This window comes from Elgaria multicarinata, chromosome 23, assembly GCF_023053635.1.
Source record: "Elgaria multicarinata webbii isolate HBS135686 ecotype San Diego chromosome 23, rElgMul1.1.pri, whole genome shotgun sequence".
Taxonomy (NCBI): domain Eukaryota; kingdom Metazoa; phylum Chordata; class Lepidosauria; order Squamata; family Anguidae; genus Elgaria; species Elgaria multicarinata.
Window position 1 is genome coordinate 11,648,527 of NC_086193.1, and position 139,221 is coordinate 11,787,747.

The window sequence follows — 139,221 nt, forward strand, 5'->3', positions numbered from 1 at the left end:
TATCCTAAGTTTTGGGGACGTGCCCCAGGTCAAAACGAAGCCTCAGTTAACTTGGTCAACTCCCTCTTCCTATCATCTGGTATCCCCAAACAGGGCGGCCTTCCATCCGGATCCCTGACATCCGACTTCCGGACACTTCCGCCCCCTCCCCCAATCTGTATTGCCAAGGTTGGAAAGCATCTTTCAGGGTAGGGCCGAAAAGATCAAATCCAAGCCTTCCTGCTGTCTCTCCTGTTCCAGGTACCGGTGGCAGAGCGGGCGAGGAAGTAAAACAAAAATAAAATAGAATCATACCCACCTGTAAGCTCAAAACTCTGCCCAGGAGAGTATCCCGGCCTGGGGTGAGACCTTGCAAAGCTTCTCTTTGGCTGGAAATGGGTTGCCTGAGGAACCTGCGTCTGCTTTTTATACCAGCACACTTAGCACCGTTCATTCATCGCAAACGCCAAGCGAAACCTCCCAGTGAGAAGCCCTGTGCAATGATGCCGTATTCCTCCTAAGACAGGGACCCTTTGTCATTGACTCAACACACACACACAGACCGCCGTTCCAGCTCTACCGTGCTACGATGAGGAGAGAAAAGCCCTTGACCTACAATGGACCCTATTTCATCTCGGAAGGGCGCTTTCGTTCCGTATTAACCTTTCTCTAATCCTCTTCCCCTCCGCAATTAATTCTTATGGCGCGCTCTCTTTTCCGCATTCACCCTCCATGCAATAAACCTAGCAATTGACCAGAGAGAGGTTTGCTTAACAATCTTTGCTTCTGTGGATCGCCCTGTAGGATGGTCCCTTTTAAAAACTGGAACAAATTCTTTCTAGAGAGATCCTCAAATTCAAAGAGAGAGAGAGAGAGAGAGAGAGAGAGAGAGAGAGAGAGAGAGAGAGAGAAGAATGTGTTGGTATGTCTGGTGTCCTTGCACTGTTGGGTTTTACTTTGCTTTAAACCCTCCGGCCATTTTCATTCTTTTGAGGGCTTCACACCGCGTTTGAGCCTTTTCGTCTTTGCCACAATTTTCGTGAACCACCCAAAGAGCTCCGGCGACCGGAAATATAAAAACGCGGCCACTAGATAAATAAATAGGAGCAGGCTACGTCTCTTGGCCCCATATTGAAATGGTCTTCCGGGTTCCTTTAGCCACCTAATTTCGAAATTTGGGTCAAAATTTGTAGCAACCTGGGATCGCCTGTCATGCGGATTCATGACGAATTTCGGAATGGAGCACGCGCGGTCCGCCCTGAAATGACGGTGTTTCTGTGCATGTGCCGAGTGGGTTGGTTGAACGCTTTTGTTTCTGGAGGAAATGTGATAGCGTCATTTTAACCCTGTAGGGACCCAAGATGGATCTGTATCTCTCTCCTTTATATCACAATTGCTGACAGCGGGTAAACATTACCTAGAAAGGCCGCGCAGAAACAGCCAATCAGGAAGGGGCAGAGGGCGGGGTGGTGGCACGAGGCACAACGCCATGCTAAACTACAGCTCCCAAGATGCAGTTGGATAACGCACATGTGCCCAAATGCAGGTGCACAGAAGGTGACTTCACGTTGAAGGAGAACCTTCACCCACGATGACATGGCCGAAACTGGTTCCTTGACGAGGAAATGGCGGCTTCCCTTTGGGATACTTTCGCCTGCCACAACTGTATCCACACGCCTGCATCTGGCATCCGTCCAGCCCAGCCTTCTGGCATTTGGGGCTCAGGCCCAGATACCTGCTTTCGGATTTCAAGAGATGGGGTCTCAGTGAAGTCATCAAGTGGAGCAGAGGGCAACCTTTTCTCTCTCCATCTGTTGGGGGCTGCAGGCAGCAGGGGCAAAACAGGGCAACGCTGCTCTCTTTCTGCCACCCCTTTCCTCTCCCTCTCTCTCTCTCTCTTTCTGACACCCCTTCTTTCTCTTTCTCTCTTCCACCCCCCTCTCTTTGTCATTGCACTCTCTCTTTCTGTTTTCCCATCTCTATTTCTTTCTGTCACTCCCTTCTCTCTCTCTCTGCCACCCCCTTTCTCTCTCTCTTTCTGCCACCCCCTTTCTCTCTTTCTGCCACCCCCTTTCTCTCTCTCTCTCTGCCTTCCCTTTTCTCTCTCTCTGCCACTCCCTTTCTCTCTCTCTTTCTGCCACCCCCCTTTCTCTCTCTCAGCCACCCCTTTTCTCTCTCTCTGCCACTCCCTGTCTCTCTCTCTTTCTGCCACCCCCTTTCTCTCTCTCTGCCTTCCCTTTTCTCTCTCTCTGCTACTCCCTTTTTCTCTCTCTTTCTGCCACCCCCTTTCTCTCTTTCTGCCACCCCCTTTCTCTCTTTCTGCCACCCCTTCTCTCTTTCTGCCACCCCCTTTCTCTCTCTCTGCCTTCCCTTTTCTCTCTCTCTGCCACTCCCTTTCTCTCTCTCTTTCTGCCATCCCCTTTCTCTCTCTCTGCTATCCTCTCTCTCTCTGCCACTCTCTTTCTCTCTCTCTCTGCCACCCCCCTTTCTCTCTCTTTCTGCCACCCCTTCTCTCTTTCTGCCACCCCTTTCTCTCTCTCTCTCTCTCTGCCACCCCCTTTCTCTCTCTTTCTGCCACCCCTTCTCTCTTTCTGCCGCCCCCTTTCCCTCTGTCTTTCTCTGACCCCTTCTCCCCTCTCTCTCTGCCACCCCCTCTCTCTCTCTCCCTTTCTGCCACCCCCTTTCTCCCTGCCTTTCTCCTATCCCTTATCCCTCTCTCTTTCTTGCTGCCACCCTCTCCCACCCCTCCCTCTTCCTCCTCGTCCAGTGGGCTGCTGGGAAGGGAGGGGGCAGAGAAAGGTCATCCATCCTCGCCAATGTTCCATACTGACCACTTGGCTGAAGAGTTTCGGAATGAGCCTGAATGATGCCCGGTGCCCATCCCTGCTGTACGTCCCTGCAACACCGGCGGAACGTGTCGTTTATGGAGGCTATTTCTGGAGCAATACGACGCTCCTGTTCTCAGGGGAACGATAAATAAATAACTATTTTGCAGAACAGATGGCGTTGCAACCTCCCTGCCTACCTTCCTCCAAACTGTTTACTAAAGGTGCGATTACTGGAGCGGCGCTGGAATCGGCCATTTCTGCCCCCAGGGATGATGCCCGTCTCCATATGTCCCCCTGCCCACACTAGGAATCAGCCCGCAGGTGAGTTAAGAAAGCCGGGAAACTTCTACGGATTAAAACGCTGGAACGTTGCACCCATTTCCTCCCATTTCAATCTCTGCTCTGCTTTCAGAGCCGGGAACGACCGGTGTGTGTGTGTGTGTGTGCGTGTGTGTGTGTGAGTGTCATTTCCCAAAGGTGATCGACACAACAGAATTCTTCCATCGTCTGCTTTTTTCCTGTAAAAGCCAAATGCTGGAGTTTGGCTAGAGCACTGAGCACTTCCTTCTCATAGGTGTGCGCAGCTCATTTCATTAGAGTGCGCACCCAGGGGATTTTTTATTTTTTATTTTTTTATTTTTAAGGCCCCAATTGGAGCGGAGGAGGGGAAAGCGCGCTTTCCAGGGCTTCCGAGACATTCGGAGGTGCCCGGGCACACCCTGTACGCACGCCTATGTGCCTTCCGTTTGATTATATAAGGGGTGCAGGAACCCCAGCTAGTGAGACTGATCTGGCCCTCCAATCCTGACGTTCCCAGAGGAATCCCCGTTATCTCCAAACAGAGACCATCAATCTCCGCAGGGCTCCTTCTGCGTGCCGTTCTCTCTTCCACTGATGCCACCGCTGTTCTCTCCTGATTTATATCTTCCCATCCAAACCCAACTCACGAACGACCTGCAAGGCCGTATCAAGGAGTGGGCTACCCAGGCGGCAGCCCGGCTCCCAGGGGGGCCCTGCCGTTGGCTGAGACCCACCTCCCAAGGGCTGCACACTGAGGTTTTTCCCTCAGTTGCATCTTCTTTAATGCTGTATATTCCCCCCTCCCAAAAACCCCTTTCTCGTTACATTCGATAGAAAAGAAAACGGCTTGTAGAAAAGGAATTCAAAGGAGAAGAAAATATCAGAGAAATTCTTATGGGCTGGGTTTGGGGTTCTTGGGGTCTTACCTGACACACTCTTAAAACAGCCCCCCCAAAAAACCTTTGAGGTGCAATGACGCACCTGCTGGCACGAATATCCTTTCTCGTGCTGTGCTTCCCTAAATGCCCACGTGGGCTGCTGAACACTGGCAAAATATCACGCCAGGAAACGCTCTGGAGGCAAATGTGTGTGCCTGTGGGTTTCACATCACGTTTGAGGTTTTTTATTTTTGTGAGGGGGGAGGTCAGTTTTATCAGTGCATGTATTGGCACCACGGATGCAGTGGAGAGTAAACGAAACAGAGAGTCTCAAAACTCCGGGGAACAAGTTGCAGGGAGTCCCACAGGAAGGGGGCCACCACGCTAAAGGCTCTTCTCCGGGTGGATTCCAATCGGGTCTTTGTGTTCTTTTATAACCCTGACCCAGCCTGTCCCTGTCCCTGAAAGATGGCGGACACACCGATAAGGAAAGAATATGCTGATTCCTTGCGCTCCTTTCACATCTGCGTTTCACCTCCGTGTTTTCCGCTTCCTCTTGAAAGCAAAACAAGGCTGCAGACAACAAAAGCCATTGCTGTCTGGCTGGGGCAGCTAGGAGATGTAGTCCCAGACATCTAGAAAGCAGAAGTGTGGCCGCTCAAGCCGTGGTTAACAGATTTGGGATTTCCCATTGGTGTGGGTGGGTGTGGGTGTGAGTGGATGACCCCGAATCCAAAGCAGACACGAACTCGCAGCTTACCCGGGCCTCATGCCGAAGGGCTCTTGAGAGGAGGCCAGGGTTATGTATCCCGGATCTGAGCATCTCCGTCCGTCGATGCGGCTAACAAAGCCAAGAGCACTCCAAGGACAAGGCGGCAGCGCTGAAGGGCTTTGTCGAGTGTATTAAGTGCTTTAATATTGCAGAGGGGAAGCGAGCCAGAACGATCAAGAGGGAAGCGATGCTATGAGCATGTGTGCGTTTATGTGTGCGGGCGTGGAGAGACAGGATGGCTCGCCGGCTGCTGAAATCATAACGGCCGGAGGCAGCGAGGAATGAAGAGGGCGTGGGGGAGAAAGAAGCAGGCGTGGGGGACATCGAGGCCTGGTCTAGATCCCACCACACCCTGGGAGACGAGAGGCCATTCTACCAGCCCTGCTGACAAGCTGCTTGATTTTTCCTCTACCCTCCGCGTTCCTTTTTCCTTGTGTGCCGTTTCCTTTTCCTTTTCCTTTTTTATATCACACACTTGCAAGCAGGGAGCGTTTTATTTTACAGAGAGATTATAAGCTGTTCCACGTGATGTGGGGGTGGAATAAAAAGACATTCAATAAATAATAAATAAATAAACGGGAAAGGCCACGAGCAGCTGGCGCTAGTCAACAAAAGCGAAATAATAGGGCCCGAGTTTGGGTTTAGGGGTGCCACGCATAGTGTCAGCTTGCTGCTGAGATTATTATGGGATAGTACCCAGTATGAGCTAGCGTGGTGTAGTGGTTGGCCTGGGACAGCGGAGATCTGGGTTCAAGTCCCCACTCTTTGGTTGACTTTGGTTCAGTCAGCCTAACCTACCTCACAGGGTTGTTGTGAGGATAAAATACAGAGGAGGAAGATCATGTAAGCCAGCTTGGGAGTTTTGCAAGAGGAAAAAGACAGGAAACAAGAACAGCAATTCCCTTCCAGGACAGGCATTTTGGAGGCAAGCACACGATAAGCACTCACAGAACACCTCAGCCTGAGTGGCAGATCAATTAGCCAGTGGTGGCTTTATAGGCCCTTCTGGAGCTCCATTGGCTCTGAGTGTCACCTGACCCTTGCTGAGTTGTCAGCTGCAGCGTCACCTTCTGGCCAGCGGCAGTAGTGACACTGGACTGCCGCAGAGAACTCCTGCTTCCTGCTCCTGCAAGAATGGACGAAGCGGTTAAATTCGGTCCCTTTTCGTTTTTTCCAGTCTTAAATTCTGAACAGTGAGGATTTTTTTACCCCAATCTTAAATTTGATTCATCCCTAACAAGGAGATCCTGGCCCTCACACAGAGGAGGGCCAGGATCTCTTCTCGATCCTCCCAGAGTGCAGGACACGGAATAACGGGCTCAAGTTAAAGGAAGCCAGATTCCGGCTGGACATCAGGAAAAACTTCCTGACTGTTAGAGCAGTACGACAATGCAATCATTTACCTAGGGAGGTGGTGGGCTCTCCCACGCTAGAGGCCTTCAAGAGGCAGCTGGACAACCATCTGTCAGGGATGCTGTAGGGTGGATTCCTGCATTGAGCAGGGGGTTGAACTCAATGTCCTTGTAGGCCCCTTCCAACTCTGCTATTCTATGATTCTATGATTCTATGATTTTTTTAAAAAAAAAAGTTAGCATGAAAGTTTGTACACATTTTGGTGCACATCCGGATCTTTTTTGTGTGCGTGTTGCAAAATTCGCACGCAGGCGGTTTTCCGAAGTAAGCCGTTTCAGCAAGCGGTTTTCCTAAGACGCTGCCTTATTGGCGACTGCTTTGAGGAATGATTGCATTGTTTCTTGATTTTTGTCTGAGCAAAATTCACAGCCGTGCGAATTTCGGAAGCAAGCTGATTCTATTCAGGCGTCGGTTCAGAAATGCAAAACTGGGTAAGTTTGACTTAAATGGGCAACCCGACACACTTCTCCCCATCCTTAACTATGTACATATGTATTTATTAGTAATATTTATTGATTTATTAAAACATTTATATCTCGCCCTATATTTCAAGATATCGTGCAGATATCGTACATATAAAATAGAACAATAAATATATGATTCTAAAACAAATGAAACCACTAACATGTGAAAACCAATGTGAAATTTTAAAACAATAAAACAGTGGTACTAGTAATGGTTTGGAAAGTATGCTTGGACACATATCCCAAATCCCTCCTTGGCTCCGCCCCCAGGGTGGCTCCACCTCCTCCATGGCACCATCTTTGTTTGGGTTCCAAAGACCCCCGTCTTTGCCTCGTACTTCTATTCACGGCCCAGTTACGTTTCTTGGAGTCCTTCCCCATTTCCTCCTGGGGAAGGAGAGTTTTGTGCCGGCCGGTTCAAACGGGCGAGTCCCTTCGTGGGAGCCATTTTGTGACAGTGCCTGAGGCATGGCCTCAACATTCCAAAGGGGCTCACCCCCCAAAAAAATTGGAGACCACAACTGTGTCGTTGCCTGACAGTACACGTGTTTGGAACTGCTCGCGGGGTGTTTCCCTCTCGCTCGGGACTGTCAGGGGAACGAGCCAGACAGAGGCAGAGAGAGAAATGAGTGGGCTGCGAAAGGCTGCGTTCCACGTCACACGGGAGGAAATTAAGAAGATTCATGCCACCGGCGTTGGTCTCGTTAAAGGTCCGTCGCTCGTTAAAGTTGCTTTTCGCCGGCACAGCAGGCGAGAGCACCTCATAAATTACATGCCACGCTTCTAGAAGACGCCCCTCCGACAAGCTGGGGGAACCGGGGAGGCGCAGCAGCGGGGAGGGGGCAGAGGGGAGACATGATAGAGGTGGACAAAACGATGCCTGGTGTGGAGAAGGTGGATCTAGGGAGACCTTTTCCTCCCTCTCCCATAATGCTAGGACCCAACGGGGTGTCCCATGAAGCAGATGGGTGGGAGATTCGGGACAGATCGAAACTGTGGAACTCACTGCCACAAGACGTCGTAACGGCCACCAATTTGGATGCCTTTAAAAGGCGGTTGGATCAATTCCTGGAGGAGGAGGAGAAAGCTATCAAGGGCTACTCATCTGGTTGGCTAAGTGCAACCTCTAGTAGCAGAAGCAGTAAGCCTGTATATAAGAGTTGCTGGGGAACATGGGGGGGAGGGTGCTGTTGCACTCATGTCCTGCTTTGTGGGTCCCTGGTCCACAGCTGGTCAGCCCCTATGTGAACAGAGTACTGGACTAGACGCACCCTCGGTTTGATCCAGCCTCAGGGCTGTTCTGATGTTCTTACGTTATTTAGAGCGATAAAAATGCATTCTAGACGGTGCATCCTGCATTCGTTTCAGGTCCGAACCGGACCCAAGGGCCGCCCCACGCAGAGCACACGACAGTAGCCTAATCCCTGAGGTTACCAGTGCATGGATCCCGGTGCCCCCAAGAGGAGAAGCCCTCCGTCCCTTCGGTTCGATAACTGTTGCTTCATCTATTGCAGCCTGGGGTTGTTATTTTATTTTGCAGGGTTCCCGCAAGCCTTCTCTTGCAGGCAGTACGGTAAAGGGTTAGCCGGACGGCGCTGGAGGCCAGGGCAGAGAACAAAAGGCGTGTGTTTGCGCTCTCTCCGCAGGGAGGAGGAAAACACCTCGGAGGGCCGGACAGGTTCCCTTCGGATAAACATGTGCAGAACTGGAGACGCCCCAGCCCTGACGAGCTGAAACATTTGGCAAGCGGCTGGTACCACGAGGGACACGTCACAGATAAGACCAAAACATTGGTTTGCCAGCTCCTATGAGACACTCGGCAGGAGGTCTGTTTAAGCTCCTCCCCCTGGACGGAAAGATCCCGCCCCTTTGGCAAGCAGGGAGCTTTAAAAACCACCCGGATATGGGTGGGGCGGTTCACAGGACACCAATACGGCACCAGCTACACTTTCAAATGGTTGGTTTTATCCTTTAAAGACTTAAAGATGTTGTTCCTTCTCCTGGCCAGCTTGCCCCACACTCCAAGGTCATCACCTGCGGCCTTTCTCATCTGCTCGCCACCACGGTATTCAGGATGGCAAGTACAAGGTGAGAGACCTTTTTGGTGCTGGCCCCCTACTTACAGAATCAATTTCCACCAGGGCTGCATCAGTAGGGGATATACAGGTTCCTCCCATGGAACCTTTCCATTTTCAAGGGAGAATGTCCAAGCACCTCGCTGAGAAAGGGTACAGTTTCACCAGCCGGGCTGCCTCTCCTGGGTCTCTAACGGGGCGTGTAAAAAAGACACATCACACAAGGAAAAAGGGATGGGAGGCTGGAAAAAAAGCAAATGCTATTTTGGGAAGCATTAATAGAAGAATAGCTTCCAAATCGTGTAATGGCTCCCCCGTATTTGGCATCTTGAGGACTGCGTCTAGTTCTGGGCTCCACAATTCAAGAAGGATGCAGACAAGCTGGAGCATGTCCAGAGGAGGGCAACCAGGATGATCAAGGGTCTGGAAACAAAGCCATATGAGGAGAGACTGAAAGAACTGGGCAGGTTTAGCCTGGAGAAGAGAAGATTGAGGGGAGACATGAGAGCACTCTTCAAATATGTAAAAGGTCGTCACACAGAGGAGGGCCAGGATCTCTTCTCGATCCTCCCAGAGTGCAGGACACGGAATAACGGGCTCAAGTTACAGGAAGCCAAATTCCGGCTGGACATCAGGAAAAACTTCCTGACTGTTAGAGCAGTATGACAATGGAACCAGTTACCTAGGGAGGTTGTGGGCTCTCCCACACTAGAGGCCTTCAAGAGGCAGCTGGACAACCACCTGTCAGGGATGCTTTAGGGTGGATTCCTGCCTTATTTATTTATTTTATTATTTTATTTATCGCATTTTTATACTGCCCAATAGCCGAAGCTCCTTTATTTATTTATTTATTTATTTATTACATTTTTATACCGCCCAATAGCCGAAGCTCTCTGGGTGGTTCACAAAAATTAAAACCATAATAAAACGACCAACAGGTTAAAAGCACAAATACAAAATACAATATAAAAAGCACAACCAGGATAAAACCACGCAGCAAAATTGATATAAGATGAAAATACAGAGTTAAAACAGTAAGATTTAAATTTAAGTTAAAATTAACTCCTTGGGTGGTTCACAAAAACTAAAACTATTCAAAGTATAAAACAAACAGTGAAAAAACATGATATAAAATACACATTAAAAATGTACCATACATGATTAAAACATCCTTAAAATATCCTTATAGGCCCCTTCCAACTCTACTATCCTATGATTCTATTTTATGATTCTAGGGAAGAGGAAAATTAGTAAATGGTGTTTCGGTGTGGCTGGTGGAATCGCTTAGAGTGTAAAAAAAGAAGACATGTCACACAAGGAAAAAGGCGTGAGGTGGGTAGAGGAAAAATTAAGTATCCTCTCAGCAGCGCAGGTGCCAACGCTCGTCTCCCAGGCATGTGGGAAGTCCAACGGAAGCAGGTGATGATACTCTCGCTTCCCTCAGCCTCTACTTTTTCACAAAATGAATAGCAGCAATCTCTTTATACTGCCGGTGTGAAATAAGGTCGGTTTGTATCCAAGTGTAGACCAAATGGATTCCCTCCCACTGCACTGCCACACCAGGTGGGCCTTCCGGTCGGATGACCCTGTGCCCAACGGAGGCTCTGCAAAAGTGACGTTGTCCACCCCGGATAATTCCCCCCATGTTAATTAGCCGGAAAGAGCCGGTGGCATTTCGGGCATCCAAATCTGCGGACGACGGGGCTTTGAAGGGGATCGCTCCCCTCTGGATTGGAAAACGAACCCCACAGGTCTCAGTATCGCTGGGTCTTTTCTTCCCGTTGCCGTCACAACGCTGCCACTTTTATTCATTGCCAAGAAGCTATTTCCAGCCTGGCTTTGAGACGTCGGTGTCCTTTTTCATCTCGTCTTTGTTCCTTGCACAATGGGAAAGTGAAAAGTGCATGAGGAGGAGAGGGGGGAGGGGAGGAGAGGAGAGAAGTTGCCGGATAAATAGAAACAGGAACACACACAAGTCAAAGATGGGGCCCTTTGTTCACCTTTACCTGGGGTGGAGGGGAAAGAGTTGAAAATTTAAAACTGGAAATTAGGACTGGAAATTCAAAGTCAAGAACTCAGAGGGTTCCAGCACTATTGCTATAAATGGAGACTGCTTTGCAGTTCAGGGAAAAGCAAAACACAATGAAGTTGGGGTACACACACACGCACACACACAACTCAGCAATACTACAAACGAGAAGGATCTTGGAATTGTTGTAGATCACCAGCTGAATATGAGCCAACAGTGCGATACGGCTGCAAGAAAGGCCAATGCTATTTTGGGCTGCATTAATAGAAGGATAGCTTCCAAATCATGAGAGGTCCTGGTTCCTCTCTATTCAGCCCTGGTTAGGCCTCATCTAGAGTATTGCGTCCAGTTCTGGGCTCCATAATTCAAGAAGGACGCAGACAAGCTGGAGCGTGTTCAGAAGAGGGCAACCAGGAGGATCAGAGGTCTGGAAAGAAAGCCCTAGGAAGAGAGACTAAAAGAACTGGGCATGTTTAGCCTGGAGAAGAGGAGATTGAGTGGAGACATGAGAGCACTCTTCAAATATTTGAAAGGTTGTCACACAGAGGAGGACCAGGATCTCTTCTCCATCATCCCAGAGTGCAGGACACGGAATAACGGGCTGAAGTTACAGGAAGTCAGATTCCGGCTGGACATTGGGAAAAACTTCCTGACTGTTAGAGCAGTACGACAATGGAGCCTGTGACCTAGGGAGGTTGTGGGCTCTCCGACACTAGAGGCCTTCAAGAGGCAGCTGGACAACCACCTGTCAGGGATGCTTTAGGGTGGATTCCTGCATTGAGCAGGGGGTTGGACTCGATGGCCTTGTAGGCCCCTTCCAACTCTACTATTCTATGATTCTATGAACATCAGTGTTCAAAGTTCAAGCAATGCAGAAAGGGCAAGATTTTGCCCCCTCTGTCCTTATACAAGTAGGAAAGCTATGGAAATGTTGCCACGTCCCGATTTCACCCCAGATTTTAGAATCTGGCCAGCGCGATGTCACCCATGCTGACTCCATAGTAACCTCCCGTGAGTTCAAAGGGACTTGTTCCCGGGTGAAGTGTGGTGGATCATCGAGCATGGCTAGACGGCTCAGCTCCGACGTACAGGAATACTCTACCCTCAAATACCAGGTGGTGGAGAGAATCTGCAATAGGAGGACAGGCCCAGATAGTGGTGAGTTTCTTGGAAGCATCTGGCGACCGAAGGCAGAGATAGATCAAATTAAGAGCGCGGAGAAAAGCACTGTGAAGCCTAGTCACCAATAAGGCTCACAAGCCCAGAAGAGTCCTGGCAGCCTTCAGAACAAGGCTGCACCACACCGCCCCCTAGTGGCCCCTTTGCACACGCAGTGCCACTTAGGCTCACTGGAGGGCGCTGGAGGGAGAGCTAAAACGCTCACAGAGAACACAGAGCACTCTAGCCGGAGCACTTGGTGGCTTGGAGGTCCTCCTAGCCACGAAAAGGAAAGAGGATTAGCCGTTAGAGACATCAGTGGCCCCGATGTCAGTAGAGCGGCGAATCCACTCCAGGTTTCCGCCAGAACCAGTCAGAACTCTAAAGGAGCGATTGAAGGTGCGGAAGCTGCATCGCGGCCATAGAATCATAGAATAGTAGAGTTGGAAGGGGCCTCTAAGGCCATCGAGTCCAACCCCCTGCTCAATGCAGGAATCCATCCTAAAGCATCCCTGACCGATGGTTGTCCAGCTGCCTCTTGAAGGCCTCTAGTGTGGGAGAGCCCACCACCTCCCTAGGTCCCTGGTTCCATTGTCGTACTGCTCTAACGGTTAGGACGTTTTTCCTGACGTCCAGCCGGAATCTGATTTCCTGTAACTTGAGCCCGTTATTCCGTGTCCTGCACTCTGGGAGGATCGAGAAGAGATCCTGGCCCTCCTCTGCGTGACAACCTTCTAAGTATCAGAGCCACCGGTGGGATTAACTGCAGAGATGTAGAAGGGATCAAGCAGAGTGGAAGAGAGCAAAGCTGTAGCAAAACCATGTGTCTGCCAATGCCTTGGGGCAAGAGTTTATTTTATATTCGCCCCTGTTACACTGAGAGTGTAATAATAACAAGGAAATGATGGATATTGGGGGGAGAGAGAAAATTCCATCACTGCCTGGGAAAGGCCAGCAGGAGATGGTATAGGTATTACAGATAGAGATATATATTTTGAAGCAAGTCAGATCAAATGAAAGGACGACGGAGAAACTGCAATACGGAATTATTACCTCCAGCAAAGAAAAAAATAATAATCTCTCAATGGCTCTGAAGCTGATGTTGACACACATCTAAGTGAGATGCGGTGGAGGAAGGCGGGGGGGGACGCAATCTCACGAAAAACTCGCCCCCGGCCGCCTGTTCCTTTTATTCCCTCTCTCCCCAAATGACTCCTTCGCTTTGTTTTTATTTAAGCCGGGCGCCCCCTTCTCGAAGGCGCGCCAATATTCCGAGGCAACGGCGCCCCGCGAGGCACAGGGCGAAGGGCTGGCGGAGAGGGAGGGCTCCCCCCTCCAAGATCGGATCGGTTTGCAGCAATTCCAGCAGCCCCGGAGAGACCAGCGCTGCGAAGGCAGAGCGGTAATTGGCAGCGGTTTTTCCGAGGCTTCGGCAGAGGACAGCGATGGCGTTATGGGCCGTCTACAGAAGCCTCCACGCCGGAGGGCAATTATCTCGGTAGATGTGCTGCAGCACAGCAAAACATTATCTGTATGAGAAGAGCCCGTCAAATCTACCCATCCCTCCTTCGTAGCAATCCGCAGGAAATAGCCAGCACCGATGACTGATTAAAAGAGGAAACGAGTTAAGTAGGGAACACCAGATTGGAGGAACACGGGCCCCTGGGGGGGTAGCATCCCCCCCTTCACTTGCCCGAAAAACTATCACACCAAGGAGGAGACCAACCCGCCCCCGTGCATCAGCAAGGGAACTTGTTTTGCAATTCCCAACCAGAGAAAGAACACTGCTCATACAGTCAGGAGGTTTTTCCTGAGACCCAGCTGGAATCTTACAGGAAGCCAGATTCAAAGCCGGCGGGACCATCAGGAAAAATGTCCTGTTTAGAGCAGTGCGACAAAACATCAGGAAAAACATCCTGACTGTTAGAGCGGTATGACGAAACATCAGGAAAAATATCCTGATGGTTAGAGCAGTACGACAATGGAACCAATGAGCTAGGGCGGTTGTGGGTTCTTCCACCCTAGACGCCTTCAGGACAACCATCTGTCAGGGATGCTTTAAGGTGGATTCCTGCATTGAGCAGGGGGTTGGACTTGATGGCCTTAGAGGCCCCTTCCAGCTCTACTAATCTATGATTCTATGAACACCTAGAAGGACTTTGGGACTAAAAACTAGCGCCTGATTTTTTCTCCTTCTCCCTCTTAGTTCCTTTTCCTTTTATGCTGTGTCTTTTAAGTTATAAGGCTGAAGGCAGGCACTGCCTTGTTTTTAATATATGTAATGTGGGGCAAACATACTGTAAATTAATAAATATGTCTTAAACTCTGCGTCCATCTAGCTCAATAGCTCTGCAGCGTCTCCGAAAGAGAAATCTATCCATACCCTTTCCCAGGAAACTCCATTTCCTGCCCTGCACCCCTCACCCCCACAAAAAAAATTGGCCCATATTCTGTGACCTTTGAGTGGGCTCAGTTCTCTTTTGCGTTGTCGTCTCCCCCCCCCCCCCCGCCAGATCATTTTCTGCTGCTTTTAAAAGTTGGTCTCAACGGGGTTAACGTCTGAATAGATTGCATTCGTAATTTGGCACACACAATTCCAGACAGTCAGATTGGGGGAGCCCGGGCCGGAATTTCCACCTCCGTTTAAAACATTGAGTTTGCTTCCAAACCAAGCGCCTTCAGCTTCGTGCGAACCCTGCTTCGTGATTTCACCCCGAAACTGACCGGTTGAAATAACCCACTTTGCTTCGCTTCCAAACAGACACTGTCGCTTTGTGCCCGACACACAGCGGATTGAAAGGAAGCCCCCGTAAGTTTCACTCCATTTTGGCAATACCCCGTAATTGCCCCTTTTGGGGAGGAGGTTATTATAAGGATAAACTTTGTACTGAATCAATCCTTAATACAGAACGACGTGCATGTTCTCCTAAATTACTTACAGGCTTCTTGGAAGTTAACATATGGTAAGCGCAGATGGATCTCCAGAGCCTTTACAACAGCCAAAAGACTTAAACTATCACGCTGGAAGGACAACCCCTCACCTCCCATAATGCAATGGATCGAGAACTTAATAACACTATCAACTTTTGAACGGATAAATACACGGATATTGGATCTGCTTTTCTTGAAGCCTTTGTATAACTCTCCCTATATATATATATAAAATGAACGGTACACCTGATGGAAAATGACCATCTTCCTATATATGTAATGTGGGTTTTTGTGGTTTTTTCACCATGTATTTTCTGTTCTGCTTTGTTGATATTCACAAGAAAGGAAGGAGGGGAAAAAAGTTCACTCCGCCGGACGTGTTCCCCGTTAGGCCCGACTGCAGCCTTCGTGTTTGCATTCTTCGTGTTTGCATACAAAGCAATGGCGAGGAATGATAGGCTTTGTAGTCCAAAACATCTGGAAAGGTGCAATTGGCCCACCCCAGTTTTACGTCATTGTACATTTGTTTGTTTCCAAACTGCACCGTTTTGGTTGGATAAACATTTTTTTCACACACACACACACACATACAAAAGCGCTAAACGTTAAATAAACACGACTTTGGGCAACCTGAAACATGTCCACATTTAATTAGAAACATATCCAAATCAGCAATCCTGCCTGGCCGTCGAAAGCTCCCGTTAGATAATGCTGTTGTTATAGAACAGGTGATAGATACACGCCTGTTTAAAATTCTGCAGATAGTTACCTGGGTGGGGGGAGGAGAATGGCCGGGGAATCTGGGTGGGCGGGGCATCCTTTTGGGCAGCCACGGGATAGGTCAGAGAGAAGCAGAGAAGGTACCTGGATTGTGACGCTATAGAGGGGTCAAAGAAAAACGGCCTCGAAAGGTTGTCCTAGCACTACAGCACCCCCTGGTGGCACAGGCGGGAATTGCTCCTGGACACCCCCGTCGCCACCCCGCGTGAGTTTCCGAATATCTGTTTCTCATTTAGAGTCAAAGGATGGTGCTGGAGCTATTGAACGAACTCCAATGCCTTTCGTAAACCCAAACAGGTACGGTAACCGTTCCTGTCCTCCTCAACTTACATTCTAAACACAACAGATTTAGAGCTGGAAAGCCAGAAACCGTTTTTCCGCCGGCGTCGTGCTGCTGAGGCCTCTTTTGCATGCACCAAAAATAAATACATACATAAGGGGCTGATCTAATAAGCGTTGCAATCCGTTCCCGGGTGCCCAGGCTCGCTCGAGGGAAACTGAATTACCAAAGTGAGTCCTGTCAAGCTTCCAGCGTTGAATCGACGCCGCTTCCCGTAACGGCTCTTGGCTAGCTACCCTCTTGCTTCTCTTGCGGGAAACTCATCCGGCTAAAAGAGGAGAGCGGGGTTTTCTCTCCCGGTTCCCTCTCCTTCCCACCCACCCGCTTCTTCAGCGGCGTCCTCGTCTGTTCCGAAAGGAGGCCGCGTCACGCCAAACCCGTTTTCGAGGACGTCGGCCGCACACCTCCGCTAATTGTCCTGCGGGGACCCCCCTGCGATATAGGCCGTTGTAAGGCAACCCTCGCTTTTCCAGGGAGGAGACCGGCAGCATTGAGAAGAAGCTTTTGAACCACCTTTAAGGGGGGGCATATTAGGTGGGGTGAAACACAGGGGGAGCGCAGGAATTCTGACACAGTTTGATTTCCAAGAATGGACACGTCCCTCTGTTTGTCTGTCTCTCTCTCTCTCTCTCCTTTTGTCCACCAGTCAGCGGTCCTGCAAATATATTCACAGGGTTGCAACGTTTGTAATTCCATAGAAGTCCGTCGTACGTCTCTGCGCAGTCTTCTGGATTCCTAACAGAGGAGACATTGCAGCAGAGGTCAAAATAATCGCCGTATCGGGGGGTACAAAACCTCGGGGAGACTTGGGGTCCCGATATGACTTCCTGGGGTTCCCCCAGATGGCTTCACCTTGGTGCAACCCCCCTCCATTCTAAAAGGCTGAAATGGCAATAAAAGCAGGTAGCTAAAATTGGCTGGTGTTGTTGATATTTTGGTCCGGCCTCTTTTGCCTCAAGCCGTGCCCACCACTGGAACTCGGCCCCCGGGAGAGTCTCTCCGAAACAAAATACAGCCCTAAATCCAAAAGAGGTTCAAGATGACTGCACTATATTCTAAGAATATAAGGAACATAAGAAGAGCCCTAAGGCTGGATCAGACCGAGGGTCCGTCTAGTCCAGCACTCTGTTCACACAGGGGCCGACCAGGGACCCACAAGCAGGACACGGTGCAACAGCACCCTCCTGCCCATGTTCCCCAGCAACTGGTGTAAATAATCCTACTGATGCTGCAGGTAGCACACAACCATCAGGGCTAGTAGCCCTTGATCACCTTCTCCTCCTCCTCCAGGAATTAATCCAACCCCCTTTGAAAGCCATCCAAATGGATGGCCATCGCCACATCTTGTGGCAGTGAGTTCCATACTTTAACCGTGCGCTGGATCAGGGCGCTGCGCACTTCTAGGAAGGGGCGAGCTCACATCAGTTTTATGGGATCTATTTTGGTGTGTGTCTGTTTTAAGTAGAACTCCGAGGTCCCCTCCAACTGGAGTGAAACGGTCGCTCCTCTCCAGCTGCAAACTGGTGGCCATCTGGAGGAGAAGCTAGCCACAAGCCCTTAAAGATGGCTCAAAGGCTTCGATCAGAAACCTGCACAACATTTTGGGCTTCCCTCACAAGCACGTATTTTCACCCGTGGAGGCACTCCCTCCCCCCTCAAAAAATGTTCCAGATTTAGGGGGGGGGGACGGGCGAGGAAAGGACTTTTTTGCTTCTCTTTGCTGAAACTCGCTCAGGAATGAAGGGTAGCAGCAGAGAAGAGCAAAAGGCGCCAAAAAACTGGGGGTGTGGTGATGGTGAGGTGTGAAAAAAGGGAGAAATGAACAGGCAGCAGTCCAAAAAAATAGAGAGATATCACAAAGTGGGCGGAACTCTGAAGTGGCAGCTGGTCTCTCTTTACTCAGTTCTCCAAAGGGGGGGAGCGTGATAGATAATACACCCTGGCCTTTATTAGAGCAAGAGTCAACTACCATTTCAGGCTCACGATCCAGCCGTTCTAAAAACCGTCCATTTATTGGCAGAGTTATTTAGTATACGTACGTCACTGCCCCCTAACACAAGTTATCTGTGAAATGGAACAAAATGTGAAACGGAACAAAAATGCCATATAAATCAAGAAAAGAAGAGCGGGTTCTAAGGGTTAAACTGCACGCTATATTCAATGCGCAGAGTAACGTGCCGGTGAAGCACTGGGAGCAATTGAGCTTTTCTTTCTTTCTTTCGTCCCCCGCATGGGAAGGGGCTGGTTAGGGATATTTACCCCCAACCCGAATTGTGCATGGTGGTCCCAATCTGGATCAGGGCACTGTACACTATTTCTAAACATGGCCGGCCAGATACTTCTAGGATCCGGGCAGGGAGCCATTTTCTAGGCCAAACCGCAAAAGGGGAATGGTCTCAGAGGCCACAATCCTTCTGTGGTTGCGGCCAATTGTGATAATTACCATTTAAACTGCTCAGAAGTAAGCAGGGCCAGGTGTTGGCATGTCTACTCAGAAGTAAGCAGGACTGGATCAGGTAGCATCTCAAGCTTCTGCATGTCTCCTCAGAAGTAAGCTTGAGCAATATGCCTACGCACAAGTAAGCAGGCTACAATTTTGGATGTCGACTCACAAGTAAGCAGCACAAGCCTCAGAAGTAAGCAGGACTAAATCACTCAGCAGCATTTCCAAGTAACAGCCCAAACACAAAGCCTCTGCATGTCTACCCACAAGTAAACAGGATTAGGGGGGCACATTCCATCTGTGGGTAGAGCCAAAGGCAGAGCGGGCAGGAACACATGTGATTATTACCATTTCTAGCCTACTCAGAAGTAAGCAGGTCCAGTATCTACACAGCTACTCAGTTGACAAGGCTGAATCATTCAGCATCGCTTCCAAGTCACAGCCCAAATACCAAGCCTTTGCCTATCTACTCACAAGTAAGCAGGAAGGTCCCATCCCCCACCCCACCCCACACACACCTTGGCTTGGGGGCGAGAGCGGCCACCACACCCGTCCCGGGCCGTCACAGCTTCCATCTCACCACCTGGCGCAGGTGCAGCTCGCTCTCGGCTGCCACGATGGGCTGCCCGTTCTGCAGGTGGTAATTGATGAGGTGGCTGATGCTTTCGAACAAGGCGTCTTTTGTTCTCACCTGGAGCAAAGGCAGGGAAAAGGGAAAGCTGGTGAAGAGCTGCTGAGCCCGGCTACGAGGACGAGATCAGGGCCAGTAGGAGGAACAGAGCCAAGGAGCTAGATAGACCTTGCCGGCGTGGCAGAACTAGCCTTGTAGCTCCGCTTCCTCCTTCTCTAGCCACACTCATCCAGCACAGTCCCCTCCCACCTGAGGCTCCACCTCCTCCTTCTCTATCCACGCCCATCCAGCACAGTCCCCTTGACCTCTGGCTCCACCTCCTCCTTCCTTAGCCACTCCCATCCAGCACAGTCCCCTCCCACCAGAGGCTCCACCTCCTCCTTCACTAGCCACGCCCATCCAACACAGTCCCCTCCCACCTGAGACTCCACCTCCTCCTTCTCTAGCCACGTCCATCCAGCATAGTCCCCTCCCACCTAAGACTCCACCTCCTCCTTCTCTAGCCACGCCCATCCAGCACAGTCCCCTCCCACCTGAGACTCCACCTCCTCCTTCTTTAGCCACGCCCTTCCTACCTGTGGCTATACCCTTCCTTAAAGGAACAGATATGTCATATAAGAAACAGCATCTTGGAGCATGTATAAGTGCACTTCCCTCACTTGTGAGACATGGCAATCTATCCTCCTGGCCTTTAAATTAAACCCCAAAAAAACGAAAGAGGGAGAGAGGGAGGTGGGCAATTTGTGGGCCTCCAGAAATTTTGGCCTTCAATTCCCATGATCCTTCAACACTGGCTGTGCTGGCTAGGCCTGATGGCCAAAACCTCTGTCTGGAAGGCCCCAAGTAGGCTCCTCTCTGGTGTAGGATAAAGAATGGGTAAAGTGGGGTGAGGGTAAAGAATGGAAAACCGGAGTGGGGATGGACTGAACAAGAGCGCTCCACGCTGCAACGTTCTGTTGCAGACCTCGCTGGTTTCTTCTCTTTTTCTTTGCAAGCAGAAGCCTAGCTCCTTATCACCCCCCACAAAGCGGATCACAAGACGGACCCTTTGCATTCCACGCTTCCGGTTCCTGCTTATTTGAATATACCCGGCTTCGACGGCGCTTGGATGCTCACCACGCCTTCGGGATCCACCAGGAGCAAATGTTTCGGCTGCCCACTATGCATCCCGGTCAGGACGTACTGCCCAGGGTTGGTGATGCTGTCCCTCACCAAGAAGTCTCCGTCCATCTGTAGCAGCTTCTCAGCGTCCCTCCGGCTCATCTTGCCGTGGTACCACGGCTCTTGCTTCAGCTGCTCCTCCGTGGGGGCGATGGGAGCCTTCCGGGTGGGCGGGCTGGGCCACTGGTCTTCTATTTGTAAGCCGCTATCCACACCACAGGCTGACATCGATTCATGGAGCTTTAAAGCATCTTCAAAAGGCCCTAGGAGAAACTAAATTATTACTACTATCACTTTACTCTCATTTTACTAACACTTTACTAGCAAATTACTATTGCTTTACTATCAAATTACAACCAATTTACTATTGCTTTACTATCCCTTTATTAGCAAATTACTATTGCTTTACTATCACTTTACTAGCAAATGACGATTGCTTTACTCTCAAATTACAATCAATTTACTATTGCTTTACTATTACTTTACTAGCAAATTACTATTGCTTTACTATCAATTTATTTTAGCTTTACTATAGCTTTACTAGCACCATACTATCACTATATTATTTCCACACTATTATTATACCATTACTATTAATTTTAAATATTTTCACGGACCCTTGAGTAAATCTAGGATGGCTTCCAACATATTCTTAAAAACAGACACACAAGAACCACTGTCTTGATATGGCTAGCAGTTCTGCTGCAATGGCTTTTGTGCTGTAAACGGCTGCCGTTTTTAAAACGGTGGCTTTAAGGCATTTTAGCCTGCACGCCGCCAAAGAGGCGGTGGATAAAAGGCGTCAAGAAATTACATAAATATATAAACAAAAAGATACAAGTGCAATTTTGGGGGTGGGGGAAAGAGAAGAAATGAAAGCACACGCTGAGCAACGAACAGGAAGCTGCAACAAAAAATTAATATATTTTTTTGCCTCCATCGGGTTTGAATGCAAATTTTCCGCCAGAAACTTCCCTTGGCAAAATAAAGCGTTCTCCTTCACTCAGAATCTCCCCCGGCTCACCCCACCCCACCCCCTGCGTTGTGGATTCTCTGATATTTTATTTTCCTGGCTCATCATTCTTATGCAATGCCCCCTGAGCACCGTTTTGGAGTGGGAAGGCGATATTAATAAGAATATTATCCAACTTCGCAGGGTGGGAGTAACTGTCAGGTTGCGCGCTGGTGCCACTTGCAAAGGCAATGTAGAAATTAGAAATAGCTCCACGCAGAACTCTTAACCTCCGCTCCCGTTCCCCTGCCAATCAGCCCAATCTCTTACTCATATCAAAAAGATCCTTCGGGGGACTGTCTTCAGGCGCCCGGTAGGCCTCGGAGTCCACTTCCCAGTTCTCCAAATTCTGAGTATTCACATACATGTGCTCTTCATAGTCTTGGGACCCCAACGGTTTGCTGTCGGCCTGGACGTAGCCGTCGCAGCAGTGGCCTGGAAGACAGAACCATGCCATCTTTCCCTATAATTCAGGCCTTTGGGCGGTGAGTGCCATTCATTATCTCGCCAACCTGACACCACCCACGCCCAACAGGGAAGTGTCAGCAGATTTAACGATAAAGACCCTACCCAAATATATATATATATATATATATATATATATATATATATATTTCACAGGGTGGGGAACGAAATGGTGGGCAAAAATAGCCCCAGATAGGTCAGAATGCTGCCCAATTTATTGGCAGGGTTGGGAAACCAGGCGAGAGAGGAAACGTAATGGAGTCTCGTAAAGGAGGGCATGGCTGGCTGAAGGACGGGAATGGTGAACGGAAGCCCTCCACAATGCAAGGTTTTGTTGCCATCGCTCTGTTTCTGGCAAGCGACGTCAATTAGGGAACTGACTATTTATTCCAGGTATTGATAGCCCCATGGGTTAACGTTTTGTGCCTTGCCCATTGGGAAGTCCCTGTCCCCGCACCAGAAGAATACGCATGACAGTTACCACGAGCGTCGGCATCCCAATTCAAGTTGGAAGGGCAGCTGGGGTCTCTCCTGGCAGGAGATCCGACCTACAGGAGCAACAATTGGGAAATCACTGTTACATGTGAGGCCAACAGGATAGATGACCCAACTTGTGCCTTCCAGATGTGAAGGACTACAAAAACATCTGGAGGGCATTCTCAGCCAGCAATGCCCTCCAGATGTTTTGCAGTCCAAAACAAGGCACTGTCTTGAGGAAGGCTGACCGAGGTCATCAAGGCAGGTGGTCCATTTCAACTCCTCATCTTGAGTTCGGCACGATATGGGGTGTTTTGGGGAACCCCATTTTTGGAAGGAGGTCGCAGCAGTGATGAAAAATCTGCCTTCCCATTCAGCAGCATCACGCAATCACCATTTTGGGACGTTGAGATGCCTCCATGCCCAAAATTCTTTAGGAACCCTCAACAGGCAGTATTTATTTATTTATTTATTTATTATTTATTACATTTTTATACCGCCCAATAGCCGAAGCTCTCAGATATGAATTTACTACACCGTCCGAGAGACTGGAGAACGTTCAGCAAGCAGGAGAAAGAGAAAGACTACAAACAGAAGACCGTTTGGAAGACGGAGGTGGTCAACGACCAGGACAGCTTTAAAAAGAGGATTACGCAAATCGATGGAGGTTTAGCCGGCATGACGTGGAAAATGTTGACATCAAAACTGTCCCCATGGCCACGTCCGCAAGGAGAGTCCAAAAATGCAGGTACTTGTGTTGATCCGTATCTTATCTCTGCGTGTACATAGCATGTGTCTCTATCTACACAGCCCACACGCCACGTTTTCTCGAGAGTTTTATTTCCAAGCCACCAGGGAGAGACATTTGATGACCAAGTCACCTATCCTGTTCTCATACTTTTATCTCCATCGTGAGTCGATCTTTTCTTTAAAAAAAAGGAAATGGGTCTTAATTATCCATTCAAGACCAAGCTGCTGCAAAAGACTTGGCATTCTTACGGGGACGGTTTGTGGGAACCCCATTTTTGGAAGGAGGTCGCAGCAGTGATGAAAAATCTGCCACCCCAACACGGGTAGTTCACAACACAATATATTGTCGCTGGGGAAATCCATTTCCAGCCAGCTACTGTGAGGTTTGGAAGGAACAGGGAGATCTCAAAGGGGGAGGCAGAAGATACTGTCTCTGCTCATCAAAAGGGTCTGCTACTTTGACCCTGCAAACCATGATGCCACTACGCCACTATGGGTAAGGCTATCAACTAGGGCTGTGCACCATGTTGGCAGAACTTCTGAATCTGAAAAGAGGTGGGATGATACAGCCCGCCTCAGCCTGAATCCGAAGCGGCACCAGGTCACCCCCGAGGCACCCCGAAGCGAAGCAGATAGGCTCCGAAGCGTTTCGGGTACCTTGACCCAATCACACAGGGATGGCGAATCCTTCAACGGTTCAGTTTCTTTCAGTTTGTCACTTTTCCAATCATGACTTTTTTTTCTTTTTTCTTTTTTTTGAGTAAAAGTTTGCACAAAAACTCAGAAGCCTGTGTTGCTCCGAAGACGTGCATTTTTGCCAAGCGGACACATTCTTTTGCAAACGGGTTCCCGAATGGAATGCATTTTTCAAGGTTATTTCCCCTGTTGTAAACCGCCCGGAGAGCTTCGGCTATGGGGCGGTATATAAATGTAATAAATAAATAAATAAATAAAATATCATACGCCTCTTTTTTTCTTTTCTTTTTTGAATTTGGGAAACTGAATTTCGACAGATCGACAACACTTGCTCGGCACAGTGGTTCGAAAGTGTGAAATTGCATAAATTCGCATCAAATACGTGAGCTGAAAGAATTTCTCCCTCTTCCCTAACCTTGGATTACTAAATGCAATAGACTATGAATTTGGGGAGGCTGACGGCTCATGTTCTGCTTGTGGGCTTCCCAGATGGATCTGGGCTGGCCGCCGTAGAAACAGGATAATCTACTCCTACTTAATCTACTCCTGCAGGGCTCCTTTTACGTTTTTAAGATTGCTTGTTTAGGCTTAGGGAAGGTTCAGGAGGCAATTCAGAAAATTCAGCAATTTTCCTCCATAGTGTAAGCATGAGAATGGATGCTTGAATCGGAACGTATCTTTGGAACGATGGCTGTTTTGATGAAGAAAAGTGTTTGGGCAGCATGGCCGGGGCCGGCGCTGTTTGGGGGCTTTTCTTTTCCAGCTAAAGGATTTGATTTCATAAGGATTGTGTTCTGAGGACGGCCGTCAGATATGAATTAGAAACGGGACGAGTGAGCCGGAGAAATTCCTATTTCCTCTGAGCTGAGCTGCAATTATCGGAGTCGCTGGCGGGCTGGGGACGCATTTCCCCAGCAACGAGGCATTACTCCGCGTTGTAATACGAAGTCTTTTGGGACAAGCCTCGGTCCGGAGGGAGAAATTAAGGCTCATTCGCTTGATGAAAGTTCCGCTCCTCGTAGAGGCGGAAACAACGGATGTTTTTCATATGGATCCTCACAGCCGCTGGCATTTTTGGACTCTGCTCGGAGGCGTGGATGTGGGAGCGCCCGCACTCCAAGATTTAACGCTACACCACTGCGGCATCTCCAGACAGAGCTGAGGAAAACCGCCATCCGAAATCCTGGATTGGTGCTGCGAGTCAGTGCAGGCGACACAGGCCTTGACAGAACAAGGAAGCGCCCAACGTCCCTGTTCAAACCAGCCCTGTATTCAAAGCCATGAGGACTAGAATTTTACTGAACATTTAAGGAAAGGGCTGCGGCTCAGCAGTAGAACTTTTTGCATGCAGAAGGTACCAAGGCCGTGTCTGGACGACAGCGCCTTTGCTGCTCGTTCCCTCGAAATCCCGCAGCCTCGCAGCTGTGGGCTGAGAGCGTTAGTCCTCAGTGCAGGAGGGGGTGCAGGCTTTGCTGGCTGAAAAAGCCACAGCGCTGGCAGCCATTCAGCTTGTTGAACCCGCATCCCTGCCCTGCCTTCCCGCTTACCTCTACCTATCCTGGGCCTTGATCCACCCACCCACCCCCAGGAACGCCCCCAACGAGGTCACCACCAACAGACGGCAGACAGAAGGCGGTAACCTCAGAGGAAAATAAAAAGTCACGGTAAAGCAGAGACTTTTTAAAAGCGCGGTTTCGGGGGGGGGGAAGTGCCGTGGTGGCCGCGGGATGGCAGCTGCATCGTATAATCAGCACAGCAACTCTGCGCAGCCACCACGGAGTATGTGGGGTGCAAAGATAGCCCCCAGGGTTAATTTCTCACATCTCCAGTATGGCCAGGAAAGGGAGTCTACCCTGGCCATACTGGCTATGTGAGAAATTAACCCTGGGGGCTGTCTATACTAGGGCTGTGCACAGACACCCCGAACCGCTTCATGGCCCGATGCACTTCGGGTTGATCCGAGTCTCCCCCGCTCTGCTTCGGGGAGCGAGATCCAGAGGGATGGATCAAGATTTTGCCCCCCCCTTCCCTACTTACTTGCCTCTGCGGTGGAAAGCGGAGGCAGGTAAGTGGGGAAGGGGGGACAAAATGGGGGCCAAATAAGCCCCCCGCCCCCTTACCTAGCTCCGCTGCTGTCACTGCACAGACTGCGTCGGTGCCGGCGGTGCCAGGTGAGCCCCTCTCCCCCCCCCACTTACCTGCATTTGGATCTCCGGATGGAGGCGAACCGCTTCGCCTCGATCCGCAGCTCCCCCAACCCTATTCAGATCCGCCTTTGGCGGAGGCAGATCGGGTCGCTTCGCTCCAGATTCACGATCTGAATCAGCCCTCGTCTATATGCCCGACATACCGTTCAAACGATACTCACCTATGTGGCTGACGGAGCTTCCTAATTTCAATGTGCAAAGGCGACACCATTAGCTCTAGATTAGAAGCAGAACGAAGCGACGTTCCAAATTATATGGGTAAACTTGTTCTGCTGCGTTAAGAATTCTTTCCGCTCAATTACAATCATTCCTCCCAAAGAAAACAGACGCCCGCTTAATCAGAGGCTGGCCCCTTTTGATTACTCGTAAGAGGGCTGGAATCTCACCAATTTTCCCAATTAGAAAGGTAGTTCGTTCTACTCCATTATCAGATGGCCCCGTACACAATCGTTACGATTTCCTCCGCCTCCCCGCCCGCCCCCGAATCGAGGCCTGGCTCGTCGGAGGCCGGAGATTCAGACACAGCCCATGGAATCGAGAAAACCTCACCGCCCTGCGGGGCAAAATGGCCGTCACCTGGCTGAAGTGACCCGCGTAGGAAAACTGCGAGTGGTTCAAGGACGCGCTGTGCTGGAGGCGGGAATCGACCACCCCACCGAGGGGCGGCTCCTTTCCGGGAATGCTGTTGTAGTAGTCATGCTCAGCAGCTTCCTCGTCCTCGCCCCAGGCGGAATTCTCCATTCCCATTGCCCTGGCCAGAGAGACAAATAGGGAGAACACAGCTGAAAGTCCATTGGTTGGAAGGGGGAGTCGTCAGGTGACACAAACAACCAATGGGATTCTGCCTTGAACTATAAAATGGGCGTCTCTGGTTCGTCTTCTCCTCATTCAGTCATTGACTGAGCTCTCTCCACACCAGATACCCCCAAAAACACGCAGATTTTGTTCCTTAGGGCTAAACTGCACGGGACGGCCGGTCTTTATTTATTTATTTGTGATATTTCTATACCGCTTCATATATAATAAAATCCCTACGTGGTTCACATATAAATACATAGCGTGCAGCTGATGCCTTGTCTATCTTAGTGTAAGCACGCAGGCGTCCAATGTGGGTCAGGATTATCAGACAAGGGGGGAGGTTTAAACCTTCCCATGAAGCTCCCTCCACCGCCCCACCCCCCCCAAAATATGGTTATCTGGGCAACCCTAGCAGGCTGCATAATCAGCCAGCTTTGAACCCAGGACTTCTCGCCTGACTTTCCAAACTCTCTGGAAATCTAAAAGAGAAGAAAAATGCTTGGATTCTGAACAGAATTATACATAGGCTTGTCCAGTGCATCCTCGCTGTGGTATCTGGGGTTCCGACACAACAGAATTTTGAGGGTTTGGAGAGGCAGGAGACCAAGGGGGAAGCAGCCCTGAGGACGAGGGCTGTGCACCACTTCGGTTCCAGGTCCGAATTCCGAGCTCTGGATCCGAAGCGGGTCAAGTCCGAAGCAGCTCCATTGAAGCGGCTTAAATGGCTGCAGGAACTCACGGCATGTCCAGATAAGGAGCAGAAGGGATTTCTCAGGTGCCGTCCATCCGTCCAGCCTGTTGTATGTCCAAATAATTTGGACATCTAGATTCGGAGATGGTCAAATCCAGGCCAAGGCAGATGGGGGGCGATTTGAAAGCTCCGAATCAGCCTCCGAATCGGGTAGGTTGGATACATGCGCAGCCCTACTGAGAACCAAGGGACTTGTGCATGTCATGATTCACCCGGCTACTCACCTATCCTGCGGCACCATGGTTTTGGGCGGGCTGTGGAGGTACTGTTTGAAACGGAGCTCGAAGGCTTGGCCCACGGTGTTGATGACGCTCTGTGCCAGTCCGTCGCAACATTCCAAGATGTGGCATGCTGCAAAGCAAAGAGAGAGAGAGGCTGAAAGGAAGGCGTCGCCCGACACAAAAACACACACACCAAAAGTGGATCACAAACTGAATAGGAGCCAGCGGTGCAATGCAGCTGCGAAAAAAGGCAAATGCAATCCTTGACTGCATAAAGGCCATCAAGTCCAGCCCCCTGCTCAATGCAGGAATCCTCCCTAAAGCATCCCTGGCAGAGGGTTGTCCAGCTGCCTCTTGAAGGCCTCTAGGGTGGGAGAGCCCATCACCTCCCTAGATCACGGGTTCCATTGTCATACTGCTCTAACAGTCTGGATGTTTTTCCTGATATTTTGTCAGGCCACTCTAACAGCCAGGAAGTTTTTCCTGATGTGCAGCTGGAATCTGGCTTCCTGTAACTTGAGCCCCTGATTCCGTCTCCTGCACTCTGGGAGGATCGAGAAGAGATCCTGGCCCTCCTCTGTGTGACAACCTTTTAAGTATTTGAAGAGTGCTCTCATGTCTCCCCTCAATCTTCTCTTCTCCAGGCTAAACATGCCCAGTTCTTTCAGTCTCTCTTCATAGGGCTTTGTTTCCAGACCCCTGCTCATCCTGGTTGCCCTCCTCTGAACACGCTCCAGCTTGTCTGCATCCTTCTTGAATTATGGAGCCCAGAACTGGACACAATACTCAAGATGAGGCCTAACCAGGGCCGAATAGAGAGGAACCAGGACCTCTCACGATTTGGAAGCTCGACTTTATCTCCCGTATCACCGGGTCTCTCTACAAGAGGGCGGGGACAGACTCACCTCGCTGGTTGATGGGATCTTTTGCGACGTATGCCACATAGTCTGTCGTGTCCTGGGGGAAGGAGCAATCAAGAACGGAGAGGATTGGGGGTGAAAGATGCCAATTTTAGTTAACAGAGACCGCAGTCATTGATGGTGAGAATGGTGATGGTGATAGGGAGAAGGAGGAGCAGGGGATGAGAGCATCAGAAGAACCCTTCTGGATCAGACCAAGGGTCCATCCAGTCCAGGACCCCGTTCCCACAATGGCCAACCAGCTGTCGGCCAGGGACCCACAAAGCAGGACATGGTGCAACGGCACCCTCCCGTCCATGTTCCCCAGCAACTGGTGTATACACGCTCATTCTCTCTGATACAGGAGGTAGCACATAGCCATCAGGGCTAGTAGCCTCCTCCTCTTCCTCCTCCAGGAGTTTATCCAACTCCCTTTTAAAGCCATCCAAATGGGGGTCCATCGCTACATCTTGTGGTCGTGAATTCCATAATTTAACTCTGCCGCTGTGTGAAGAAGGACTTCCTTTGATCTGTGCTGGATCTCCCACCCATCAGCTTCATGGGACGACCCCAGTATTATGGACCCAAGGTCCATCCAGTCCAGCACTCTGTTGCCACAGTGGCCGACCAGCGGTTGGTCAGGGACCCACAAAGCAGGACATGGTGCAACAGCACCCTCCCACCCATGTTCCCCAGCAACTGGTGCACACAGGCTGACTGCCTCTGATACATCTGTGTACCTACATGCTATAATAATAATGGTCTGTTGTCTGCAAATAAAGAGTTATTGATCGATACTAGAGGTAACACAGGAAGTAGCCCTTGATGCCGCTGCCTGCTTGTAAGCATCGATACCCTTATAATCTACGAATATGTCTCCTCTCCTTTTAAAGCCATCCAAGATGGCCACCATCACTGTACCAACCACAAATTACCCTGCGTTCCGTGGCTCCCGGACCTACGTCTCTCTCCCCCCCCCGGGCCCCCGCCCCGCACATGCGCGCCCCGGGGCTTCCGAAGGCCCCGCCCCTTACCGTGTCGCCCCCCGAAGCGAAGGAGATGGATTGCATGTGGTGGTTCGCGATGATCTGTGATGGAAACAGAGATGGGGGGAGGCGTTGAGATGGTGTCGAAAAGACGGAGAGGGAGGGAGGAGAACGTCGTGGAGAGGGTTTAGAAAACACTCGGCAGACGGAGCGATAAACCAGTGGAGGAGGGAGGGGTTGGGAGGCGGGGGGGCCTTCCCTGTAAACCAGTGGTTCCCAAAGTGGGCGGTACTGGGATTGCATAGGGGGGTGTTAAGAGGCAAGGGGGCGGCAGGGGGGTGGCCGGGGGGCGCTCAAGGTGGTCTGTTCCGTACCAGGAGTTTTGCTTACAGAAGGAAATTTCTGATCGCTCTCCTGCCCTATGGAGAGTGGTTCAAAAGCTCCTGGCTGCATTTCCGACATCGTATTTGGTGGAATGTGGTTTTAGCGTGGTCTGCCCACTTCTCTCCAAGCAGAGACATCGACTCCAGATTACTAAACGTGGTGATTTAAGACTCACGTTAAGTGACTTGAAACCAGACTTTAAACCACTTCATCAAGGCCATCCATCGCATTAAGGATTTACGGAATAGTGAGGTACTCTACCCTAGTTACTAAATGTGATATCTAATATTCTTGCTAAATGACCGTCAGACTTTGAAAAGATGATATCACTGGATCAAGTTCATCGATTACATTGAATTGAATAAACTAAAAAAAAAATCTAATTGGATTTTGAATAAATATTCAATTAATTGTTACTGTTTTGAATTTTATTGTTATTATCTTCCTTAGCGGGTCATTGAAAACCGCTATTCTGAGTAATGTTTTTTATAGGATAGGGTAGGGGGGCGCTGGGCATGAGTTTGTGGAACCAAGGAGGCGGTGACCTGAAAAAGTTTGGGAACCACTGGTGTAAACACTCATTTCTTGAGCGGCTTTAGGACAGAGAGGAGGTGAGAAATGGAGCCTGAATAGCCCTGGGAAATGTCTCTCCGAGATCCGTTCTTTTATCTCCGAACTTGCTCGAATAGGATCAAACTGAGCCTCGGCCCAGTTTTGGCACCCTGCGGCTGTAGGTTGATGCAGAGGCATTGCCCTTACTCGAACCTGGCTACATTGGCCCATTGTCATTTGCAAGGGTTGTGCGCTCTTGCGTTACTTCTCAATTTCAAATATTACAGCTCCAGCAGAGGGGTGGAGTGTGTGTGTTGTTGCTCCTCCGAGGCAGGAGCCCTGTGCTCCACAGAGGCTATCCGGCCTTACCTGCCGCGTGGTAGGGATCGTGAGATTCAACCCGTCGATGGAGATGTTGACCGCGATACTGATGCCGGCGAAACGGAGGTTGCTTTTGCCAAGGATCGAGAAGAGCGTTTTGTTGGGAGTCTGGGGGGAGACAGGAGCAGAGTGTGAGGATCTGGCCAAACCAAGCTGGGGAAATCCTCAAACTTTTCTGAATCAAGCCGCAATGAAGGGGGGCAGCTTAAGGAGTGACCCACTTAGTCGACAACTCAGAGAAGTGGACGTTCAAGGGCTCCCCTCTTCCATAAGTTTTTTTTAAAAACCTCCTTTCCTACGGGAAAATGTATCAGGGGAAGTAACACAGTTCGCTTATATTACGGTGGACGAGTTGTCCATCCAGGTCGGAACGGTCTCTTCGGATTCGCAGCACCTCCCTGGTGTGTCAGGCAGAGAGAAGGTCCCCCCCACAATCTCCTTCGCCTTGGTCCTTTCAAGCGGAAGGAGTCAAAGCATAAGGAGATCACCCGATGGACACTTGTCCAAGAGCAAAGCTCCATTCATAGCAATGGGGACTTTTTGCAAGAGTTACCTTGCACTGCAGTGCGTAAGAGTGTCCTGCAAGATCATTTATAGTGGCATTAAAGTCCCATTGAACTTAATGGGGCTGACGCCTGAGCTCGCCTGTCTAAGATTGCACCCTAAATGTGCCACGTTGTCTTTCGTCGGAGGAAGGAGATGAGATGAACCTCACCCTAATTCTCCCCATCTACTCCTGCCGAAATTGTCCAATCCCACATTAGCTTTTTGCAAACCTCTCTAGGGGCGACCGGACGAGAGGGGGCAGGAAGAAAACCAAACCCACCTTCTTTTTCCACGTCCCTTTGACCCCCGGGACGGCCTCATAGAGTCGGTTGATGGCTTCCCTGTGGGGAAAAAAGATCATTTCAAGATGAAAATTAATTCCAGGAAATCCAAGGAAGGAGCTTGGTTAGAATCAGAAACTCAGGCAGAAGGTCCCGCCTCCTTTCCCCACCCCATTAACCAAGCTCCTCCCCTTTCTCTTGGCCCCGCCCATTACCCTTAGAAACACCCGTCTTAAAGCTTAGTTATTTGCAGGAAGTTTTAGTTACTTTAATTAGTTACTTTTAAGTCAAAACATGGTGTCATCTGGGAGGATTCTGCCCCGCCCCCTTTTGCCTTAGGCTCCGCCCACTATTGGAATGCCCCGCCCCTCCAAGCGCGTCTCTGAAATGAATTTCTGTAGCTGAAAGTGTTTCGACAGGCCCATTAAACAAGAAGTCAGCCTCGTTGCTCCATAGGAAGACATCTCAGGTCACATGTGCCCAGTACTTTTTTTTCCTAACCAGCAGAAACTTTTCCCATCTGGCTCAGGAGACAGATCTGTCCAGCCCAGTATTGCCAACACGGATTGGCAGCAGCGGTCTTTGAGGGTTTCAGAGAGAATCCTTTCTTAGCCCAACCTGGAGAAGCCGGGCATCGAATATGGGACATTCTACATGTGAAGAAAACACTCAGCAATGAAACTTTCCACCTTTACGGCTTGGGACCACAATACCTGACGAAATGCCTCTCCCAACATGAACCTACCTGAACACTACATTCAACATCTAAGGTCCTCCTCCGGGTGCCTACTCCGAGGGAAGCTCAGAGGGTGGCAACAAGAGAGAGGGCCTTCTCTGTGGTGGCCCCCCAACTGTGGAACAATCTCCCTGATGAGGCCCGCCAGGCACTGATATTGTCATCTTTTCGGTGCCAGGTCAAGACTTTTCTGTTCTCCCAGGCATTTAGCAATATCTAATGAGCCTGGGCCTGTTTTTCTGGATCATCCTTTGTAAAGTTCTTATAGTGGTTTTATTTGTTTATTTATTAATTAATTACATTTCTATACCGCCAGCCGGAGCTCTCTTGTATGTGCATTTTGCAAGTTTTTGTGGTTTTTAATTTTTGTATATTGTTTTTTAGGTGTTTTTATCTTATGTGAACCGCCCAGAGAGCTTCGGCTATGGGACAATATACAAATGCAATAAAATAAAAGAATTCTTAGGATGGACAACACGAGCGCCTTTGGCTGGATGGATCCCCTGGTCAGGAAGCGTGATGGTCAACAAGGGTTTAACCTGCATACGATGAGGGGACTCAGACTTAGAGGCTCTACACGGATGATGGGGTTTTATTGATTATATTTATTATTGATTGATTAAAAGCACTTTTCCCCCACCTGCTCCTCAGCCAAAGAAGGACTCCTGGAGCGACTTACACGGCACACAAGGAAAAAGGCATGGGAAGGGATGAGGAAAGAATAAGCCGACTTGCTGTTGGGCTGGGGGCATGGTTCTGCTTCGCCTCCCATCTCCTGCTGTGGGGCGGGCAGCAATGAAGAACAGTCCAACTGGAGCACGCCCTGATGTTCCCTTGGCCTGCCCCCACTTCCCCTCACTCCCTTTTGGCTTTCCCACAGGGCCGTCAGTTAGATCTTCGTTTCTGTCAGCTCTTAGGCCTTTTCCTTCAACACAGCTTTGCTGCCTCCGTATTTGACTTCAAAGTCATTGGGGTCAGAGGGGGGAGGGGGGCAGAGGCTGGTTAATAATGCATGGCCATCCAGGAGATGCCTCTCGTCTCCGGTTACCCACGTTCGATCCGTGCCGCGGATCAGCAAGAGACAGGGCTACCCCCCTGGTTGCGTGTGAGTGCGTGTTTTTACATGTGTTTTCCCCCTCTCTAAGGCTTGCAAGTTGAGCCAATCAATTTGGGACAGAAGATTGTGCCGATTTGGGGGGGGGGTGTTTCCCTCGACGTCTCATTTTTCCAATCTTACATTTGGTTGGTTTGAGACATATAAATATTTTAAAATTCGCATGGAAATTCGCACTTTTCCACATGCCTCTCCCGATGCGTTCATTTTTGTATGCAGGCCTGCCTGGCATGCACAACTCTGACAAGGAATTTTCCTAACATTATTTCCCCTAGGATACCCATTTTCTCTTGATCTGGAGGACTCCAGCCCAACTTTCGGAGAGGCGTGAATTTTGCAGGTTGGCTGACTTTGGTTTCGAGATGTGCAGGGGGTGTTTTGGCCTACCGCTCCCATCATCCTTCACAGTTCGCTCTGCTGGCGAGGACGAATAGGAGTCGGAAGCTGAAAAACACCCGGAGGGTCCAAAATTGCCCATCCCTGGCATAGCGGTTGAAAAGTGCACTTCACAGTAAAAAAGGCAAACTGGATGAATTTCTTCCTTATTCCTAGCGGTAATGTCTTGGCTTGGACACACATGGCCATAAAATAGTGGAGTTGGAAGGGGCCTATAAGGCCATCGAGTCCAACCCCCTGCTCAGTGCAGGAATCCACCCTAAAGCATCCCTGACAGAGGGTTGTCCAACTGCCTCTCGAAGGCCTCTAGTGTGGGAGAGCCCACAACCTCCCTAGGTCACTGGTTCCATTGTCGTACTGCTCTAACAGTCAGGAAGTTTTTCCTGATTTCCAGCTGGAATCTGGCTTCCTGTAACTTGAGCCCATTATTCTGTGTCCTGCACTCTGGGAGGATCGAGAAGAGATCCTGGCCCTCCTCTGTGTGACGACCTTTTAAGTATTTGAAGATACTCAAGAACTCTCATCACTTGCAAGGGCTTCAAGCACAGGATCTAGTTGCCGTCCTGTGAGGCAGAAGCCCAGACTCTCCTCCCCATATGGCCGTGAGCCCTTCCCCTGGTCTCAGCGCTGGACTAGATGGACCCCCGGTCTGATACAGCAGGGCTCATCTGATGAACAGAATGAAATTTAATAGGGATAAATGCCACATTCTACATCTAGGAAATAGAAACCAAAGGCACAGTTACAAGATGGGGGACACTTGGCTCAGCAATACTACAAATGAGAAAGATCTTGGAATTGTTGTAGATCACAAGCTGAATATCAGCCAACAGTGCAATATGGCTGCAAGAAAGGCAAATGCTATTTGGGGCTGCATAAATAGAAGTATAGCTTCCAGATCACATGAGGTTCTGGTTCCTCTCTATTCGGCCCTGGTTAGGCCTCATCTTGAGGATTGCATCCAGTTCTGGGCTCCACACTTCAAGAAGGACACAGACAAGCTGGAGCATGTTCAGAGGAGGGCAACCAGGATGAGCAGGGGTCTGGAGACAAAGCCCTATGAAGAGAGACTGAAAGAACTGGGCATGTTTAGCCTGGAGAAGAGAATATTGAGGGGAGACATGAGAGCACTCTTCAAAGACTTAAAAGTCACACAGAGGAGGACCAGGATCTCTTCTTGATCCTCCCAGAGTGCAGGATACAGAATAACAAGCTCAAGTTACAGGAAGCCAGATTCTGGCTGGACATCAGGAAAAACTTCCCGACTGTTAGAGCAGGATGACAATGGAACCAATGACCTAGAGAGGTTGTGGGCTCTCCCACACGAGAGGCATTCAAGAGGCAGCTGGACAACCATCTGTAGGGGAATGCTTTAGGGTGGATTCCTGCATTGAGCAGGGGGTTGGACTAGATGGCCTTATAGGACCCTTCCAACTCTACTATTCTATGATTCTATCTTCTGATGTCAAAATGCTTCTCCCAAGGCTTAGTTACAAACAGAAAGAGCATCCAGCTAAAACATGGTGTCCTTTCGGTGCTCTTGGCTCCACCTCTTTCCCATTTAGCCACGCCCACCACTGGAATGCGGTCCTCTAAGTTCCTCTGAAATGGAATTTGGCTCCTGGACTGAAAAAGTTCAACACTGAATAATATTATCATCCCTCCTATTGCAGATGGATCCAGGATTCAAAGCTCTAAAGGCGCTGTCCACGGTGCTGATCTCTCTCCCCAAACGAGGTTCCACACCTTGAATGGCTCGTTGAGAGTTCCCAGAATGGATTCACAGCAATAACCACATTGAAGCCATCAGCTTTCACCAAATTCTGATCCATGGGTCTCTCTCTCTTGTTTATTTACTTTTTCATTTATTGAATTAATAGTCTGCCTTTCCACCGAGGACATGATATGCCAGGCAGCCCCGTCCTCATAACATTTAAAACTATAATTAAAAACAAATACAATAAAAACACATATAAAAACCACCCACCGCCAAAACGACAGAGTAAAATCAGCACCCAAGACAACGGCCCGTTTCCCAAGCCCACGCTGTGCTCGAACGGAGGCAGTGCAGAGGGGTTTGTTCAGCGAAAGCCTGAATATCATGTAAAGTGCAAGAGACCCGTGCTCCGGTGGACTGCTCGATCTGGGAGGGACCGGGTTGGGAACGTTGTAATCAAACTGTGAGCTGGGCCGAATTCTCCACCGTCCAGCAGCAGCTAAGTCATTTAGTTGTGACTTCTCGAAACATGAAACCCGGCATAGAATCATAGAATCATAGAATAGCAGAGTTGGAAGGGGCCTACAAGACCATCGAGTCCAACCCCCTGCTCAATGCAGGAATCCACCCTAAAGCATCTCCGACAGATGCTTGTCCAGCTGCCTCTTGAAGGCCTCTAGTGTGGGAGTGCCCACAACCTCCCTAGGTAGCTGATTCCACCGTCGCACTGCTCTAACAGTCAGGAAGTTTTTCCTGATGTCCAGCCGGAATCTGGCTTCCTTTAACTTCAGCCCGTTATTCCGTATCCTGCACTCTGGGAGGATCGAGAAGAGATCCTGGCCCTCCTCTGTGTGACAACCTTTTAAGTATTTGAAGAGTGCTATCATGTCTTCCCTCAATCTTCTCTTCTCCAGGCTAAACATGCCCAGTTCTTTCAGTCTCGCATGTCCCACATACCCCGAAAAAGAAAATATCCAAGAAGAGAAGAGAAGAGAGGGGGGGGAGGAAAGAAGGACAGGTGAGTACTTACTTTGTGACTTGTGTCCGGGTGTTGAAATCCAAGGACCTCATTGACCGCAGGATTTCAATGCAGCCCATGTACTGAAAATACGAGGGAAAGAACAAGCGTGAATTTGTTGGCCAAATTGTCTTAAGGATTTATTTATTTATTTATTTATTTATTTATTTATTTATTACATTTCTATACCGCCCAATAGCCGGAGCTCTTTGGGCAGTTCACAAAAATTAAAAACATTCAAAGTATAAAACAACAGTATAAAACCATAATATAAAATACACTCTAAAAGCTCAACCAAATAAAAACAGCAGTCAAGCAAAATTACAAATTTAAAACACCAAGTTAAAATTTATTTATAGACTGTTAAAATGCTGGGAGAATAAAAAGGTCTTCACCTGGCGTCTAAAAGCATATAATGTAGGTGCCAAGCGAACCTCCTTAGGGAGCTCATTCCACAGCCGGGGTGCCACAGCAGAGAAGGCTCTGCTCCTGGTAACCACCTGCCTCCCTTCCTTTGGCAGGGGCTCACGGAGAAGGACCCCTTAGGATGACCTTAGGGTCCGGGCAGGTACATATGGGAGGAGGCGTTCCTTCAGATAGCCTGGCCCCAAGCCGTTTAGGGCTTTAAATGTTAATACCAGCACTTTGAATCGGGCCCGGAGGTGGACTGGCAGCCAATGAAGCTGGAAAAGGACTGGTGTGATGTGGCCTCGTCGGCCAGTCCCTGTTAGTAACCGTGCTGCCCTGTTTTGTACCAGTTGAAGTTTCCGGACCATTTTCAAAGGCAGCCCCACGTATAACGCATTGCAGTAATCCAAACGAGAGGTTATCAGAGCATGGATCACTGTGGCTCGGCTATCTCTGTCCAGATAAGGGCATAGTTGGTATATCAACCTAAGCTGATAAAAGGTGCTCTTTGCCACTGAGTTCACCTGTGCCTCAAGTGACAGTTCTGGAACCAAGAGCACCCCCAAACTATGGACCCGATCCTTCAGGGGGAGTGCAACCCCATCCAGGACAGGGCAATATCGGCATTCTCCCGATATTTCCTGAGAACTTTGAGGGGTGGCCCTGCTGAAAATCCCCCTCCCCTACGGAAGTAAGGGGTCGTTTTTATAGAACTGGGCCGTAGCAGTCATTGGCCGCGGCTTCATCTTGTAGAGTTAGCTCCCTAGATCTTTCAGGAGGAAGGGTTTGGACATTGGAGGGATCCCCACTGTGACTTTCCAGTAGAGTCCAAATCTCATTCTCTGTGCCTTTCTCCAGCACAGCAAAAGTGAAAATGTTGTATAACGCTTTTTAATGTTTTAATCTTTTGTAAACTGCTCAGAGAGCTTTGGCTATGGTTCAGTATAGAAATAATAATAATAATAATAATAATAATAATAATAATAATAATAATAATAATTAGGGATGTGCTCTGCTTCTAATCGGACCGGCGAATTAGAAGCGGAGCAGGGTGCTTCGCCTCCCCTTAAAGCGGAGGCGAAGAGGATTGGGGAGCCGGCAGAGCGTTGCGAAGAGGATCGAGGTGAAGGCGGATCCTTCGCCTCGATCCGGAGCTCCGCAAGAAAGGTAAGTGGGGTTTACCGGGCCCTGCCGCTGTCGCTGTCGCCCATGCAGCGACAACGGCAGGGCCCGGTAACCCCCCCTCCTCTCCCTTACCTGCGTCCGTCCGCGGTCCCTCGGCTTCTTCAACTGAGCCCGCGGCTCAACCAGGAAGTCTAGGCCGCACTTGCATTCTTCAGTGGGCCTGCAGAATGATTGGTGGGGGAAATTTGCTCCCACCCTGAATATCTGCCCTAGATGCTAGGTGGGGTGTCTCTTACCGGGGTCTCCAGTGGGCAACCTTTGACACCTTACCTCCTGAGCCATGAACGCTCTGAACACTGGGTCTCAAATGTGGCGCCCGCGTGCACTAATTTGCACGCAAAGACCTCTCTTGACGCCCACGGAGATGCCTGCCCCTCCTTTTTTTGGCTTTCTTTCTGAAGAGTTTGCTCAATTAAACCAAACAGAAATTAGACGGGGACGCTATGATCCCGCAAGGCCTCTGACGACCCTGTTATTCGGGTTCCAAAGGGCCGTTTGGCGTTCCTTCTGGGAAAATAGTGTTTCGTGACCGGCCGCATCCACCAGGGCGGCCATTTTATGATCGGCCGAGCAGCCCCCATTTTGTGAGAGCGCCCACGACACATGCTCCAAATTCCAAAACGTTGAGGACCCCTGAAGTCCATCCAGTTGGGCCAGGCCCCGTTGAGTAAGGGCGCCCTCTAGGCTGCAGTACTGGCATTAATCCCGTCAGCTGACACCCCCCAGGTGGTCAGCTGACCTTGCAACCCAATAGAGAGGCGCCATTTCAAAACCGGGCAGCCAGAAAGGATAACCTCACCTCTCCTACCCAATCTGTCACCTGGGCCAGCACTTTTGGACTCTCATCTTCCTCTTCTTCCACCCCTGCGGACTTCCAAAGAGTTTATTTGTTCTGCAGGCTGGTTCCAAAACAATCCATTGCCCTGATCCCTAAACCCAACTCGCCATCCTGCACTAGCTTACTTGGGAGTAAACCCAATCAAACCCAGGATGGTCAAACCCCTGAATAAAGACGGCGATGGCGAACACCAACCCCGGCCCGGTAGATTTTACCACCGCCGAACGTGGGACGGCGGCCGGTGTGAGAGCCACCACCATCCAAGGGTTTCCCTTTGATCTCGCCACTGTCATACGCAGAAGGCCGGAACAATGAACTCTTTTCTCGCTTCCCTCTCGAATGCCGGCCGAACGAGGAATGATTGATTATCGCCTGGGTCTGACCCAGCCAGAGGAGGAAGCGAGCAGAGGCTCTCGCATTTGACCAGCTCCATTTATCTGTCAACGTAAATCACCCCTAAATTAATTAAGGACAAGGGGTTAGCAAAGAAACGCCATGTTCTAATTGACTTAAGAGGACTCTCTCCAGATGGGGCACGGAGCGTTCTTTGTTCAAGAAACAAGAAGTGCTTGTTTCGGATTTCTGCTTTCTGAACTTGCATTCACTGGACTGCCGTTGGTATTATTATTATTATTATTATTATTATTATTATTATTATTATTATTATTATTATTATTATTATTATTGTATGCAGGGGGTGTAAATGGATCTTTCCTCTCCCCCCCGGTTACCTTCACGACAACCTTGCGAGGTAGGTTAGGCTGAAAGATAGCTGCGTCCAATAGCCTAATAGGGATTCAGACGCAGCTCACAGGGCGTGTCATTGCTTGGAGATTTGCCCACGCAAGCTAACCCTCCACTCCCCCAATGCCAATCATTTGATACCTGGATGTAGCCTGGAGTCTCTGATCTTGACAAGGCAGGAGGGGTGATTCGTACTCAGCTCCCACCAATTTAACCCTTGAAGGCATAGCAAGTGGCATCGCCCATGGGTTCAGGGGTTAACTGTTTGAGGGAAAGTCCCTACCCCTGCTTGCAATGCATTTCATCCCCATCTTAATGCGCTGTCTTGGTAGATGAGACTTCTATGAACCACAACGGCATGGGATCCTTTGGTCTGAACTTTGCACACTCACACACACACACACACACACACACACACACACCATTCCTGCCCCACGCCCTACAAAATGATGTCAATAGTTTGCCCCCTGATCTGTTGTAACATCACTCCAATCTGGATGAACCCATAGGGCCAAAACATCACTCCAACTAGTGACAGACAAAAGTTAACTATTTAACAATAGGTTCTGGGAGCTTCACCGTAACATAATGAAGATACATAAGGGTGAGTTGCACTTAGACCGGATGGAGGTGAGATGTAATTCAAGATCGCCTCTGAGCATACGCAAAGTGCACTCCACTCACAATGCAGCAACTGCAAAGGGCATTTCCGCATTCCTCCGGTTGTTGGTGGATAGAGTTTCTGATTGCCAGGGGGGTACGGAGCCCACCACCTTTCCCAGAGACAAATGACCCCCCCCCAATGCCTCTGTCGGTGACATCAGTGGACAGGGCCTGGTTCGGGGCCACCCAACGACCGCGGGCTGGCGACCTGCCGAACAGAAGTGCGTCAGTCCCTAAAATAAGCCCCGAACCGCAAACGGAGTGGAGTCAGGCCAACTCCATCCTTCGGAAGAAAGGACGTGGACGGGATCACTTACCCGGACGATGTAGGAGACGCCTGGGCCTAGCACTCTCTCATCCGGATGGAGCCAGCCCTGCACCGGTTTGCTGATGAAGCTCCCTTTGCGGCTCCACTCCTCTCCGGCCAGGGCGGCCCCCTCGACCCGCGGCGCCTTCCTCCCGCCCCCCGCCCCTCCTCTCAGCCTGTTGATCACCTGCAGGCTGCAGGGCGTGGCGCAAACCGGCTCGCAGGCGCTGAGGACGGCGGCCAGGCCCGAGGGGGCCGCGGGGTGCCCAACGTCTCCGGGGCCGGCCGCTTTGGCTGCGGCCGACAAGTCTTTGCTGGCGCTCGACGGGCTGCGGCTGAGGAAGCCGGACGGGCTGGAGAATTTCCATTGAGGCATCTTGGGGATCAGCATGCAGAAGGTGGTGACGGCCTCCTGCTCCTCGCCCGGCGGGGGTGGGCAGGGGTGGGTGGCCGGGGGAGGCGGGGGGCGGTGGGGCCGCGGCGACCTTGCTGCTCATGGCTGCCTTGTCCGAGGGCATCAGCGCGTCGTTCCAAAAGCGATCATACTTGGGTTCTGTTAGCATGCCCGGCCGCCCCTCGTCTGCCTAAGTGCTTTTAGAGTGCCGGGGCTGCTCCCGATGCCTCTCCTCCCGCACGCCTATCACCGCTGCCACGCCGCCCCCCTCCCGCACACAAACACAGCCTCCAGCAACCATCCCCCCCTCCACCTCCCCTCTCTTGGGAAGATCGGTTCGCACGATGATGTCATGATGCTGAGCTCTTCCAAGGCCTGAGTGCTGCAGGAGCCGAGAAACGGAATTTCATCTTGCTGCCATTCCCATACGAACATCAGAACATCAGAAGAGGCCGGAGACTGGATCAGACCGAGGGTCCATCTAGTCCAGCACTCTGTCCACACAGTGGCCGACCAGCCATCGGCCAGGGATGAACAAGCAGGATGTGTTGCAACAGCACCCTCCCGCCCATGTTCCCCAGCAACTGAGGCACACAGGCTGACTGCCTCGGATAGTGGAGATCATAGAATCATAGAATCATAGAACAGTAGAGTTGGAAGGGGCCTATAAAGCCATCAAGTCCAACCCCCCACTCAGTGCAGGAATCCTCCCTAAAGCATTCCCCTACAGATGGTTGTCCAGCTGCCTCTTGAAGGCCTCTAGTGTGGGATAGCCCACAACTTCCCTAGGTAACTGGTTCCATTGCCGTGCCACTGTAACAATCAGGATGTTTTTCCTGATGTCCCGCTGGAATCTGGCTTCCTGTAACTTGAGCCCATTATTCCGTGTCCTGCTCTCTGGGAGGATTGAGAAGAGATCCTAGCCATCCTCTGTGTGACAACCTTTCAAGCACACAACCATCAGGGCTAGTAGCCATGGATAGCCTTCGCCTCCAGGAATTGATCCAACCCCCTTTTAAAGCCATCCAGATTGGTGGCCATCACTACACCTTGTGGTAGTGAGTTCCATAATTTCCATCTTTTCGTTTTGCTTTGCTTTTGCTTTGGTTAATCTGATCAGGAAAAGTGTGCATTTCAATCAGGGCAAGTGCACATTTTGCGCATCCAAAGCGCACGGGTTTTCTCCATTGAGGAAAGCACGAAAATGCTCATTTTAAAAAGTTTCTAGGGTTGATTTTTTAAAAAAGTGTGCCTTTTTAAAGGAGGCAGATTTTTCACGCAAGTTCGGGAATTTGCAAATATTTTCGGAAAACATGCACTCCCGTTCGCGGTTGTGAGTGGGGCACTTTCAAGCAATTTGCAAACTGAAATTAAATTCTCACAGACAGAAACCCTGGAGACGGAGAACCAGATTGCTGAACGCATCTGGAGTTTCCTGGCAGGTTCTTCTGCCTGCCTATGATCTTTAAGTCAAGAAGAATATTAGGATGTTTTTAGAATGTTTTTAGGGTGTTTTAACAATGTATATGATGTTCTTAATTTAGTTTTACGTATTTTATATTTACTGTTGTTCCCTGCCTCGATCAAAATGGAGAGGCAGGAAAGAAATAAATTGTATTATTATTATTATTATTATTATTATTATTATTATTATTCTGAACCCAAAATGCCGTACTCTTTCCGCCATTATAGATAGGGGAATTGGTTCAGTTCACTTTTTGAAACAAGCCAATTTTGCACTCTCAAACCACAACATGAACAGAAATGCAGCTAGCCTTCGAAATTCGTAATTTTTACGAATTCCGCAATGGACTTCTCCATTTTAAAAAATGCATTCAGAATGGTGTATATAAGAGAAAATAATGTTCAAAGAAGCATGATGGTAGGAAAACTATTATGGTACTGTTTTAGCTTTTACCTTCATTGCTCTGGAATCTGTTTTAAGGTATGGAGCGGTATAGAAATGTTGTAAGCAAATAAATAAAACATCTTGGAAAATGTGGTTATTAGGCAAAAATGTTTGCCAAATAAATGTTTATGGTTTATGCTTTTAATGTGTTGTGCACTGTCGAGAGAACTTCAGTTATTTAAAAGTACAATAAATAAATTAAATAAATAAAAATGCATCCTAAAATGTGTGTGTTAGGAAAACAAACAGATGTTCTCAATAATAGGACAAACTGATCTTAAAACTGGAGAAATTCTCAAACTTCAAGATGAGCTGGATTTAAGAGTGTAAAAAATAAGAAATAGAGAGAAATTGAAATTGATAGATTTCATGTAATGGTGGAGACGGGGAAATTCGTTCAGTTCTCATTTATAATGCAAATTTACTGATTTCGCACTTTGAGACCACGATGTGAGCCGAAATGGTTATCCTTCGAAATTTGCACTTTTCCAAATGTTGCAACGGTGATCTTCAATTAAAATAATGTGCACAAAAATGACTATATTGCAAAAAATAATAATAATACTGTTCAGACACGCATTAAGTTAGGACAATGGCTGACAAAAAATGTGCATAAAAGGTGAAAAGGCAAACCAAATGCACGTATGGGAGAAATGAGCATAAAAGTGCTCATGAATTTTCATGCACATTGTTTTTTAAAAAAATCTCTCGAAATTTGCAATAATCCGAAATTAGGACTGGAAAACGTCTCAAAGGGCAAGATGAACAGAACTTAAAATGGGAAGAATGAGAAACTGAGAATCAACCAAAAATGACAGGTTCATCCATCACTCGTTTTTAATGTTTTGTTTTTTATTTTACCGCTACATTTACAGCCCAACTTCCCCCCCCCAAGGAGGATTACATGGTCTTCTTCCTTCTCTCCATTTTGATCTCACAACAACCCTGTGAGGTAGGTTAGGCTGAGAGTCAGTGTCTGGGCGAAAATCGCCCAGTGACCTTCATTATCAAATTTGCAGATGACACAGAATTGTGGTGGGATAGCTAACACCCTGGAAGACAGAAGCAAACTTCAAAGGGATCTTGATAGGCTGGAGTGCTGGGCTGAAAACAACAGAATGAAATTTAACGGGGAGAAATGCCTAGGAAAAAGAAACCAGATGCACAGTTACATTTCTCATGCAAAGTGTTTTGGGGTAGCTTGGCCTGGCGGGGGCAATGAAGACCATTCATTTGACAAAAGCCCTGCTCCCAATCTGGATCGACACTGCCACCAGCCATTTCAGACTCTCTCCGGGGACGTGGTCGGTCCAAGATATTTTGCTGTCTGAAGCAAGGAACAAAATGGCGTCGACCCCCCTCCCAATCTCGACGATCAGATGCATCAGTTCGCTACGTGGATGATACAACAGTTTCCGCCGCCGCCGCAAAAGGCATGACGTTAGCTGCCTTCGGGGGGCGTCTTCTGGGGCACGCTGCTCTGTCCTCCAGTGCTGTGCTGCCACCGCCTGAGATGGCCCCTTCACCCTGCCAAATGGTAGGGCCCGGCCTTGAACGACAAAGTTTCTAAAATGTATCACAATACCCCTGAGTTCTCGATCTTTTACATCATCTTGGTTCGGCCAGCCTTTCGAACAGAGGAGTGTCTTTTGTAACGGGCACATGGCCACCCTATCTACATCCAATGTCCGGCTTATTAAGCCCCCGGTTGTACAGATACTTGTTCTAGAAGACGCCTCCTTTTTCTGCCGCTCTACCTTTCGAGGGCGTCCACAACGAGAGGCATGAGGTACTCCGAGTGGCGGACCCCGAGGGAGTAAGACGGGGCTCTTGAACGATGGGCTGTCACTTTCTCCGGGCTGTGGGCTCCTGGCCCCGGAGTGTGGAAGATGGCAGCGGGTGGTTTGAGCCTCCCCAGCATGGAGAAGGCCGGCGGGCGGCACAAGTAGATGCCGGGGTCCGTAGTATTATAGCGTCCTGGGCCTGGCGTGCGGCACAGGTCTTCCGCGTAGCTCCCTCGGGCATTCCAGCCGGAGATGGTGAAACTGGGGCTGGAGGATTTGCTGGGAACGTTCGGTCCCAGCAGCGACGGGAGGACGTAGCTGTTGGGGGCAGGAGCGGGATCCACCCGGCGGGACTTGGTACGGGCACCCATGGAGAAAGACGGGGGTCTGTGTTGGGACAGAGGCGGGGCCCTCTCGGGACTGTACGCGCCCGGCCCAGGGGTCTGAGGCAGACCTAGAGGGGAAACGCACACCGTTGAACAGGGCTCTGCTAAGAGGTAAAGCACGCTTGCTCAGAGGGAGTGTAGTGCAGTGGTTAGAGCAGATATGGAGGACCTCAGAGCCTCAGAGCCAGGGGACGAATGGAAACCCCTCCAGTTCTCCAGAGTTTCCCAGAAGACCATGCCCCCTTTTGTGGATTTCTCCCCTCCCCTGATGCATTCAGCCATTTAGAAGAGCCTAAAGCTAAAACATGCTGGTATTTTTCACGTACACTTGGCTCCTCCTCTTTCTGCCTTTGGCCCCGCCCACCACTGGAATGTATACAATACTGGGTCAGGTACAAAGCAGCTCCTAGGAATATTGGAGAAATCCACGACAGAATCAAATCAGTTCGGATTGGTTTTGTTTCGTTTCATTTTTACTTTCTGCAAGTTTAGGCAAATTTAGTCATAGAAAAAGACGTCAGATAATAAGAAAAGAAAAACCACCAGCCGAAAATGCACATCTCACCCATAGGCTAAAGGATGAAAATGTGGATTTTTCAGGGGGTTGCACATTTTGAGGGGGATTTGCACATTTTGGAAGGTATGAATTTGCGCTTATTTTTATATTTTTTTATTTTATTATTGCATTCATATCCCACCTATTTTCCTCCAAGGAACTCAAGGTGGCATACATAATCCTCCTCCTCTCCACTTTATCCTCACAACAACAACCCTGCGAGGTGGGCTGTGACGAAAGTCCGTGACTGGCCCAAAGTCACCCAGAGGGTTTCCATGGCCGAGCGGGGACTCGAACCTGGATCTCCTGACTCCCAGTCTGACACTTTAGCCGCTATGCCACACTGGGCAACTGGGGGAAAACCCAATTACGTCAATGAGAGGGCAATGGAACGCAAAATGCAGACGAACGGGATTTTACAAAATCCACAGATCCGTAGCGGCTTCCTGCGTCCCGTATAGAATTCGATATTCCACCTATGACCATTCCTGCTAATTTTCACCGCTGGAAAAAAATGGTGCCCATGTCAATAGATCCCTGCTGATTTTTGCATCCCGGGTCTCTCCGATGTCTTTATGGTCTGCCTCCTTCCACCCCCTGCTGCCAGGTCACCTGGAGGTTTTGCTCGTGCTAGCATGGAATAGGACGGCCCTTTCGCCCTGCCAAAGCGAGTGAGCTCAGGTTCCACGTAGTAGCAGGGTCCAGGACTTGAGTCTTTCAAATGTACTGGAAAACAAAGTGAAAAATCCAGAGCTGTCAGTAAGGGCTACGGTTCATGCCTTCGGAGTGTTATCTGCAGCCGTGTTGCACACTGCAATAGACCTATTATTATTATTATTATTATTATTATTATTATTATTATTATTATTATTAATTTATATAGCACCATCAATGTACATGGTGCTGTACAGATTACACAGTAAATAGCAAGACCCTGCCGCATAGGCTTACAATCTAATAAAGTTGTAGTAAACAATAAGGAGGGAAAGAGAATGCAAACAGGCACAGGGAAGTGTAAACAGGCACCGGGTAGGGTGAGGCTAACAGTATAGAGTCAGAACAAACTCAACATTTAAAAGCTATAGGGAAAAGAAAAGTTTTTAGCTGAGTTTTAAAAGCTGTGATTGAGTTGGTAGTTCTCAAGTGTTCTGGAAGAGCGTTCCAGGCGTAAGGGGCAGCCGAAGAAAATGGACGAAGCCGAGCAAGGGAAGTAGAGACCCTTGGGCAGGTGAGAAACATGGCATCAGAGGAACGAAGAGGACGAGCGGGGCAATAGTGTGAGATGAGAGAGGAGAGATAGACAGGAGCTAGACCGTGAAAAGCTTTGAAGGTCAGCAGGAGAAGTTTATATTGGATTCTGGAGTGAATTGGAAGCCAATGAAGAGATTTCAGAAGTGGAGTGACATGGTCAGAGCGGCGGGCCAAGAAGATGATCTTAGCGGCAGAGTGGTGGACAGAGACCAGCGGACTGATGTGAGACGAGGGAAGGCCCGAGAGAAGAAGGTTGCAGTAGTCCAACCGAAAGCAGAAAGACAAGCCATGCACTTCAGCACAGTTTAGCGCTCACCAATTAACTCTAAAGCACTTTGAGTGGAAACAGGCCGATTTGGGCGGACATGTTAATGAGGCATCTGAGCATAGACCAACACACACATTTCATTGGAAGCTGTCTTAACAAAGATCAGCCCCACAGACTTACAATCTAAAAAGGCACCACGCACGAGGAATGGGAGATGAAGAGGGAAGAGGAAAACAATTAAGTAGGAGGTCTCCCTTTATATATTCCCATCAGGTCCAACTGTCAGGCATGATAGGAGTTGGAATCCAACAATATCTGGAAGACCACAGGCATTATCTAAAAACATCAGAAGAGCCCTGCTGCATCAGACCAAGGGTCCATCTAGCCAGCATTCTGTTCACACAGGGGCCGACCAGCTGTTGAAACCCACAAAGTAGGACACGTCAGAGCAACAGTGCCCTCCTGCCCATGGCATTCTAACCTCCCTGCTCTTATATGTTACAGGTCCCATTCAGCTTTTCAACTACTCACTGCTGTTGTCGAGCCTCTGGTGGAAAGAATAAGCCGGACTGGTAAAGCGGGTATAGTCATGGTTGGCAAATCCAACCGCTGGAGGCAAGCTGTAGCATCCAGGTCCGGGGCCTGCGGAGAGACGTGCGAGAAACAAGATTCTCTGGCTAAGAACCTAAGAAGAGCCATGCTGACACAAGAGGAAAGGTGATCAGGAGGGAGAAGGAAAAAGAAGCAAAGCCAGGTACTCATTCTTCAGAATGTAAGAAGAGCCCTACTGGATCAGATCGAGGGTTCGTCCAGTCCAGCACTCTGTTCCCACAGTGGCTGACCGGCTATTGGACCAGGGACCCACAAACAGGACATGAGTACAACAGCACCCTCCCACCCATGTTTCTTTCTCCTAGGTGTAGAACTTGCCATTTATCCCTAATCAATTTCATTCCGTTAAATTCCATTCCTGCCCCTCCTGTTCCCCCTTGCAACCTGCTCGCCCATCTGCTTGTCGCTCTGGCCAAGATAATGCCGATGGGGACAAGGAAGAGGAGCTGGTGACATTGGCCGCGAGAAGGTAAACTCCCTTACGGCTACCAAGAGACCTCTACATGCCCCGTACCCGTCTCACGAGCGGCGATCATCAGTGCTTTCTTCTGTCCGGCGTCTTCCATCACAAGGGCCACGAACCCTTTCCACGTCCCTCTCGCCCACGGCCTCCGTGGGCAGTTTCGCGACAGAGGCGGTTTCCTTCCCCCCAGGTGGGAGCAGACGAAAAGGCCGCAGGAGGAAACGTTGGGCAGAGAGTTCGAGACGCTGTAGGGGAAGGGGGTGGAGAGCCGTGCTCCTGGGAAGCCTGCAGCGGTGAAACACAACTCGGTGTGTCGATGATGCTAGAGATAAAAGGATGTGCTGAAACGGGATACACAGCAGGTGGCCTGGCGTTTTTTTGTTTGTGTAAATGATTCGTTCTCCCTCCTTCCAAAGAGGGGGTTGTGTGGCACATACGTGTGTTGGCCTAGAAGAAAGGCAGCTGGTCTAGGACCATCTTGAGAGGAGGGCTGCAGCCCCACATGTCTACACATCGCGTCACACTCCCGGAAATGTCGCCCTGGACGACACACGGACAAGCACACGCGTGCATGCGCTGCGTTATGGGTCATATAGTCCGGGTCTTTGCACAGTTGTGAATGTATCCTTCCTAGGAGAATGGGGATTGCCTTCACTACTTGGTACTATTTTGCTACCTAGTTGCTAAGGTCATCTTCTGAGCTCCTTCTCCAAAAGCCCACACCAAAAGGGGCAAGGGGGGTGGCTTTTTCAGTGGTGGCACCGTGGTGGCGGAATTAACCTCCCCGGAGAGGTGCACCCAGTGCCTACGTTGTGATCTTTGGGGCACCTGGCTACCTGACCTGTTTCCATCCCAGCTGGTCGCTGAAAGAACTTCCCTTTAAGAACTGGCGTCTCTGTTTGCGTTGCTTTCCTCTTCCCTCCTCCTCCCGTTTACCTTTTGTGTCGTGCCTTTCAGACCGTAAGCCAATGGGTAGGGAGGGGCAGCCTTATTGTTGATGTTGATGTTGATCTGGAAAACCATCTACAATCCTGGTCACCACACCTAAAAGTGGATATGTTAGAACTGGGGAAAGTGCGGAAGAGGGCCACTAAAATGACCCAGGGGCTTGAGCATCCCCCCCTAGGAGGGAAGGTGACAACGCCTGGGATTTCACACCGTGCAGTTTTAAAACTATGGAATTTGCTGCTGCGAAACGTAGTGATGGCTACCTATTTGGATGGCTTTGAAAGGGGTTAGGTAAAATCATGAAGGAGAGGGCTAGCAGTGGCTACTAGTCCTCATGGCTATGTGCTACCCCCAGCACACCAGTTGCTGGGGAACATGGGTGGGAGGGTGCTGTTGCACTTGTGTCCTGCTTGTGGGTTCCTGGTCAACAGCTGATTTGGGCACTGTGTGGACAGAGTGCTGGACTAGATGGACCCTCAGTCTGATCCATCAGGGCTCCTTTTAGCTTCTTCTTTTTGGCTGTATAATGAGTCCGATTCACAAAGAGATTAAACTTTGCTTATGTATACGGCTCTTGGAGCCTTTTTCAGCTGAAGAGTACCATAGAAACACTAGCGCATCTAGGTTATTTATTTATTTGTCTATTTAAAGCATTATTACTTCATTCTCCAGCCGGTTTACAGATCAATACAACAGTCTGCAGGTTGATAAGCTCAACAGGCACAGCACAAAAGGGAAAAGGGATGGAGAGGGAGAAGGAAAACAAATTATGTTGTTGTTGTTGTTGTTGTTGTTGTTATGCCACCTTGAGCTCCAATTTTTGGCAAAAGGTGGGCCTGGAGTTTGGAAAGCTGGGAGAAATAACCAATGTGGTGTAGTGGTTAGAGCATTGGATTGGGACTGAGCAGACCCGGGTTTGAGTCCCCATTCAGCCGTGGAAGCTCACTGGGTGACTTTGGGCCAGTCACAGACCCTCAGCCTAACCTACCTCACAGGGTTGTTGTGAGGAGAAAATGAAGAAGAGGAGGACCGTGTAAGCCGCTTTGGGCTCCTTGCAAAAGGAAAGAAGGCAGGATATAAATGTAATAATAAATTTAAAAAATACAAATAGAAATTAAATAAGTTATTTGTACGTACTGGAAAGCAGCAAATATATTTGCTAACTGAAACTGAAAAAAAGACCCTGGGGCCGTAAAAAGGGGAAAGGAAATTAATAAATAATTATTAATAATTATTTGATTATTAATTAAAAGTTAATTAATAATTATTAATTGATTAATAATTAAGAAATGATGTGTTTGTGTTGCATAAGCAAGGCAACTTTTAATTATATATATATATAAATAAATAAAATGAAAGGCAGAAAGAGAGACAGAGAGAGAGATTAAATACTGGGCGTGGCTAATTAAATACTGGGCGTGGCTTACACCTGAAGAAAGTGGGGGGATTAGGGTGCTAGGCGGAGCTTAGTTGGATGAGGGGGAGGGAGCCCATTGGCTGATTAAAGAGAGGGCGTGGTTTAGGCAGATTGAGAAGGAGCCGGCGATGCTTGGAGCAGGTGCTGGGCGGAGTTTAGTTGGATGAGGGGGAGGGAGCCGATTGGCTGATTAAAGAGAGGGCGTGGTTTAGGCAGATTGAGAAGGAGCCGGCGACGCTTGGAGCAGGTGCTGGGCAGAGCTTAGTTGGATGAGGGGGAGGGAGCCGATTGGCTGATTAAAGAGAGGGCGTGGTTCCGGCAGATTGAGAAGTAGCCGGAGACGCTTGGAGCAGGTGCTGGGCGGAGCTTAGTCGGATGAGGGGGAGGGATCCGATTGGCTGACTCCAGAGCGGGCGGGCAGGGAGTGGGCGGATCTTCCTCGGGGAGGAAAGCGAGCGACGGGATTGGCCGCGAGGGTACCCGCGTGGGCGCGGCCTGCGCCTCGCCTCCGCGCGCCTGCGCAGTTGGGCAGTGGGCCGCCTGAGGCGATGCTGGGTCGCCTTGGTGATGGCGGCGGCGGCGGCCTGTTTTGCGGCCTGGAGAGCCGGAGCGCTTCGGTGAGGGAAAAGAGGAGGAGGAGGAGGAGGATAAGGATGGGGGAGGCTCCGCCTCGGCCGGGCCGCGCCTCGCCATGAGCGGCGAGAAGAAGAAGAAGAAGCCGAAGAAGAAGAAGCCGACGACGACGACGACGCGCCTCAGCCGAGACGGGCACGGGGTGAGTGAAGGCGGGAAGAGGCGCACAACAGCCCCGCGAGGTAGGCCGGCCCTGGCACGTCCCCCCCCCCGCCTGCCCCCCACGCGCGTTGTTCCCCCGCGACCCTCACAACAACCCCGCGAGGGAGGCCAGTGGCGGCGCTGCCTCGTCCCCCCCTCTTCCTCCCCACTTCATTGCAGCGTCATCCGCCGCCACAACAGCCCTGCAAGGGAGGCCAGCTATGGCGCTGCCTCGTCCCCCTCCCTTCCTCCCCCGCCACACTTCCCTCCAGCTGCGTAATTAAGGGATAAAACAAACAAACAAATAAATCATTTCAGCGTCATCATCCCCACAACAACCCCGCAAGGTAGGCCAGCTATTTATTTATTTAATTACATTTATATACCGCCCCACAGCCGAAGCTCTCTGGGCGGTTTACAACAATTAAAAGTATACAAAAATTAGAAAAACATAAAAACAGTATAAAAACTGTTAATGAATAAAATAAATAAACAAATAAATTATTTCAGCGTCATCATCCCCACAACAGCCCTGCAAGGTAGGCCAGCTATGGCGCTGCCTCTTCCCCCTCCCTTCCTCCCCCTCCACACTTCCCTCCAGCTGCATCACGTGAAAACTCCGGCTATTGGGTGGTATAGAAATGTAATTAATGAATAAAATAAACAAATAAATTATTTCAGCGTCATCATCCCCACAACAGCCCTGCAAGGTAGGCCAGCAGCAGCGCCATTGCTTCTTCCTCCTCCTCCCCCCCACCCCAAATCCCCTGGTTTATCCTGATTATCGCTTAAACCGTTGTTTCTCAACCTTTTTCCGACCTTGTTTCCTTCCTGTGCGCCCCCCCCCCCCCCGTCCTACCGGTAGAAAAGTAGCTATTTAAATGTTTTGTCTGTAAATAGAACATCTTTTATTTATAATTTTTATAATTTATAAAAAGATAGCAGTGTTGGTGCCAGCTGAGCCTCGTCAGGGAGATCATTCCAAACTCTGGGGGCCACCACCGAAAAGGCCCTGTCCCTCGTTGCCACACTCCGAGCCTCTCTCAGAGTAGGCACCCGGAGGAGGACCTTAGATGTTGAACGTAGTGACCGGGTATATTCACGTCGGGAGAGGCGTTCCATCAGGCATTGTGATCCCAAGCCGTGTAAGGCTTTGTAGGTCAAAACCAGCACCTTGAATTGGGCTCGGAAAAATACAGGCAGCCAGTGCAAGCGGACCAGAGCAGACCTTCTGGTTCCCGAAATCAATCTGGCCGCTGCATTTTGCACGAGCTGCAGCTTCCGAATTGTCTTCAAAGGCAGCCCTACGAAGTAGGAACTGCCATGGAAAAACAGTTTTGCTTTATCCCAAAGCTGTGGAAACTTTTTAGATATTGTAAAAAGAGTGCGCATGGTGATCCATCCACTGAGAAGCACGGCCACTTCTCTGTTCGCTTCGCTTCACTTCTCTGTTTTCTATTTTCTTCACTTCTCTGTTTTCTTCACTTCTCACTTCCCTCTGTGGCACCCTAGTCTCGTGCCGTGGCCCCCCAGTTACACGATTTTCACCTGTGGCCCCCTTGGAATACCCTGGGAGCCCCCAGTTGAGAAACACTGCCTTAAACCATCTACTTACACCAACAGCTGAGAGCTCACATTTCTACATTCCAGTCTCTGATTTTTAGGCTTGCGCAGGGCTGGGAGGAAAATATCAGGGAATGTGTGTGTGTGGGGACGGACAAACACCCTTGTCTTCCCCAGCCATTGTACTACTACACAATTGGCCTCCGTCCAGCATTCCCATCAGCCTCTACATTAATCGGTGCATCTGTGGTCCTCTCGGATACAACCATCTCCTGCCAGGTTTCAATCTTGCTTGTTTTGAACAAGACAGGTTGCACTTATCGAGGGCTTCCTGGTACCAGCTTCAACCAGTCGAAGAAAAGGCTCCTTCTGAGGAGCTGTAAAACCCTTCAAACCGGACCCTTATCTGTTTCTTGAAAGACGAGTCCTTTGTGTCGTAGCTGTCTAGATGTTTTGCTTATCTTGGCAGCTGGAGTTGATTCCTGAGTCCTTCTCGGTTTGGACTTAAAACAGCAAAACAGCCACCAAAATCTGGTGCCCTTCAGATGTGTCGGACTGCAGCTACCAGCATCCCTCAGCCAGACATGCTGGGAGTTGGAGTCTGACAGATCTGGAGGGCGCCAGGTGTGTTAGGGAGGCTGGTATAAAAATACACTCCTGTCTCAGGTTCTGTGGTTCACATAGAATCATAGAATAGCAGAGTTGGAAGGGGCCTACAAGGCCATCGAGTCCAACCCCCTGCTCAATGCAAGAATCCACCCTAAAGCATCCCTGACAGATGGCTGTCCAGCTGCCTCTTGAAGGCCTCTAGTGTGGGAGAGCCCACCACCTCCCTAGGTCACTGGTTCCATTGTCACACTGCTCTAACAGTCAGGAAGTTTTCCCTGATGTCCAGCCGGAATCTGGCTTCCTGTCACTTCAGCTCGTTATTCCGTGTCCTGCACTCTGGGAGGATCGAGAAGAGATCCTGGCCCTCCTCTGTGTGACAACCTTCTAAGTATTTGACCATGGTCATGGTACTCCTGCACCGTCCGCCCTCCCAGTAGCTAATTCTGGCCTAACTTCCAGGGCTGTTTTAAGGATTCCTGAGAACGTCTCATGAAGCATTCTGGATGCTTGAAATGTGCATAAACAGCGATCCTTGCTGTTTAATCATTTCACTTGTCCCTACGCAGGCCTGCTTACATCTGGTTAATGAACAGTCTGAGTGGACCAGACCGCCTTAGCTGCAGTAGCAGAACTTCTTCTGGTGCCTTCAGACCATTGTGTACCCTTGTGCCGTTTTTCAGCTGCACACCTCTGGACACAATGCAACGTGTGCGTCGTGCTTCAGCAACAGTCCAGGTGTAGGCCAGGGATGTACGATTTGGCGGCAACGTTAAGGGTTGTATAATCGGTGATGTGGAGTGGAAAAAAATAATCTTCCATGGCAATTTCCCCCCACTTTTTTCACCACGTTATTTTGCAGACGTAAATAGCAACGTAACAGCTACAGTGAAATGCGATGGGAATGAGCCAACGTGATTCTCGCGCCGGCTCACTCCTCTCCTCCTCCGGTGTGGGCGCAAGGAAGCGTTCGGAAGCTTTCAACTAACTGTAGTGTCATCCCAAACTGACAACTGTGGTTGATCTTCGCCTTCCCCGAACCTGGGGCCTTCCAGGTGTGTGGGACTACACCTCCCCAAAAAACTCCTCACACATCTGGAGGTCCCAGGTTGGAGGACGCCAAACTTAACTATGGTTTGTTTGAAACAAGCCATGGGTTATCAAGTTGGCCTTTTTTCAACCAACCGTGGTTAAGATAAGCCACTGTTTAGGTTTCCGTGTAACACTAAACTGTGGTGTTGCAGTTCACTGGCTGCACTGAGTGAAAGCGCCAATGCTCACCTAGACTTATTCCTAGCACAACAAATCATTGTGTCCCTCCAAGTTGCTGTGGCTATTTTGAATCAACTCCCATCAACCTCTGCCAGCCTGGCCAAAGGTCAGCTCGGAGCTGTTGTCCAAAATGTCTGCCTGACACCAGCGTGGGTAAAAGCTGCAATAAACCATTATTGATTGTCCAAATGCAGCCAACAAATGGACAAAACACCAGTTAAATTGGGCATTTGGAACGGATGCAGCACCAGCATCAAATCTACAATCAAAATTGTACTTCGGTTTTTTTTTCCCCAGCTGGCTATCCCCACGAAGTGCATGGATTATTCATGCGCCGAGCTCTTCAGACACGGTAGAATTTTAGTACATTAACTATTCTCAGAGCCTTGATTTTATTTGTTTGTTTCATTTATACCCCGCCATTTTTCCTACCAAGGAGCCCAAGGTGGTGTACATGGCTCTGTTCCTCTTCTTCATTTTATCTTCACAACAACCCAGTGAGGTAGGCTAGGCTGAATGTCATGGCCGAATGGCCTAGGCTCTCTTGGGTCCCCAGTCCAACGCTCTAACCATGGTGGGCAGAAAGTAGATTTCCTGAGGTTTGGGAGTCATGGCCAAGGTTTCGGCCATGACTCCCAGCCTCCCTGACCCTTGGCTGTGCTGGCAGGGACTTTTGGGAGTTGAAGTCCCAAATCTCTGGAGTACTACCTTCTGTCCCCATCTCCCTGCCTCACTGGCTCTCCCCCTTAAAACCCAAATAAGGCAAGGGAGGCATGCTATTGTATTCACATACCTTAAACTACCATCAAGTTTTCCAATAAGAATAATTTCCAAGCCAAGCTTTTCATTTCTGTACGGTTTATAGACCTCTTCCCCCGCCTCCTCTCTTAATATTTCAGGCCAGCTCCTCTAGCCTTTGGGAAAAACCATCACGATATTTGATACAGCACGTATGTGTTATCCCGGCATACCTCTTATTGGCTTTTGTTTATTAAATAGAAGCCGAATATTTTCCATCCTGTCTCAGCCTGATTTAGGGCAGCATAAAATCCTCCAGCAAACCTGCATCGCTGGCTATAACGTTGGTGTCGCTTGACTGCAAACGTTGCTTGGGTCCCCAGGAGCGGATCATCGCGTTACTTGTGTAGCTACCTAGTATTGACACGTGATCACGGCTCAGTGCGTTTCACTGATAAGATTCTGAGGGGAAGGATAAAAGAGACGCTACGTAGGAAATATGAAGAGAGACTGAAAGAACTGGGCATGTTTAGCCTGGAGAAGAGAAGATTGAGGGGAGACATGATAGCACTCTTCAGATACTTAAAAGGTTGTCACACAGAGGAGGGCCAGGATCTCTTCTCGATCCTCCCAGAGTGCAGGACACGGAATAACGGGCTCAAGTTACAGGAAGCCAGATTCCAGCTGGACATCAGGAAAAATTTCCTGACTGTTAGAGCAGTACGACAGTGGAATCAGTTACCTAGGGAGGTTGTGGCCTCTCCCACACTAGAGGCCTTCAAGAGGCAGCTGGAGAACCATCATGTCAGGGATGCTTTAGGGTGGATTCCTGCATTGAGCAGGGGGTTGGACTCCATGGCCTCGTAGGCCCCTTCCAACTCTGCTATTCTATGATTCTATGAAATATGTCGAAATTGAAAGGGGGCATTGTGAAAATGGGCCCTTATTAAAAACAAGCAGGCATAAAGTATGCTTTACTAATGGTATACACCTGCCTTCAAATGCCCTGCAGATGATTGGACATCAATTGCCAGCAGCCCCTAGCCAGCATGGCTAATGGTCAGGAATGCTGGGATTTGTCGTTCCGAACATCTGGGGGGCATTAGATTGGGGGAAGGCGGATACAGAACAGTGCTCAACTCCAGGGTAGGTGCTGATGTTCTCTCTCCACATCCCTTGTGTTTTCCAGAGACAAGGAATTGGCGGCCCCAGTGTGTACCATGCTGTGGTGGTCATCTTCCTGGAGTTCTTCGCCTGGGGGTTGCTCACCACTCCGATGCTGACGGTGAGTCCTTTTGTCCATGGTCTCTTAAAATACTAGAACCCACAGGGTCATTATCCCATGAAGCTGATGGGTGGGAGATTCAGGGCAGATCAAAGGGTGGACGTCTTCACACAGTGCAGGGTTAAATTATGGAATTCGCTACCACAAGGTGTGGTGATGGCCACCCATTTGGATGGCTTTGAAAGGGGGTTGGATAACCTGCAGGAGGAGGCTATCAATGGCTACTAGCCCTGATAGTTGTGTGTTCGAGGCAATAAGCCTGTGTGCACCAGTTGCTGGGGAACATGGGCGGGAGGGTGCTGTTGCAGCATGTCCTGCTTGTTCGTCCCTGGCCGATGGCTGGTTGGCCACTGCGTGAACAGAGTGCTGGGCTAAATGGACCCTTGGTCTGACCCAGTAGGGCTCTTCTGATATTCTTAAGGTCCTGGAGGAAGGAGTTGCTGGTTAACGTCCCCTGCACCTGAGCTAGTCCAAAGTGTGTTTTGCGCCCCTGACGAGAGAACCCTCAATAGAACTTTAATCCACAAATTGCCCTTGTGGATAACTGTAGGAGCAGCTACTCACCTGCCTGCGTATACACATGTGTTGGTGATGTTTGCTTTGTGGCACGTCTGAAAGGCTTAAAAGGGGGGGGGGAGAATCGGCCCTTTTCCTGTGGACACCCGCTTCCCTACCAGGCTGCCTGGAGGGGTTTCCTGTTCGCCAAAGGCGAGTGGTATCATCACCCCTGCCCCAACGGTACCTTTCAAACCATGCTGTGCTCTGAGTTCTGGATGGCATCAACTACTGGGCAGAATGAAATCCTCAGGTTCCTGTTTAAAAGGCTTCCTTGCCCCTTCTCAGGGCAGATTCCTCCCAGACCACTTACAAAAGAGAATTCGGGGGGCGGGGGGGGGCTCTTTCCATCCCTGCCACAGCTGAGGCATCTCTGAAAATAACATGGGACGGTGTTCCAGAGCAGATCCTTGGGCAGAGAGTGCGGGAAGCTGTTGGCTTATTCTGGACTAGCAAATCTACATGTGGGAACTGTCCCCTGTTGAGTGCGGAAACAGCTTTGTCCAGCGTCCTTCCGTAAACCCCTGGGAATCCTAAATGGTGGATGTAAAACAGTAAAAAAAAAAAAAAAAAAAAGCACGTTCAAGTTGGCAAGCGTGAATGGGGTGGAGGGTTAAGAGGGCTTGCCCCCACCCCCAATCTCCCACGTTCCTGCAGTGCGGACAGCGGGCAAACAAATTGCCCGGTAGACTGACGCCACCCCTCTTATATCCGCCTCAGTCTGAGCTGGGGGCAACTCAGACTTTTCAGGACGTACCAGAAATACGGCTTCATGCTGACAGCCTCTCGTCTCACGCCCCAAAATTCTACGCAGTGGCAAGAGCAAAGCAGAAAGCTCTGAATTCTGCACTGAGGTTTAAGCGGACTGAAGCCCGCGCAGACTTCGAAACAGATGCGAAGTTTATTCACAATAGGGAACGCTGCAAGCGAAATCGATAAGGCAGGGCATAGGCGTGCTTATACTTTATCAAAGTAAAGGCCTTCCTATAGGACAGAGTCCAACTTGTATTCCAAAAGCTCACAGGCCTGAAAGCCAGTTAGCGGAGGAAGGCTGATGATCAAAACGAAGGCCAGGCCAAAGGCCGTCTTGAAGGCCGAAAAGCAACAGTAGCCCCTTAGCATTACACACACACATGCATGTATGCACGTACCTGGCCCTTGGGATTTAAATGCAATGAATAATTTGGGCTTTCCGGGTGGATGAGGGGACAGTGAAAAGCCTGCGACCCGGCTAAATCCAATCCACCTAATTTTGGCAGAAATTCAGCTCCAGCCTTGAAAGCTTGGAGACTAGAACGCTTTTATGATAACGCACACCTGGGTGGGTTAACAAGCGCGTGCCAGCTCCCCCTCACCCAATGGAGCGTGTGACCAGCAGTGAACTCTCCAAAAGTTAATGGATTTCTAGACAGCAAGCTATGGTAAAAATTCTTGAGGACTAGCAACTTCTGTGGGTTGATCTGCAAACCCAACGCCCCCCCTAACAGTCAGAGCTCAGTGTGTGTCGGTGTGTGGGGCGGGGTGCCCAAAGGGGACTTTACTATTCTTTGGGGTTCTTTCCTTTTTCCCTCTTGCACCACCAAATTACTTCTCCCCCCCCCCCCAGCTCCTACAAAATCTGCTTTTGGGGTTTCCCCCGCCCACCCTGTGACCTAAAGCCCGCTCTCAAAGAGCCACTGTCAGGAAGGAGGCTCCCACTCTGGGCTCCCGCCGTTTTTACGAGCAAACCTCAGAGTCAGGAAACTGCCCGTTTTGGAACCGTCCGGAAGTCTCTCTTGGCTGCGTTTCCAGGGGCAGCCTGCCACCTTGTCACCTGGCATAAGCACAGCTTCCCTTTCGGTTATTTCTCAAGATGATCTGATTATCTGGGAAACGGGCTTTTGTTCACAAGACGTCGACCGTCAAAGGCTTTGGCAAGGCAGCACAGGAGAAATCAGGCGACAGTATTCTACGGGTGAAAGTGCTTTCGGTTTTCATAACAGGTTGGATATTTCCAGTGTATTGGCTAGCATTTCATTTTGTATTTGTGCTTTTAACCTGTTGGTTGTTTTATTATGGTTTTAATTTTTGTGAACCGACCAGAGAGCTTCGGCTATTGGGCGGTATAAAAATGTAATAAATAAATAAATAAAGTCCAAGAATCGTAGAGATAGAAGGGGCCTCTAAGGCCATTGAGTCCAACCCCCTGCTCAGTGCAGGAATCCACCCTAAAGCATCCCTGACAGATGGCTGTCCAGCTGCCTCTCGAAGGCCTCTAGTGTGGGAGAGCCCACAACCTCCCTAGGTCACTGGTTTCACTGTCGTACTGCTCTAACAGTCAGGATGTTTTTCCTGATGTCCAGATGGAATCTGGCTTCCTGTCACTTGAGCCCGTTATTCCGTGTCCTGCACTCTGGGAGGATCGAGAAGAGATCCTGGCCCTCCTCTGTGTGACAACCTTCTAAGTATTTGAAGAGTGCTCTCATGTCTCCCCTCAATCTTCTCTTCTCCAGGCCAAACATGCCCAGTTCTTTCAGTCTCTCCTCACAGGGCTTTGTTTCCAGACCCCTGATCATCCTCATCATTAAATAGCGTTGTTAAATGCTGGCAGTGGTCCTTTTCTTTTCCTCTTTGTGTTTGGATATTCTTGATAATCGCACGCAGAAATTACATGCCTTTCCTTGTTCCTCATTTCATAAATCAGGGGGTAGCAGGGGAGAAAAGAAATGCAAAATTAGCCTGAAACCAGGCCAAAGAACAACTGGAGAGACAGTGGGCCTGTTCAAACGACACACTAAGCCATGATTAGGCCGCTCACCCTGTTGCAGCAAAGTGTTAGTGAGCGTGTTTAAACCGTGGTTGCATCGCCACCACGGTTCGGAAGCGTTCACCCGACACGCTAAGCTATAATGAGTAGCTCAGAACGCTTAACCACAATGGCTTAGCATCTCGTCTGAACAAGGTTGGGCTCCTCTGTGAAACGGCTGACCAAGATCCAAGCCACGTGGGCCCAGATCCGGGCAGGAGCACGCACGCGTTCCACGTGGGCTTGAGCTGTCTTCTGGGAGGATTGCTGCTCCCTCCGCGCAGCGGCCACCCTGAACCCCCCCCCCAACCGCTGTTTGAAACCGTCACGGGTTTGGGGACCTGTTTTGGCATTGATTTTGTTGCCCTTGCAGGTCTTACGCCAGACCTTCCCTCAACACACTTTCTTAATGAACGGACTGATCCACGGAGTCAAGGTAAGGGACTATTCGCCCATCACCACCCCTGTTCTTTCAGGACGCCGTTCAGTTTTGAATTTTATTTATTTATTTATTTATTTATTACATTTATATACCGCCCCATAGCCAAAGCTCTCTGGGTGGTTTACAAAAGTTAAAAAACCGCGATTTAAAAATTTAAAACCAGAAACATAAAAACAACAGTATAAAAACAACGGTTATCCATTTAAAAATCCATTTTAACTGGGGTCCGTTAAAAAGCAAACAAACTTAGCATTGTTAAATGCTGTTAAACGCCTGGGAGAAGAGAAAAGTCTTGAACTGGTGCCGAAAAGATAACAATGTTGGCGCCAGGCGGGCCTCTCCAGGGAGATCATTCCATAATTGGGGGGGGGGGGCACCACTGAAAAGGCCCTCTCCCTGGTTGCCGTCCTCCAAACGTCCCTCGGAGGAGGACCTTAGATGTTGAGCGCAGGGTACGGGGAGGTTCATGTCGGGAGAGGCGTTCCGTCAGGTATCGCGGTCCTTTGCATTATGTTTTCCCACCCAGCCGCGTGTCCCGCAAAGCCGCTCCCGAGAAACATAGCCAGGGCAGCCCAGCGAAACGGCCGAGTAGGACAGGAAGGGGGCAGCTTTTCAAACACAAGTTCGCTAGAACCTGAACGCGCTCTGAGATAAGGCTGGTGCCAGACAGCGTCAGAAGGCGGATAAAATGGAGGCTAGCCTTGAGCCTCACGTCCTGCACTTCCGAGGAAGTGGGGTAGGTGGAGAATCCATAGGTTACCTGAGGGCGCAGGTAGGTTTAGTGGAGGCTGGTTGTTCCCAGGTCAGTGGGGAGGTGAATCCGCTCTTGGTTTTCGTCAGAGCTCTGACGGAAACCCGGAACGGATTCACCTCCCCGCTCCCACCCCACCGGTCTGTGCAGAAAGGAAGCTGACGTCTCTCTCAAGGCCCAGGTGCATGTGGAAATCTTGTGGCGCTGGAGCGGGGCCCCTCCAGATATTTTCAATAATAGTTCCCATAAGCCCCAGCCGGCATGGGCAATGTTTGGGGGTGATGGGAGCTGCAATCCAAAATATCTGGAGCTTGTCTGCCCTTGGACTCTAATGCCTTATAGGCCCCTTCCAACTCTGCTATTCTATGCTTAGAGCCAAAATTGATCCCTTTTTAATGCTCGTCTACACAGAAATAGGTCCCTGTAAGCTCCCAGCGTCCCACAGCCAGCCAGCCTCAGAGACTGCACCTTAATTTATTTGCTACGTTTATATACATGTTTATATATGTGCTGACACATTCAAGGCGGCAGATAGTTTTGTGTCATGTTTCGTAGGCTTCTGGCCATTCTTTTAAAGGAAAAGGAAGCTCAGCGTCCTTTTGTACCGTTAGATCGCGTTCAGGCGGAATGGGTAGCAAGCAGTAGGTCCAACCCATCTGGGTGGGGCAGATCCATGCTGAGAAAAAGACCTGTTCAAGGTAAAATCTTCGCTGCCTCGTCCTTCTCTCAGTTGCAGCCAGGTTGTCTGACCGCTAATGGAGGCCGTTTGGGCAAGCGATCACACATCTTGCTCTTGTAAAACAGGCTGAAATGCATTATTTGGGGCCTTCCTACCGATTCAGAACGTCCTGCAGTAAACATGCCGCCACCCCATTCCTTTTCCTAGGGTCTGCTGTCTTTCCTAAGTGCCCCCTTGATTGGGGCGCTGTCCGACGTCTGGGGCCGAAAATCGTTCCTCCTCCTCACGGTGTTCTTCACCTGTGCGCCGATCCCTCTCATGAAGATCAGTCCGTGGTGAGTTGCAGGCGTGGGGTGGGATGGGTGAGCGAGGAGGTATGTGTCTTGGACACAGCTAAAATGGCTCGTGTGAGAGTTTTTGGTTTTTCCTCCGCTCTAAACCAGCCTAGAATCGAAAGAGAAGTAATTATAAAGACCTCTGGGTGATTTGCAATAGATCAACGACGGCGTTGATTTTGACTCGCAGCTGTTTAGCAGCAGCAAAGAAACGCCTTTCCTCTCTCCTAAAAAAAAAAAAAGAAGCTGCTGAAATGAAGAAAGTTTGGGGTAAGAAAGGACTGTGAGCTCCATCCAGTTCCAAACTCCTGGGATCTGGATTCTTTCCTGCCGTCTTTTTGCACCACGTGCCGGCTGGCGGGGCTCAAGGTTTTAGCAAACTCAGCGACAAAGTAGATCCCACAAGCCTATGACTGCCCACATCAGGGCTCTCAAAATGACGCGCAGTTCCTTTTTTGGGGTTTAATTTGCCTCGTTACAAATTAACACAATTTACAACTGACTTTGCCAGCCAGCCCCCCCCCCAAAAGAGGCGTTTGCCAAACTACCCCCAGTTTTCCTCCCAACTTCGGAGCTGGAAGATCCCCGAGAGGAAGTTCCGGCCGCTTGTCAGAAGGCAGCGGCACTCTTCGCATGGAGAGAGAAAGCCTGGGTTGCTAGTCAACCGAGGCCCTTCAAAAACCACAGTTTAATGGCTTGTTTGTGGATCTACCTTGCAAAGGCAGCGATTGCTGCTCCTTTTTGCTACCTTTCACAGTGCGGTTAAAGTTGAAGGCTATGCTGCGGGACGTCAACAACAAGAAACTTGGGTTCATGGTCATGCTGGGGGTGCGTCTTGCCAAACAGGGAACACCCGTCCAGGTTCCAGCAACCCCACTTTTTTTGCTCTCCACCCTCATCCATGTAGCATCTCTTGACTCTTTCCCCTTTCGCCCCCGGTCCTTTCTCTATTCCAGGTGGTATTTTGCTGTCATTTCGATGTCCGGTGTCTTTGCTGTCACTTTCTCTGTGATCTTTGCCTACGTCGCTGACATCACTGAGGAACACGAGCGCAGTACGGCTTACGGACTGGTGAGGAGGTCTTCCTTCATCTCTCCAAACATGACCGGCTGCTTGTTCTCTTCTTAAGACAATTCCCCTCCCTTTGCACAGGTCATCATCTAAAACCAGCTCTCGCTTGTCCCTGCCTAGATAATTGGCTGTGACGTTACGGAATGTTTATGAACATTCCAACAGCTCAAGGTGAATTTGTAAGCGCTAGAATAATGTCGGAGCCGTTCTTACGCGGGAGGCAGAAGTCTAATCTCCGTTGGGAAATCTCTCCCAAGAGCCAAGAGAATAGCCCTGCCTTAAGAGTCAGTCAGCAAACTAACCCTCTCTTAGATATCCTCCAGCCTCTGAAAGGAGTGAATTTTCATGGCAAGTTCAGTGTTCTTTGACAGATACCAGAGGGTCACACAGATTTTCCAGATTTTCCTCCACTAAGTTCGTTGCGTCCTATTTCTGCTTTGAATTGCAATTTTTGTTGTTGTTTTTAAAGCACGCCTGAAAATTTGTCCACATTTTCATGCACATTTAACTGAATGTACATAGTTCTTCGTGCATTCCCTCAACTATGTATACAATCTAAGTATGCACATTTTTTTTTTGCAAGTGATCTCCGTTAAAATAATGCAGTTCGGGGGTGAACGATTCCCAGTCATATGCATTTTTGAGCTTGAACATCTCTGTATCATTATCTCCTGACTTGTGTGTAGTTTCCAGATGTGCAAATGTAATAAGTTCACATTAAACTGCAAATCCAAAGAATTTCTCACCTATCCAGTCCCGGTTCACTGACATAACCATGGTTTATTAGAACCAAGAACAGGTGTTATGCAAATCTGGCCATAATTTAAGTGAATTGCTCAGAAATTTGCACCTTCCAAAAAACACACACCCAAATGTAAGCGAAAACAAAAAAAAAGCCCGCCGTTCAACTTGCAGACACAAAGCAAGTTGTAGATGCGAGAGAACTCGATCTAGTTAAATCCCTTCTCCCAGATTCATTGCTGTGTATCATGTTTATCTTGTTGCTGGTTTCCTTGACTGAGTTTGTTGTACGCCGCTGAGGTGCGTGTTTGTTGTTTGCAGGAAGGCGATTTAAAAATACTTCAACTCCATGTTAGGCATTATAAGAAAAGAAATTGAGAATAAAACCGCCAGTATCATGCTGCCCTTATACAAATCTAGGGCACGACCAGACTTAGAATACTGTGTACAGTTGTGGTTACCACACCTAAAAAAGGATATTATAGAGCTGGGAAAAGTGCAGAAAAGGGAAACTAAAATGATCCAGGGGGCTGGAGCATCTCCCCTAGGAGGGAAGGTTACATCAACTGGGATTATTTAGCTTGGAAAAAAGGAGGCTGAGGGGAGACATGATAGAGGTGGACAAAATTATGCAGGGTGTGGAGAAGGTAGACATTGAGACATTTTTCGCCCTCTCTCAAAATACTAGAGCCCAAATGGGTCATCCCATGAAACTGATTAGTGGGAGATTTAGGACAGATCAAAGGAAGGGATTCTTCACACAGTGCAGAGTTTAATTATGGAACTCACTACCACAAGATGTAGTGATGGCCACCAATCTGGATGGCTTTCAAAGGGGGTTGGATCAATTCCTGGAGGAGGCAAAGGCAATCCATGGCTACTAGCCCTGATGGTTGTGTGCTACCTCCAGTATTTGAGGCAGTAAGCCTGTGTGCACCAGTTGCTGGGGAACATGGGTGGGAGGGTGCTGTTGCACCATGTCCTGCTCGTTCGTCCCTGGCCGATGGCTGGTTGGCCATTGTGTGAACAGAGTGCTGGACTAGATGGACCCTTGGTCTGATCCAGCATCTGGGCACGTCTTATGTTCTGGTGTTCTTAATTTTTAAAAAAGGTTCCTCCTGCAGCATCAGGCTGCGAAGGAGCCCTGTCTGACAACTCAAGAGAGCGGGGTTGCAGCTATGAAACGAGGTGACCTCTCCGCATCCCTTCTCCCTCATGTCGCGCAGGTGTCGGCCACGTTTGCCGCCAGCTTGGTGACCAGCCCGGCCATCGGGGCGTACCTCTCCCGTGATTACAGCGACACCCTGGTGGTCGTCCTGGCCTCAGGGGTGGCGCTGCTGGACCTCGGCTTCATCCTCTGGGCCGTCCCGGAGTCCCTGCCGGAAGAGATGCGCCCGGCCTCCTGGGGGGCCCCCATCTCCTGGGGGCAAGCAGATCCCTTTGCTGTAAGTGCTTTGGGGGCTTCGTTGACGGGCGGAGGGTGGGGATGGGGAGGCTGCGTCCCCCTGAAAGGGCGGCTGAGAGTGAGCCTTCAGGTAAATGTCACCCAAGAACACCCTTGATTAAAATGTTGTAGTTATTTATTCGTTGCATTTTCATACCACCCAATAGCCGGAGCTCTCTGGGCGGTTCACAAAAGTTAAAACCATCAGACACAAAGCAAAGTATAAAACCAACAACAGTATAAAGCAGCCGTATAGAAGCACAATAAAAATGATATGTCAAATCACACCTGGGGTAAAACCAAGCAGCAACGGAGAGATTGCTGCGGTTTTAAAATACAATTTTAAAACGGCGAGGTTAAAAGGCTACAATGATAAACTGATAAAATACTGGGAGAATAAAGGTCTTCACCTGGCATCGAAATGAGTATAACGTAGGTGCCCGGTGAACCTCCCTAGGGAGCTCGTTCCGAAGCTGAGGTGCCACAGCAGAGAAGGCCCTGCTCCCGGTAGCCACCTGCCCAAGTTCTCTAGGTGAGCATAAGAAGAGCCCTGCTGGGTAAGACCCACTGCTCCAGCTGAGCTTTCCCCAGCCTGGTCCCCTCCAGAAATGTTGGACTGCAATTCCCATAGTCCCCAGCCAGCATGGGAAGCGCTCACCACGGCCTGTCCCCTCCTTTCTCCCAGTCTCTCCGCAAAGTGGGCCAGGACTCCACCGTTCTCCTCATCTGCATCGCCGTCTTCCTCTCCTACCTCCCGGAAGCCGGGCAGTACTCCAGCTTCTTCCTCTACCTGCGGCAGGTGAGTCACAGGAGCGGGGATTTGGGGCATGGCGGGGGAGAACCGCGAGGCTTTTGGGGAGTGCCCATTGGACGTCCCTTCGAGAGAGCGGAAGTTTGGAAGCCGGCTGTGGGGCCATCAGGCCCCTCTGCAAAAAAAAAAACCCCTCTCAAGGCTGGGCGCGGGGTCTCACATTCGATGCAGGGCTGCTGCTGAAATTGGCAGCCCTGTGCCACAATTCCAACAGTCGGGATCACTCTCCAAATTCGATGCATCGTCCCAAATAACATGTTTTAGCTCAGAGATTGCCAGGAACTAAACCTTAGGAGAGGCAGTTCAACCTTTTAGAATCAGGAGAGAAGTCTGCAAAAGCTGGGAACCGCTAAGGAAATGGGCGGGGCTAAGGAAGGGGGCGGGGCCGTCTTGGGGACTTCCCAGGCTTACCGTATGTGAAGTTCTGCACCCTTGCTCTTGAGTGATGGATGACTCCTGGAGAGGTGGAGAAGTGATAAGAAGAGGCAGGTATGACAAAACATCAGGAAAAACGACCTGATGGTTAGAGCAGTATGACAATGGAACCCATGACCTAGGGAGGCGGTGGCCTCTTCCTCACTAGAGGCCTTCAAGAGGACAGCTATCTGTCAGGGATGCTTTAGGGTGGATTCCTGCGTTGAGCAGGGGGTTGGACTCCATGGCCTTAAAGGCCCCTTCCAACTCTCCTATTGTAGGATTCTATGCCGGCAGCAACAGCCCTCACTACCAGGGTACTTGGAGGGCGGGAAGGAAGGAAGGACTCTGCCCATTAACACTCACCTTTAGCAGAACTAGCTGCTGACCCCGATTGGGGATAGCATCCTCTTTAACAATTCCAAACTCAGCGCTTTCTGTCTTTCACAGGTCGTCCGCTTTTCCTCCGAGGCCGTGGCAGCCTTTATCGCCGTGGTTGGGGTTCTGTCCATCTTGGCACAGGTGAGTCCCGGGTTGTTTCCTTCCTCCGAACAGTGGCTAAAACAGTGGCTCCCGCTAGAGCCGCAACCCCCAAACCGTGTACCGTGGGACGTGCTCATCTTAAGGACGGAAGGCTCCTGCGAGCGGAAAGCCTCTGTCCGCAGGAGAAGCTGCCTGCTGTATCTCCGCAGCCTCCACCGTTGACTTTTCCCAAGCAGCCCCATGCAGGGGAAGGTAATTGTCGGGGTGTAACTGGACCATTTAGCCGCACCTTTGAGGAGTGTGCCCGTTGGGTTCCTGCAGGATTCGCTGCTGTTTCTCCTTCCAGTCAAGAGGCATACCCCCCAGAACAGGGACTATTGGGAGACTCTCTTTTGAGGGCAGACAATTCCTAGCCCTTTCACACTCTTAAAAATAAACCCTGTTTGGATACAGAAGAGTGAGACGCTCCTCCCGATTTTAATTCCTGAGGTTGGGGAAGGAAATATCCCTCGACTTCCGAAAGCTCAGGTGGCACGGTGGCAAAGCAATAGGGGAGGAAGCTTAGCTCAATGGCTCAGCGCCCCTTGGCATGCAAAACGTCCCAAGTTCCGTCCCCAGTTAAAGCATGTAGGAAGAGGCGACAAAGACCCTTGTCATCCCCTGAAAATGCCAGTCGGAGTAGGTGATGCTGAGCTCGAAGGGAAAATGCCTCCAGTTCTGGGCAACACACTTCAAGAAGGACGCAGACAAGCTGGAGCGTGTTCAGAGGAGGGCAACCAGGAGGATCAGGGGTCTGGAAACAAAGCCCTATGAAGAGAGACTGAAAGAACTGGGCATGTTGAGCCTGGAGAAGAGAAGATTGAGGGGAGACGTGGTAGCACTCTTCAAATACTTAAAAGGTTGTCACACAGAGGAGGGCCAGGATCTCTTCTCGATCCTCCCAGAGTGCAGGACACGGAATAACGGGCTCAAGTTACGTATTCTGGCTGGACATCAGGAAAAACTTCCTGACTGTTAGAGCGGTATGACAATGGAACCCATGACCTAGGGAGGTGGTGGGCTCTCCCACCCTAGAGGCCTTCAAGAGGCAGCCATCTGTCAGGTACACTGCAGGGTGGATTCCTGCATTGAGCAGGGGGTTGGACTCGATGGCCTTGTAGGCCCCTTCCAACTCTACTATTCTGTGACCTTTGTCTTGCGTTGCGAAGTTTCCCCTCGCTCTTCTTTGCTTCCGTCCAGACGGTGGTGCTGGGGATCCTCATGCAATCCATTGGGAACAAGAACACCATCCTCTTGGGTCTCGGCTTCCAGATCCTCCAGCTGGCTTGGTACGGCTTCGGTTCCCAGCCTTGGTAAGCGCCGCCGTCTCCTTCATTTCCCTCCATGGGGACCCCTCAAGGCAGCCTAGACAATCACAGAGCCGGGGAACAGGCCTAGCTTGCGGGAGGGAGCCTGTGCTTTGCGCCCCACTTCCGGCCCGTCTTCCCGTTCTGACGCCGTTTCGTTCTCCTCCCCTGCCAGGATGATGTGGGCCGCCGGGGCGGTGGCTGCCATGTCGAGCATCACTTTCCCCGCTATCAGCACGATGGTGTCCAGGAACGCGGATCCCGACCAGCAAGGTACGTTGGTTGTGAAATGACTAGTGATCCTGGTTTTACCGGTTTTATCCTGGTCGTGGCTTGTTTTATACCTTGATGGTTTTAATTTTTGTGAACCGCCCAGAAGGCTTCGGCTATTTGGCGGTCAAGAAATGCAATAAATCCAATCAATAAGTTAACATTTATTATTATAATTATTTATATCCCGCCTTTTGCGCCAAGGAGGCCCAAAGCGTTCTCCTCCTTCTCTCATTATCCTCACAGCAACCCTGCGAGGTAGGTTAGGCGGAGAGTGAGCCATCGGCCCAGAGTCGCCTAGTCAGCTTCTTAGCTGAGCAGGGACTCGAACGCTGGTCTCCCCAGTCAAAAGCTCAGCGGCGCCCATTGCAGCAGGGGCAGGCAGGCTTTCAAAGCAGGGTAGGCCTCAGATGGGCCCATGAGCGTCAGCAGCTGCCCCGCCAAGCCTGATGCTGACTCTGGGATCCTTGCAAAAGATATCGGACGATGCGTCCATTTCTCCTTACTTTCTCTTATGGACAGCCTTGCAATCCCGCAATGCCTTTTTCATAGCGGTTCCTGCGTGTGCCTCCTTGCTCTGTTGATCTCATGCGCACCGGCGGGCCTTCTTAGATTTCTCGAAACCCTTTTTAAAACGCCCACCCCAAAACAAGCAGAACGTGCGCGGCCAAGGTCAGCTCACCCCCAGCTTAACGCGTCGACGCCTGCAGCCTCTTCTGCCTCCACGCCCCGCCCCAGTGCATCCCTATGACCACAAGCACCCATTGAAAAGAAGGGTCGGCACCGGAGCAGTAAAGAGAGGCAGAATGGCAAAGTCGGAGCCCCACAGAGGTTTCAAAAGGCCTCTTACGTTGGTTGTGTGCACAGGTAGGGTCTAGACAAAGCCATCCCTCAAACCTCTTCTCCTCTCAAGGTGTGCACATCCCAGACGAGGCCCCCAAATTGTCATGGATAAAAATCCACTTTGGTTGTAAGGCAACTCTCGTTTTATTGAGCGCGATACAGCTGTATGGCGGGAGAGTGCTACAGACAAAGAACTTCTCCTTTGGCAGCATGAAAAGCAGGTCTATTTATACACAGCCGCATCTTAGCCAATCAGCAGTTGGTACAATTCTAAAGCGAAACAAAGACAGGTCAAAGAAAACTTCTTCGTTATTCCTTATCAACAGATGGCCCGTAACTCTCCTGGCAATGTCAGCAATATTACAAATGAGAAGGATCTTGGAATTGTTGTAGATCACAAGCTGAATAGGAGCCAACAGTGCGATATGGCTGCAAGAAAGGCAAATGCTATTTTGGGCTGCATTCATAGAAGTATAGGTTCCAAATCGCTTGAGGTCCTGGTTCCTCTCTATTCGGCCCTGGTTAGGCCTCATCTAGAGTATTGCGTCCAGTTCTGGGCTCCACAATTCAAGAAGGAGGCAGACAAGCTGGAGCGTGTTCAGAGGAGGGCAACCAGGAGGAACAGGGGTCTGGAAACAAAGCCCTATGAAGAGAGACTGAAAGAACTGGGCATGTTTAGCCTGGAGAAGAGAAGATTGAGGGGAGACATGAGAACACTCTTCAGATACTTAGAAGGTTGTCACACAGAGGAGGGCCAGGATCTCTTCTCGATCCTCCCAGAGTGCAGGACACGGAATAACAGGCTCAAGTAAAAGGAAGCCAGATTCCAGCTGGACATCAGGAAAAACTTCCTGACTGTTAGAGCAGTACAACAATGGAATCAGTTGCCTAGGGAGGTTGTGGGCTCTCCCAAACTAGAGGCCTTCAAGAGGCAGCTGGACAACCATCTGTCAGGGATGCTTTGAGGTGGATTCCTTCATTGAGTAGGGGGTTGGACTCGATGGCCTTAGAGGCCCCTTCCTACTCTACTATTCTATGATTCTATGATTGATCTGGCCAGTCCTCCTTATCAAGCGAGCTTATTTGTCTTCTACTATATCAAAAGGTCTTGGCAGTTAGAATTTTCAATTAAGAGTTCCCCTCCAATTAAGCAGTTTCAGCATTACAGCACATCCATTGTCCCAATCCCATCGTGCACGAACCAAACTACCTTCAGGGGCCTACCTACAGAGCAGGTAGCTTCTGGCCTTGCCTTCTCCGTATCCCAGTCTCTCCCCTTTCTCTCCCAGGGGTGGCTCAAGGGATGGTCACGGGCATCCGGGGATTGTGCAACGGGCTGGGCCCGGCCCTCTACGGCTTCGTCTTCTACCTCTTCCACGTGGAGCTGAATGAGATGGCCGAGGCGGAACCCCTGGGCAGAACTGCCAAGCCCAACATGATCAACCCCACTGACGAGGTACCGGCTCGGATCTTTGTGGACTGCCTCTTTTTAGAAGGGGAAGGGACGGGGCAGCAAGTAGCACGTCTGGGCCAAGCAGGTGGCCGTAGCTGACTCCACGAGCAGCAGTGCCTTCCTTCTCCCCACATCCCAGAAAGAATTTGGGGAGGGGGTGCACAGGGGCAGCCCCCCCCCCCCCGGCTACCTCTCCAGATAAAAGGATGAGGCAGGGTGTCATGAAAGAAGCGTCTTCTCTGTCAGGCAGAATCGACAGTCCTGGGCTGGCTGGACAAACAGCCCGACCTAGTCTTTAATCCGGCCTTTTCTTTAAAACAATGAGGACTGGAATCTTGATGGTTTTTTTTCCTTTGGGGGGAAGGACCCTGGCCTTGCCTTCAATCCCCAGCATTTCCCGTTAGAAAAGGTTGATGTGACAGGAAAGTGTCTCAGCCAATCAAGGGCCAATCCCACCCTTGGCTTTGGATACGTCGGCTTCCTGTGGGACGTGCGGTGCCCTTTGGCCTGGCTGAGCTCCCAACTCTTCCCAGGGGGCTTGAGTGTGTGATTGGGACGTCTTCCTTTTGTCTTCCAGAGGGGCATCATTCCCGGGCCCCCTTTCCTCTTCGGCGCGTGCTCGGTCCTGCTCTCTCTCCTCGTGGCCTTGTTCATCCCGGAGCACAGCCTCGCCCCGAGGTCGGGCGGCCACCGGAAGCAGGCCCACGGCGCCCAGGCCCTGGCCCACTCCCCCAGTCCTCAGTTGCGGGGAGCGGACTCCAAGGAGCCCCTGCTGAACGACGGCAGCTGTGTATGAGGGCAGCGGATGGGGGCCTCTTGGGCTTGTGACACTCGCCGAGGACGGGCTGCACCCCTGCGGGGCGTGGCAGTGGAGGGGCAAGAAGGGCCGTGTGACTGTGCTGCTGTCGTGGCTAGAGGGGGCAGCGGCAGTGGCAGGGAACCTGCCCCTCTCAGAGCCCAAAGCATTCAGCAGGTCCGCAAGGAGAGGACACCCTTGCTGAAAGATCCCTGACGTTCGCCACGCGACAGGTGCCGCAAAGCATCATGGGGGAGCTTGGCCTGCCTTACCAGATACCAGAGTGCCTCCTTTCTAGCCAGGAGGATGACGGTGGTGAGCTGAGCTGACTCTCGCCAAGCCGACGCGTCCGCTAAACGCCCCTTCCTCTGGCGCAGGGATGCTTTTACAAAGCACTTCGCTAGTAGCGCTGCTGGGCTGTCTCTAGTCACCGTTGGCCGGCTTCAGCCGCTGGAGAACGGGATCCGGGGAGTGGGTAGTACTATTCCTCTCTGGCTGGCCCGCGGCCCAGGCTCTGAGGAAAATTGGAAGTGCTTTTCCCGGTGCAAACTTCCAGTGTGTGTCGACCGTCTCCCTTTCGGACTGTGTCTTCGCCTCCCCCTGAAAGGATAGAGGAGCTGCGATTTCAACCAGGCGAACGGGAGGTTCCCCGCCCGCCCCCCGGGTGCTGAGGTATGGAGCCCTCTAACAAACAGAGGGACCCTGTTCATCCTCTCCTGCCTACGCTTGAGCGCCGTTCCTCGAAACGTCTGATCCGAGAGTCGCTCCAAACTCTGTGCCTCAAAAGACCTGCCCGTAGGCCATGAAGGAATCAATCCATCTAAATCTCCCCAAGGTTCCTGTGAGTCCAAATCTCCCCCCACCCAACCAGGTGAGGAGGGTGCCCACTGCCTCTCTGCACGAGTGAGTGTGCTCGCCTCGCTTCCATGCAGCCTCTCTCTCTCTCTCTGGACGCTTAGACTCCGCAATCCTGTCCGCGCCTTGAAAGCGAGCCCCGTTGATTCCAAAGTAAGGGGGTCTCATAGCTTTCCCCCGCCTGGTGCTGGCATGGGAATGATGGGAGTTGGAGGGAGGGAGGGAGGGGGTGCAGAGAGATGGCAGCTGCTGCTCTTAGCTGTTCGCCTCTTCGGTTTGGACGTCGCCCGTAGACTCCAAGCCCTGCTCGCCTGCGGGTGAGTCAGGTGGTGCCAAAAACTGAGGAACCCCCCCAAAAAAATATTGCAGCTTACTTACTTATTTGCATCCATCCCGTGGGTTGGGGGTACCACGGACGCCACGATTGCTTTTCCGCCTTTTATTCCTTCCCTTTCCCTCCTGTTTCTCTGCATCCCCAACAGCCAGGCATTTCAAGATAACTTCCGTCTAGCCGTCTCCCGACCTGGCGGCTTCCGGATGTGCTGAACTACACCGCCCATTACCCCCCACCCCCAGCCAGCCAGCATGGCTGGAGGATAATGGGCACTGGAGTTCAGCACATCTGGAAGCCGCCAGGTGGGGAGAAGGATTTAGAAAGAGGCATTTTTATAACGCTCCCCAAACCATTAAGCTTTTATTTATTTATTTTCTTTTGCCTTTCATGGTTTTCTTCTTCTTTTTTTACTTTTTAGATTCCTCGTTTTATAATTCAGGTTGTCTGGGTTGTTGTTTTTAAAAAAAAATTGGGCTAGAAAGGCTTTGGGGAATAGAACTCTCCTGCCCACCCCAAAAACTCTCAATCCACATTAACTTTAGCAGCGTTTCTGCTCCAATGACTGAACGTTGATTCTCGGCTGTTGAATTATTCTTTCTTTCCAAGCTGCTGCTGATAAAATGTGATATATTTCCCAGACACACACCCAAAAATATATATATTTAACACTTTTGATTCATATTCAGAGTTGGGCTAAAACTTCCTGCTTATTATTTATTAAAATTTCTTCCCCTCTTAATGGTCAGCCTTGGCGCTCTCACTTTTTCACAGGGATTGCTGAGGGGTTTCTCTAGAGCAGGGCTCACGGATGCTGTTGGATTCCAACTCCCATTATCCCCAACTATTGGCTGGGATGATGGGGACTGGAGTCCAACAAGTTCCCTCCTCTGCTGTAGCATGTATGTAAATATATGTGTGTGTGTGAGGAAGCCAGGCGGATTTCCCTGAGAAGAGCATTCCGTAGAGAAGACTTTTTCCCTGGTACATGAGAACATCAGACAAGCCCTGTTGGATCAGACCTAGACTCCATCTGGTCTAGGCAACCAGCACCCTCCCACCCATGTTCCCCAGCAACTGGGGTAGGCGTCCATTGTACCGCTGAAGAATCTCCAAAGACCTTAAGAGTCAGCAATGATGGACAACGTGGGTTTTTTTAAATAAAAAATCTCCCCAATATAAAAACAAAAAACTTTCTCCGAACACACCACACGTATTGGACCTGAAATGTTCAGGGGGTGGGGCATTAAAGCACACAACGTCATTGGAATGTGATTATGAAGATATTTTTATTGGAACGCTTGTAAAAAAACGTGTGTTCTTCCCTTATATTGTTTAAGGGCGGGGAACCAAAGGTACTGAAAATTAATTAATTCTAGCAACACAAAGAATTGTGCGTGATTTGCCCACGACCGCTCTGTTCAGGCCTCTGAGGCTGATGGGATACCTTCAGTTTCGCTACCTATTACTTCCATTTCACACGGAGACGTCTACATATTTCAGTGGCATACATGCTTACTCTCGAATGCTTCCTAGGAATAAATCCCCTGAAAAAACATGAATGCCAGCTTTGAAACTGCCAAGCTTCATAATAATATTGCAATTGCAGGTGGCCTAAGTTCGTTAGAATCATAGAATAGCAGAGTTGGAAGGGGCCTACAAGGCCATCAAGTCCAACCCCCTGCTCAATGCAGGAATCCACGTCAAAGCATCCCTGACAGGTGGTTGTCCAGCTGCCTCTTGAAGGCCTCTAGTGTGGGAGAGCCCACAACCTCCCTAGGTCACTGGTTCCACTGTCGTACTGCTCTAAGAGTCAGGACGTTTTTCCTGATGTTTTGTCGTACTGCTCTTACAGTCAGGAGGTTTTTCCTGATGTCCAGCTGGAATCTGGCTTCCTGTCACTTGAGCCCGTTATTCCATGTCCTGCACTCGGGGGGGATCGAGAAGAGATCCTGGCCGGACAGGAAACGTTTCTGCGGAGAACCGAAGCAGGGGAACATTTTCCACCCTGCGTCACTGATAGACGAGTACCAACATATTTTTTTTTGGGGGGGGGGGGGATTCTTCTTCAAGTAGTCCGGTTTGCCGTTTAGGATGTAACCCTATGCATATTTAGACGGGGGGTGGGGGGAGTCGTACAACTCCCAGCATAAGTTGTGGGACTTTTTTTCTGCCTAAACCTGTATAGGATTACTGTTAGGGCTTTAAAGCTTTGAATTGGACCCGTAAACTGATCTAGCAGCCACAGTAATATGTTCAAACATCTTGTCCCAGTAAGCATCTGCCCTGTTGCTGATTTTTCGGGTCCCTGTCCCCTGCGTGTGCGGAGCGCAGGAGACCCCCCCTTATGAAAAATTGAACATGGATGTGCAGTTGAGCACATACACCCACACACCCACCGCAAAGCCCTACCACTTGAGAGACTTTCATCCAATTAGTCGCTTTACCAGCGTTAACACACGTCTCCTGCTGGAAGGAAACGTCACATGAATCCATCATCTAATTCTACACACACACACACACACTCCCAGCCCTTCATTAAAAGTTTTAAAACACCTTGCTCGGGTGAAGTGTTTTTCTCTTTTCTTCCCCTGATTTCGGCTTCAGCTGGAACCGCTGCCAATTTAGCTAATTGGAAGCCGCCGGGCTTTTGACAGGCGTGTGGGATCCTGCTGGTGTTTTTGCGTCGCTGGGCTGACATGGCACCTCGGGCCACGGAGTCTTGTGGCTGTGAGGAGTTTGGCTTCCACTTAACACCGTGAGAGGTGGGTGGGCTTGCGTCTCTCTCTTTCTCTTGCCATTGGGCGGCTGGTCTCCCTCCGAAATAAATCCAGATCCACGTGCCAACAATGTGGAAATTCAAAATGGAATAAAGGCTGGTCTGGGCTTCAGAGACCTGGGAGATGTATTGGAGCTGTGGTTGCCCATCACCCTGAAAACACCCATCCCTGCAGCAGGGCTGTAGACTGGCCTAAATCCACACATTTCTCCTTATTATAAGAACTTGAGATTTAAGATAGCACTGCTCTTAAAAAGTTCCTGGTTTTATTCTGTTCCTGTTTCATTTTAATTGTGTGTTGATGCATTTGTTTTGTTGGTTTGATCCAGTTTTGTTTACAATTACAAGGTGCCTGGAGTGCCGTTTTTCTGGGTAGAAAGGCGGGGTACAAATCGAATAAGACTTCAGAGCTGCCTCTATAAACCCACATTCATTTCTGCCGTTCTTGCTTTCAGGTCAAAGCATGGCTGGCTTCACTCCTTTTCTTTGTAAGCTGGGTTGGTTGCTAGACATGCAAATAGGTATGAGGTGAGGATGAGAATTGGCGTCATGGCTAACACTACCACAAAGACTCTGCTGGCTACTGAGTGGACACCAGGTTTGAAAGGTGGCATGTTCAAAGGGGCCTGGGCACTGTTCTGTTGCTCCCACAAAACTCAGCTTCCTGGTGAGGGGTGGGGGCAGCAGGCACCAGAAAGGATGGATTCAGCGCTGACAGAAGCCACAGCGCAGTTCCGTCTGCACCAAAAGAGAAGCAACAATCCAGATGGCTGTCCATTTTCCCAGAATGCCTCTGGGCCCCGTCTCTAACCATTGCTATATAAGACCCTGGCGCAGTTATGAAGATTGCAACAGCAGGAACGCTGGTCATTCCCTGCAGTTCCTAGCAGGGTGGTGGTCATACAGGGCACTTAACTTCCGTGAAAAAGTCTAGTGGGTTCTCCTGAGCCATCTGATAAAAGTTCAGGCAGAAGGGAAAGTTCACAAACATCTGAGACGTTATTCAGAACCCTTTCCCCGGCTGCTCCGCCCTCTTCTTGCCTTGCTCCCAAGGAGGACTCTAAGGGATAGTGGGGCGCTTTCCCCGGAATATTTGCCACTGCCCTATTTGCCCCCCACCTTCCCGTCAAAGTCCTCCATTGCAAGGGTGCTGAACCGGCTACAATAGGCTTGCATTTTCTCTCCCACCCCCTTTCGGCTTTGTCCCGGCCCAAACTGGAACGCGGCCCTCATGCTGGAAGAGTTCGACACACCTGCTCTATGGTGCGGATTAAATATTTGTTCCCAGGGCCGGCCCTACCATGAGGCAGTGCAAAGTCTTTGCTTCAGGCGGTAGATACTTGGAGGCGGCGACAAAGCGTGGAGGGGAGAGGACTCTTCAACCCCTAAACTAGCCTGCTGTCTTCGAGTGCGGTGGAAGGCGCTGCCCCATAGCCAGCGTTGAAGGAAGATTCAATGCCCAGTACGGCTGGGTTTTGTACATGGAACAGGAAGGGACGCCATCTTTTTCCTGGGCTCCAGGTAGCAAAAGTATTGGGCTGGCCCTGCCTCTTTCCCAAAAATAATGGTCTTTGCTACCTCAAACTACTTTTTTTCTGGAGTTCACCTCCGCTTCCTTTTTCATTGTTCAGGGCCCATATTTCACGTCAGCAGTGGGGTCCTTAAAAGCCCTTCTAAGGACATTCAATCCACTGCTGGGAATGCTCTAATTTCCCAAGAAACGTGCTTGATTATGAAAAGGGAAATTTCCCTGTCTGAGAAGCACGGATCTGTGGGGAAATCAAACCGTTAATGAGACCTATTGACCCCGTCATTAAGGCCGGGAGGTAGAATAACGGAGAATTTTCTTTTGGCCAAGAAACAGGAAAGTGAAATTATCCTAGGATAGAATAGGACGAAAATTCCCTATAAGCATCAGTCAATCTAATGCTTTGGCCCTTGTACAACCTCCATGTGCATGACCCGAGTCCAACCTTTTTAGATAGGGCTTCCGTTCCCATTAGGGAAACATTTCGCCACTTAATGCCCCATTCATCATTTTGGCATCCAAAGGAAATAAAATGCAGGCCTCTCACGGCTGTTTCCTACGCCAGGGGGAATTTTGTATGGCTAAATTTCTTCGGGGAGCGGGGTACGATACTTGCCTCTCTTTTTCCAGCCATCTCTCGGACTTGGGAACTGCTTTCTGGCGTGTGAGCGGACGGTGCGGTCATGACGGGTGTTTTCAGAGCCACGTGCGATCTGCCGAGCTGAAAAGGCAAAGTTCACGATGCGATCTGATTCTCTTGACAGTTTTATAAACCGACCCAGCGCTCGTCAAACAAGTCAAACAAACCAGCAAATGGGGGTAATCCTTCGATCATGTCCGTTTTCCCCAAATCTTGCATCACACGCAACACAAGAGAAGACGTCTGTCTCTCTCCTTGGGCAGTGCTAATTTCTTCGATTTAAGCCTTCTGATACCCCATCCTTCAATTGCCACAACTTCTGGTGTAGCTTACCAGCAGTATCAGAAGCCAGCCCTCCAACCAACCCATAAAACATTTCGAACATGCACTTAATACAGCCGAACAAGCAAAGCACATGGGCAGCGTTAAAACGGAGCTAAAAAGGCAGCAGTGAAGTGGATCGCTTTTTCCTGGGAACACGGATATTCCGGTAGGGTTGAACCAAAGAGGGTTGGAACAATGGATTGGTGATGTCACATTGAGTGCCTTTTTTGTGGGGTACAAATAACATAAATATTCCTCAACAATGGATGTACCATCTCAGGGCATGACCACACATGAAGCCTGTGTGTTTGCATTTCATAGAATCATAAAATTGTAGAGTTGGAAGGGGCCTCTAAGGCCATGGAGTCTAACCCCCCTACTCATTGCAGGAATCTACCTCAAAGCATCCCTGAGGCTATCCAACTGCCTCTTAAAGGCCTCTAGTGTGGGAGAGCCTAGTTCAATGGTTCCATTGTCGTGCCGCTCTAACCATCAGGAACTTTTCCTGATGTTTTGTCGTACTGCTCTAACAGTCGGGAAGTTTTTTCTGATGGTCCAGATAGAATCTGGCTTCCTTTAACTTGAGCCCGTTATTCCGTGCCCTGCACTCTGGGAGGATCGAGAAGAGATCCTGGCCCTCCTCCCTGTGACAACCTTTCAAGTATTTGAAGAGTGCTCTCATGTCTCCCCTTCCCCAGACTAAACATGCCCATTTTATCATGCAAGTTTTTTGTAAAAATGCAAATCGCATCAGCCATGGTAGATGAACATAAGAGCCCTGCCAGATGAGACCGAGGGTCCATCTAGTCTGTCACTCTCTTCACACAGTGTTATTATTATTATTATTATTATTATTTATTTATATAGCACCATCAATGTACATGGTGCTGTACAGAGTAAAACAGTACAGTAAAACAGTGGCCAAACTGCTTCCCACGGGAAAACCACAAGCAGGATTTGGGGGAATCTATAGATAAAGCAACGCCGTATCGACGCTCCCAGATGAATTGCCAAGTGGTTTCTCTCCGGCCCCTTTACCCAAGCGGGTGCAGCACATACGGTAGCTATTAGCCACCAGCCAACGGCTCTCGATGAAACTGGCAACTTAACTGGGCCCTTCGTAGGAGCGCCTTTTCGGGTTTAAACGAGACGCGGCGATTGTAAGAAAAGGGCTGCCTGCCTTTCTTCGCGTGGCTGTGACAACCATAGTCGGGGGGGGGATTTGAAGTGTGCCAACCGTCCCTCTCGTTCAGGTGGCAACGGGTCGTCTTCCCAGCCGTGCCAGGGGTGGGATGATCTCAGCCTGTCCTTCAACGCAAAGTGGATGTTGACGGCGTCGGATGTGAACCGGAGTGGGTTTCTAAACACACTTTCCCAGCCCCCGCATTTCCAAAGCTCTGAAAACGGGGGGTCGTCGGTTTCCTGTGTTTTGGACGGCGTGTGCTGACACTGCTCGTCTTCAGCGTCTTCCCCTCGCTGCCGCTTTTGGCAATTTTTTTGCAAACTCCATTCCGTTCCCGGCCTTGAAATCCCCTGCCCTCCATCACCCCGGCATAAAACCCATTGTTCCCTACAAGTGGGCCGAGGGTCCTTTTCGTGGGGACGGAATGCCTCTCCTTCCTGTTTTGGGGACTCCTCTCTGCCTCTTCAACATTTTCGGGCCCCAAAAAATCTGCTTAGTCCATACATTCCCTGTTTTAAGCCACTGTGGCCTTGGACAGCTTTTAGCTTCCATTTCTTGCCCTGTTGGTCCCTTTCCTTTCTAAGGTTAGAAACTGGGCTGCTTTCGGGATTTCTCTGCCCTCGTGCCATATCTGAACATATTTATTCTATTTATGACACAAGTTTGTTTCTTTTTTATTTATAAAACTATTTATTTGTTCCCCGCTCTTTCTGCCAGAATGGCGTACAGAACGCTTCACTTCCTTATCCTCTCTATCCCATTAAGAACATCGGGTCTTATTACCTCCCCCGTGATCTTTTTAAATTGGGAATGCTGACAGTGAGCAAGAACATAAGAATATCAGAAGAGCCCTGATGCTGGATCAGACCAAGGGTCCATCTAGTCCAGCACTCTGTTCCCACAGTGGCCAACCAGCCATCAGCCAGGGATGAACAAGCAGGACATGGTGCAACAGCACCCTCCCACCCATGTTCCCCAGCAACTGAGGCACACCGGCTTACCACCATGGATACTGGAGGGAGCACAGAGCCATCAGGGCTAGTAGCCATTCATAGCCTTCTCCTCCTCCAGGAATTGATCCAACCCCCTTTTAAAGCCATCCAAATTGGTGGCCATCACTACATCTTGTGGCAGCGAGTTCCATAGCTTAACTATGTGCCGTGTGATGAAGTCCTTTTATTTGCGACGCTTTTCTCTTCACGACAGCTAAAGTAGGCCGAGCTGAGATGTGTCTATTGTGTCATCTAAGCATTAGCAGGGGCTGTATGGATCCAGAATGAATTTTGGCACGCTTTACTGAGTCATTTCACAGAGAGTACCCTGGCTAAGACAGTGCGGTGTAGTGGTTAGAGTGTTGGGCTGGGAAGAACCTGGGTTCTAGTCCCTACCCAGGCCAGTGTCTCAGCCTAACCTACCTCGCAGTGTTGTCGCGAGAGTAGAATTGGGAGGAGGAGGGCCATGTGAGCCGCCTTGGGTTTCCTTGTGAGATGAAAAGATGGTGAGATATAAATGTAATGATAAATAAAAAAGAATTTTGGGGTCTGGCTGTCTCCCTAGAAGTCTGAGGGGGGGGAGCAGAGGACGTTAGCTGTCTGCCAGGGTGTTTTAAACAATGTGCCTCCAACTGATATATTTGAAAATAATAGCTGTTTTTATAAGGATACTGTTGTTTTTATGCTTTTTATGTTTTTAAACTTCTTATATTTGTTTTTAATGTCTACCGTTTTTAACGTTTGTAAACCGCCCAGAGAGCTTCAGCTATGGGGTGGTATATAAATGCAATAAATAAATGCAATAAATCAAAATATTACGAAACACCAGCAATGTCTTTCCAAAAGAAACCAAATCGGGACCGGCCCTGTTCACCTCAAACGTGTCACCGTTCAAAGAAGTGGCATCAGGCATCATCATCATTATTATTATTATTATTTCTACAAAAGTTTGTGCCGTTCAGATCTCTCCATCTGAAGGATGCCGCAAAATCCCTTTGCCCATCTGTGTCCATTCCCCGTTGACAGCAATCCGTTTAAACCCGCCGCCCAAATGGATTGAAATCGATTTCTCTCGATGGATCCGCCAACAGGCTTTCTGCAAACTGGCAGCCCGGCTGCATTACAATTCCAGCTTCATACAGGGGGAAAGGAAAGGGAGGTCAAAAGTTCTGGGTGTAAAATCCTTACGATCTGAAGAGATAGCACTGCCCTCCAAACCAGGGAGGATTTCTCTCTCTCTCTCTCTTTCTATCTGAAAATATGTCCGATCTAGGCTTAAGACAATAGCAGGGGATTTTGTGGAGTGTTTGCTAAACAGTTTTCCGGAGAAGGGCAGTGCATTTTTTGCACCGGGGGCCTTGAATCTTGTTGCTGGATGTCAGGAACAAAAGGGAAATGTGTAAGAAGTATATGAGGCTTCCAGGAATGGAGATGTGGGGAAAACCCAGGCCTTGCAAAGTTTCGAATTCCGTGGCACCCAGCTCCGGAAGTTCATGAATCCGTGTGCCGCCAGGCGGCTATGGTTGGGCATTGCACACGGGTTACTCGAGGCCGGGAGCAAGAGGGTGCCGTGTTTATGCGTGGTGTCGACGGAGACGTTTGGGGATTGCAGCTTCTATTAGCCCCAGCCGGCACGGATGATGGGGGATGTAGTGTAAAGGAGGCTGAGGGGAGACATGATAGAGGTGGACAAAATTATGCATGGTGTGGAGAAGGTGGACAGGGAGACATTTTTCTCCCTCTCTCAAAATACTAGAACCAGGGGACATCCCATGAAGCTGATAGGTGGGAGATTCAGGACAAATAAAAGGACTTCTTCACACAGCGCAGAGTTAAACTGTGGAACTCACTACCACAAGATGTAGTGGTGGCCTCCAATCTGGATGGCTTTAAAAGGGGGTTGGATCAATTCCTGGAGGCGAAGGCTATCCATGGCTGCTAGCCCTGATGGTTGTGTGCTATCTTCAGTATTCGAGGCAGTAAGCCTGTGTGCACCAGTTGCTGGGGAACATGGGTGGGAGGGTGCTGTTGCACCATGTCTTGCTTGTTCATCCCTGGCCGATGGCTGCTTGGCCACTGTGCAAACAGAGTGCTGGACTAAATGGACCCTTGGTCTGATCCAGCAGGGCCCTTCTGATGTTTCCAGAGGGAGCCAAGTTCTGGAAAGCTGTCTCAGGAGCAGGTTCCATTGAATTCAATGGGGTTTACCCTCAAGGACGCACACCCAGGCAAACGGTCGGTAAGCAAGTTGGGAGTGGTGAGATGCCGTTTAATTTTTTATCAAACGCCCAGTTTCAGCTACTGCGAGGTGTAGCGCAAGAAACAAATGATTGATGTCGTAAAATGGACTTTCAATCTCCACGTCTGTGTCGCGATGGGAGAGGCCCCCAGCAATCCAGAAATTGGTTTGTGGGTTGCATATCTGTCCCGTCTTTCCTCCATGGTGGCAGGAGGTGGCAGATATGGGTCATCCCATGAAGCAGATGTGTTGGAGATTCCGGACAGAAAGAAAGGAAGAATGACTTCAAATAGCACAGAGTTAAACTATGGAACACCCTAGCACAAGATGTGGTGACGGCCACCAATTTGGATGGCTTTAAAAGGAGGTTAGAGAAGGAGAAGGCCACCAATGTCTCCTAGTCCTGACGGCTAAGTGCAGCTTCCAGTTTCAGAGGCAGTAAGCCTGTATTCAGAGGCAGTAAGCCTGTATACACCAGTTGCTGGGGAACATGGGTGGGAGGGTGCTGTTGCGATCAGAGTGCTGGACTGGGTGGACCCTCAGTCTGATCCAGCAGGGCTTTTCTTAGGTTTTCATATGATTTGTCTCCCTGCCCCCGTCTTATGCTCACAACAACCCTGTGAGGTAGCTGAGACTGAGAGATGCAGCAGGATCATGTAAGCTGCGTTGGGTTCCTTGCAAGACGGGAAAAGGCAGGATATAAATGTACTAGTACTAGTAGTAATTATGGTATAGGTGACAGTGGTGGCTGGCCCAAAATCACCCAGTAGGCTTTGCAGCTCAACTGGAATTTGAACCTGGGTCTCCCCTGGGTCTAGTCAAAGACTTTTAAACACTGCTTTGAGACATGGGAAGGGCTTTGATTTCTCATGCATGCGATTTTCCAGGTCAGACTCTTGTCCATCTAACCCAGCGCTTGTCTCTTCTGGCTGATTCTTGGATTCTCAAATAAAGGAGGGTCTTGATTCCTGGCCTGGTCATTTTTAACCTGACTCTGAGCCCTTCTGCGTGGAAAGCCTGGCTGGGCTCCAGCCCCTTCCTCTCAGACCTGCTGTTGGTGTGTAGGTGTGAACACTAGAAACACACACACAGGCACAGAAAACACGCAGAAAACTATATTCACAAACACAGAAACAAAACTCACAGAGAGAGATGCCTCCCCCAAAATCTACACACACACACACAGAGAGAGAGAGAGAGAGAAACAAAATACACAGAGGCATACACATAAAGAACACTCACTAACACAGACACACAGAGAGAAACAAACACACAGAGAGAGAAACACAGAAGAAACTCAAACAGCTACACAGACAGAAACAAAACAGAGAGACAAAATACATACAAACCTACTAACAAACACAGGCACACAGAAACACACACACACACAGAGCGAGAACACAGAGAGACATACACAAAAACCCCACACACAACAACACTGAGTGACACACAAAACACACGCAGAGACACATAAAAACGCATACACAAAACCACTCACGAACACACACATACACAGAGAGAATCAAAACAGGTAGAGAGAGACACACACACAACACACAGTGAAATGAGCAAGGCCTCCTCTGCCCCGGTCAGTTTCACTGGAAATTGACACAGACCGCCCAGGAAACTGAAGGATTTCTGGGCCTGGGGGAAACCAATGTAGCTTTTCCCTTCCTCAATTTCATTTGTTTCACTAGGGGCCCATGGGTGAAATTCACATTTCACTAGCTTCCAGTGGCGTGGGGGTTTCGTCAGGGATGAGCAGGGGTCAAGAAATAGAAAAAGAGGGCTCCCACACTCTCGGACAATCACCACCCACTTTGTGGTGAGATTGCTTTCATTTCTGAGATACCTCTTTCACACCCAGGTGTTCTCAAACCAGTTTGAATCTGGTTGCAAGTCCAGACAGGACAGCATCCTCTGTCCTGTGCGTGCAAAAGTGTAATTTCTTATGGAGGGGCAATGGAAGCATTCCCTGAAGCTGAGAAAGTTTTCCTGGTTGTAAACAGCTAGTGAGATTTCACCTTTACTGTCAATCTCTGTCTGGTTTTGAGAAAAGCGCCTCTACATTTATCTGCGAAGGTTTTCAGAGTTGCATTCTTGCGCGCTTTGCCTGGGACAAGGTGGCACGGACAAAATTTGGCACGGCACAGGAAAAGCTGGTAGAAAACTCCCTTTTGCTGGACTGCCTTTGATTCTTTCCCTTCTTTTTAACCCCTCCAGAGTAATAGTGTATCTTGCTCTAAATTCATATATATATATTATATATATTTGAAATAAAAGAGAGAGAAAAACAATGTGTTCAAGAGACCGAGGGTCCATCTAGTCCAGCACTCTGTTCACACAATGGCCAACCAGCCGTCGGCCAGGGACCAACCAAGCAGGACATGGTGCAACAGCACTCTCCCACCCATGTTCCCCAGCAACTGGTGCACACAGGCTTACTGCCTCGGATACTGGGGGGAGCACATAGCCATGAGGGCTAGTAGCCCTTGATCGCCTTCTCCTCCTCCAGGAATTGATCCAACCCACTTTTAAAGCCATCCAAATTGATGGCCATCTCTACATCTTGTGGTAGTGAGTTCCATAATTTAACTATTCGCAGCCAGCATAGCTGTTCTTGCTCAGTGTGTAACTCCAGCTTGATTTCATGCGAAAGGCGGGATTATTTATTTATTTATTTATTTATTTTAAAAATTAACATTTAAAGAGTACAGAAGTAAATAAATTGCAGGAGCGTAGATTTTGGTTGAATATTAGGAGAACATTTAGCAGCGGTCGGAGCAGCTCAACGGTGGAACCAGTTCCCAAGAGGGGTGGTGGGATTTTCCTCAAGAGCTGCCCCCCTCCAAATCTTAGGTTTCTGTGGGAATGTTAATTTTTCTTTTATTCTCCCAGCATACCTATTTGTAAGCATACAACCTATCTGCATCACTTTAAAAGGAGGGGAAAAAAAGTTTGCAGGAATTGCTCTCATTAATTCAAGCACCTTCTCAGGCAAAGCTTTGATTTTAAAGTTAAGGGTGGCATCCCGTGTCCTTGAAATCTACGGGACTGACTTGAGTCCTGACTAACTTATCTCCCCCGTGGATTTCAGCGGGTCACCTCTATGTAGGATTAAGTCTGGATCCAAATTAAGTTTCGCCAGGACTAACTTCGGTCCCGTGGATTGAATGGGTCTACTCTGAGCAGGACTAAGCCTGGACGCAAGCCCAATCAACGTCGCTGGGTTGGTCTGTCGGAGAACAGAATCATGGCCGCTCGAGAGTTAATGATTAAAAAAGAAATCGTCCATTTTTTTAGGTGTTTTGCTTTTTTTCTGGAAAAATGTGCCGGGCCAGCATTCTGACATCACTGGGATTGTGGGAGGAGGATGCAAATGTATGTGGGGGGAGTATTATTTTTTTTCCCCAACCGTGGGGTGGGCGGACGCCACGCACTTTAGATTTAAGAACTGTCAGCGCTTGGGATGTGCGACCAGAAGGAAAATTGGCATCGGTAAACGCTGACTGGCTGGCACTGGAGGAACCAGGAGGAAGGAAGGAATTACATTTGAGGGTGGTTGGCCCTTGCCAAGATAACGGATCCGTGCAAGTGTGGAGAGACATCCCAGAGGGCAAAGAATGTCTGCGTTCTACTTGGGAGCCCTAGTACTAACCTTGGTTTCTCCCAGTGGTGGTAAGTCAATCAGTATCAATTTCTTTTCTTTTTATATATATAAAAATCATTATGTTACACGTTTAAAACACTTTTGGTTTTGCTGCTCTCAATGTATTGATTGATTCGATTCGATTTATAAAGGTGTAAGTTGCCTTTAACTATTGCCATTTAAACTTGCAACAGTTGAAAAGCATCAACAACTATAAAACGAACAAAAAGGGGGAAAAACACCATTAAAAACAATTTGAATTTAAAACAGCCCCAGTGGGTTCTACGCTTATTTTTTTTGACAGCTTGGTGTCATGCGGTGTTTATCGATCGGTGGTTGTTAGAGGATAAACAGCGTCACAAGACGCCGTCTTAATTTAATATCTTGATTTTTCTAGCTATCTATAGCACTTTTATCTTGCTTTTTAGCCAAAAAGGCAGTTTAGCAAGAGAAGAAACAATCCAAAAGACACATCATGAAAGGAAAGAGGTTTGGGAGGGAGGAGGAAAAATCACCTTAGATAGCACCTTTAGAGTCCTGACTAGTTGTGACTGAAAACCAAAGCGGATTCACCATCCCCCGGACATCGGAGCTGCCAGACACACCTGCCTGTATACTAGACCACTGAAGAAGACCAAGGTGGAAACACATTTGATTACTTTTGGTTCTGAACGACATGACTGTACATTTCGATTATGCTTTCTTGCACAACTGTGTGTTTTCAGCCCGTAGAGATAAAGTTCCGTTAACGGGGCTCCTTGGATATTTTTCATTTCCCCCAGTTTACTTCTCCTAATTGATTTCTTTCTGCTTAGTGGCCATTGCATGACTTTGTCTAATATTTTAAAGTAGGGCTCGCATCCTCCGCCCCCACCCCACCCAGGAACCCACGAGGTTGTGCGCCCCGTCATCCCAATTTCCAACAGCCCAATTTGCAGTAATTTCGCAGGACCCACGGCGCAGGGGCAAATGTCTTACAAAGCCAAATCATCTACCGAAGGGGGCTGGCTATCTCTCTTGCACCATCGGGAGAGGGAGAGTCCCCAACTTTGGAAGCTCTTCGCTCTGAAACACAGCTGGCATGTCCCTGTCCTGCTTGGGAATTGAAATGCACAGTGCTATCCGACGTGTGCTTACTCAGACATAAATCTACCTCCACAGTGGGGCCGCACACAGCGGCCATCCCCCGAGGCTTTTCTTCTCTAGTATAAGGAGCGTCAGGGACAAGAGCCTTCTCGGTGGTGGCTCCCTTCTTTGGACACTTCGTCCCTGGTAAGGCTTTCCTTGTGCCCACCTCGATAGATTTCCAGCGCCAAGCAAATACTTTATTCCAAGGGTGTGCAACTTGAGGCTCAGAAGCCAAATTCCCCCCTCTGGTATTCCCCAAATGGCCCCGCCCCTTTCCTCGGCCCCGCCCACCAATGGGACTCGGCCCCTGGAATGGAACCCAAGCGAGGTTCGGCACCCCTGCGCCCGCCATGCTTGGCCTTCGCTCACGCCTCTCCTTCTTCCCCTCTGCAGGCAAGCCGGCCTCCTTCCAGCTGACCGTCCGCCCCCTGAAGCCACTCGTGGAGCGCGGGGGCTCTGTCCAGCTGACCTGCTCCATGGACTGCCCCGGCGGGAAGCTGCAGTGGGTGGGCCTGGACACCGACCTGGGCGACGTGGCCTCCAACCACACCTACAGCGTCCTGACGGTGGCCAACGCCACCATCAGCATGGAAGGCGTGAAGATGTGCACCGGCCAGTGCCAGGGCCAAGACCGCCAGGCCAAAGTGCTCCTGAAAGTGTACTGTGAGTTCAGGGAGGACGTCCAGGTCTCTCTCTCTCTCTCTCTCTCTCTCTCCTTAGTTCCCTCTTCTTTCTGCCCCCTTTCTTCCTTTCATTCTTTTCTTCATTCCTTCTTTCCTTCCCTCTTTCTTTTCCTCCTTTTCTTTCTTTCTGTTTCTTTTTTCCATTCATTCCTTTTTCTTTCCCTTTCTTTATTTCCCTCTTCCTCTTCCATTCTTTTTTCTTCTTCTTTCTTTCCTTCCTTCCTTCCATTCATTCCCTTCCTTTCCCTTCCCTTTAAACGTTTGTTAAAATCACGGAGTCCGGGGTCTCAAACAAGGGAGGGGCCCTTGGGTTTGACCCAGCTGGGCTCCGCTGCCGTTCGTCACCCGTGCGCCTCCTTTCTCAGCCTTTCCAGACACGCTGCGGCTGGACTCCGAGCCAAAGGCGGTGACGGGCGGGCGGCCGGCCCGCCTCACCTGTTCCATGAGCTACATCTACCCTTTGGACACCTTTACAATGAGCTGGTTCCGAGGAGGCGAGAGGCTGGACGCTTCCGACGAGACGGCCCAAGAAATGGAGGAGGCCCAGGAGCAACTGTTTGAGTATCGCTCCGTCCTGGAGGTCCCGGAAGCCCCAGCAGGGGCGGAGTACAAGTGCCAGGCGACTCTGAGGGCTGGAGGACAGACCTTCCAGAGGGTGGCCCTGGTTGGCACCCAAGGTAAGCCGAATGCGCCAACAAGGGCCGTCCCGGAAATTTCTCCCACGGTTGTGGGTTTTTTTTTTTTGGTACTACTTCTTGTTCAGTTTGATAGAGGAGAAATTGTTTTCCAAAAGAAATTCAAAGGAGAAAGAAAAATTCAGAGAAGCTCTCATGGGCTGGGTTTTGGTGCTTATCTTATTTACGAGGTGGCCGAGGAGTAGGCGTGACTGTCCTGCCTTTCCTTGTACAATAATCTCTCTGAGAGCATGCAGCCTCCTTGGCTTCCCACACTCCAATTCATTTTATATATCCTGCCTTTCCTTGTACAATGATCTCTCTGAGAGCATGCAGCCTCCTTGGCTGCCCACACGCTTCAATTCATTTTATATATCCTGCCTTTCCTTGTACAATGATCTCTCTGAGAGCATGCAGCCTCCTTGGCTTCCCACACTCCAATTCATTTTATATATCCTGCCTTTCCTTGTACAATGATCTCTCTGAGAGCATGCAGCCTCCTTGGCTGCCCACACGCTTCAATTCATTTTATATATCCTGCCTTTCCTTGTACAATGATCTCTCTGAGAGCATGCAGCCTCCTTGGCTGCCCACACGCTTCAATTCATTTTATATATCCTGCCTTTCCTTGTACAATGATCTCTCTGAGAGCATGCAGCCTCCTTGGCTGCCCACACGCTTCAATTCATTTTATATATCCTGCCTTTCCTTGTACAATGATCTCTCTGAGAGCATGCAGCCTCCTTGGCTTCCCACACTCCAATTCATTTTATATATCCTGCCTTTCCTTGTACAATGATCTCTCTGAGAGCATGCAGCCTCCTTGGCTGCCCACACGCTTCAATTCATTTTATATATCCTGCCTTTCCTTGTACAATGATCTCTCTGAGAGCATGCAGCCTCCTTGGCTGCCCACACTCCAATTCATTTTATATATCCTGCCTTTCCTTGTACAATGATCTCTCTGAGAGCATGCAGCCTCCTTGGCTGCCCACACGCTTCAATTCATTTTATATATCCTGCCTTTCCTTGTACAATGATCTCTCTGAGAGCATGCAGCCTCCTTGGCTTCCCACACTCCAATTCATTTTATATATCCTGCCTTTCCTTGTACAATGATCTCTCTGAGAGCATGCAGCCTCCTTGGCTGCTCACACACTTCAATTCATTTTATATATCCTGCCTTTCCTTGTACAATGATCTCTCTGAGAGCATGCAGCCTCCTTGGCTGCCCACACGCTTCAATTCATTTTATATATCCTGCCTTTCCTTGTACAATGATCTCTCTGAGAGCATGCAGCCTCCTTGGCTGCCCACACGCTTCAATTCATTTTATATATCCTGCCTTTCCTTGTACAATGATCTCTCTGAGAGCATGCAGCCTCCTTGGCTGCCCACACGCTTCAATTCATTTTATATATCCTGCCTTTCCTTGTACAATGATCTCTCTGAGAGCATGCAGCCTCCTTGGCTGCCCACACTCCAATTCATTTTATATATCCTGCCTTTCCTTGTACAATGATCTCTCTGAGAGCATGCAGCCTCCTTGGCTGCCCACACGCTTCAATTCATTTTATATATCCTGCCTTTCCTTGTACAATGATCTCTCTGAGAGCATGCAGCCTCCTTGGCTGCCCACACGCTTCAGTTCATTTTATATATCCTGCCTTTCCTTGTACAATGATCTCTCTGAGAGCATGCAGCCTCCTTGGCTTCCCACACTTCAATTCATTTTCTATGGTGGCCGCCTTCCCCCTCTTCACCTGAATGCCCTGGAATTCCACTAGGTATGGGACATTGTGGAGGATGTACAATGGGGGCTAGGCTACCAACACAGAGTGCAATATACAATACCCTAGGAGATCACTTACAATTTAATTGGCAAATCCCATCGCTCTCCGTCAAAAGGAATTTGAGCATTTCTCTTTCATACACACACACGCACCATTTCGGTCCGCCAGAACCACATCAGCCTCCGAAAATAACTCACAGCTTTGCTGGTTTGAAAAAGGTTGGCTCTGATTAATCAACTACACTCGAGTTGATTGACCTAGCAATGAAAGCTCAAGGTCTTAGAATACTTGTTACTGTTTGGTTTGCAGCGACAACAGAGATCCCCGCTGCTGTCAACGAGACTGCCCGAACAAGCCACGTGGCTACTCCAGAGCCTCTTACCACTGAGAGCCAGGATTCCTCATTTGTGGGGACCACCACTGGCCTTCCTCATCTTCTGTCCACCAAGCGTCCCACCCCTGGGGTCTCCACAGCCATGGTGGCCTCTACCCGCACGCTGGAATCCCTGGCAAAAACCGACAGCCCCACGGCGGTGGCGAACGCTTCTTCCGGATCTCTTTATCCCACAGTTGCAGAGATCTGGACAAGCTCTTCAAAAGCTCAGCCGAAGACTTCGCCACCGGTGGCACAGACCCCCGCTAAGTTCGGGGTGACCTCGCAAGTCCCTTCTACGACAGACCAACGATTTACCATGGAACCAATTTCCACCAAGGACTACCGTTCCAGCGAGGCTGTCCCGGAAAAGCCACCTGGCTCCACCCCACGAGAGGACCCCTGCCGCCCCATGATCACCCCTGTCCCCAGCCAAGGGATCGCGGGGGAAGCCCTCCGTATCACCTGCCGCACGGTGGGGTGCAGCGCCGGTGTCCAAATCCGCTGGGTCCACACGCCAGTTGAGCAGTCGCGGTACGGCCGGGAGGAAGAGGACGGCACGTCCGTCTTGGTGGTCGAGAGCGTCACCATGGAGCACCAGGGGGTCTACCGATGTGCCATGATGTCTGCCCAGCCCCAGATAGCGAGCTTGCAGGTCGTAGTGTCTGCTGGTGAGTCAATTGGGGTTTCACGGGGCGCAAAGACGAGGCAGGGGGAACCCGGCTGGAATCCGGAGGCGACGGGGCGGGTTCAAGATGGCATGTCCCGTTACCGGAGAGGGGAAACATTTGCGTTCGCAGGCACAATAATCTGGTATGAGCCACACATTCACGCTCTAGGCCTGCTCTGTATCCAGACCAATTAACACATGTAGTGTGATTGGGAAAAAAAAAACCTTCATCCTGATTCGAGCCTCTGGTGATAGAATTGAACCTGTTGCTGAATGCTAACTCAGCTACCTTTTGCCCTAAATCTCTCGTTGACGTTTCTTTGCTCTGCCAAGGTGGAACAAAGAGACTTCAAAAGGAGGAGTTAGAATCTATCAACAGGTTCGATGCTATCACCAGGGGCTTCACTCAGAATAAAGGTGTTTTGTTTTAAATTTATCACACTACATTTGTTGATCTAGGGCTGGCATGTTTGCGTTTTCAGCAACTCTGCTGTGAACCACCACTGTTAAGCGTTGTCAATATCAAGCGTCTTCTCACCTAACTTTTTAGAAATTCCTCCCCAGTCCATGTACTGTATATAAACCTGAGCCTCTTGATAACACTCCGAAAGCTCATGCCGGAATGATTGTATTCGTCTTTAAGTTGCCGGAAGTATTTTCGGTCGTCTTCGTTGCAATAGACGGAGCCACGGCTACTCCTCTGGAAACTGTAAAGCAGCTTTAGAGACTCAAGACTGTCTTGGGTCTGCGTACCTTGCAAGTTTCCAGTCCTCATGGAGGAACGCCTGATTTACACACCTGTCTTTTCATAATTGCAAGACGTCCAGCCTACGCTGGAAGTGAGGATCCCACAGGAAGGGGGAGGGGGTCCCTTTGCCTTCTGAAGTGGGGAAAATCTTAAAAGCAAAAGCTTTGGTTAAAAAAAATAACATCTTTCAGGAACAATTGCTTTCGGAGCAATCTATTTATATTATAAATGTAATAAATAAAATTCCACTTTTGCTTTTTCATCCCATTTGAAATGGGAGCACACCAGAGCAAAACCCGTTCTAAAGCTTAAAACCAGTTCAAGGCCAGCAGCGCAGTGGAAAATTCTGGGGTTTGAAGGACACCAGTTACTCAGATATATAGATTAATAATTTTACTAGTGCAAAGAGTCTGGTTTCATGCAGATGGGAATAGCAAAGTCAGCTGTCAGGACTTGGGCACACGGTTCCCAACCCGTCTGAGTAAACTCACGTCCCCCGGCACCGTTAACCATGGCCAAGGGGCAGGGGGCTGTCCACTCCATTCCCTAAAGGGGGAGCCACCCCACAGCAAGGGGGAGGTGGCAGCCCCTCCGCCCCCTCCTCTCTGGCTTCTAATGGTTCAGACCGGCTAGGGATATCTGCCATCTAGTGACTGAAAACATTACCGCACGGAGGTATTTAATTAGAATTAATTGACGAAGCTGAAGAGCAAAATTACTGAATGCACTTTCAGAGCAAAAGAACCCTGAGGAATCTAGGTTTCACTCTCTTGGAGCTACGGTGATGACAGAGGGACAGACAGACATCTCCTTTATTAATATCGATATTCAGGTCCCCCCAGTGTCTGGTGGATTGAGGGCAGAGACTCGTTGGCTCCCCCACCACCCTGATCCGCCATTTTGCCTCTAGCCAGACCCCCCAATGCACCATTTTGCACTTTGCTGTTGTAAAATGAACCTCAGGATTCCAGCAGAAAAAAACAAATGGATCCCCAAATCGAGGGCTCACCTTGCCTCTCTTTGTGCGTCTCTCCGCAGCCTCCTTCAGCACGGACTCCCTCATCACCATCGGGACCGCCGGCTCGCTCTTGGGACTGATGATCACCGGCTACGTGTCCCACCGCCTGCGACGGCGGCGTGGAGGTTAAGGGGACCCATCACGCTCCGTCTCCTCCTCCGCTACCTCGGGCATCGACTGACTCTTTTGCCGGGGGGAAATGACACAGGTCTCTTCCAGGACGGGGCCTTCCGGGACCGACACCACAGCCGCACGAGGGGGACGCGGGAGCCCGTCGCTGTACTTCGCAGGAGCGCAGTGCTGGAATGGCAGCTATTCCTCCCTTGCTCAACCCGTCGTTACATCAACAACCTGGCCCGCGTTTGCGTGCGGGACAAAGAGGGCCACGATCCTAAACCCAGCTTACTTGGGCGTTATTCACACTGAACTCTTTACGTTTAGGACTGGTCAGGAAGTGGTACCAAAAGAGAGGGTTGAACACAAAAAAAATCAGAAGAGTGTTTTCCAAAAATACCCTCGGACGGGAGACCTGTGGGACCCTGGGCGCCAAACCAGCCAGGTTTATTACGGACCAGCGATGTCTGCCGCCCCCCTGCTGCGGCGAATCGACCGATTGTATTTATAAGACAAGGCCTATTTTGTGTACAGAAGTTGCAAGCGTTGTAATTAAACCCATGTCCTTTTTTTCCTAAGGGGTTGCTCCATTTTATACCACTGGGACCCTCACAAACCTTTGCGGGGAGATTCCTTAGCACGCTTGCCCGACACTGCACCCGTTTCAGGGGAAATCCGTTTACCTGAAGGGGAACTTCTCTTATAAAGGAAAGCTTAGCCTTTCCTACAAGAAGACCTTTCCCCTTCCGCGCCTGGCATCTCCAGTTAAAATTATCAAGTAACAGGTAACAAGAAAAGATGTCTGAACCTGAAATGTCCTTGAGCTAAACAGTCACATAGTCTCCTTTCTTTTTCAATTCTCCCATCACCCCATCTAATTCTTGAGACTTTATAATAAAAAAAACTGCACCCTAAAGGCCCTAAGCAAGGCAGAATACCAAAAAAAAAAAAAAACCCCATCAAAATAGCATCTTAGAACGTTAGTTCGAACGTTCGCAAACCTTCCGTGACATCACAGCAGTTCGACCAACGGCAAGCAGGTAACAGACAGCACAAATCCAACCATGTTTTTTTTCTTTTTTAATTGAATCATTCCTATACAATTCCTATTCAGTTCCCCCACGTGTAACAAAATAGCATATCTGTAACGGGTTCCTATTTATATATATTTTTTCAAACATATATATACTCGCATCTCAGTTTCATCGTTCTCAAGTTCATATTCGTCTTCGAGGCAAAACACACCAAGGGCCACGCCCGTTCCCCGGACATTCATCACCGCAGGGGTAGATGCTAGAAATTGTAGTCCAACATCTCCAAAGGGCACCAGGTTGGGGGGTCCGTCATGCGGGGACGGGGAGCGTGTGTCAACGTCCTTCCCCATTGGCTATGGTGGCTGGGGTTGATGGAGGTTGCAGTCAAAACACACCAGGAGGACCACAGCCCTGCTCTAACTAAAATCCAGCTCCTCTGTCCTCTCCTCTATACACCATATTTGCCATATTTCTAAATAAGCAGGTACCGGACGGTTTCATTCAAGGTTAGAGGAGCCGCTGTCAGCCCACTTTTCCAAACTCACAAACATTTGCAAATCACAGGCCCATCGGAGGACGAAGGCCTTGCGGATTTTAGGACCGACTTGATACATCTTTGACGTACTATAAATTCCAGGGAAGGAGTGAACCCGGGTCTACTGGGACTACCTCAGGAGGCAAAGGGTTAAAAAAAAAACCTTTCGAGTCCTGCTCTTCCCATACCAGAACCCATCAGGGGCTCACACCTATTTGCTTTTTTAAAAACGCTTAAAGCAATTGTTACTTGTGCGAATGACGTCACGGCAATTTCAGCCGTATAAGGAGAACAAATCCGTATACGTTGCTACAGACCTGCGATTCTTTCTTACTGCCTTGTTATTTGAATTTTTTTTCTATTAAAAAGCAAAAAGGTGCCAAATCTTTTTTTAGAAATGATTTCGATTTTTTTTCAGGGGGAGTCTTTCATGCCAGTGTCAAACAATTGGGAAATAGAAAGTCTTGCTAATTTCCGGGGAAATGCAAAAAGGTCATCTACCAATCACCCAACAGATTGCAATTTATTTTTTGCCTACCCTGGACGCGTACTTAGATTAAAAATATATACACAATTTAGCCATTTCCTTTGCTTCTAACTCAGCCTCCAGATCTTTGGGACTACAATGACCATCTGCCCCAGCCAGCATGACCAACAGCCAGGAGTTGTGTCCAAAACATCAGGAAGGCCATCCTAGCCTCAAATATTCACAAAACGGAGGGCGAAAGCTCTCGGTTTTATCACGGACTCGAATCCTTTCCTTAGGATGTAAACTAAGTGAGCCAATTTTCCCAGAATGCTCCTGTCTGGGCATTTATAGGTCTGTAGGGTGGAGGGAAAGAAGAAAAGCTGGATTTACTGGTAGGTTTCCAGGCGGTTTGGGGTAGATCAGCAAGGATTTCTGACTCTCAGATAATTAACAGCAAAAGCGACAAGATACCTGAAATTATACGGCTGAAACGAAAAGACTTACGGGGAAAGGACGATAATCAGGAGTGTGTGTTCGAGGACTGCACGCTCCCTTCCGTTTGTCTCGTCCTCCAAACCAATCCTGAGGCACAGAATCCTTTCCCTTGGAGGCGCGCGTCTTTCGTCTGAGTAGGAATCATTTGATTGTTCTAGAGGTATGTGGGTCAAGACAGACAGCTCCTTTGGGAAGGAAGACCCGGTCCGAACAGCACCGGGCCGCCTCCCGCTTCTTCTAGCCCGCGAGGGCGTTTTTCTCGTGGCGCTTCGATGGAGGCGGCACCTTTCCCTCTTGCGGACTCCCTAGCGAACCTGTGCCCTTCCCCAATCTAGGGCCTTGCGGAGCTCCCAAACTGAGGAAGGCCCAACGCTGCCCCCGCAACTTTAGCAGTGGTGGTGTCCTCCTCCTTTCCGTCCGAGCGCCCTAGGCGTGCAAAGCCCGCACGTGCTTGAGGAGGTTGGACTTGTGGTTGAAGGCTTTGGAGCAGTGTTCACAGCTGAAGGCCGGGTGCTCCTGGTGGGTGCGCTGGTGCTGCAAGAAGGAGGAGCGGTGGGTGAAGGCCTTGGGGCACTGGCCGCAGCGGTGGGGCCGCTCGCCCGTGTGCACCCGCTCGTGCTCCTTGACGGAGGCCTCCCACTTGAAGCGCCGGGCGCAGTGGGCACAGGCGAAGGGCTTCTCCTGGGTGTGGATGCGCAGGTGTTTCACCAGGCAGGAGGTGCGCTTGAAGCGCTTGGGGCACAGGTGGCAGGCGAAGGGCGCCTCGTCCGAGTGCACCTTGCCGTGCTTGTCCAGGTCGGCCCGCAGCTTGAAGCGCTTGCCGCAGACCTTGCAGCGGTACGGCCGCCGGGCCGAGTGCACCAGGCGGTGCTTGATCAGGTCGGCGCAGCGGGTGAAGGTCTTGGCGCACCGCTGGCAGGCGTACGGCCGCTCGCCCGTGTGGATCCGCTGGTGCTCCCGGAAGTTCGCCTGGTGCTTGATGTCCTTCCCGCAGACGTCACAGTGGTAGAGGGCCACGTCGGGCTCCGGGGCTCGGGGTTTTTTCCTTTCCACCCCCCCGGCTGCCTTCTTCCTCTTCTTGCGGGCCCGGGGCTGGGGAGGGCTCGATCCCGCGTCCATGAATCGCCTGGGGCGGGGGAAATAAAACCAAGAATCTAATCTTACGCACGAACACAGGTTCCAGTTTCAATCTCCGGCCTCTTCCGTTAAACAGGTCAGCGAGCAGGGCACGGGTGCCTTTTTCTTTCTTTATTCCAACTATTTCAAGGCGGGAAGAGCCTCTTCTCTGTTTGACAGCCCGGAGAGGCCGCTGCCAATCAGAATGTATGGAACCGGGCGGGACGTCCTCTTTCAATCAGCCCCTGATCTAGAACGATGAGGACTGGAATCTTGGTTTTTTCGCTTTCGGGGAAAGACCACAGCGCTGCGGTACAGCAGATATTTTGCGTGAAAAAACTCAACACTCAGCATCTCTAAAAAGAAGGAGCGGGGCGGGGGGGGGGGACCTGGAAAACCACTGAGAGTCAGAGAGGCTCAAAGGGGAAATGATCCAGGGCAGTTCCTTACGTCATAGAAGGCCTTAGAGGTCACCATGGGAAAGCACCCTGTTGTAGTCTTGTAAATAGTCGCCAGTGGTGAGTAAAGATTGCATCCCAAGTGACCAGGCCAGGACACTTTATAAGTTTACTTCTCCCCCACGCACACACACAGTTGGACTGGGAGTCGGGAGATCCGGGTTCTAATCCCCACTCGGCCATGGAAACCCACTGGGTGACTTTGGGCCAGTCGCAGACTCTCGGCCCAACCTACCCCACAGGGTTGTTGTTGTGAGGATAACATGGAGAGGAGGAGGAGGAGGATTATGTACGTCGCCTTGGGTTCCTTGGAGGAAAACAGGCGGGATAAAAATGCAATAAATAAATTGCTTCAATCCCTTTGGGGGGTTCCCGGATGATGAGTAGGTTACAGAATGCTACCACGTCGACTCACGCGACACCTGAACAGCGACGGATCCATGAGCAGGAATGGGTTGACGCTTCTTCCCTCACCCTTTTCCCTAGCTTGGCTTAATGTAATTCTGGCAACAAGACCAGGTGGCTCCTCTTCCCAGTAGCCATGCCACCGAAACTACTAAGAAATTCAATCTTTCTTTTTTTTTTCCTCTTCCCTCCTCAACTGATTTTCCTTGCGTGCTGGGTCTTTTTTCCGATGCCAAGTCTCGTTTTACTAATTCCTTGTAAGATCACCGCCGGAGGCTTTTTGTTTATTAAATGACCCTAAAGAAAATGAATAAATAAATCAAAAATATACAATTTTGGCAGAGTGAGTGGGCAAAATCGTGACTGGGTGGTCGCCTCCAGGGCCCAGGTTTCCTGAGCTCAACTCCCAGCCAGCCACTTCCCAAAAGCCCCCTGCCCCGTTAGTAGCCCACCCTCCCCATTGGTAGCCCCCTCCCCAAATTGACTCAAGCAAGCCCCACCCCATTTTTATTTTTATTTTTTTTGCAAATTTCACTTACTAAATTTGAATCCCGAAGGAAAAGCCCAAACGGTCCCGAGAGCAGAAGCCCCAATCAATGCAAACCCCCCAATACTGAAATATATTCAGGCATGAAAACAATCCAGGCAGAAACTGGCGCTGAGTCTATGGGGAAAGGCTGCCAGGCCGCGTTGCCCGTAGTTAAGATGGCCGCACAGGAGCCACTGGTGGCTCAACCCCGCGCTCCGATTGGCTGACGTTCACTCTCGCGAGAGTTCCTCCTCAACCCTGGACTGGGGGGAACCGAGGCATGACGATAGAGTCGAGAATCTAGAGCGACGATAAAAACTACTTCCGGTCAAATGGGCCTTTATAGTTCTGTTTAAAACTCAAACGCTAGGATGGGCTCCTATACGTATAGCTAGATAGGCACCGCTCTATCCCATGGCGTGTCTATGGTGAACCGAGAAAAACAGTGTATTATTAATAGGGGACGTTGGGCCTTTATTGGGAGAGTGCTAGTACGCCATAAACTCTCAGGAGAAGGAAAATCAGTTCAGTTTTAGAAACGAAGTTCAGAGGAGTGCGGCCTACATTTCCGGTATAGGGCGCTATTAGCCGTAGTGGTCTATGTGGGGGAGTCATTCTAGGCCTTTCCCTCTCGATGGAAACTTTTGTGAAGGAAGGTTTCACTTCAGTGTTAGACCAAAAGTGACAAAAAGGACTTTTTTCTGTTCCTCCCCTCCCCCCTGGAGTAACATCCCGCTTTGAGGCATTTAGAACCACTGCCAGTCCATGATAACCACAACCAAAATGGCCGCCGCGGCGGGTTCAGGTGACTTCCTCGGCGGCCCCTGATTGGCTTGCCAGGGATTCAAGATGGCGCCGCCGAGACGGGCGCCCGAGAGACGCGAGCCTCATCCAAGATGGCGGCCGGGCGGCCCTGAGTCAAGATGGCGGCCGGCGGGGCGCGGCGCCCTCAAGCAAAATGGCGGCCAGCGAGAAGCGGCGGCCCTCGCCCGCGGCGGCGGGAAGCGAGCAGCCTCGGGCGGGCCCGGCGACCGGCCCCGAGGCCGAGGCGGAGTTCCTGCGGCAGGCCGGCGTGACCGACATGGTCCGCGAGGCGCTGCTGAAGGTGCTCGAGGCTAGGCCGGAGGAGCCGGTGGCTTTCCTAGCCGGCTACTTCGAGAAGCTGGCGCAGAGCAGCGGCGAGGCGGACGAGGCCGCGACGGACGGCGGCGACCCGCAGCGGCAGCTCCGGCTGCGCCTCGCCCGGGCCTCGTGGTACTTGGGCCTAGCCCACCACTCCCACAGGTGCGGCGGGGGAAGAGGAGCGGCTTCTGAGGCGCGGGACTACAGCTCCCACAATGCCCCGGGGCGGAGGGCGGGGGCTTTCTGGGAAATGCGGTTCTTTGGAGGGGGAGCGCGGGGCTTTATGGGAAATGCATTCCTAGGCGTGGGTGTGGGGCAGCCTTCCCCAACCTGGTGCCCTCCAGGTGTATTTATTTATTTAGAATGTTTATATACCGCTCCCCATTGAAAAATGGTGTACAAGGTAAAATGAAAATAAAAACAGAATAAAAACAGTTAAAACAAAATTTAAAAGAAGCAATAACAGTAATCCAAGGCTGCATGTTAGAGAAAGGCTTCTTGGAATAAAGATGTGTGTTGGACTACAACCCCCAGCATCCACCCAGCCGTTTACAAGAGTAAGATGCAAATATAGAACGGCTGGGGGCTGCTTTTCCTCTCCTGCACCGTGTATGTGTGCGTATTTCGAACTCGTGACTCAGACTGCGCTGGAGTTTCTTGCTCCCTAATAATACAGGATCCGCCACGCATCACTTCTTTGCATTGCTTTTTATCTCACCCTTTTTACTCACTCACATACGCACTTCCGCGCTCTCTTTTCCCATTCTCAGCCTGTCCTACCTCGCAGGGTCATTGTACAGGCGATAGCACAAAAGGCTGCAGAAAACGACGGAACAATTCCTGAGCTCTTTGGGGGGGGGGGCGGCGAGACGAGAGCAACGCTGCGCACAAATAAACAACACATAAATAACATAAATAAATATTATAATATACAAATAAATAATGTAGCAATGGCCGCAGCCAAAGACTGCAAATACGGTGTTATTTGGGACAGAGTTGAACTATGGAATCCACTTTCACAGGATGTAGTGATGGCCACCAATTTGGCTGGCTTTAAAATTCCTGCAGGAAAAGGCTACCCATGGCTACTAGCCCTGATGGCTGTGTGCTACCTCCAGTATCCAAGGCAATAAGCCTATGAACACCAGTTGCTGGGGAGCATGGGTGGGTGGGTGCTGTTGCACCGTGTCCTTCTTCGTCGGTGTTTGACAGCTGTTTGGCCACTGTGTGAACAGAGTGCTGAGCTAGATGGACCCTCGGTCTGATCCAGTAGGGCTCTTCTCATGTTATAATGGCGTTTTCCATCTTCTGTCAGGACGGCCTTCAACAACAATGTCAGCATGGCGTATGACACCCTGGCCGCCGCCGGGAGGCGCAAGAAACCGGGTGTCACCGGAAAGCTGTATGGCGACCTGCTGAGGCTGTTGTGCCGAGAGAGGGGCGCCCCCGACACAATCGCGCTCCCCCTGCTGCAAAAGGTGGCGTGCCGGGAGCACGAGGCCGTGCCGTTCGACGTCTTCCGCCACGGGGCCCTCACCTGCTTGGTCCTGCTGGAGTTTTTGGCCAAGGCAAGCACCCTGTACGACGCGCTGGGCGGCGGGGCGGCGGATAAACGGATCTGCTCGGCGGTCCTGGGCACCCTGGAGGACGCCCTGCGCGCCACCGATGTCTCTGTTCCCATCCGTTACTTGGAGACCGGGTCCAAGCTCGGGCCGGACTGCTTGGCTTTGGCCATGGACAAGGCGCTGAGCGAGAGGAAGGCCAGCGAAGGCCTGCAGAAGGAAGAGTTCCTGCAGAGGGCCTCGGCCATCTTCATCGCGAAAATGAAACCCGTCAACTGACCCTGAGCGCCGGGCAAGCGCTTGGATTCTCGGCCTTCCCGATCGGCGAATGGGGACATGGAATGAGGGCGGCTGCTTCGTGCTTCCCGGGTGTGGGGATCCGTGGGCCAGAACGGGTCGACTTCCCCTGTCGTTTTCTGTTGCTCTACTCCCGTGCAAGCGACGCCAAGCTGCTGGAGTTGGCCGGACTGTGTCTCTTTCTGTCGATTATTACGGCAAAGGTTGGGTGGGTTTGAAGGATTAAGGAAGTATTTAAATTTGTTTTTAACTGTGAATTCTCTGGTGTGTGTGTTGTTTGTTAAATATCTCTCCCGTTCTCCACAGTTACTTGCCTCCTGCTAGAAACCAAGGTCTCTCCCAATCCTAGATTCATAGCATCATAGAATAGTAGTTGGAAGGGGCCTCTAAGGCCATTGAGTCCAACCCGCTGCTCAATGCAGGAATCCACCTCAAAGCATCCCTGACAGATGGTTGTCCAGCTGCCTCTTGAAGGCCTCTAGTGTGGGAGAGCCCACCACCTCCCTTGGTCACTGGTTCCTTTGTCGTACTGCTCTAACAGTCAGGAAGTTTTTCCTGATGTCCAGCCGGAATCTGGCTTCCTGTCACTTGAGCCCCTTATTCTGTGTCCTGCATTCTGGGATGATGGAGAAGAGTTCCTGGCCCTTCTCTGTGTGACAACCATTCAAGTATTTGAAGTGTGTTGTCATGTCTCCCTGGTTCCATTTGGTTTTCCATTTCCCCACCAACTGTCAGCATTCCTTGGCTATTTGAGGGGTGGGAAGGGGGATCCCCAAACCCACCAATCTCTCCATTTTGAGTGTGTGTGTGGTGCCATTTTATGTACATAAGCACCGGCACTCAGCTCTGACCGTCAGAAATAGAGGGAATGATCACGCCACCCTTGTTCAGACTTCTGCAGGAATACCCATATAGTCAAATTCCTGGCCTGGTTCAGACAGCACAACAAGCCAGGTTTTGTTTTGTTTGTTGTGAATGGAGCTGGAGCAAGCAACCCAGAGCTGGAATACCTGGATTGTTTATCTTCCGCGTGTGGCAGGAGCCTGCTCAATCACACCCATTTCATTCACAACATCCCAGGCTTAAAAATAAAATAAAATGCGTTGTTGTGGCATCCGAACTGGGCCATCATGTGGTATTGATGTGTATTACCGATTTGAGAATATGCTTCGGACACCCCCCCAAGAACCCCCTCTTTTATGAAAGAGTGATGAAGAAACTACCTGTTTTCACGTTTTTGTAGCTCCAGAACATACGAAGAGACCACGGGTCCATCTAGTCCAGCACTCTGTTCACACAGCGGCCAACCTGCTGTCAACCAGGGACCAACAAAGCAGGACATGGCGCGTCAGCACCCTCCCACCCATGTTCCCCAGCAACTGCTGCACACAGGCTTACTGCCTCAAATACTGGAGGTAGCAAAGAGCCATCAGGGCTAGCAGCCATGGATAGCCTCCTCCACGAATTCCAAACATGATGAAGTGCCTTATTTATTTATTTTCAATACCTCTCAGTAGCCTACGCTAATGATATCAAAAACCCCGTGTGTGTGTATCTACATTATTTGAAAGAGGTGAGGCAAACAGCTTGTCAGGTACAGATGGAGGAATGCTGTTTCAAGAAGAGGACACAGCTGAGTAGATTTATTTATTTTGTATTTTTTAAAAAATTACATTTCTAATCCGCCCGATAACTAATGTCCTTTGGGCGGAATGCAAGCAGTTAAGAAAACTAACGCGCCGTTAGAACCGTTACAAACATAAAATGCAATGCAATTATTTAAAAAGAATAACATGCAACAGAATGAAAAACAAGAAACAGAACAGGGATTAATAAAAACACAGTCATAATAACCTAAAATGAATAATTAAAAAAAACGAATAAATCTTTCATTTCATTTCTGTTCGTTCGGAGAGTGAACAAACTCAACTGCAGTTCGTTAAAATTTATTTAAAAGGCTTGTGAATTTACAGCTATTGCAAGGGAAAAAACTGTGATGCTGTACAGCTCCTGACGAAGGGTCCTCAGACCTAAAACGTTGAGCATCATACAATTTCTGTAGCAAGTTTTAAACTAAGAAGATTTACTTTCTTATAGTTTGGATGACAATAAAAAAAAATCGTTTTGATATTTCAAGCACCAGAGCTTTCAGCTTCTTACTCGCACAGTTTTGGTGGTGCCTTTCCCCCCCCCTTTTTTTCTCTACCATAATTTCTGCTCAACAGCCAAAGGTCTCTGGGCAGTTCACAAATAGGAGACAAAAATATGTCTATTTATGATATAAACGAATTTACGCACACATGTATGTAAATGCACATATATACATACCAAATGTGTCTCTTTTATCCAGCCTGGCACCTCCCAAGTGGCTTGGACTATAATAATAATAATAATAATAATAATAATAATAATAATAATAATAATAATAATAATAATTTCTTACCCGCCTCTCCCTTTAGATCAGTGGTTCTCAACCTTCCTAATGCTGCGACCCTTTAATACAGTTCCTCATGTTGTGGTGACCCCCAACCATAAAATTATTTTCGTTCTTCTCTACACGATCCATTGTCATGGGATGGTTTGCTAATGAAAATAATACATAACAATAGCTTTAATAATACAAAAGATGATCCATGACATAGTTCAGTCAATACAGTTTCCTAAGACCATCGGAAATATGTGTTTTCTGATGGTCTTAGGCGACCCCTGTGAAAGGGTCATTCGACCCCCAAAGGGGTCCCGACCCACAAGTTGAGAACCGCTGCTTTAGATTGAGGCAGGGAACAACATTAGAACAGGAACCAATACATCTTAAAAATTCTTGATTTAACATTGATCTGGATAGGCCTATAGCCCCTATCATCCCCAGCCAAAGCACCCCATACTGGGGATGATAGGAGTTGTAGCTCCATCCCATCTGGATAGGCCTATAGCCCCTATCATCCCCAGCCAAAGCACCCCGTACTGGGGATGATAGGAGTTGTAGCTCCATCCCATCTGGATAGGCTTATAGCCCCTATCATCCCCAGCCAAAGCACCCCGTACTGGGGATGAGAGGAGTTGTAGCTCCATCCCATCTGAAGGGCGCCGGGTTGGGGAACCTCGTGGTGCAACGCCTATCTGGTCCTTGTTTATGTGTTTATTTGTGTCTTCTGGCTGCCGAAGCCGCAAGGGCCGCCGGGAGCTGTAGTCTCGGCCGCTCGGCCCCGCCCTCCCGCTCCCCGCCGGCCTGCCATTGGCGGCGGCGTGGCTCCTCCCTCCCCTCCGCGGAACTACGCGTCCCAGGCCGCCCCGCGCTCTGTTGTCATCGCCGTTCTGCCTTCAGCGGCGCTCCTTCGCGTCCGTCTTCGACTCCGGCCGCCGCGGCCGCCGCTCCCGCCGCCTTCCCCGGCCGCCGCGTCCACGCGAGACCCCGGCTTCACGCGCGGCCTACCCCTTCTTTTTTTTTTTTTCCCCTTTCCCCTTCTTCCCCCCGCGGCCTTGGGCGACATGGCCCGGCCGGCCGTGCCCAGCTCGCAGAAGGCCCTGCTGCTGGAGCTGAAGGGGCTGCAGGAGGAGCCGGTGGAGGGCTTCCGAGTCAGCTTGGTCGACGAGGGCGACCTGTACAACTGGGAGGTGGCCATCTTCGGGCCCCCCAACACCCACTACGAGGGGGGCTACTTCAAGGTGAGGGGGGCTGGGTGAGAGGGGCCTGGGGAGGGGGGGAGGACAGGAGGGGCCGCCCAGGAATAGGGAATTATTACTGTTATTATCCCCCCCCACAAAGAATGACTTAATCTCTATCCCCCCCCCAGTAATAAAGGGTAATAAGGGGAATTATTATTCTCCCCTCACAAAAGAATGACTTAATCTCTATCCCCCCCAGTAATAAAAGGTAATAAAGGGAATTTTTATTCCCCCCTCACAAAAGAATTACTAAATCTCTATCACCCCCCAGTAATAAAGGCAAGCAAGGGGGGAAAGGAATTATTCCCCCCCCCAGATAAGGGGAGAATAAATACTTCTTCCCCATTATAAGACAATAACTTAATTCCCCCCCCCCGCACTAGTAATAAAGACAAGGGGGGAAAGGACTCTCCCAATTGGGAGAGAATAACTTAATCTCTATCTCCCTGGGTAATAAAGGGAATTATTATTCCCCCCTCATAAAAGAATCTTAATCTCTATCACCCCCAGTAATAAAGGGTAATAACGGGAATTATTATCCTCTCCTCACAAAAGAATAACTTAATCTCTATTCCCCCCCCCCAGTAATAAAGATAATGAGGAAAGGAATACTTCTCTCCCCACCCGGATTATAAGACAAGTTAATTTCCCCCCACTAGTAATAAAGGCAAGGGGGGAAAGGAATTCTCCTCCCCCCCCCAACCCCATCATAATCATGAGAGAATAACTTAATCTCTCCCCCCGCCCCCCGGAATAAGACAAGGAGAAAAGGACTCCCCTCCCCAAATTGTGAGAAAATAACTTAATTTTTATCCCTCCTCCCCAGTAATAAAGATAAGAAGGGGAAGGAATACTTCTCACATGCACCTGTTATAAGACAATAATTTAATTCCCCCCACTAGTAATGAAGACAGAGGAAAAAATAATTCTTCTCCTCCCCCATCATAAATAATAACTTTACCTCCCTCTGCTACACCACTACTAATAAAGAAAAAAAGGAATTCTTCCCCCATTATAAAATAATCACTTAACCTCCCCCCAACACACACAACTACTAATAAAGACAAGGAAAAAAGGAATTCTTCCCCACCCTCCATAATAATCCTAAAATAATTATTTAATCTCCTCCTTGTAACAAAGACAAGAAAAAATAATTATTAATCTACACACACACACACCACTGGTAGTAAAGATAAGGCCTATTGAATTGATCAAATGGAAGTGTAAACTTCAAATTTGTTTATTGACATTGCAGATGTATAGGCTGCCTTTTAAACCACACATTTTCTCCAATGCGGAGTACAAAAAGTAATGATAAAAATCAGATATGGGTCTTAACAAGATCAAAATAGACAGCTAAAACAAGAAACAAAAACATGGGATTGTTAAATATATAAATGTTAACTATAGGACTATGTAAGGCTGCAATCCTATATGCATTTTCCTGGGAGTAAGCTCCCTTGAAAACAGTGGGGCTTCCTTCTGAGTAGACATGTATAGATTGTACCACGAATGTATAAGTAAGCAGAAGTAAAACTAAAATATATCAGTATTTAAAGCTGTTGAGTTTTGAACTCTCTGGCCCAGTACGTCTTCTGAGTAATTCAGATTCTAATAATAAATCTTACGTTGAGCAATGAGTTGCTTCTGAGTAAACATGCTAAGGAATGAGCAGTAAAATCACTTGTTTTCCCTTCGGCCAGTGTGACTTAAATGACGGGAATAATTCCCAATTACACCAGTAATTTCCTTGTTTGTCTCGCTCAGCGTTTCACGTGTTGTTCTCAAGCTCTTTCCTGCAATCTAAACAGTTGGAATTGGTAATATTAAAAATGTGTTGTTTTTTCCTGAACCCCAACAGCTGCGTTCCTTTCAAGTAATCTCAATAACTGACATTCAGTGACAACAGTTCGCAGTTATACGGAGAATTCAGCAGGATGCGGGTTGTGTGGTGTGTGTGTTTAACAACCTCCATCCCGCTCCACTTCCTCTGAACTTCCTTCCCAGTTTCTTACAGGGTGACTGGGAATCATTCTCCTAGATAAGAGCAACAATTCCTGCAAATAAGAATTTGGGTGAATTCCCCCCCCCCCCACCGAAAAACTTAATATGGATCTATTTTGAATAGTAGAAACTATTTGCAGGAAACATCAAGGAGTTGTGTAATTTCCCCGTTTCTCCTCACAAGAAGCACCTAATTCGCGCTCTCCTGTTCCTTCGATAGACAGCTAGAAAAATAAAAGTATAAAAAAGCAATAATGAAAAGCGTTCAAAGAATCATATTGGAGGCTTCTTATGCCCTCCAGATGTTCTGGACTACAATTCCCACAATCCTTGACCATTGGCTGTGCTGCAGTTTATTAAAAACTGTTCCCACTAACAGTGGAAATTCGAATGACAACAATCTTGTATGTGTTTTCTCAGAAGCAAGTTTCTCAAGAGTGCAACAGGTGTCTTGTTCCCATGGCCACAAAGTAATATTTGACCGTAGTAATTCTTTGGTGTTGTGCCACATGGGAAATTCGTTGGTTATCCCACACAAATAATTCCCATCTTCCTTGAAACTGGGTGGTGGAAGATGATTACCTTGAATGAGGCGCAGAATTAAATCAGGTTTAAAAATCACCGTTTCCCACAAAGGACCAGTTAAGAATTGCTTCCAGGTTACTGTTTAATAACTGGAAAAGAGTTAATCTTTCCAGGCCAGCCTTTCCCAACTTTGCATCCACCAAATGTGTTGGATTACAAGACCCTTCATCCCCATCCAGTAGTGTCCATGATTGGTTGTCACACAGAGGAGGGCCAGGATCTCTTCTCGATCACCCCAGAGTGCAGGACACAGAATAATGGGCTCAAATTGCAGGAAGCCCGATTCCGGTTGGATATCAGGAAAAGCTTCCTGATGGTTAGAGCAGTATGACAAATCATCAGGAAAAACATCCTGATAGTTAGAGCAGTACGACAGTGGAACCCATGACCTAGGGAGGTGGTGGGCTCTCCCGCACTGGAGGCCTTCAAGAGGCAGCTGGACAACCGTCTGTCAGGGATGCTTTAAGGTGGATTCCTGCATTGAGCAGGGGGTTGGACTTGATGGCCTTGTAGGCCCCTTCCAACTCTGCTATTCTGTGATTCTATAGTGCAAAGTATCTGGAGTGCATCATGTTAGGGAAGGGCGTTCCAGCATACAGGTGCGATAGAACTGACCCAGCAGGAATGGGTAATACATTTCCCAGCATGCTTTCAAGGCTGGGGTCAGCTGGGTGAAGAAAAGAAGGTGGAGTTATATTTAAGAGGGCATTGGTAGTGAAACCTGATTTGGGTTCAACCTTGGGTCACTGGCTGATGTTGGACTACACTGCCCATCATCCCTGACCATGAACCAGGCTGACTTGGATTGATTGGAGTTTGATTGATTTGATTTATTACATTTATATACCACCCCATAGCCTAAGCTCTCCGGGCGGTTTACAAAAGTTAAAAACAGTGAACATTAAAAAGTATACAAAATTTAAAACCATCAAAAACATAAACAGTATGAAAACAACGGTATCCATTTAAAAACAACAGTCCTGGGGTCCGTTAGAAAACAAACTTCGCGTTGTTCAATGCTGTTAAATGCCTGGGAGAAGAGAAAAGTCTTGACCTGGCGCTGAAAAGATAACAACGTTGGCGCCAGGCGAGCCTCGTCGGGGAGTTCATTCCAGAATTGGGGGGCCACCACTGAAAAGGCCCTCTCCCTTGTTGCCATCCACCGAACTTCCCAGCGTATCAGGAGGGCAGCGGGTTGAGAAAGGCTGTTGTAGAGGAAGCGCCCGCCCCCCCCATCTTCCCCCCCCCCCAGCAGTGGGCAAAGACGCTGGTCCTGTTCAGACAACACGCTAAGCCGTGGTTAGGGCTGCTCACCCTTTTTCAGCAAATGGTTGTCGAGCATGTTTAAACCGTGGTTATGTAGCCACTGTGGTTAGGAATGGTTCACACTAAGCCTTAATGTTCAGCTCGCTGAACAGGGTCATGGACTGGAAATGAGGTGATAAACCCACACTAATCTTGACAGGGTGTAAATACATTTCTCCCCCAGTCATGCTGTACTCCCCAATAGGTTGGGTGCCGGGGGGAAAGGGAATATTTCTGTCTCAGGGGCGTGGTGTTTACATCTGGCTCTCTCCCCGTCCACATTCCTTGGCTACGTTTGCATGAGCCGCTAAACCGTGGTTTGGTGTTACGGGGATGAGCTGGCTGTGGTGTGCAAACCTGGACAGACTAGTGCTAGCCTTAACCGTGGTTAGAGGAAACAAGCCAGCTTCAAACCATAATTCCCCAACCTGGTGCTCTCCAGACGTGTTGGATGACCACTCCCACAATCCCCCAGCCGACACGTGTAGAAGGCAAAAGTTGGGGAAGGCCGAACTATGGTTTAGAAGCTGGGTTGTTGTAGTTTAAAAGCCGGCTGAGTTATGGTTTAGAAGCTGGGTTGTTTCAACTTCCCGTAGTTAGGACGAACCACAGTTTAGGGTTCGGACATAATGCAAAACTGCGGTTAGTCTAAAACAAAAGGGGAACCTTATCTTTGTGGCCGTGCTGGAGAGGTTCATGCAGCCTAAACCATTGCTTATTGATATATTTTATCTTATTTTTATTATCGCATTTATATCCCGCCTTTTTTCCTCCAAGGAACCCACATAATCTTCCTCCTCTCCATTTTATCCTCACAACAACAACCCCGTGAGGTAGGCTGGGCCGAGAGTCTGTGACTGGCCCAAAGTCACCCAGTGGGTTTCCCTGGCCGAGCGGGGACTCGAACCCGGATCTCCCGACTCCCAGTCCGACACTTCAGCCGCTACACCCCACTGGGCGTCTTGTTATGTGTGGACCGGGCCTTCATTTCACTCCTGAGCTGGTGGGGAGGAGCTAGGACTGAACGTGTGCGTGGTTTTGGGTAAATGGTTAGTAGGTCATATGGCTTCGAGGGAAGTAAACAAGCAGACTGTTTCCTCTGGGCTGGTTTTGGCAGAGGAAGTCATGTTGCTGAGGTTGATGGGCCTGTTTTGCAAACTCCTGGCTTCTCGCCCGATCCCTTTTCCCTTCCTGATGGGGCTAGGTGGAGCCAGAACCAGTCCTGAGTCAGCTTGGAGGGCTCACGGCCCACCCGGTGGCTCCCCCCCCCACACACACAATTGGGCGGGCCGCCCCCCGAAGACATCTCCTCGCGGGTTGACCATCTTCAACGCTGACCGATGTGTTTCATGTTCAGAACCTGTTGCGGATGAAGTGGAGAGAAAGAGAGAGGCTCTTAGGTTCTGAAGCCGAATTGAAGCTTTAATTTTCGGATCTCCCACGTAGGGTTTGCAGCCTTTAATAAAGTCTGTCTGGCAGTTATCTGCCAGATGTGTCCCCCCCCGTCCCCCCCAGTTGGCCCATTCGTAACGATGTTACTCATTTACAGATCTTCAGAAGGGGAGATCAGTGAGCTGGCGCTGCCTTCTAATTAACAAAAGCTTGGTCCCCTGGAGCCGAATTTCGTGCACCTTAGGCGACTAGTTATTGACAAGCCTGGGCAAGGCCGCACTCCTTAACTGGGCGGTGGTCGAAACTTAGAACTACTGGGACGGTTTAAGAAGAAGTGGGGCAGGGTGTGTCGTGTTGACGTTGGCTGTGCATGACTCACCGTGTGTGCGATATAAAACCGACTGAACGGTGTGTTTTAAGGAAACATCAGGTGTTGGGTCTCCGGGAGGCTACAAATGAGCCGTTGAGCTTTTGGGAGCCGTGCCCAGCCATTGTTTGAGTTGCTGTGAGGTCACGGAATGTTTGCAAGGACGATCAGGTTGTCTCGGGTGGGGCGGTGAGAGAGCGGTCTTGATGGGGGAAGTAGGTGTCGGGGACTTAAAAACGACCTGTCTAGCTGGACGGACGAAACGTGTCATCGGTTTAAACCTCGAGCCGGCTTCTGCCTGACCTGGTAACCCGACAGCCAGGGAGCCTTGTGATGCAACGCAGGGAGAAGGCCAGCGGCCGGCTGAGCACTTGGCTGAGTGGTGCAGCAAAGGAGGCTCGTATCCCTTGCTGGTCGAGACAGGGCAGGTGTGATCATAACCTACGTGAGCCGCGCCAGTCTCCGTTCTTGACCTTTTTCCTCCTCACCCTCTTTCTCCACAGGCTCGTCTCAGGTTCCCCGTTGACTACCCATATTCGCCGCCTGCCTTCAGGTTCCTGACCAAAATGTGGCATCCTAACATATACGAGGTACATCCCCCGCCCCACCGTCGGGGGAATGGAGGGCAAAGACTTAACCTGCCTTTCCCCTCTTAGGTCTAAAGCACTGCCCCGGAACACTTCTCTCAGCCTTTCCCAACCTCTCAGAGGTGTTGGACTGCAATTCCCATCACACCCAGCCAGCATGGCCGCTGCCAAATTCTGTTCATGGCAGCTTTAAATGCAGGCGGTGTTTACTGCCTGGCGATATGCCTGCACAGAAGCAGCTGGACTGCCCTGCCCAGCCTGGCACCCTCCAGATGTGTTGTACTACAACTCCCATGAGCCCCAGCCGGGGGAGGGGCCATAGCTCAGTGGGAGGGCCCCTGCTGCTGCCATAGTGGGCTAGATGAACCAAGTCTGAGTATAAAGCCGCTTCCTATGACCCTATCTGAATCGTCTCTTTATTCAAACGGTGAGGACGGGGAGCTTGTTTTCTATGCAAGAGGTCCCAGGTTCAATTTCCGGCAGTGTCTCCAAGTAGGGCTGCCTGAAACCCGGGAAGCTGCTGCCAGTCAGTGCTGGCGACACTGAGATGGATGGACCCAGGGTCTGACTTGGTAGACGGTAGGTTCCTACGGTCATTTGAAGGTTGATAGTTTGGGAGAGGCTGGGCTGGGTGCGCATCAATAGGAAGGGAGATCCCCAGTGTTCTATAGGGCCATCCCCAAGAAGGCCCCGTCTCTTCTGAGCGGCCCAAGCTAACGGATGGCAGTGGCAGGCGCTCGAAAAAGGGCCCTCACCTTAGCGCACGGCAGGGGTAGCGGAAGGCCAGATGGGATCTCCCGGCAGATCGCTGGGTGATTTGCAGTAGCTGGGCAACGGTTTCTGACTCCCAAGTGTGTTACCACGGCGGCAACGAGTGACGTCCTCTCTCCTCCTCAAATTGGGACGCTTGGGCATCACCAGGCGTGGATTTTTGTTGCGTAAGGAGCCGCGTGTTCTTTCCAGTATCCAGAGCAAATTGCGGGGCGTACAATTTAGAATTCTGAGTTAAACCAATGAATTACTTTCTTTCGAATAAAAACAAAACCACCCAAATGGATGGACCCCTGTGGTATGGGCAGGATTATATGGGTGAAGGCTAGTTAAGCACTTTCTGATAGCCATAAGGGAGAAGGAGGGGCCTACAGGTGCCGTGAGTGGGCTAGCAGAATTGGGGTGGCTAGCAGGGGCATCTGGTTGGCCACCATTTGGAGAGGCCACCGGACTAGTGGGGCCCTTGGTCTGAATGTGGAAGGGGACATTTTTCTCCCTCTCTCAAAATACTAGAACCCAGCGGGGTCATATCCCACGAAGATGATGGGTGGGAGATTCAGGACAGAGAAAAGGAAGGACTTCTTCACACAGCGCAGAGTTAAACCGTGGAACTCACTGCCACAGGATGTAGTGGTGGCCACCAATTTGGATGGCTTTAAATGGGTGGATCAATTCCTGGAGGAGGAGGAGGAGGAGAAGGCGATCCAGGGCTACTAGCCCTGATGCTTATGTGCTTCCCTGCAGTGTCCGAGGTGCCTGTGTGCACCATGTCCTGCTGTGCCTGTGTGCACCAGTTGCTGGGGAACATGGGCGGGAGGGTGCTGTTGCACCATGTCCTGCTTGTTCATCCCTGGCCGATGGCTGGTTGGCCCCTGTGTGAACAGAGTGCTGGACTAGAAGGACTCTCAGTCTGATCCAGCATGGCTCTTCTTCTGTTCGTATGATCCATCATGGTTGCATGGTTTATGTTCTTAGGATAAATGCTTTTTTAAAAAAGAGAAATCCCTTCTCTCTTTCAGACTGGAGATGTTTGCATCTCCATCTTGCATCCTCCGGTGGACGACCCACAGAGTGGAGAGTTGCCTTCAGAGAGGTGGAATCCGACCCAGAACGTGAGGTGAGCTCTCTTTCTTCTTCCCTCCTCCGCTCAACCCCACCAGGTTGCAAAGAGGACGGCACACACACACACACATCTATTTTCAAGTACTTCGAATTGTTTCTAAAAATCCAAAGTAAACGTCCCTCCGTTTTGATAAGCGAGAAAAGTGTTGGAAAGTCTGGTTACAGCAGAGTTGCTTCAGATAGAGAAAGCGTGGCAACGCAGTATTTAGTATCGGAGGCAATTTACGCAGGCAAGAACCATTTAAGAAGAAATTCAAATCAACTTACTTTATTAGTGCTTTTACACACATTGTCAGCGAAGGCTGTCTGATACATTTTAACTACAAGCACCCGCTAAAGCTGGGTGCATTCGTGTAAGTAAGCAAAGGTATGAGATAGGGTTACTTGAATCCTTCAGGGACAGCCTGCATGGTGCTTGTTGCAGAGGCGAGGGAAGAGGAAATCGGAATTGATCAAGCTACGAGATAATATGATTGTTGTCTCTATTATTATTATTAGCCATAGCCAAAGCTTTCTGGACGGTTCACAACAATTCATAAAAATACAAAACGCACCATAGAAAAATTAAAACAATGCAAACCGCTGAAAACAACAAGGTATTCTCTATCGCCCCCTAGTGTCTGGAGTTTTTCCTATTATCCAACAAAAAGTAGAATGTTTGCAAGGCTGGCAATGCATCGAGTATAGAAGCTACAAGAGCTGGAGGAGAGGGAGAACATGAAGCAGAGCTCTTTCCCCTGGATATGATTTATCCACCGCTAGTTTGATACTTGGACCCCGTTTCTGTGAGAACAGCCGGAGACACTGCCAGCCTCCGGATCCATCTCCGCCACTTACTTCAAGACAGAACTAAAGGTTCGGTGTACGGTGACCGAATGCGGTTGCCTCTGGGCTCAGCAAGTGAACGCCGCACCGTTGCGCGTGTCTATAATGAACAGGGAGCCCTGCATCCACGGACGAATTTAGAGATTTCTACCCTGTCTTTGGGCCACGAAAGCCCTTCCCCAAGCAGCTTACCAATCAGTCCAGAACAATCTCTAATAGTCAAAGGAAGGTGCGTCTGTCTGCCCGTCCATCCTGGCCATGTTTGTGAAACCTGGGCACCTGAAACGTGGCATGCGTGCTACGTGGACCCTAGGGCCGTCCACCTCAGGGTTATGCTGTATTTATTTATTTATTTATTACATTTAATAATGTATTATTTAATAATACATTTATTTAATAATAATGTATTCCTTACCCGCCTCTCCGATTGGATCGAGACAGGGAACAACAGCAATCATAAAATACATAAAATACTGATTAGAATCATAGAATCATAGAATAGCAGAGTTGGAAGGGGCCCATAAGGCCATCGAGTCCAACCCCCTGCTCAAGGCAGGAATCCACCCTAAAGCATCCCTGACAGATGGTTGTCCAGCTGCCTCTTGAAGGCCTCTAGTGTGGGAGAGCCCACAACCTCCCTAGGTAACTGATTCCACAGTCGCACTGCTCTAACAGTCAGGAAGTTTTTCCTGATGTCCAGCCAGAATCTGGCTTCCTTTAACTTGAGCCCCTTATTCCGTGTCCTGCACTCTGGGAGGATCGAGAAGAGATCCTGGCCCTAAAATTCTCCTGGATAGGCCTGCCAGAAGAGATCAGTCTTGATAGCTTTCTTGAATGCTAAAACACTGTGAAGCTGACGAGTCTCCTCCGGCAGGCCGTTCCACAGTCTGGGAGCAGCAGAAGAGAAGGTCCTCTATATACCACCCCATAGCCGAAGCTCTCTGGGCGGTTTACAAAAGTTAAAAACAGTGAACATTAAAAAGTATACAAAATTTAAAACCATCAAAAACATAAACGGTATAAAAACAACGGTATCCATTTAAAAACAACCGTTCTGGGGTCCGTTAGAAAACAAACTTAGCATTGTTAAATGCTGTTAAATGCCCGGGAGAAGAGAAAAGTCTTGACCTGGCGCTGAAAAGATAACAATGTTGGCGCCAGGTGAGCCTCGTCGGGGAGATCATTCCATAACTGAGGGGCCACCACCGAAAAGGCCCTCTCCCTTGTTGCCGCCCTCCGAGCTTCCTTCGGAGTAGGCACTCAGAGGAGGACCTTAGATGTTGAGCACAGTGTACGGGGAGGTTCATGTCGGGAGAGGCGTTACGTCAGGTATTGTGGTCAAATGCAGTGATTAATTTTAATTTATTTAAATGTCTCGTGTGGTTGAAGCCTGCAAAAACATCTTCAGCAATGTGGTGGTAGACTTTTCAAACCAACACGCAGCTTTGCATTCCATAGTTTGACGCCAGGGGAGATTAGGAGGCTGAAGAAGAGAGTTAGATGCCTCTCCCCTGCTGTGAGTCAGCTCCTCTCAGGGAAATGGGGCGGGCAGATCCCTCCTTCAGGGGACTATAGGAGTACCCCATGGCAAGGTAGGTGCCTAGAGGTGCCAATGGGTCTGACATCACTCACACGGGGTAGGGGCAATGCGTTCCAACTCTGACAGGTGCATAACTGCTCGAAGGGGTCACTGTATCAAGCAAAGGATGATTGCAACCCAGGCAAAGCTGGGTCATAGAATCATAGAATAGTAGAGTTGGAAGGGGCCTATAAGGCCATCAAGTCCAGCCCCCTGCTCAATGCAGGAATCCACCCTAAAGCATCCCTGACAGGTGGTTGTCCAGCTGCCTCTTGAAGGCCTCTAGTGTGGGAGAGCTCACCACCTCCCTAGGTCACTGGTTCCATTGTCGTACTGCTCTAACAGTCAGGAAGTTTTTCCTGATGTTCAGCTGGAATCTGGCTTCCTGTAACTTGAGCCCGTTATTCCGTGTCCTGCACTCTGGGAGGATCGAGAAGAGATCCTGGCCCTCCTCTCTGTGACAAACCTTTCAAGTATTTGAAGAGTGCTCTCATGTCTCCCCTCCGTCTTCTCTTCTCCAGGCTAAACAGGCCCAGTTCTTTCAGTCTCTCCTCACAGGGCTTTGTTTCCAGACCCCTGATCGTCCTGGTTGCCCTCCTAAAGTACAGCTAATAACAGAGAGCTTAAAAAACCTGGAGCCCAACTGACACTGTTCATGGCAGCGGGGAGGTGGGCGGGTGGGCATCCATTCACGCATGACAGGAGGGACGACAATGCATGCAGAGATACACCTTGTTTCAGGGGCATTCGAACATCTTTCATCCCAAGGGCCAGACGCCTCCTGGAAGGAGGCTGCCATGGAAAAGCTCTGCGCCCCTGCCCTAACGACGTTGCCTCTCTTTTTCCTCGCTTCTCCTCCTTCCCATCTCAGAACGATCCTCCTGAGCGTGATCTCGCTACTCAATGAGCCAAACACCTTCTCCCCGGCAAACGTCGACGCTTCTGTGATGTACCGGAAGTGGAAGGAGAGCAAAGGGAACGATCAGGAATACACGGACCTCATCAGGTGGGTCGGGGCAAATGGGTTGCCCCAATCCCGGTCGGGCTGGCCGCAGAGAATGCTGGGAACTGTAGTCCCATCTCCAGTGGAGGGCCCCAGCCTGGCCCCAACTCTGTGTCTGAGTGCCGATCCAGAAGTCGCTGAGATGGCCAGTTTTAGAAGGAACGCCCCTAATTGCTGATCGCCCCTAACTTCTAGCCGTTCCTAATTTTGGCTGTAACCCGACAGCATCTGGAGACACTGACAGTTGGGAAGGGCGGCTAAGACAGAGGCTGGTAGGTCCCCATGCTGCCTGTGCCACCATTGCCCACTCCTCGTCGTAATCGCCTCATTATTATTATTTACTTATATAGCACCATCAATGTACATGGTGCTGTACAGAGTAAAACAGTAAATAGCAAGACCCTGCCGCATAGGCTTACAATCTAATAAAATCATAATAAAACAATAAGGAGGGGAAGAGAATGCAAACAGGCACAGGGTAGGGTAAACAGGCACTGGGTAGGGTAAAACTAACAGTATAAAGTCAGAACAAAATCAAGTTTTGTCGCGAGATCACCGGCTGCAAAAAAACCCCGTGAGATTGGCTCCTCCAGAGTGGGTAATGGTGGCGGCAAGGCCCTGGTAAGTTCAGCCCTCCCATGCAGTGGATGCTGGGAGTTGTACTCTGCGTGGGGGCCTAGGTCTGTGCCAGGAAATGGTTTTGAAACGGTGGATCCACCCTAAAACGGCCTCTGCGATTCGGACGTCCGAATCTGAAGCCCGAGGCTTGAACAGCCCTACTTGATACCCATCTCTCTCGGCAGAAGCTGGCCGCTCTAGAGGCCTACTCTTATTTATTTATTTATTTATTTATTTATTTATTTATTAAATTTATATACCGCCCCCATAGCCGAAGCTCTGGGCGGTTTACAAAAGTTAAAAGCAGTGAACATTAAAAAGTATACAAAATTTAAAACCATCAAAAATATAAAAGCAACACTATAAAACAGTATCCATTTAAACAACAATAGTTCTGGGGTCCATTAAAAAGGGGGGGGGAACTTCGCATATGTTGTTAAATGCTGTTAAATGCCTAGGAGAAGAGAAAGGTCTTGACCTGGCGCCGAAAAGATAGCAGTGTTGACGCCAGGCGAGCCTCGTTGGGGAGATCCTTCCATAATTGGGGGGCCACCACTGAAAAGGCCCTCTCCCTTGTTAGTAGTCCCAATTTTGCAGGTAGTGTTATTTCTTGTGACCTCTCTGCTGAAGGCAAAGACCTGGACCCCACACCTTTGCACCCTACATATGAAGGTAGGTGTCTCTCATGCCTCCGTACCCTCCAACAACTAGGGTTGAAAGAAGAAAAGAAAGAAGAAAAATGCCCCTTAAACAGGCCTTTATATGTTTAATAAACAGCACATAGGACCCACTGCGTTAAGTTCAACACCCAGAACCTGACTTGCCCGCCCACCCGTCTCCGTTTCCCCTTGTCCGTTCACAAATGTGTCCTCCCCTCCAGGAAGCAAGTCCTGGGCACAAAGGTGGACGCCGAACGGGACGGCATCAAAGTCCCCACGACGCTGGCGGAGTACTGCGTCAAGACGAAGACGCCCGCGCCGGACGAAGGCTCCGACCTGTTCTACGACGAGTACTACGAGGACGACGAAATGGACGATGAGGACGACGACGACAGCTGCTACGGGGACGAGGACGACTCGGGCAACGAGGAGTCTTGACGAGGATCCTCCCCCTCTCTTTCTCTCCCCCCGCCCCCCTCCGTTCCCCTCCCTATCCTGCCACCGCCTGCTGCTGCCGCCGCTCCTGATAGTAGCAATAAACTATCTGACTCTTTTACTTGAACCCAGGACGCAACCGGCTGAGACTTTGGGAAACTCTTTTTTTTTTGCCCTGAGACAAAAACGAAACACACACACACAAAAAAAAAACTCTACCTCAAGAGGGAGACTTGGTTTCTGCTTGGCGTGGTGGGTGGGCTGTTTTTTGGGAGGGGTGGGGGCGGGTGGCACTTGTACAATTCAGCTTAAAATGCTGCGTGTTTTCACTTCGTTTTTGTTTTTTTCATTTTTTGTTGGGAGAGGGTAGGTCGTTCCTCCAGATCCAACTTGCCTGCATGCTGGTGGGTCATCCTCAGGGGCGTTGCAAGGACGGGCCCCGGATCTATATCCTGGAACCAATAAAAGTTTCTTCCTCTTACTGACGCCATGCAGGGGGAAAGATTCAAGGGATGTGTGTGTGTGTAATGTTCCCTTTCCAGATTACCCTGCAGGGCAACACAGCTGAGGAAGAAAAATTCATTGCCTTGGGACGATCTGGGCCCTGGGGACAAATTAATTGAAGAACTGGATTGGAAGTGATTTGGCTGAGACCAGAATTGGCTGGCTTTGCCTCCTGTGGAATTCAAACAATTCCTAGTGATCCTTTCTGAATTTGGGTAGAGATTCCGTGCCGTTTCGTGCCACGCAGGCCCTGAATCTTCAGATCCTAGCAACGCCCCTGGTCATCCTGCCTGCCTGCCTGCATTCAGTCTCTGGATTAACCAAACACAGCACTTGGACGATTAGATTGTTGTTGTTTTAAAAAAATTAGACCACCTTACTTTGGGAGAATTCTCCGCGAAAGTGAGGATTTGCATAGATTTGCAGATGTGTTGGTCGTACTTTTAGCCGCACGAATCTGGGAGTTCCATGGCTTCGTCCTTGGCTTGGCGCCACAGAGGGCAAATCCGTTCTGAGCACTTGCCGTTCCCCTGACCTTTTTCCCCCCCGCCCCGCGTCCCCCTCTCATTCATCCGGAAGGGTTTGCTTGCACCTCGGCGGTGTGTTTTTCAAACCTTGGAGGGCAGGAGGACTTGATAGAAAAACGTGGCGGTCCGTGGGCCGGAAATGGTTTTGTGGGATTGGTGATTTTAAGTCGGCGGCCGGCGTTTTTCTTTTCCGTTTGCTTTGTGGTTTTATTCTGTTACGTTTCGTTTGTTTTGTTCTCCTGGTTTTGAAACTATTTAATAAAAGGACTTTGAAAGAACACGCCGTTGCGGATGGCAATGCTGCTGCCCTGTTGATCTGGTGTAAGAAAAACCCATTGAGCGAGAGCAGCCGTGCCCAACCTAGCAACCACAGCTCTCAGGAAAGATGGGAATTGCGATCCAACATGTCTAGAGTTGGCGGAGGCTGAGTTAGAAAGACAGAACTGTACAAATTTGCAATAAGCTGGTCTTTGCCAATTAAATCTTTAGCTGTAAATCAAGGCACAGTGGTCCAAGACCAGTAACCGGTTAACGAATTCTCCCAGTGAAGGGAAATAAATAGTGGGATCTGTATTAGGACCAATGCTTTTCAACCTGTTCATAGAATCAGAATAGCAGAGTTGGATGGGACCTACAAGGCCATTGAGTCCAACCCCCTGCTCAGTGCAGGAATCCACCCTAAAGCATCCCTGACAGATGGTTGTTCAGCTGCCTCTTGAAGGCCTCTAGTGTGGGAGAGCCCACCACCTCCCTAGGTCACTGATTCCATTGTTGCACTGCTCTAACAGTCAGGAAGTTTTTCCTGATGTCCAGCTGGAATCTGGCTTCCTTTAACTTGAGCCTGTTATTCCGTGTCCTGCACTCTGGGAGGATCGAGAAGAGATCCTGGCCCTCCTCTCATAAATGAGCTAGAATCAGGAGTGAAGAGGCGAAGTTTGCCGACTACACCAAATTTTTAGGGTGGTTAAAAGCACAAAGGGATTGTGAGGTTCTCTCAAAAAGGATTTCTCCAAACTGGGCGGGTGGGTATGCAAACAGCAAATGTGGTTCAATGCAAGCATGTGTAAAGTGATGCACGCTGGGGTGGGTGGGAGAATCCCAACTTCTAGTATAACCTGATGGGATCTGAGCTAGTGGTGACTGACTTAAGAGATTTTGGGATTGTCGTGGACAACTCGATGAAAGTGTCCACCCAGTGTGCGGCCGCCGTCAAGAAGGCAAACTCCATGTTAGGCGTTATAAGAAAAGGAATTGAGAATAAAACTGTCAGTATCATACTGCCTTTTGTACAAGCTGGAGAGGGAGACCTTTTTCTCCCGTAATACTAGAACCCGACGGTCATCCAATGAAGCTGATGGAAGGGAGATTCAGGACAGAAAAGGAAGTACTTCATACAGCACATAGTAAAAACTAGCACTTGCTACCACAAGATGGGGTGATGGCCACCAAATTGGATGGCTTTAAAGAGAGAGGGGTGTTGGAGAAATTCCTGCAGCAGAAGGCTATCAAGGGCGCCCCGATGGCTATTTGCTACCACCAGTATCAGAAGCAGTGTGCCTATGTACACTGGTTGCTGGGGAACATGGGTGTGTGTGTGCTGTGGCACTTGTGTCCTGCTTGTGGATTTCTGATGTTGGCCACTGTGTAAACAAAATGTTGGACTCAATGGACCCTTGGCCTGATCCAGCTCAGGTCTTCTTATGTAGTTTATGGAGTCTTCACAGCACATGGGATTTTAAGGGCACAACCCTATGCATGTTTCAGCAGAGGGGGGAAAGCCCTACAATTCCCAGCGGCGCCCTCTTTGAACACAGCAGACAAATCATGTGTCATTTACAAAGTTCCCGTTGCAATACTAGAACACACTGAGCAAAAGACTGAAAAGAAACTTTGACCAAATCCGTGCAGGTTGCAAAATGGCAAACAAAACCTTGATGATGAAATGGGGGACAGACGCTCATTTAGAAAGGCTGGAAGACCGGGATTGTACTCCTTAATCTAGTATAAAAGCCGTGCTGCCATTTGATTCCAAGGGAAGCAGCCGGAATAAACCCTGTGTATGTAAACCTTTTATGTATAAAGGCATCCTGGGAGTTGCAGGACTTTTTCCTGGCTAAGCATGCATAGAGGTTGCGCCCTACGTCCAGGAGTCTTAAAATGAAGTAATAATAATTATTATTATTCTTACTCGCCTCTCCATTTTGATCGAGGCAGGGAACAATAAACAAAACACTTAATACTCAATTAAATCATAATATATATTGTTAAAAACATTTTAAAAACATCTTAAAATTCTACTGGATAGGCCTGCCGGAACAATTTTATAGCATACTTTCCACAATATAGAAACCGAGCCAGAATCCATGCTTAACTTTTATTATTTGATTTATGAAAATGTATATGCATAATTAAATATTTTGGGGAATTAGACACACAGTGGTTTACCTTAGTTGTTGTTGTTATTATTATTATTATTATTGGTAATAAATATATTGGTAAATGAATATTGTGGTTTTTGGAGATAAATTGCCCTTGACTATTTGATTATCACAATATACTTATAGTTCCTATCAATATAATTGTATTTTAAAAATATACTGGGATATAATTATATATAATTTTAAATCTTTTATGTCTAATTTATTATGTTCCTTTCAATATAATTGTATTTTCTATCAATGTAATTGCATTTATAAATATACTGGAATATAATGCCTAATTTATTATGTTAACATAATTTTTTAATTATTATATTCTCTCTTTCTTATTGTAATGTGTATATATAATTCTATAGCTATGCAATGGGTGCGAATGAGAAAGTCTTTCCCAACGCCCTCAACCTGCAAAAAAAGGTCGTTGCAACGCTTTTGAAGGCTTTCTGTCCTTCCGTAGCACCCGTCAAAGTAGGGCTGAATAGGGACGGAGCCGCCTAATTGGTCGGTGCCGCTGCCACTTTGGGGAGCCGGCGCGCCGATTGGTGCGCGCTATGAACATCCATTGGCTGGAGGTGTTGCTTCCCACCTCTTGCGTACGTGACCGGCCGGCTCCGCTTTTGATTCGCCCCGTCTGACGCTTCCGATTGGCGCCTTCCTGCATCAATCACACCTCGGTCGCCTCACTCGCGCCTCCTCACTGGCGAGTCCCTCCTTTCGACCGACCCTCAGCCCCGCCAACCTATTCCTCCCGCTCCTATTGGTGAAGGCGCCTGCCTGTCTCCCTCCCTGCGTCCGCCCAAACCCTCCAACCGCCGCGCCTCGCGCGCTCCCGCAATTCCCATTGGCTCCCCCTCCCGCCGCTCTCGCTCGCCCGGCCCAATCGCGCGCGTCGCCGGGCTCGCGCCCTCCGGCGATTGGCTGCCGCGTGCCGGCCCGCCCCGTCGGCTCGCGCCTTTGGGGAAGCGTCGAGCGCCTGCGGAGGCAGCAGTAGCGCCGGGCAGCCAGGAGCCAGGAGCGGAGCGGAGGAGGCAGCATGGGCGCCAGGCCGGTCTTGTGGGTGCTGGGCGCCTTGCTCGGAGCCCTCGGAGGCGCCTCGGCGGCAGGTACGGGCGGAGGCAAAGGGGAGACGGGGGCCTCCCCTATTTAAGGGGAAAGGGGGGGTCCCTTGAAGGGGAGGAAGGGGAGAGGGGGTCCCTCCCCTATTTGGAGGGGAAGGGGAGAGGGGGGCTCCCCTATTTGGGGGGAAGAAGGGAGGGGAGAGCTCCCCCCATTTGGGGGAGAAGGGGGCCTCCCCTTGAGGGAGAGGAAGGGGGAGGGGGGCCTCCCCTATTTGGGGGGGGAAGGGGAGGGGGGAGCTCCCCTTGAGGGAGGGGGAAGGGGAGGGGGGAGCTCCCCTTGAGGGAGGGGAGAGCCCCCCTATTTGGGGGGGGAAGGGGAGAAGGGGCCCCTCCCCTATTAAGGGGAGAAGGGGGCCTCCCCTTGAGGGAGGGGAAGGGAGAGGGCCCCCTCCCCTATTTGGGGGGGGAAGAAGAGAGGGGAGCTCCCCTTGAGGGAGGGGAGAACTCCCCCCATTTGGGGGAGAAGGGGGCCTCCCCTTGAGGGGGGGGGAAGGGAGAGGGGGGCCTCCCCTATTTGGGGGGGGAAGGGGAGAGGGGAGCTCCCTTTGAGGGAGGGGAGAGCCCCCCCCCATTTGGGGGGGAAGGGGGGCCTCCCCTTGAGGGGGGGAAGGGAGAGGGGGGCCTCCCCTATTTGGAGGGGAAGGGGAGAGGGGAGCTCCCTTTGAGGGGGGGGAGAGCCCCCCATTTGGGGGGGGAAGGGGGGCCTCCCCTTGAGGGGGGGAAGGGAGAGGGGGGCCTCCCCTATTTGGGGGGGAAGAAGAGAGGGGAGCTCCCCTTGAGGGAGGGGAGAGCCCCCCCATTTGGGGGGAAGGAGAGAAGGAGGCCCTCCCCTATTTGGGGGAGAAGGGGGCCTCCCCTTGAGGGAGGGGAAGGGAGAGGGGGGGTCCTCCACTTGATTTGGGAGGGAGGGGGTCCTCCACTTGATTTAGTGGGGGGAGGGGGGGTCTTCCACTTGGTTGAGGGGGAGGGGGTCTTCCACTTGATTTAGTGGGGGGTTTCTCCCTTTGATTTAGTGGGGGTGGGCTGTCATTTGATGTAATTGGGGGGACTCCCCTTGATAGTGGGGAGGGGGGAAGGAGGGTCTCCATGTAGTGGGTGAGGGAAGGGGAGGGTGGGTGCACCTTTCATGTAATGGGGGAGGGGGGCATCCCCTTGATGCTGGGGGTGTGGAGTGTGGGCACCCCCTTCATGAATGGGGGATGGTATCCCCTTCGTATAGTGGGGATGGGGGTGTCTCCTCGATGTAATGGTGGAGGGGTTCGTCCTTCGATGTAGTGGGAGGAAAGGGGATATACTGTTGATGTAGTGAGGGGTAGGGGATCATCCCCGTGATGTTTGGGGTGGGGAGGGGAGGCCATCCTTTGATGTGGTGGTGGAGGTCTCCCCCTGAGAATGGGGAAAGGGGGGTGTCTCCCATTGGTAGAGCGGGGGAGGGGGTTGTCCCTTGATGTAGTGGGGGGGAGGGGAAAGGGACTCGTCACCTTGATGCAGTGGGGGAAGGAGGAGGTGGGGGACACACACACCCCAGTGTAGTGGTAGCAAGGAGAGATCTCTGACAAGGGCTGCAGTCTTCTGTGGCTTGTGCTATGAGGGGGGAGGGAGTCCCTAATATAATATGAGTGGGGAGGAGAGTCCCAGTCTTTTAGTGGAGCGGGGAGGAGAAGATGGCCCCCACGTACCTGTTGGGAAGAGGGCAGGCAGATGGGTGCACAAACACCCCACTTGCATTATGGGGGGAGGCAGGGGGAAATGTGCAAATGTCCACAGTCTCATAACGGGTTGGTGGGGGGAGATTGTTCCTCCTACACAACGCACAGGAGGAAGCCACTGATATAACAGAGCGAGGCGGGGAGGATGGGGAGACTTGTAAGGATTGTGGGGCTGCAGAGGACAAGGGCCCCACATACATCATGGGAGAGTGAAGCCACTCATATATGGGGTGTGGGGGAAGGTTGGAGGGAGAGAGAGAGGTGCGGGGTGGGGGGCGGAATGGCCCCATGGGTTATAGGAAGCAAGAGACTGAACTGTTATACGTTATATTGGGGAGGGGGGACTGAAGGGAGGGGGGGTTGAGGTTGACTGATGATGGTCCCATTTATAATACAGAGAAGGAGTGAGCCAGGTGTATGGTGGGCAGTTGAAGAGATTTCCATACTGGGGTTAGTTGGCTATGTATCTCCCGTATACATATGCATATCTTACTATTTTGACAGCAGTATTTATTGGGTTTATGCATTTAAAAAGTATATTTTAAAAGCAAAAAGAATTTATGGAATCAAGGCAGGCCTTCTTTATTTCTTTTTAAAATTATTGTTATGATTTTTATTTTTTAATTGATTTCGGGCTCTCTCTCTCTCTCTTTAATCCCTCCTTCCAATATTTGCAAGAAGACGTCACCAAGGCCGTTCCCCTGTCAGAACAGAAAGGCAGATTGTTATAGAACGTTTATTAGAGCTGTGTGTAAAACCCTTAACAGAAAGGCAGAAATCAGCAGCCAGACAAAAATACAACACAACAGCAAAATCCTGTAAAACCGCTTTACTGTCTTACTTAGTAGCGTAGGCAAAGGGAATAGTCTTCACTTGGTGCTTAAAGTGTAACAAAAATGTATTTGGGAAAGGACTTTCACAAGCAGGGTGCCACCACTTGGAAGGCCCTTTCTCAGTGTGTCGCCTGCCTGATAGCAGGGGCATTGACGGTACCGTTTACGTCTAAAGCTCAGGTCCTTGCCCCCGAGGTGTCTACAGTCTGAATCTCAGCAGTGTGGGAGACCATCATCGCACTAACGTCACTAGTGATATGGGTGGCATTGTAATGGTGGCAAATATGACACTAATAAAACATAGTATGTTCCCGGCAGAAGGTTGCTTACGAATTATGAAAGCGGAGGGAGGGCTTTTCTGTTGCAATGACCTGGAAAGTGGGGGTGCTTGGCTGTAGGACTTGTACACACGTGCTAATTCCCCTAATGTGGGGAGGGGTTTTGCCCTCACTGGAACTGCCTTCCCCTGTGCCAGCCTCTGCTTTTCGCACTAGTATCTCTTTCCGAACCCCCAACATCTGGAAATGGAGAAAGGGTGTCGAAGGGAGCGAAATGATAGGTTTTAATGGTAGGGCTCTTCACACTTTCCGAAACAACTTTTTTCTGCCCGTATCTTCTGGGGGCCGTGAGATTAGTGGAAACTCTCCTTTTTAAAGGTTGAACGGTGTAATGAACGTGTTCTGTTTTGAATCCAGAGCTGGTTTGATCCCGTTCTTCCTCCGCCCTGCTTCCAAACGGCAAAATAAATAACTTGGCGTTGGCTTCTCGCTGATAGCTAAAGGACTAGGCGGGAAGGATTCCTCAGCTTGCATAAAGCTTGACCAGTAGTAAAAGGAAAACCAATCTTCAGTCCTTTCGGGGCCTACACGGTCTTTAATTTGCTAATCTCCTAATGGAAAAAGGCTGCCATCCGTGCATTTCCTAGATGCTATCAGTGCGGCCATAATTTCATCTAAACACCTCTCTGTTGTTTCTGAAACAGATCTCAACTGGCAAGGTCTTTAAATTAGGATCTGTCATTCATGGTGACCCCACATGAACCCCGTCCTGGTATTCCATGACGTTTCTAATATTGTTTTAGCTTGCTTTGAAAGCGGTAGGGGGTGGGGCTTGCAGCACAAAATAAGCTCCGACTTCTAGCATTTTATTTATTCCAAGGTCTGAAAGTGGCAGGGAACGACGGCATGCGGAAACCCAGGGCCAAAGACCTTGCGTTTCATGGCTGTGCGGCATTGGGAGGGGGTCAGACTGGATCTGCATGTCCTTCCTGTGTTTTGGCAACAGAGTTCTTGAAAATAATAACAATAAAGCACTTGGAACGTAATTCAAAAAAAGTGGGGCCAGAAACCGCATCTACAAGGGGACCTTTCTCCATATTTGCTAACCTGAAGACCTATCGCCCTCTGATTGTCTACTCACAGTCGCTAAAGTTTTGTCACTTGCGGAAGCAGAGACTTTTTTTTCCCGCCAAACCTTTCATCTTCAGCTGTTGGCGTTCAGGCAATCGTCTTTTGCATGGAAACCACATTGCCTGATTCTGTTTTTATTTTAATAAAGGCCCATTGATGCTAAGCGTTCATACCCAATGAAGCCCCTCAAGATTAAACGCCAGGCTAGGTTTGCAAACACTTAATCAGGCTGTGACTTAAAAAGCCTTTCCCGTGAGAGGCAGTGAACCTGTCTCACGCTGGCAAGTCCAGCTTCTTACGTCTGCTTCTGCTCTCCCCTAGAATACATCTGCCCTTCAGCAAGTTTTCCAGAATGCCTCGACCCCTTTGGCTGGCATTTCTCGTTCTCCAAGATACGTGCAACTCTGGAATCTGAACTTGTATCTTTCAACAGTCTTGCCTGGTTTTATAGGTCAGGATCTAACTATGTCGTCCCGTTCGCAAACGACGTTGTGTTAGCGGAAACCAAGTTAATTTATTTTTATGTATCTACAGTATTTAGATACCATTCCGTATCTAAAATAGATTCCAGGCCGGTGAACATAGGAATAAAAACAGTAAATTAAAATCGATCGGTTTGAAAGGGAAGTACCAATCAAAAACGGTCCATTGAGCAATGCTTCCTTGAAAAGTGTCGATTTCAGGAGGCACCAGAAGCGGCATCGTGTTGGTTCTGAACTATGCACCAGGGAAATAATTCAACTAAAGTTACGCTTATGCATGTGTGGTTGTGCGTTCTGCTTCTGCAACCCCACTAGCGCAATTTGAGTTTGTGGAATGACACCACTGGACGCTTCCCAGTGTTTTAGTTATTTAAATTTATATTCCACCCTGTGCTGCAAGCTGAAGGTCACTTGGAATGCTTTGGGGGGGTTGAAGTGCGTGCAACGTTAACGCTATAGAACAGAGAAAGTGTCACTGGCTTTTCTACACCTTTTCTTAAAGTGGTGTTTTGCCCCGGCTGTCAAGGCCAGAACTCCAGTTCAGCCAATGAAACCAACGGGCCGCCGGCTCAGGACTGAGAAACTTCTTCTCGTGCAATGCGCAGCTTGTGGCACTCATGGTCGTAAGATTTCAGCGATGGCCTCTCACTTAGATGGTTGGTCTACCAGTGCTGGAGCCTCCAGATTCAGAGGCTGTTTACCCATGAACGCTAGACCCCGGAGACATAGAACAGGGGAAGGGTGTTGCCTTTGTGCGCCTTGCAAACGCTCCCCCCACAGGAGAGCAGCCTGCAAAAGAATGTCCTGGCCTGCTATGAGTTTCGTTGCCAGCATTTCTGTGTTGGCCGCTGAAAAGGGAACGTCCCTCTTTCTCCACCTGAGTGCAAGCGCAGGCTTCTCGCCGCGTTGCAGGTTATTTTAAAAGTTGCCTTCTACTGAGTGGAGTGGCGGAAGAGAGGCAGAGATCCATCCCCCCCCCCCCCGCCCCCCGTGCCAGCCCTCACTTGCCTGCATTGGGTTGCTGAGTCCACGGCTGCCCTTGTGCCCTAGATGTGGGCTCTCCAGAGGCAATCTAGCTGGACAAACCACAGGAGACGGGCCACCAAACCAGGAGGGACGTGCTTTGTGCAATTATGTGCCAATCTACTTTATGCTGTGGCCCTGAGATGGCAGAAGGTCTTGTAATCCTAGGAATCCACCCTTCCCCAGCCTGGTGCCCTCCAAATGTGTTCCGACTTGTTTGTTCATCTGCTTGTTCATCCCTGTGTGAACAGAGTGCTGGACTAGATGGACCCTTGGTCTGACCCAGCATCAGGGCCCTTCTGATGTTCTTACGACTGTAACTCTCATCATTCCCAGTAGGCAAATAGCAATCCGATCATCGATGCCCTAAGTCATGATAGGAAGCCATAGAAATCACAGTGTGCTTGAGATAGAGCAGCCCTGTAAGGTAGGTCATTAGCTTCCCTCATTTTAGATGCAGGAAGCCGAAGAGTTGAGCGCAAGCCGGCGTTTGTTTACCCACGTCCAAGGCTAGGACGCAGTTTCCGTGATCCACAAGGCCTCCATGTTGTGGGATATCGCGACTGATAGTTTACTCGGGCGACTCCATTGCAGAGGCTGACCTCTGTGTACGAACCGGCAGATTAATGTTTGATCGGGCCAGTCCTTGAGCAGTTCGTTAGCTTAGCCGCTCTGAGTCTGTGCATGTGACGCAGCTTTGTAGCTGCCCTCTGGATTTGACTGGGACAAAACACCGCTGGGTTCGAACCATAGGATGGGTGCTTTAGAGCACAGGAGGTCTGCAACCCCCCGCGACTTCAGTGCTCCCCTTCAGCCGCGAGGTTCGAGGTGCAGCCGGGTTCCGCGCTCCAAAGAAACCCCGCCAGTCCTTATCGCTTCGCTCGCGGCTATTTAAATCAGGTGTGGATTTATGAAGCTGCCTTATTTGCCAGAGTATATTGCTTCATCTAGCCCAGCCCAGCAAAAGTCGTTCCCAGCCCTGCTGCCTGAGGTGTTGAACCCAGAGCCTTCAGCAAACAAAGCATGTCCTTTGTTGGAGAGAGAGAGAGAGAGAGGCAGGCCCCTGGCCAGGAAATAAACCTCAGGTTCCCTTTACATTTCCATCAGATCTCTTGCAATTCTCCTGTTGCCTCACTGAGATTCCTTATCTGCCCTCCATCTCCGTGGGCCTCTTCCGTCCCCACCTTCCTTAAAAACACCACACAGGTGCGGCAAGGCAGGGGAAGAAACATTTCCAGTGCTTCCATTCCCACCCCCCCCCGCTGAAAAGTTTCCATTCCATAAGTTCGTTCGACAACAATGAACGGTTGCTAATTGCAAAAACAATACCGAGCAGCCTTAACGTTCGCTTAAGTTGTGAGCGTATATCGTGCAGAGTTCTTTGGGGAGGCTAAAATCGATTGGGTGTCAACCGTTTTTCGTACCGGGTCCCCGCACTTGAATTTGAACAACGTAGGAGACAGGCGTACCTGTTAATGTCTTAAATGTGTACAAGTATTCCAGTAAAAACATTCTATATCACACATTTAAATCACATTAAAGTTGCAATCCTATGCATGTTTAGACGGGGGGTGGGGGGGAACGTCCTACAACTTCCAGCTAGCCGTACTGACTGGGACAGGCAGCAGGACGCTTTTTTCTTTCTGTCGAACCGTGCATAGGGCTGTACCCTTCAATTTTATTCCTCCAACCTTTCAAATATTTATGGTGCATTGGTACTTTTCAAAGCTTTAAACTTTTTAAATATATATATATATATATATGTCGAATTAGATCAATCTAATTTTCCAATGCGAACGGAAATTTCCCAATGCAAATTCCCCCGTGCAAACTATCCTAATTTGCCTCAGCTGCCCCTGTACGACGAGATTCATTTAGCCAAATAAATGTGACATTTTCCGGAAATCCCGCATCATGAACGGTCAAGGGAGGTTGCCTTTTGCAAGTGACAGCAGAGTGTAAGAACTGTCCTTTTTCTATTTTTCATCGTCACCTCTAGATCTGCTCGGCAGAAACACTAATCAAGTTCGTATTGGCGGTAAGGAAGGAGGCACTACGGATGCGTATTTTGGTGGTGGCGTGGCGGTTATGACTCTGTTGAGAGGAAGCGTGTGAGCGTGTGTGCCTGGATAAGAGCACGTCTGCCTTTGGCCAGATGGCTGCTGCGTCTCCATGCTATCTAGGCACTTTCCAGATGCAAAGGCAAGTGTTGTGCTTTGATGTGTCGGCTTAATTACCGCCTTGCAGATCCCTTTCAGATCTTGTTTCATCTGCTTTCTCGGGGCAGATTTTCACTCGTTTCGCCATGGAGTTACCAGCTGGTGGGCGGACACCTCTGGGCTTTTCCTCATCTCTTTTCCTCCTGAATCTGTTTGTTTTCCTAGTTTATGAACTACCCCTGGGGCAGATTGAGGCAGCTGCATCAGGAGGCAATTTTGGGTTGTCAGTGAAGGTTTGCAAGTGATTACGGGTTTTTTATTAGTACTGTTTTTATTGGCAAGCCGCTATTCAGGTTTGAACACCCTTAATGCAACATGAAGCCTCCTCCCAGTGAAAAAATGAAACTTCTCCCTGGACTTGGCATGTAGGAATGAGGTTAAAGCGTCACCTACCCCTTCGCTTCAGCTCAATCTTATTTTGAATGTTATCTCAGTTCTGCAGTGCCAGGGAGGAGATATCTTTGGCCGGGTTTAGTTATCTGTAAAATTTGAACCGAGCAGCCAGCCTCTTTGCGTGCAGAGAGCTGCACTGAAGTTTAGGTTGAATTGTTTTGACCGGTGGAGAGCCATTTGTATTTCTGATTTCCAGCCCTGGGACATGGAGACCATTGTCCAAAGAAGTTGGCCGGCTAGCTGGGTCTTCTGCTTTAAAAATTAAAAATAACCAAAGCCAGGGGGTTGCGTCTGTGAAAGGACGTGGCATTTGGCCAAGACCAGCAGCAGAGAAATGGGTCCGTGGCTCTTAACTGCCCATCAATCCCTCCCCTCGGCTCAGAGTGGGGAGTGTCTGTTTTTAGCTGAAGGTGACTTTAGTTTGGAGCGAATGTGCCGATCATGTGTTCTTCCTCGGGGCGGGTTGCATAGAAGCTGGGTATAAACAGCTGAGAAAACCCGTGTCCACCTCTTGCCTTTCGACACAACGTTCGGCCCATCTTGATTTTGGCTCCTTTCGAGCGAACTTTCATTTCCCCGTCACAGCAGGGCTGGAAGTTGAGTGCCTGGCGGACCCTTTGCCCCAAGTGAAGTAAATCCTCTACAGGGACAAGGAACAGAACCCCACGTTTGGAAATACTGTGTGATTTCAGGCCTCCTCAGATTGAATGCCCCCCCCCCCGTGTTAAGATGAGCAAACCGAAGCGCCGTCCTTGCTTCTAGAAATCTAGTATGGCAGGAAGAGGAGTAAACCGGGACCCTTCTTTCCTGCTGGCTTCTGGGTCCTGTTCTCCGCTAGCATGCCCACTCCTCCCCTGGTAGTACTTCAGCATTTCTCAAAGTCCTTGCTTTTAAAAGCTCTCTCACAGCACAGTGTTCTGAGAGTTATAGGCGGGCTGCATTTGGAAGTCTGTTTCTCCCCCTGCTTTTCATCGGAAACACAACCATTCCGCGTAATTGTGTTCAGGCTGAGCCTAGAGCTGTCACCTGTCCGGCACAACCTGCCTCATCCATCTCTCCTGGCCAGCAATCCTTTGGGGGCACCATTGGAAGCCAATCCCCTAGCTTGGCCCTTGCTTCAATACATCTTGTACTCAAAGAGTAGGCGCTATTTTGGATCTTCTCCCTTGTGCATTCTCTGGTTTATTGGGAGTAGGAAACAGCCGCTGAGGTGTCTAGCCAGTGTGACCTACGACGGGGGGAGGCTGGCCCCTTCTAACCTTTAGAGCTTGCTTATTTGATGCATCTGGCCTGCACGCAAAGCCGCTCCCGGGTGGTTCGAAGTAATAAAATCAATACAATAAACAACATAAACCTAGTAACCCTGGAGTAACTTCAGCTTATGACTATAGTGTAAGCCAAGCGCCTTTGTTTTAAAAGCTAAGTACTAGATAAGGCTGCAGTTTATATCCTGTGTAAACCAGCCAGAGCACCTCGGCTATGGGGCGGTATACAAATACAATAATAATAATTTGCAGTTGCATGGGAACCTCTTCAGAATTAGAGGATTACTGAATATCTGTTTATAACGCACATCACAAGATTTCCCTTTCCAAGATCTTCCTTGAATACGCCTTCCATCATCAGGAAGTAAAATGAAAGCCCACAAAGTGCTCCAAGTCCTTGCTGCAACATTTATTAATTTATTTTACTAATTTATATTCCATTTTTGCAGTTGGGGAGGGGGGAGGAAATGTTTCCAAGGCAGCTTACAATCAAAAGATTCCCCCGGAAAATAAAACAACTTAAAGTCAGCAAGTATTAAAATGCATCAGAATCCATATCTAAGGTGTCGATACAGAAATGGTGAAATCAGCCGATGGAATAAAACTGTCTTCAGAGCCCAGATTTCCGCAGGGCAAGAATTCTCCCTGGGGCAGAGCGGAGAGATTTTTCCCCCCCACCTTGTAATTGCTTTTGGAATGGACGAACATGAGGGGAGCCATCTTCATACATTACCAGACGGATGTGTTAGTTAGCAGCAAAAACAGCACAGTCTTGTGGCATCTTAGAAATTTAACAAATTGATTCCGGCGTAAGCTTTTGTGGACTGGAGTCTGCTTCGTCAGATGCGTGGAGGGTTGTGCTACGTTACAGCTGGACGCGCATGTGATTGGGGTAGGTGGGATTGTAAACAGTGAGAAATGCAGAAAGTACAGCCAGTGGTCATTGCTTTCTTAATACTGCCCATTCACAGCAACGTGGTTGGGTGACAACCCAGCCACGGTCAGCTAATTAGATGTCGTTCGACTGGCCTGTTTGTGCTCTGTAGGCTATGGTAGGGCGCTGCTGGAAGCTGAGCAGGTGTACGAACTCCTGGTGTTGCGGACGGCGTTATTAGGCCCCTGTAACCGTGTGCTAGAGGAAATATGAGGACAGTGTTCACATCTGGGTCTGGGACAGGGTTTGGTTCCTGGATCCGTATCTCTTGTTACATGGTCTAGAGCCCCGTCCAGATGTTTGACCCGAACAGGGTAGGCTGAACGCACCAGCTGGAGGAGGGGCCGTGTGCCCCACATCCATCTATTCCACTGCCCTGCGTCCCCTGCATTCTGTGTAGCACTTTTATTTCGACTCATCCTGCATCACGGGCCGAACAATTCCATGGGGTGACCCTGAGGTCGAGCGTTATGCAAGAGGCAGAGAAACCTCAATCCCTCCTCCTTCGCCCCAGAGTGCAGCAGTTACTTTGCTGTGGGCATAAACTCCCTTCCCCGGTGTCGTCTTTTTATGGGTGAACGGGGCTGTTGGCCAAACGAGCGAAGGCCAGCCTACGGAGTCGCTCTTGGGCCTGGCTTGCTTGTTGGGATTCAGCAGCCAAATTTAGAGCACCTTTTAAGCGGGTAGCGTCTTGTTTATATCAACCTGGTATGTTTCGCCACTGCGTTTTACCAGCACTCCGTAGGCCGAGAAGCCCTGCGGGTGTCTCTGGAAAGCTGGCAGAGTTTTTCAAAGAGCCAGCAAGGCCTGCCTGGTGCACACAGGATGCATTGCGAAACACTGCACGCACGTAACCGAAGCAGTTTTAAGTTCTCCGGGTGACTCAGTCCAGCTAGAAACGGGCAAGTCATGTTGGGAAGACCCTCATCAAGAGGTGAATCAGGGCCACGTCGGGTTGACGACTTGCTAGACGTCACACCGAAAGAGCGATTCGACGGCTGTGTTTGAGTTCACGTCAGCACTTCTGTCCCCAGAAAACCAGGACGGATGGACCATTGGCGATCTTGAAATCGTCAGCTGAAATCAAACGTCCCATTCTGAAATCCACATTCTTCTGAGCAAGCATTCCTGTTAACGGGTTGCTAAACAAGTAAGATTTATTGGCTGGCGGCTAACCTAGAGCCCATAATAGCAAGGTGTGCCTTGGCTTGAATTTGAGAGAGAAAACCAGCAATCCTTGAGTGCCGTGTAACCTGTAAGTGTTAGTACAGCTTGCTGTCTCACTCACACACACACACACACACACACACACACACACACACACGCTCTTCCCCCCCCCACACATTCCCGTCTTTGGAGGGATATTCACACACACACACACCCCACCCAAAATCTAGTCCTAGTTGGGACTGTCCTTCTGCAAAGCTGTTTGCTTATGGAGCCCACGTTAACGGCACAGGTAGAGTAAGAGAAATGCTCTGCACTTCGTTCCTTTGAGCGCAACAGGAATGCCTTCTTAATCCAGCCTCTCCTCTTGATCTCCTGCTAATGACCAGGCCTTCCAGCGTCTGGGGTCTTAACGCTAATTGCTCTGGGCAAGGCTTAGGGAAGTGGACTTTGCTCCCAGCCTCGGCAAACCATTTCCTGCCTTCTTTTGGCCTGACTCCCTGCCGTTGGCTTGCGTAAGGTTCGGCCGGGGCGCCCGTGTCCCCGACGCACTGCTGAGAGAATGAGGCCGCCGGAGGCTCACGAAGTAGAGCGAGTTAGCGAGTACAGAGAGCGCGGGCAGAACGGCGTCAGTAATGAGGGACCCCGCACAATGCTCCCCAGTCACTGGGGCCGAGCCGTGTGCCAGGCGTTACCCAATTTGGGTCAGCTGACCCCACGGGCCGTGCGAGGGTAGGCAAAGGATCACTTGTTCCCCTTGCGTGGTGCACACGAGGACGCGCTCCGGTTGTGGCGGGCGCCTTCTCTTTAATAATTGCCCGAAAGGCCTCGTCTTAGTACCTTGGCAGAAGAACTGAACGGATTCGCCATGGGGGCAAACTCCCTTGGCAGCTAAACTGTGCCGTGTCTGGCGATTGGTACACAGGACGCTGTCTTTGTCATGAGTGTGTCTCTAAATGACCTGCCTTACTGAGTTATTATACACTCACGCACTTTTTTTTGCAGGAGAAAGGGAGGCGCGGGTGGGACCCCTCTCCCAGCCCCGCAAGGGCTTAAACGTTTGACAAACTGTCACAGACGCATAAGAAACAATTCTTACAGCTCACGGCGGCTCCCTCCAAAACGGAAGGGAATTGGGGAACATTTCCTTGGGCTGAAGCCGAGGGCTTCGGTATGAACACGTTCCTGAAAGCCGCCTCCTGCAAGAAACTTATTATTATTGTTTATTTCTTACATTTATATACCGCCCCATTGCCGAAGCTCTCTGGACGGTTTACAAAGATTAAAACAGTGAACACGAAAAACAAATACACAAAATTAAAAAGCATAAAAACAGACCATTTAAAACAGCCTTCCTCAACCTGGGGCGCTCCAGATGTGCTGGACTGCATCTCCCAGAATGCCCCAGCCAGCTCTACAATTCTGGGAGTTGTAGTCCAACACATCTGGAGCGCCCCAGGTTGTGGAAGGCGGATTTAAAACAACTATTCCAGGGTCAGTGTTTTTTTTTTAAAAAAAAAAACCTCAGCACGTGCTGTTCGATGCCTGGGGGAAGCGCCTCTGACACTTGCCAATCTGCCGAGGGGTCCCGACTTGGTGAAGCCACGGAGACCGGGCTGCTCTGTAGTAAACTGGGCGGTGCGAAAGGGCGGGGGGATACTGGGAGTTTTGAAGGGCACCAGGTGAGGAAGCCTGCTCTAGAGAGTGCAAGAAGTTTCCGGGGACATTTATTATCGATGTATTTTTTACATTTATATACCGTCCCATAGCCAAAGCTCTCTGGGCGGTTTACAAACCGCCCAGACCTTGGCCTCCTCCTGTTTCTCCTTCGGCAGGCCTTGTCTTTCGAGGGGAAGAAAAGCTGGCCGTGTGCCTCCACGTCCTCCTTCCCTTCCGTACTTTCTGCATCTTGTAACAGAAGCAGCGACGGCCGAACTGAGTTGAGCTCCCCTGGATCCGCTCTTTTTAAAAAGCTGCTAATCTCTCCCCCCCCCCCCCCAGCCGTTCTTTTCTTTCTCCGCCTTTGCACTAACGCTTTGCACTAACGCCTCTTCGACTCCTAGCTGGCTTTATCAAGTCGCCGCTGTCTCAAAAGAAGCTGGTGGAAGACAGTGTGGAGCTGCACTGCGAGGCCGTCGGCAGCCCCATCCCCGAGATCCAGTGGTGGTACGAGGGGGCCCAGCCCAACGAGACAGCCACCCAGCTGTGGGACGGGGCCTGGCAGGACCGGGTCAGGATCAACGCCACCTACAAGCACCACTCCACCAGCGCCATCTACGTCGCCAACCTCACGCTCAACGACTCCGGCACGTACGAATGCCGGGCCAGCAACGACCCCGACCGCAACCACTTGTCGAAGAGCCCCAAAGTCAAGTGGATCCGTTCCCAGGCGAACGTGATTGTCATTGAGCGTGAGTGGCAGCCCCGGGCGACGGCATCGGCTTGGCCGCCCAGCTGTGCCACGCCGGGGGCCCTCCCCCCCTCCTTTCACCAGTGTCCTGTGGCTTCCTGAGAACCCGCCTGCACCTTCCCTTCCCCCACGTGTGTAGAAATCAGAGAGACGTCCCCGCGCTCCCGTCAACCCCTTCTCTCACTGCTGGTCCGCCCCAAAACCACACCGCTGGACGACCCTGGACCTTTCGGGACCCGAATCGCCTGCCTCTTTCTCCTCGGTTGTGCCTCCTCTTCGGAAACGCGGAATCGGGGGGGGGGGGGGCTGGCTCTGCTCCCGGCCACCGCATTCCCCGCAGCTCTTTCCTCGTTTTCCTTCCCGCGCACAAAACAGCCTCGCTTCTTTTCTGCTTTCCCCGGCTGCCTTAGGGGGACGAGTTGCGAGACGGGTGGTGGGAAGCTGGCTTAAAACTGTGTCTTTGATTGTGACTGTTGCAACTTCTCTCTGTGCCCCACTTGGTAACATGTCTAGTTGTCCGTGCTGTGGATTGACCAGTTAGTTTGTCGTCGTCGTCCCCACCCCACCCCATCTGAAAGTCCAAATTTCCCCCCCAGCAGCGAGGGAAACGTCTCGCTTCGTGGCAGAAGCGTTGAGCACACGAATCGGGCTTGACCCCCCCCCCCCCCGTTTGGATCTCGACAGGAATCTTCTTTCGCTGTTGCTGCCTCCTCTTGCCAGTGGTTTTCAAATTCTGTTCAGAACCGCCGCCCGCGTGGACTCACTTGTTATCGGAGCTGAGCCATGCTCTATGCACGCAACCTGGTGTACTTCAGATCTACCAGCTCTCACGAGCCCAACAGCAATGTAGCCGATTCTACCAATGACCCACTTGTGTCTGGAGTCACTCCTCCAAAGATGTGGAGCGGAGCTCTCCCCCTGGGACCCCAGGGGGCGGAGACGGGCATTTCTGCCAGTGCCCACAGCCCTGGGGCAGTCATAGGCAAAGTCACCTGGCTCTGCAGCCCGTAGCGACGAGGGGCCGTTGCCTTTTGCTCCCGCTAAACCTGACATCATGCCAGAACCCACCGGGGTCATTCCAGGGAGGTTCAGGACAGGTCAAAGGAAGGACTTCTGTACACAGGGCAGAGTTAAACTATTTTATTCGCTTCCACAATTTGGATGGCTTTCAATGGGGGTTGGATCAATTCCTGCAGGAGGAGAAGGCGATCGAGGGCTACTAGCCCGGATGGCTACATACCATCTCCAGTATCCGAGGCAGTAAGCCAGTGTGCACCAGTTGCTGGGGAACATGGGTGGGAGGGTGCCGTTGCACCGTGTCCTGCTTTGTGGGTCCCTGGCCGTCAGCTGAACAGAGCGCTGGGCTAGATGGACCCTCATCCTGATCCCTCAGGGCTCTTCTGACGTTCTTGTGCAGCCCCACCTCATTCCTAGGGGAAGTAGGCAGCAGGGAACATTTCCAGGTTTCTCCCCCCGCACACACACCCCACTATGGGAGCTTTCTCTGCCCCGAAAGGATTTTCAAATGGCGGTAGGTGGGAATGGTGGCCCAGAAAACAAGCTGCCCGAGTTCTGCATTTGGCCCAGAGGCTCCTGCTTGCCTGCTGCTGGCCTAGTCCAGCCTTCCCCGCGCCGCTCCCCTCCAGATGGGCCAGCCTACAACTCCCAGCATCCCCCAGCCGACTGTGGAGTATCTCAGCCAACCCATCTGGAGGGGAGCAGCGTGGGGCAGGCTGGCCTGCTCATTTCGAACTCTCTTAGGAATCCCAGCATGGTCACTGCTGCCGGCACAGACCCTAAATATCAAATCTTTCTAAAATGCCCCGGATGCGAGCACACATGGCTGGGGTGGAATAGTGACCAACGTGTCTTCTGCGGGTTCCGAGGTATTTGGGCGGGGCCTGAACTTGGGGCAGGGCAGAGAGCGGATTCAGCCCGTGGCCTCCTTTGTCCCCAAACTCACAAATACTGCT

General features: G+C 50.0%; 8 protein-coding genes across 10 annotated transcripts in view; 5 read left to right on the plus strand and 3 right to left on the minus strand.

Annotated features, from left to right (window-relative positions):
- Nucleotides 1-18,949: 18,949 nt before the first annotated feature.
- SHC2 (SHC adaptor protein 2) lies at nucleotides 18,950-41,287 on the minus strand. Its single transcript, XM_063146912.1, has 13 exons — nucleotides 41,183-41,287; nucleotides 40,725-41,151; nucleotides 36,582-36,652; nucleotides 31,588-31,648; nucleotides 30,750-30,869; nucleotides 29,493-29,546; nucleotides 28,465-28,516; nucleotides 27,563-27,689; nucleotides 26,366-26,540; nucleotides 22,141-22,207; nucleotides 21,465-21,629; nucleotides 20,138-20,445; nucleotides 18,950-19,081 (listed from the first exon to the last, which is right to left on the minus strand). Exons 1-13 carry the CDS (start codon nucleotides 41,275-41,277, stop codon nucleotides 18,953-18,955), a joined length of 1,851 nt encoding a protein of 616 aa, XP_063002982.1. The 5' UTR covers nucleotides 41,278-41,287; the 3' UTR covers nucleotides 18,950-18,952.
- Nucleotides 41,288-44,770: 3,483 nt separating this feature from the next.
- CIMAP1D (CIMAP1 family member D) lies at nucleotides 44,771-49,360 on the minus strand. Its single transcript, XM_063147347.1, has 5 exons — nucleotides 49,274-49,360; nucleotides 48,389-48,659; nucleotides 47,794-47,904; nucleotides 46,356-46,469; nucleotides 44,771-45,255 (listed from the first exon to the last, which is right to left on the minus strand). Exons 1-5 carry the CDS (start codon nucleotides 49,358-49,360, stop codon nucleotides 44,771-44,773), a joined length of 1,068 nt encoding a protein of 355 aa, XP_063003417.1.
- A 1,976-nt stretch (nucleotides 49,361-51,336) lies between these two features.
- LOC134413140 (hippocampus abundant transcript 1 protein-like) lies at nucleotides 51,337-73,216 on the plus strand. Of its 2 annotated transcripts, none has more exons than XM_063147265.1 (12): nucleotides 51,337-51,477; nucleotides 56,845-56,940; nucleotides 60,654-60,716; nucleotides 62,360-62,487; nucleotides 63,444-63,558; nucleotides 65,526-65,744; nucleotides 66,429-66,542; nucleotides 67,419-67,490; nucleotides 68,691-68,803; nucleotides 68,973-69,070; nucleotides 71,200-71,366; nucleotides 71,941-73,216. In XM_063147265.1, the coding sequence occupies exons 1-12, from the start codon at nucleotides 51,394-51,396 to the stop codon at nucleotides 72,157-72,159; spliced, it is 1,488 nt and encodes a 495-aa protein (XP_063003335.1). In that variant the 5' UTR covers nucleotides 51,337-51,393; the 3' UTR covers nucleotides 72,160-73,216. The 2 variants fall into 2 exon arrangements, with proteins under 2 accessions (XP_063003335.1, XP_063003336.1); XM_063147266.1 differs by having other exon boundaries at nucleotides 51,401-51,517.
- MADCAM1 (mucosal vascular addressin cell adhesion molecule 1) lies at nucleotides 72,408-94,391 on the plus strand. The gene is made up of 6 exons (XM_063147348.1): nucleotides 72,408-72,474; nucleotides 79,870-79,968; nucleotides 88,201-88,470; nucleotides 88,856-89,167; nucleotides 91,267-92,001; nucleotides 93,787-94,391. Exons 1-6 carry the CDS (start codon nucleotides 72,408-72,410, stop codon nucleotides 93,894-93,896), a joined length of 1,593 nt encoding a protein of 530 aa, XP_063003418.1. The 3' UTR covers nucleotides 93,897-94,391.
- Nucleotides 94,392-95,004: 613 nt separating this feature from the next.
- On the minus strand, nucleotides 95,005-99,060 carry LOC134412967 (zinc finger protein 271-like). 2 transcript variants are annotated; one of them, XM_063146964.1, is made up of 2 exons: nucleotides 98,932-99,060; nucleotides 95,005-97,539 (listed from the first exon to the last, which is right to left on the minus strand). In XM_063146964.1, the coding sequence occupies exon 2, from the start codon at nucleotides 97,530-97,532 to the stop codon at nucleotides 96,840-96,842; it is 693 nt and encodes a 230-aa protein (XP_063003034.1). In that variant the 5' UTR covers nucleotides 97,533-97,539; nucleotides 98,932-99,060; the 3' UTR covers nucleotides 95,005-96,839. The 2 variants fall into 2 exon arrangements, 1 of the variants encoding a protein (XP_063003034.1); XR_010026445.1 differs by lacking the exon at nucleotides 95,005-97,539 and adding an exon at nucleotides 98,301-98,689.
- A 232-nt stretch (nucleotides 99,061-99,292) lies between these two features.
- TPGS1 (tubulin polyglutamylase complex subunit 1) lies at nucleotides 99,293-102,159 on the plus strand. Its single transcript, XM_063147349.1, has 3 exons — nucleotides 99,293-99,306; nucleotides 99,762-100,205; nucleotides 101,359-102,159. The coding sequence occupies exons 1-3, from the start codon at nucleotides 99,293-99,295 to the stop codon at nucleotides 101,882-101,884; spliced, it is 984 nt and encodes a 327-aa protein (XP_063003419.1). The 3' UTR covers nucleotides 101,885-102,159.
- A 3,052-nt stretch (nucleotides 102,160-105,211) lies between these two features.
- On the plus strand, nucleotides 105,212-120,129 carry CDC34 (cell division cycle 34, ubiqiutin conjugating enzyme). Its single transcript, XM_063147267.1, has 5 exons — nucleotides 105,212-105,568; nucleotides 111,725-111,811; nucleotides 113,599-113,696; nucleotides 116,977-117,111; nucleotides 118,607-120,129. The coding sequence occupies exons 1-5, from the start codon at nucleotides 105,392-105,394 to the stop codon at nucleotides 118,821-118,823; spliced, it is 714 nt and encodes a 237-aa protein (XP_063003337.1). The 5' UTR covers nucleotides 105,212-105,391; the 3' UTR covers nucleotides 118,824-120,129.
- A 15,271-nt stretch (nucleotides 120,130-135,400) lies between these two features.
- Nucleotides 135,401-139,221, plus strand: part of BSG (basigin (Ok blood group)) — a 16,248-nt gene continuing 12,427 nt past the window's right edge. Inside the window, exons 1-2 of the mRNA XM_063147350.1 lie at nucleotides 135,401-135,542; nucleotides 136,902-137,246. Coding sequence (XP_063003420.1) covers nucleotides 135,401-135,542; nucleotides 136,902-137,246 — 487 coding nt within the window. The remainder of the gene's footprint in view (nucleotides 135,543-136,901; nucleotides 137,247-139,221) is intronic.

What these genes read in the sequence shown, in the direction of transcription:
- MADCAM1 (XM_063147348.1), top strand. Translation starts at nt 72,408, where the DNA reads ATGGGGGAGCTTGGCCTGCCTTACCAGATACCAGAGTGCCTCCTTTCT. An exon ending in GGCGTCGGATGTGAACCGGA is followed by an intron (nt 79,969 to 88,200) that starts GTGGGTTTCTAA and finishes TCCCCTCTGCAG; the next exon opens with GCAAGCCGGCCTCCTTCCAG. An exon ending in AGTGCTCCTGAAAGTGTACT is followed by an intron (nt 88,471 to 88,855) that starts GTGAGTTCAGGG and finishes CTCCTTTCTCAG; the next exon opens with CCTTTCCAGACACGCTGCGG.
- TPGS1 (XM_063147349.1), top strand. An exon ending in CTAGCCCACCACTCCCACAG is followed by an intron (nt 100,206 to 101,358) that starts GTGCGGCGGGGG and finishes ATCTTCTGTCAG; the next exon opens with GACGGCCTTCAACAACAATG.
- SHC2 (XM_063146912.1), bottom strand. Translation starts at nt 41,277, where the DNA reads ATGCTAACAGAACCCAAGTATGATCGCTTTTGGAACGACGCGCTGATG. An exon ending in AAGGTCGCCGCGGCCCCACC is followed by an intron (nt 41,152 to 41,182) that starts GCCCCCCGCCTC and finishes CACCCACCCCTG; the next exon opens with CCCACCCCCGCCGGGCGAGG. An exon ending in CGATCCCTACCACGCGGCAG is followed by an intron (nt 29,547 to 30,749) that starts GTAAGGCCGGAT and finishes TTTCCATCACAG; the next exon opens with ATCATCGCGAACCACCACAT.
- CDC34 (XM_063147267.1), top strand. Translation starts at nt 105,392, where the DNA reads ATGGCCCGGCCGGCCGTGCCCAGCTCGCAGAAGGCCCTGCTGCTGGAG. An exon ending in GGCATCCTAACATATACGAG is followed by an intron (nt 111,812 to 113,598) that starts GTACATCCCCCG and finishes TCTCTCTTTCAG; the next exon opens with ACTGGAGATGTTTGCATCTC. An exon ending in AATCCGACCCAGAACGTGAG is followed by an intron (nt 113,697 to 116,976) that starts GTGAGCTCTCTT and finishes TTCCCATCTCAG; the next exon opens with AACGATCCTCCTGAGCGTGA.
- CIMAP1D (XM_063147347.1), bottom strand. Translation starts at nt 49,360, where the DNA reads ATGGTTTTCCAGATCAACATCAACATCAACAATAAGGCTGCCCCTCCC. An exon ending in TGAAAGGCACGACACAAAAG is followed by an intron (nt 48,660 to 49,273) that starts GTAAACGGGAGG and finishes TTTTATCTCTAG; the next exon opens with CATCATCGACACACCGAGTT. An exon ending in AGCACGAGCAAAACCTCCAG is followed by an intron (nt 45,256 to 46,355) that starts GTGACCTGGCAG and finishes TTTCCCCTCTAG; the next exon opens with GTCTGCCTCAGACCCCTGGG.
- LOC134412967 (XM_063146964.1), bottom strand. Translation starts at nt 97,532, where the DNA reads ATGGACGCGGGATCGAGCCCTCCCCAGCCCCGGGCCCGCAAGAAGAGG.
- LOC134413140 (XM_063147265.1), top strand. Translation starts at nt 51,394, where the DNA reads ATGAGCGGCGAGAAGAAGAAGAAGAAGCCGAAGAAGAAGAAGCCGACG. An exon ending in GACTGATCCACGGAGTCAAG is followed by an intron (nt 60,717 to 62,359) that starts GTAAGGGACTAT and finishes TCCTTTTCCTAG; the next exon opens with GGTCTGCTGTCTTTCCTAAG. An exon ending in CTCATGAAGATCAGTCCGTG is followed by an intron (nt 62,488 to 63,443) that starts GTGAGTTGCAGG and finishes TCTCTATTCCAG; the next exon opens with GTGGTATTTTGCTGTCATTT.